At 43.2% G+C, this 144,179-nt stretch overlaps 2 protein-coding genes across 4 annotated transcripts; one reads left to right on the top strand and one right to left on the bottom strand.

The window, feature by feature from the left end:
* Window positions 1-63,729: 63,729 nt before the first annotated feature.
* PDGFRA (platelet derived growth factor receptor alpha) lies at window positions 63,730-110,423 on the top strand. Of its 3 annotated transcripts, XM_059922984.1 has the most exons (24): window positions 66,719-66,798; window positions 67,363-67,671; window positions 73,506-73,566; window positions 75,018-75,335; window positions 79,027-79,287; window positions 80,297-80,427; window positions 82,724-82,895; window positions 82,989-83,178; window positions 86,655-86,770; window positions 87,704-87,830; window positions 88,904-89,097; window positions 89,880-89,974; window positions 90,194-90,326; window positions 92,025-92,129; window positions 92,515-92,625; window positions 92,870-93,023; window positions 93,892-94,058; window positions 96,291-96,406; window positions 96,768-96,890; window positions 97,817-97,928; window positions 99,186-99,285; window positions 99,401-99,506; window positions 100,751-100,992; window positions 107,345-110,423. In XM_059922984.1, the coding sequence occupies exons 3-24, from the start codon at window positions 73,518-73,520 to the stop codon at window positions 107,490-107,492; spliced, it is 3,270 nt and encodes a 1,089-aa protein (XP_059778967.1). In that variant the 5' UTR covers window positions 66,719-66,798; window positions 67,363-67,671; window positions 73,506-73,517; the 3' UTR covers window positions 107,493-110,423. The 3 variants fall into 3 exon arrangements, with proteins under 3 accessions (XP_059778965.1, XP_059778968.1, XP_059778967.1); XM_059922982.1 differs by lacking the exons at window positions 66,719-66,798; window positions 67,363-67,671 and adding an exon at window positions 63,730-63,887; XM_059922985.1 differs by lacking the exons at window positions 66,719-66,798; window positions 67,363-67,671 and adding an exon at window positions 64,824-65,129.
* A 19,692-nt stretch (window positions 110,424-130,115) lies between these two features.
* Window positions 130,116-130,541, bottom strand: LOC132366505 (cytochrome b-c1 complex subunit 7-like). Its single transcript, XM_059924100.1, has one exon. The coding sequence runs from the start codon at window positions 130,531-130,533 to the stop codon at window positions 130,198-130,200; it is 336 nt and encodes a 111-aa protein (XP_059780083.1). The 5' UTR covers window positions 130,534-130,541; the 3' UTR covers window positions 130,116-130,197.
* Window positions 130,542-144,179: the final 13,638 nt, after the last annotated feature.

Below are 144,179 nucleotides of genomic sequence, written 5' to 3'. Positions count from 1 at the left end.
TTGACAGTATACGATGGGAAAAAAGACCTTGGGTTAATACTGTGTGGAGGTACCTTTGAACAAGATCTGAAAGATGCGAGGAGTTAAATAGTGTGAATGGGGACAGGAGAGCAGGTTTTGCAGATAGAACAGTATATACAAAGGCTCTAGAAAGGGAGAAGCAAGGTGTATTCCATTAAATGAAGGAAGGTCAGTGTGGGGAGCACCAGGGTGGGGAGAGTGACAGGAGCTGAGTATGAAGAAGTACACCATGTAAGCAATTTTGGTTTCAAGATTTGGACTTAACTCTTTGAACACTATCTTAGTCTATTCAGGCTGCTATAACAAAAATACCACAGATGGGCTTATAAACAACCAAAATTTATTTCTCACAGTTCTGGAGGCTGGAAATCTGAGATCAGGGTGTTGGCATGCTCATGTGACGGTCCTTTTCGGGGTTGCAGACTTCTTGTATCCTCACAGGGCGGAAGGGGCCAGGGACTCTCTGGGGCCTCTTTCATAAGAATATTAATTCCATTTATGAGAGTTTTGCTCTCATGACCTAACCACTTCCCAAAGATCCTACCTCCTAATTATCATCACCTTGGGAGTTAAGATTTCAACATATGAATTTTGGGGTTGGGGGGCACAAACATTCAGACAATAACAGTCACTAAATCTGTGAGCATGTTTCCTGATCAACTGACATAAACAAAGAGATTATCGATCAAACCATATTAGGGGGTATCTCATGGTTGGCTTATCAGCCAATAGATTTTGGGTTTTTTCTTATCCTGGCGGTACCTAGACTTTCCTTTGGGGAACTCACTCTTCCTCATTGGAGTAGTCAGTGCTTTGGGTAGTATGGACCCTACTTCTAGTTCTAAGGGTAGGCTTCGCTTGTCGTAAATCAATCAATGTTTTTTTGGAAACTTCAAGGAGGTCCCTGGTAACTGTCATCTCTTCTCTGCCTTGGTTTTGAACAACTTGAAAAACAAAGCAAAGAGTAAATATGAAGGTCCCAAATAGCACTTTTATTGTCATAGAGGCATATGTTTCATGTCTGCTAACCAAGTGGACTTACTAATACTCAATCCCAAATGATGCAGCTCAGGCCATGATGGACTTTGACAGGTCCAGCAACATAGAATAACAAAAGAGAACTTCTGATTTTTGAGGGGAAGTCTACTCCCAAAAGGAAGGCAGAGCTGAGTAGAGTGTTCTCAGTCTTTATAAAATTACCATATCAGATGAGTGGATCCGTCTTCCCAGGAGCAGAGAGAGGCTGGAGTAACATTACTTGAAGCAACATCAGGAGTGGAAAAGAAGCATTCTCCATAACAAGCACCATTTCACCCCTCTTGCAACAGTGATTGTTTAGGGAAGGACAGTAACCCAGGCTTAAGCCAATCAACCCATAGAAGTTCCATAGCTTCCAATGGCAGTTTTTACAGAAATAGGACAAATAGGACAAACAATATTAAAATTTGTATGGAACTACAGAAGACCCTGAATAGCCAAAGCAATATTGAGAAAGAACAAAGCTGGAGGCATCACTGATTTTAAGCTATATTACAAAGCTATAGTAATCAAAATGATATGGTATTGGCATAAAAACAGACACACAGATCAATGGAGCAGAACAGAGTGTCTAGGAATAAGCCATGCATATATGGTTAATTACTTTACGAAAAAGGAACCAAGAATATACACTGGGGAAAGGACAGTCTCTTCAACAAACGGTGTTGGGAAAACTGGACAGCCACATGCAAAAGAATGAAACTGGACCACTATCTTAAACTATACACAAAAGTTAACTCAAAATGGGTTAAAGGCTTGCATGTCAGACCTGAAACTATAAAACTCTTAGAAAAAACACAGTGGATAAGCTCCTTGACATTAGTCTTTGCACTGATTTTTTGGATTTGATACCAAAGCAAAAGCAACAAAAGCAAAAATAAACAAGTAGTACCACATCAAGCTAAAAAGCTCTGTACAGCAAAGGAAACAATCAACAAAATGCAAAGATAACCTACCAAATGTGAGAAAATATTTGCAAATCATATAACTGATAAGGGGTTAATATCCAAAATATATAAAGAACTCATACAACACAATAGCATAAAACTAAACAATCCACTTTAAAAATGGGCAGAGGATCTGAATAGATGTTTTTTCCAAAGAAGACAAACAGATGACCAACAGGTACATTGTAAAAGGTACACTGAAATTATACCTTTTAATTGGACCAACAGGTACATTAAAAAGGTGCTCAAATCACCAGTCATCAGGGAAATGCAAATCAAAATCACAATAAGATATCACCTCACACCTTTAGAATGGCTATTATCAAAAAGAGAAGAAATAACAAGCATTGGACAGGATGTGGAGAAAAGGAGAACTTCGTGTACTGTTGGTGGGAATGGAAATTGGTGCAGCTACTATGGAAAATAATATGGCGATTCCTCAAAAAATTAAAAATGGAACTACCATATGATCTAGCAATTCCCCTCCTGGGTATTTCTCTGAAAAAAAACTGAGAACACTAACTTGAAAAGATATTTGCACTCCCATGTACATTGCTGCATTATTTACAAGAGCCAAGGTATGGAAACAAGCTAACTGTCCATGGATGGATGTGTGGATACAAGTTGATACACATACACACACACACACACACACATGCACACACACACACACAGGAATATTCTTCAGCCATGAAGAAGAAGGAAATCCAACCAGTTGGGACCACATGGATGGACCTTGAGGGCATTATGCTAACTGAAATAAGTCAGACAGAGAAAGAAAAATATCTATGATCTCACTTACAAGTAGAATCTAAAATAAACAAACAACCAAAACACAACAATAACAATTGAGCTCCAAGATAAAAGAACACATTGGTGGTTGCTAGAGGTGAGGAATGGGGTGGTGAGCAAAATGGGTAAAGGGGGTCAAAATGTATAAACTTCCAGTTATAAAATAAATATAAACTTGGGAATGTAATGTACAGCATGGTGACTATAGTTAATAATATTGTATTGCATATTTGAAAGTTGCTAAGACAGTAAATCTTTAAAAAGTTCTCATCACAACAAATTTTGTAACTATATATGGTGACAGGTGTTGACTTATGGTTACAATTTTGCAATATATACAAATATCAAATCATTCTGCTGTACACCTGTAACTAATATAAAGTTAAATGTCAAATATACCTCTATTTTTTAAAAAAAGAAGAAAGAAATTATTTAGCCTCATAGATTGGTCAGGATTGCACCAATCAGAGGAAGGTGCAAGGGTTTGCTACTGAAGAGGGGCCTTTAGAGAGAAGACCTCTGTAATCACTTTGCTTCCATGAGGGATGTAAGCCTGAGAATGAACGTGGAAGAGACCAGACCTGTGAAAATCAGAGAAATACAAAGTTGGAACCCTGATCAAAATTAGTCTGAAATGTTCCCTGGGCTTTTTCAGTTACATAAGTCAATAAATTATCTTTATCATTTAAGTCAGTTTGAATTAGATTTTCTGTTACTACAATACAACCCAAATTATCCTAATCAATACACATATATCTCTTTTTTCAAAGACTCAAATCTCATCACCTCTAAGAAGTTTTCTATAATTGACCCTCTTGTTGACACTTGTTTTCTGACAGTTCAGCATTACCTAGTGTATACTATAATTTTTGCACTTACTTATAACATTAGTGTTTTCATCATATATTCTTTTATTCTTTTTTTCTTTCAATCTATTTGCATCCTTATATTTAAAGTGTGTTTCTTATAAACAGCATATAGTTGGGTCTTTGTTAAAATCTAGTCTGACAATTTCTACTGCAGTGTTAGGCCATTTATATTGAATTAGCAACTGGTATGATTGGTTCAATCGTTGCTATTTTTTAAAAAAAATCTCATCTGTGGAGTTCCCTGGTGGCCTAGTGCAGGGGTCCCCAACCCCCGGGCTGAGGACCAGTACTCGTCCACGGCCTGTTAAGAACTGGGCCACACAGCAGGAGGTGAGCGGCAGGTGAGTGAGCGAAGCTTCATCTGCTGCTCCCCATTGCTCACATTACCGCCTGAACCACCCCCACCATCCCCCCAGTCCGTGGAAAAATTGTCTTCCACGAAACCGGTCCCTCGTGCCAAAAATGTTGGGGACTATCAGCCTAGTGGTTAGGATTTGGCACTTTCACTGCCATGGCCTGGGTTCAGACCCTGGTCAAGGAACCGAGATCCATGCAGCATGGCCAAAAAACCCAAAAACCAAAAACCAACCCCTCCCCCAAATAAACCCCAAAAAAACAACCCTCCTTGTTCTTTGTTCTTCTTTTCCTACCTTTTAAAAAATAATTATTTCATTTTATTTCCCCTATTGGTTTTCTAGTAATACCTCTTGGCATTTTTTTTTTAGTGGTTCCAAAATTTGCAATACTCATCCTTAACTTATCCTTATTACATTATTTCATAAGCAATGTAAGAAAGTTACTATAGTATAGTTCCACGTCTTACCCTTTTGCCATTGTGCTATTGTTTTTATGTATTTTTCTCATCTATTATAACATGTTTCATTATATTTGCTTTTAACAGTCAATAGTCTTCTAAAGAAAAAAATTAAAAATATATTTTATATTTGGTCACATCTGTGCCCTTTCTGATGGCCTTCATTGTTTCCTACAGATCCAGGCTTCTATCTGGAGTCATTTCCCTTCAGCATGAAAAACTTTCTTTAGTGTTTCTCCATAATGCAGGTTTTCAAGGGACAAATTCTGTTTCTGTTTTTATTTTGCTCTCATTTTAAAAGGATTTTTCACAGAGTACAGAATTCTAGCTTGACAGGTTTTTGGGTTTGTTGTTGTTGTTGTTTTCCAGATGTCATTCTATTGTTTTCTGGCTTCCATTTTTTTTCTGATGAGAAGTCAACCAACATTCATAGTTTTGTCTTCATAAACATCGTTGTTCCTTTTGCCCAATCTGGCTGCTTTTAATATGTATCTAGGTATAATTTTCTTTTTATTTATCTAGCTTAGTGTTTACTAAGATTCTTGGATATACGGGTTGATTTATTTCACCAATTTTGGAAAATTCTTGGCCATTATCTCTTCAAATATTTCTTTTGTCCCAGTCTCTCCTCTATTCTTAGATTCCAGCTACATATATGCTGGATTACTAAATATTGTCCCATAGGTTTCTGACTCTTTGTTCTGTTTTTCTTTTTCCCCTCAATATTTTATTCTTTATTCAGTTTGTATAATTTCTAATGACCTATCTTGGGGTTCACTAATTCCTTTCTCCTGTGATATATGTCTGTCATTAAGCTCATCCAATGAATTCTGCATTTTAGATACTGTATTTTTTCTTTTTAGAGTTTTCATTTTTCTGCTGAAATTCTCCATCTATTTGCTCATTTTGTCTATCTTTTATCTAAACACTCTAACATATTTGTAATAGTTATTTTAAAATTCTTGTCTGCTAATTCTAACACCTGGGTTATCTGTGGGTCTGCTTTTAATATTTTTCTCTTGATTATGAGTCATATTTTCTTACTTTGTCACATACCTTGTCACTTTTTAGACACTTTGTGTGTATTTGTTTACAACTAATATTTGCCCCCAGAAAAGGCAATCCCCTTTCCTCTATCAGGAAACTAGGTTAAGAGGCTGATTTCTTCAGTCTAATCAAAGTTTGGGGTTGCCTCTTTAGTTAGTTTCAGTTCAATTCACCTCTGATATTAAATACCTTTTTTAAAATTGAGGTATATTGACATACAACATTATATTAGCTTCAGGCGTACAACATAATGATTTGATATTTGCATATACTGCAAAATGATCACTACAATAAGTCTAGTTAACATCTGTCACTATACATAGTTACAGGGTTTTTTTCTCTTGTGGTATTAAATATCTTGAGCATGATCAGTCCTTCCCAGCAGCAGGGCTTTGAAATCTAAGCACCATGAAACTATGAGATCTCTATGCTTTCCAGTCCAGTCATCAGTTTCTTGTGCCACAGGAGTCAAGCCGGTAATTTAAACATATGAAGTTATCCAGATGGGGACTACTGTGGTCTGGAGGGCAGGGTGAGCCATAAATCAAGTCTATCCTGTTGACACCATGCAAAAATTTGAGTCTAAGTTGTCAGATCCTCTCCTTGTTCTCCTTCTTCTTCCTCCTCCCCTTCTTCTTCTTCTTCTTTTCTTCTTCTTTTCTCCTTCTCCTTCTCCTCTTTTCCTAAAAGAATCCTGAAATTCAGATCCTTCTGTAAAATTTCCCAATATTTCATTTTAGCAAATAATTTGAAATTCTTTTAAAGTGTAGTACAGCCCTAACAAGATATCTGTTAGGTTAATTCAGCCCATGGGCCACCAGTTCTCAGTCTCCAATGTGGTCCAACTTCCCCATATTAGATAAAAAAGCTAAGGTCCAAAGCACTTAACCTTAGATCAGCAAAGACGACTTTCCGAAGTAAAAATTAAAAAAATTTTTTTCATTCTTAGAAGTTAAAATTTTAAAAATTTGGTTGCCGGTTTATTATGAGGTCTTTTCATCAGAGATTTTGCAGATATAAAATATAAAAACTATTCATCCAATCACATGTGGCACAGTGGATTAGCTTTGCAGGGGAGTTATTTTAAGTGTAGATTTTCCACTGTGAAGACAATATTTTAATAGTAGTTCCAGATAGTTAAGGAGAGACAAATAAAAAAAACTCTCAAATATACCGGTTTTTATCCCACAGCCATATATCCATTTTGTCTTGTATTCCCTGAGAAACGTAACTATTTTGCCCCTACAACTGACATCTGTGGGCATGGGATCTGCCAGAGAATAAGATTATTAGTATATATCCCTAGAAAAAATTTGTTGTATTTCAAATGGACTTAAAAAAAATCTCTTCAGGACTTCCCCTGGTGGTGCAGTGGTTAAGAATCCGCCTGCCAATGCAGGGGGCATGGGTTCGGTCCCTGGTCCAGGAAGATCCCACATGTTTCGACGAAGAGTGGCCCCCGCTCGCCACAACTAGAGAGAGCCCGCACTCAGCAAGGAAGACCCGATGCAGCCAAAAATAAATAAATTAAATTTAAAATAGACTTTGATATGAAAAGATTTTTTTTTAATTTAATTTATTTATTTTTGGCTGCATCGGGTCTTCCTTGCTGAGCAACGGGTTGCGGCGAGCGGGGGCCACTCTTCGTTGCGGTGCGCAGGCTTCTCATTGTGGTGGCTTCTCTTGTTGCAGAGCACAGGCTCTAGGCACGCAGGCTTCAGTAGTTGTGGAGCGTGGGCTGAGCTGCTCCGCGGCATGTGGGATCTTCCCGGACCAGGGCTTGAGCCTGTGTCCCCTGCATTGGCAGGCGGATTCACAAAGGAAGTCCTCAAAGTCTTATTTGCTATTTAGAGACGTATTTGTTCAGCTGCCTACCTGGATGGGATGGCAAAGAAAGGACAATCAGTATCTCTCCCTGCAAACCGTTTTAAAATTCCTGTTTCTCTAGACAAAGTTTCTCTAAGTGAACATGATTATGCATGCTGGGGGGCTGTAATGTGTAAGTCTAATATTCCCTACATACCTTCCTTATACTTCTCTACACACACGTATGTACACTCATCCCTTCCTTACATCCCACATGCACAGAACCACAATTATGTTACTGACCGAAATGAATGTATTTTATGATGTATTTATTTCTCTCTCCAAGCTCTGAGAGAAAAACTAGAAGCCAGTGGCCACTAAGAACTCATTTCTTGCCAAGCAGCTACTGGCATTTGTTCAAAACATATTCATAGAATTGCCACAATATCAACTTGGAAAGTAGATTAAAATCAGTACCATCTTTTTCATACCCCAGCAATTTTACATTTCAATGCCTCCACTGAACTCTTCAGGAATAATCCACAGGACTCAGATTTTTCAAATTTAACTTGCAGTCTAGAAGTTTGAATGTTAGGGGTGTCAAACTATTGGAAGGTTTGACTAAACCCCTTTTCCTTCAGGCATTCCCTAAGATTCTGTCCTTTTCTTGTTCTTCACTCTTCCTCAGAGCTCTCACTTCTCCCATGGGATCAGTCATCCCTTTTATAAGGACAATTTGCAGATCTAACGTCTCTTTTTGTGTGCGGTAAAATATACACAACATAAATTTACCATGTTAACCATTTTTTCAGTATTTCATTCAGTGGTATTACACACATCCAAATTGTTGTGCAACCATCACCGCCATTCATCTCCAGAACTTTTTTGTCTTCCCAAATTAAAACTCTTTACCCATTAAATAATCATTCTTTATTCTCCCCTCCCCCCAGCCCCTGGCAACCACCATTCTACTTTCCACCTCTATGACTTTGATTGCTCTAGGAACCTCATGTATGTGGAATCATACGGTATTTGTCCTTTTGTGACTAGCTTATTTCACTTAGCATAATGTCTCCAAGGTTCATTCATGTTGTAATATGTATCAGAATTTTATTCCTTTTTAAGGCTGAATAATATACACATACATATATGTTTGGCTGCTCCACGCGGCATACAAGATCTTAGTTCCCTGACCAGAGATCGAACCCGTGTCCCCCTGCAGTAGTCCTAACTCCCCTGCACGGAGTCCTAACCACTGGACCAGGGAATTCCCAACTTTGCATCCATTTTTAGCATTACTACCTAAACTTAGGCCCTTAATATTTCTAATTATATAGTAATATCTTTAATTAAATAATCAATTAGCAAACTCCATTAAATATGCTATAGTGTTTTCCTGCCCTAATGTCTTAACTCTGCCATTGTCTATGCTTGGGGAACCCTTCTTTCCTTTGCATCTCTCACCATCTGCTCTAGACACCTTCTGTGCAACTCCAGCACACACTAACTTCTCCCTTTCCTGGATCCTTTTAGCAATTATTAGAAAGCTCTCTTTTAGTCCTTAGCAAGTAACTGTTTTGGAATTATTTGTCCATCTTGGAGATTGTACATCTTGGAGGGCAAGGACTACACTGTTACTTATCCATTCTATAGTGACCCAGTATCTATTATATTTTTGGCTCTGGGCAAGGGTTACAAACTAGCATGCGGCATGTTCCCTGCTTTTAAGATGCTCACATTTTAGTGGAGATGTAACACAAAAGCAAATCATTATAATTCAACATGAAAAAGGCTTTAGAAAAACCATGGGCAGGAAAGGAATGGCTAACTTTACCTAGAGGAACTAAAGAAGGCTTATATTTCTTGACATTTCCACAATGACAAATGACCCGCTAAAAATCACAGAAGTTCCTCATAGGTGATAGATAATTCATGATTTTCACAACTGATTTTTCTGTCTCTCTAGAATCCATTAGCCTTTTCATACATTTGCCTACAGGGTCTAGATGTGTATGTTTTAAACTACTAACTGTTAGGGAAAATAGTCTGGGCCTAAGGAATTGGAATGGTAACTCTTACTCACAATTCCACTTTATGATGGATACAAATAACTGCCCCTCCACTAAAGACACTGCTCCAGGGGGCAGGGAAGTATCAGAATACAGGGTCTTCTTCTCAGAAGCCTGGATGGTTGACGGGAGAGGGGTGATTTGGAGAGTAATACAGGTGGCGGCACTCAGTTCTCAAGAGAAGGCAGGGTAAAAATTTGAAAGACTGTCTTTTTTTTTTTTTTTTTTTTTTTCCTTCAGGAATTCCAAGAATATTTTCTGGAGACAAAGATGTAATAATAGCAGATAACCTTATCCACTTGCTGACTGTTTTTTTGTTTGTTTGTTTTTTCCTTAGCATCTATCAGGCATCTGGCACATAATAGACCCTCAAATGCTGCTGTAGAAATTCCAAAAATCATACTGCTTGAGTTCACTACAAATTCAGAGAATCTAACCCAATCTTTTAGATCTACTGTTTATTATCTTTTTCCATCTTCCTAAGTTACCTAATTAAGTGCTGTTGAGTTCAAATTCTCAACTATAATATATTCCATATAAAATTATAAAGTACTGATCTAACTTTGCCCTGATTCCAGGGCATTCTTTAGCTGTGATGGATTATGTCATTTCTGATGGGGGTAGGAAACTGATAAAGAGCTATCGTCACCTCACTTCTCATGAGGCTCATACCCCAAAGCCTACTCAATACAGCTGGTTTCATGGGTTAAAGAAAGAAAAACCCTTTCCTGCCTCTGAGGGGAAAATGTAGGCTTGAAAATCTGCCCCTATTGGGATGCCATCCCAGCTCATTAATGCTGTGCCTCCTGATGGTCCTCACCTATAAGTTTTATTAAATGTGAGGTTGTTCATGTCTTCATCCATCCATCCATCCAACAATCACTTGTTGAAAGTCTACATGAGGGGCTCTGGATAAATCACACAAATGGTGTTTACCTGTATGGAGCTGATAATCCAGTGGAGGACACAGACAAAATGAAGTCACAAACAAAAATAAATTAGAAACTGTGATAACTTCTATGAAGAAAGCACAGATGTCAGTGACAGAGAAAATTTTTAAAAAAGGATCCTCTGAGTTTGCTCAGAGAAGGGCTTTCCAAGGAGGTGACTTTTCAGTTGATAGAAAAATGAGACATTTAAGTTGATGGAAAGATTTAAGTTGATAGAAGATGGAAATCTTCCTTCGAGTAGAGGGAAGATTGTCCCAGGGCAGAGCACTGTGTGTGAGGGTCCTGGGGTGGAGAGGCTGATAGAGAGGGGAGCTACAGAGCACAAACCCCATCTAAGGGGCAGTATGCCATGGTAGTTAAAGAGTACAGACTCTAGTACCAGACGGCCTGGGTTCAAGTTCCAATTTGGCCTCTGACTAATGTTGTGACCTCATGTAAGTTGCAAGTTCCATGCCTCAGTTTCCTTATCTCTAAGATAGAGATTTAAAATAATATCTATCTTGCAGGATTTCAAGAGAAGTCATACATGCAGATTTTTATATAAAACTTACCAATTTTTAAATTTTGTCCATCATTTCAGGCAGCTTTGTCATCCCAGCTTCCCTTCAACCTGGAACTCAGGGTTTGTGATGGGCCCACTTTGTTGCCTTCTCTTCCTTTTCCCCACTGTCTCTCCAATAGACAATCTGGGTACTGAGTTTCTTTACATTTACTTATGGGATTATTCAGATTGAAGTCTGTCTTCTTTGCTTACCATAAACTGTGCAAAGTCAGGGTCCAAAACTGGTTTGCATAGCATTATATCCCAGAGTCTAACACAATGCCAGGCACTCAGCAGGTTCTCAACATATATTTATTGGATAAATGGATGATACTGAGATGCTTTTTCTATTCTGCCTTGTCCTATCTTGTCTCTTCTCCTTTCCATTTTTCTCCCAGTTCCTCTTCTTTCTTGTCTTCCTCAAATTCTTAATCTAATCTCTTTACCTGGCAAGAGATATTTTCCCTTTCCTTGTTAATGTATTTTGAAGCAAAGGACTACTATTTTTCCCCTCTAAATTTTTGTTCTCATTTTCAAATGTGTGGTCATATAATGCTGTTCCCCCCCCCAAAAAAAAACAGCTTCAGCAAATGGAATCATGAGGTAGATGTATAATACTTTGAAACACAGTAATATTGAAAAAAATTATCAGAGGAGAAAGAGAAGAACTCTACTTTCATCTGGAAAAAAGATAGTGGGAAATATTTTTCAAATGTCTTGATATTCTGTCTCTCAATAGTTGATAAATATATTTTCCTTTGGAGACTGTTTGCCTGTGAAATATTTTCATGTTTCAGATTTGTTTTGGTTGTTCAGCTTATGTAACCTACTGAAGCAGAAATTAAGTTAGAAAATTCTTGTCAGGGTTAGATATGGCAATAAGAACACCAAGAAGTAAAGTGACCTGACAACATTCGTTAGAGGAACAAAAAACAAATGAAACTATGGAGAACTCTAGAAAAGCCCAGATTTCCCTTCTGGGGATCATTAACCCTGAGGAATTAACGAAAGTGAACGCTTGCTTTGTCCCACATTGCCAAGTTTTTTAACCTTTTACCCTACTTATAATACTGGACTACTCCCCACTCTTTTATACTACTACGGCATACATTTAAAGCAGTTTCCTGGCATTTTCTGTCTGTCAAAATATGGAGAAAGCAGAGTGTAGCAGAAGCAGTAGTCATCTGAGTTCCCTTGAGCTCTGGCCCTGCCAACAACTAGTGTGTGCCCTTGGGCATGTCATTCACTGCTCCAGCCTCAGCTCCTCAACCAGCAAGAAGAGGTAGAACAAATGATCATGAAGCCATTGTTCAGTTGTAATAGTCAACACCATGATTCTTTTCCTTTATTTCCTTTTCAGTTTTGTTCTTTATGATGGGCTTACAAAAGACACCACAAAAGAGAAGATGTGAAGTCACAGCTGATAAACACGACTTTCTCCTTTCTGGTTTTGTTGGGCATCTAATGATTCCTTGGTTCTAAAAAAATTCTCTGCTTTTTGTGTTTCCTCACAACAAAAGAGCAGTTAACAACCAGGCTGGGTCATAAAAGTGCCCATCCTGCTCAGCGGAGGGAAATCCTTTTGTGCAGCAGGGACAGAATTGCTGGCTGACAGGTAAAGGCACGGCAGGGGATGCCTGGACATTGCTGCCCATCTTAACCACCTGCCTAGACCTTTACTGCATACTACGTGGGCAGCAAGCGGCTGCCTTTCACTCTGCTTTGCTGTTAAATCATATCAATGTATGTATACCAAACTTCTAGAAAATAGCTTGTACAGTATGGGGAATATAGTGACGTCAAAGGCACTGTCCCTACCCTAGTGAGATTTGGATGGGCATAGAGAAACGTGCTCTTTCTCTTTGGGGTGTGCAGCTTGTCCTCCTTTTATTTTCTCTTCTTTGTTTCTTTTTTGGTTGGATCCCCAGAAAACTCTAACTAAAATTGCCCTTAGCAAAATGGGGAACTCCATTGGTTTTTAACACTGAAGAGTACAGGCATAGCTGGATTTCAGGTCCCAAATGATATCATCAGAGTCTAGTCCTTCTCTTGGCTAGACTTTTCCCTATGTTGACCTTGCTATCAAACAGGCCCTTATTGGAAAGGTGGAGGCCAGCAGAGCAGCCAGCCTAATCTTCACAGCTTGCATTTAGCAGCACAGAGAGAGAGTACCCATTGGCTGGTCCCTTCAACAAAAGTTGTGGGATTGGCTCAGAGTCAAGCTGATGGGTGGAGGGCCAACCCTGAACCAGTCACTGTGGCTGGGGAGCGAGGCGGAGGGCAGGGTTGCTTTGGTTGGCCGGGTCTTTCTTAAAGGTCAACCCCATCCATCTCAGCTGCAGGGACTGAGAGTAGTGGGGGAAAGATAGTATGTCCAGAGAGAAAGAAGGGACACTGTCACTCCAAGAAGAGTGAAATAATGCTGGACAGGCTAAGAGAACCAATATTCACATTATCCCACAATATGAACCTCTTCATTGAGAATAATAAATGAGGAAATTCCCTGGCCGTTCAGTGGTTAGGACTCTATGCTCTCACTGCCTAGAGCCCAGGTTCACTCCCTGGTGGGTGAACTAAGATCCCACAAGCTATGTAGCACGGCCAATAAAAAATAAAAAATCTTAAAAAAAAAAGAATAATAAGTGAAGGAGGACTAGGCAAGCAGAGGGGACTAGGAGGTCAACCAGGTATAGGTTGAATACTCAACTAACCCAGGATTGTCTTGTTCTAAGTATTGATTGGACCAAGTACTACATCTACTGTCCACTTCTCTCGTTATTGTCGCCATATCACAAGTTAGAATTCTTACAAATCCTTAGGAAAGCTGCTCCTTACATGAGTATACAGAGTTTTAGTACACTATTGTTTAAATGTTGAAAAGGGTTTCTGTTTTTCTTCTTTCATTGCATTTTGGCTTTTCATAGTGTGCAATTTTGCTGCATTTATAACCATTATGTGCTTTGTTTTGGGAGAATGCATTTTGTCATAAAAGCTTTTCATACAACTAGAGGAATGATCAGCTTCACTATCAATATTCCAGCACAACCTGTTTTTTCCCCCCCCAGGAATATTTAAAATAAGTTGCAAAACTCAGATGTATAGCAATTGAAAAAGAAAACTGAAACCAATTTGATTCTCTTAATTGAGAAATAATTAATTTCTGCATGACAATATTAGATTCTATAAAACAGACTCCATGTATTCCTCTCCCTTTTCCTTTCACAAAGTTATCATTTAACTCTAACTTTGTTTGTGATATAATAATGTAGAGCTTGTGTACAAAGTGAGACTAAACTAACACAGAGGCTTCTCTTATAAATAGAAAAAAATGAATTTTTTTTTAATTTAAAGGAAACTGTATTTAAAATGCAATTTTTGGAAAATATAATAAAGTCAAATATAAATATTGTGAACAGATGTTTCTTAAGAAAATTCTGAAATGAATAGTCACCACCTGAACCATTTACAATGAGAAGAAGGTAAGCATGCACCTGTTCCTTCTTTAAAAAGATGTAATCTGTGTACCAAATTATAAACAAGTATGGCAGTCTCTGTAAAAAGGCAATATTCAATTTGCCAAACTGTTTAGAAAAATATTGATAAGAATGTAGATGGTTTAGAAAACTGTGCTTCTAAAACGCTTAGTCTGTTTTCAGATTTCTTTGCTTACTTGTAATTTTTAAAAGATAAAACTCTTCAAAAGTGGGTGCATGTTCTACATTTTTAAAGACATGCACAAAACCTGAATGGACACTGCTACTGTCGCTACCACCACCATCACTCAAGATGTCTATTTGCCCCAGACCACAATTTAGATACTCCACAACATGAATTCAACCTATAATCCTTGCAGCCTTGATAGATTGATTGGATTAGTGGCTCCCTTAATGGTTTTCTATATCCACATCCTTCACAATGTGCTATTGCAGCAACTTGCACCAAGAGGTGCAGTCTTTTTCCCCATCCTTTGAAGCAGGGCTGAACTTGTGACTTGCTTTGGCCAACAGAACACAGGAGAAGGGACAGCATACTAGTTCCAAGCCTAGACCTCCAGAGCCTTTGTATAATTTGATCTTCTCTCCCAGAGCCCTGCCACAGCCTTGTGAATAAGCCTGAGTTAGCCTGTTGGAGGACGAGAGACCACATGGAGGAGAGTCCAGTTACCCCTGTGAAGGCCATTCTAGAACAGCTTTCAGCCAACCAACTCCCCAACATGTGAGAAAGCCAGCCAAGATCAGCAGAGTTGCCTATGTCACATGTCCTTCGCCTCTTGCCTATGTGAGAGTTTTGATTTCTCCATGACTAATGAATGACAGGGGGTGATGCGAGTTGCTAAAGGATTTTAAGAGCTTCTGGCTGCTGTCCTTTTATCTCCTTGAACTACAGGGAGGTAGGTACAAGTTGCAGGGATATAGTTCAAAAAAGAAGATGCTGGAATTTATAGGTAGATTTTGATATGCAGATTGGAGGCTCCAAATAAATGAAATAGGAAAAACACACTGAGTGAATGTAAGAATATGGTTAACTTACCGAAGAGAATAATCTACTTTTAAAAATTTCAGCATATTTTTGAATATAATTATAAATGAAGCTAATCTCTGTTGAAATCCATTCTTCCTACAAGTGAATTCTTCTTATTTCAGCAGTTGCTTCCACATGCTATATGTTCTTTTAAAATATTTAACTCATGGGAATTCCCTGGCAGGCCTGTGGTTGGGACTCGGCACTTTCACTGCTGTGGGCCTGGGTGTGATCCCTGGTCGGGGAACTAAGAGCCCACAGCCAAAAAACCTCCCCTCAAAAATTCAATTAATTCATTTATAAATTAATTCTACTTGTTTCCTAGCTAATTAATCTTAATTACAGTTTTACTGTAATTAATTGGGTTGTATTAACTCTATTATCAGACTGACCTGATAGCTATTGAAGCTGAATTTCAAAGAATAAAGCAATCAAAGGTTATTTTTTGTATTTGTGAGGATTCTTTATTGGTTACTTCCCTGGCATTCATCTTCCACTTTTCCTCTAACCTTACTCCAAAATTTCATTCTCCCAGTCATGTGATTTAGGTGGGAATAAACTTACTACAAATTCCAGAGAGCGGCTGATTGTCTTATGTCCCATGGCCACTTGTGTTGGTTTTGGGGTGAAGAACACAGTCAAAGCCAATAAAATGCAAGGACTTCTGATGCGGAGAAGCTTCCCTATTTCCCTGCTTGGTGTGAGATCTGGAATTACGGAAATTATTTTTCTATAAGGAGAGGAATTCTAGAGTTGCGGGCCACAAAATGGAGCCTAAGGATGAAGCTACACCATAGAAAGCAGATAAGAGAGATAGAGAGGAAAAAATGGGTCCTTGGAAACATTGTTTGAGGGGCTCGATACAGCTTTGCCTGAAGTTAACATTGCCTCTGGAGTTTTGTCCCTGACAAAGCCCATTAACAATTCCCAGGGAATAAAAATAGAATCTGAGTAAAAAAGTCGAAACTTCTTTCTCTTTGCACCTTGTCTAGTTTCACTTACTCATAGGGGGCCACACGCAGAGGCTTCACACATGGCACTTTAGACCAGAGTTCTTAGTGTGAAACAGCTGCACCAGACACCTCAGCTTGGAGACTGTGTACAGAAGCACCACAGGAAACCCTGATTAAAGATGGCAGCGGCCGGCCATGTGCAGAGACACTGCGCCCAATCTGGAGCCTGAGCTGCACAGCTGCACCTGCCCTACAAGAACTCTGCCCCCTCCGCTCCCCACTAATGAGATCCCCATAAAGCAGCCCTGCCGGCAGCCTGTTGGGGAGCATGGACTCTAGAGTTCAAGCTCGCACCTCTTCATCCTCTAATCAAAGAATAAAGCTTTCCTCTGCTTCTGAACCACAACTGCCACCACCGCACCAGGGCTTTTGCCCTCCTCACAACCTCCAGGGGTCAACAGTAGCCTTCTCCAGAGTCACTTCTGGTTTGGTAAAGGAGAGTGGGCAGCCCCGTAAGCCTATAGGCGAGATTGGGAAAAGGTCCAGGTAATGAGGCCGCCTGACAAAGGGAATGAGGACACTCATTCAGCAAGTTCAGGAAAGGACACCGGGGACGCCTGAGTGCAGAACTGTCCTAAGGCAGGTAAGTGACCAGTGACTGAATTTCTCTTCCAGTTAGCACTTATTCTATCTGAAGTGAGTTACGGAGCCCTGTGAGCCACTTGTGAGACCAGGAATCCCTGCTGTCAGGAAGCCCCCTGAGCTGCTGGCAAGAAGAGGAAACACCATACTGCCCGACTCCTATTCTTAATCCTCCAAGCTCCTTCCCCCTCTGCTTGTGAGGTGAACCTTGGGCAATTCTTCATCCACCTAAGTCCCCCAGGCTCTCCTCCCAGTGTCGGCACAAAACATCAACTGCTCCAGCAATCTGGTGACTACCCCGTGGGAATCCCTCATATTCTTGCCTTCACTCTGTGGGAGATCTGAAAATTCCCCCTTTTGGTCAAAAGGAGGAGAGAGAGGCCCCTGCCTTAAATAGCTGTGCCACTCCATAACAGACCAAATGGGCAAGGAACCACAGTGGCTCAGCTGCTCTGGCCCTAAGGCATCCATCTAACCTCCTGTGGGACATTCTGACTGAGGAAGGACTAACTATCTCAAGCACGGGCCATAGAAATTCAAAGGGGGACCCCAGTTATATCAGAGTCCACACCACTTGGACACCTCTGATTTGGATCTTTTGAGGAATCCATGAACAGTTTGGTGCTGGTTCCAAATTTCCCGAACTGGAAATCTTATTTGGGTCAAGTCTTGTGGCAAGTCTTTGCATGCCAACAAATCACTACAACTGCTCCCCTTGGTAGTGGAAAACAAATCCAAAACAGAACATCTAAGGTATGGGGCACCCATTAGGGTGTGTCCTGTAGAATTGGAAGTTTTTCAGGTATCATTCCCTGACCCCAAAACATTTAATCTTCCTATGTAATGCAGCCTGGCCCCAATACCAGCTGGGAGATGCGGGAAGTTGGCCCATCAGTTGGTCTCTAAATTGCACCATTTTACAATCGGACCTGCTATGCCAGAGACAAAAGAAATGGGATGAAATTCCCTATGCCCAGCTTTTTATGGCCTTATATCCAAACAAAGGCCTTCATAAGTGATGTGGGCTCTCTTCCACTGAGGTGATACTAGTCCCTGACCCTCCCCCTGAGGACATTGATCTCTTCCCTAACCTTCCTCCTACTGCTCCCTCCTTACCCTTTTCCTTCATTTGTCCTGATTTGGGCCACAGGCCAGAGGGACCCCCTCCATACCAGGCCCCTCCCCCAGAACCCAGTCCAGCATGTACAGGAAGCAGGACTAATAACCAGCCAAGGTCCAACACCTGCTCTAAAAAGTACTCCCTTTGAGTCAGGTTCCCAATGGAGGAGAGCTCATCCAAGTATATGTCCCATTTACCACTTTTGATCTGTATAACTGGAAAAATCATAGTAAGGGGCTGAGGGAAGATCCAGAAGTGTTCCTGAATCTGATTAGGGGAATCTTTCAGACCCATGATCCCACCTGGAATGACATCCAGAGTCTCCTCAATGTACTCCTAACAGGGGAAGAAAAGGCAAAAGAGAACAGAACAATGCAGGTCATGCTATTTTCAAACCAGGGAATCAAGCAGTCTCAGATAATGAACCCAACTGAGACCACTGAGACAATGGAGAATGGGGTGGAAGACAAAGGCTGACCCATTATAAAAATATGATCCTAAACGGAATCCAGGTAGAAGGAAAGAAACCTGTCAATTAGGATAAGAGAAAGGAAGTCAATCAGATGCCAACGGAAAACCCTTCAGCATTCCAAGAGCACTTCAGGGACTGCCCCAGAATCTATATAACCACAGACCCTGAGTCATTGGAAGGGAATGCAATCCTGAGGTCATAGTTCATTTCCCAAAGTGCCCCTGACATTAGGTATAAACTTCAGAAACTGGAAATAGAACTGTTGTTGAACCCAAGTTTGTGTGCCCCATGCACAGTGAGACCAAACTATCTGAAACATCAGAGTTTGGAGCAGAGAGAGGTTTATTACAAGGCGCAAGCAAGGAGAACGGGTGACTCATGCTCAAAAAGCCTGAACTCCCTGATGGTTTTGGAGGAGGAGTTTTTATAGGCAAATTGGGGGTAAGGGGGGAGGCTACAGGGGGTGTGACCTTCCTCTGACTTGTTGGTGGTGAGATAATAGGGTGGTGCTCCAGGAATCTCAATCATCAGGCTTCTAGTTCCGACCACTCTGGGGTCCATGTGCTTATGCTTAGCCTGAAGTTACCTTCCTCCACCTGGGTGGGGGGGGAGTCTTAGTTCCTGAAGAACATATCCCTTGAGGAGGAACCAGGACCCTGCCCCATCACTGCACTATCGTTTCTTGACTGCCTTTCCTTTGTTTCTGTATTCTTTCACTCCTCTAATTAGTACACTGCTTGAATCTGCCCTTTGGAACTCAGGGAAGGAAGCCTTTTTCCACCATAAGGAATGGGGGACACAGAAAGGCTTTTGTACCTGGGAGGCCCCCACAGGGTCCTGCTTGGTTTCAGAACCAGATACCCCTAACTCTCACCTGCCTACTAGGTGTTTAAAAACTGAGATATAAAGGAGGAAATGTCAGAGGATAAAAAGGTCTGAAGGCAAGCCCTCCTACTGGCTGTTGCCCTCCAATGTCAACTGGTTGTTATGGGAATCTGGACTAACTGTCTGCCCACAGAGCCTCAACTCTGGTGAGTGATCCCCAGCACCCACCAAGGGATAACAAGCCAAGGAAACTAGGACTCAATCAGTGCACCATATGTATATGAGAGGGACACTAGAAGAGAGAATGCCCTCGTACAGAGCACCTGTCATGAGAATGGGAATGGCAGATCTTGGCCATTACCCTTGAAGGAAGATGGTTCAAATAGATGAAGAATGACAGGGCCAGAGGGCTCCTAAGCTGGCACTCCAGTTGACCCCTGAGGAGCCCTGGCTGACACTGGATATAAGGGAAAAGCCTGTCAAATTCTTAGTTGACACCCCTGCCACCTACTGGGTTCTGAACACCAGATCAGACAAACTTGGTCACAAGAGTTGTAAAATTATGAGGGTATCAGCAAAGGCCCAAGAACAGGCATTCACAGAGCCATTAGAATGCAAACTGGATGAACACACTCTCACCCATTCCTTCCTATACAGTCCTGAATGCACTATGCCCCTGCCAAGAAGGGATATCTTACATAAATTGAGATCTACTATCCACCTAATGGGAGACAAACTGGAGATTGGTGCCCCCCTAGACAAAGGGCACGAGAAGATGATGCTAACCTCCCCAGACAGAGCAAATCAACCTCTCTGGAGTAAATTCCAAGGTTTGGGCCCGGAGACAGGTGGGATGAGCAATAGGAGCCAGTTCTGTGATAGTCCCTCTAAAACCCTGATATACATGGCCCAATAGAAAATAGTACCCTCGGGGACTTCCCTGGTGGTGCAGTGGTTAAGAATCCACCTGCCAATGCAGGGAACACGGGTTCGAGCCCTGGTCCGGGAAGATCTCACATGCTGCGGAGCAACTAAGCCCATGTGCCACAACTACTGAGCCTGCACTCTAGAGCCCATGAGCCACAACTACTGAGCCCATGTGCCACAACTACTGAAGTCCCTGCGCCTAGAGCCTGTGCTTCGCAACAAGAGAAGGCACCGCAACGAGAAGCCTGTGCACCGCAATGAAGAGTAGCCCCCGCTGGCCGCAACTAGAGAAAGCCGCGTGCAGCAACAAAGACCCAACACAGCCAATAAATAAATAAATAAATTTAAAATAAATTTATTTATTTAAAAAGAAAATAGTACCCTCTCCACTGGGAGACCTTATTGGGCATTGCCCCTGTTATACAGGGCCTAATTGACCAGGGTCCTATTAGACCATGCCAATCAGCCTGTAATACCCCATTCTCCTCATAAACCCAATGGAGAATATCAGATAGTACAGGACCTTAGGGCAGTCAATGAAGCTGTTAGGGAACTGTTGACCGAAACCGCCCTCCTTGGCCAGGCACATGATAACCACTTGCATGAGTTGTCTCACAACAGGAGGTCCTGTTAAGGAACATGGTGCTGCCGCTGAAAACTAACCAGGAGAATTCGGGAGGGGCCAGAAAGAGGGAGGAGACGCCAGACCATAATATGTCCTACCAACCTCCCAGAATCATTTGCGCTGGAATCCATCTTGGATGAGAGATGCACGCGCCACCAGGGAGGACACTGAGTCAGACCAAATACGGGCCAAGCAAGATGACTGCCAGAGACAACCCGGAAACTAGCCCCATTACCATAAAACCTGAGACTGCCAGCCATGTGGCAGAGCAGTTCTCCTGGGTTCCCTTACCCTACTACTCTCTGCCCGGGCACCCCTTCCCAATAAAGTCTTTTGCTTTGTCAGTATGTGTGTCTCCCTGGACAATTCATTTCCAATTGTTAGACAAGCGCCTGCTCTAGGGTCCTGGAAGGGGCCCCTTCCCTGCAAAATAGCCACCAAGGATATACATTCAGTGGTTTCTAATCCCTACACCCTGCTGGCCACTCTACTGTCTACCAGGACCTGGTATTCTGTATTAAATTTAAAAGATGCCTTCTTCTGTATTCCATTAGCCCCAGAGTCACAGGAAATTTTTGCTTTTGAGTGGCAGGATCCAAACACGCAATAAAAACAACAAAAATTCCTGCCCCAAGTGTTCAAAAATTCCTTCACCATCTTTGGGGAAACTTTAGCTAAAGACCTGAAAGATCTGTATCTGAGGGAGAGAACCTTCCTCCATTATGTAGACAACATTCTGATTGCCAGCCCTACTAAGGTGGCCTCTGACAAAAATACTGTAGCCACCCTGAACCTCTTAGCTGATAAAGGATATAAGGTGTCCAAGAAAAAAAGGCTCGAATATCACAAACTAGGGTGATCTACCTAGGCTTCATTCTCACAGAAGGTCGGAGAAGCCTACCTCAGGAAAGGAAAGAAGGGAGGCTGGCTCATCAAGGAACTCACTATGGGAAGGAAGCCCTATATAACTGGTTAGTTGAGGTTATGGTAACTCCTAGCATGAAAAGTATAATCAGCTGGATAGTTGAGACCTGCCCCATCTGCAGTGAATGACCCCAAGACCAAACCCCCCAGAGGTCCCCAAATAAGGCCCATTCAGACCAGAGGGACATACCCTGGGGAAGATTAAATAATTGATTTCACTGTCACACTGAGAGTACCAGGCAATTTCAGATACCTCTTGGTGCTAGTGGACACATTTTCAGGGTAGGTAGACGCGTTCCCTGCTAGAACTGAAACGGCAGCTGAAATGGCTGAAGTACTACTAAAAGAGATAATCCCCAGGTTTAGGCTTTCAGGATTCTACAAAGTGATCATGCATTCATGTCTCAAGTGAATAAAAGGGATAACAAGTGCACTGGGCATAAAATGGACCTTGCACTCAGCCTGTAGATTCCTATCATTGGGGGAAAGTAGAGAGATTCAATAAGAACTTAGCCAAGCTACGCCTGGAGACTCAAGAAAATTGGATAAGGTTACTCCTTGCTCAGCAGTTAGCCCCAAGGGATAAGTCAAAGTTAAGTGCGTTTGAACTTCTGTATGGTAGACCCATCCCCCAAGCCTGAGAAAAGGAACACCTCTGCCCCCTTGAAATGGAACAACTCAAGCATCCCCTCCAGGTAGGAGAAACCGTGAAGGCTCTTATGGAGTATGGTGACCAGGTGCTGCCACCCCTTCCAGCCAGGAGATTGGGTGAACCCACAACCTGGAAAACCAGCAGCTGACAAGATAGGCTCACTCCTAAGTGGAACGGAGCTCACTTGCTGACCCTAACCACACACTCTGCCCTGAAGTTGCAGGGGATCACTCCGTGGGTAGATCACATTCGAGTGAGGAGGGCCCTCGAGCCCCAAACTCTGGAAAGACAACCTGGGGCAACAGACCCCCTTGACTACTTGTGTGAACCTCTCTCTGACCTAAAGCTTCTCTTCTGAAAAGCAAGAAAAGTTGGTCCCAGAAGACCAATTGCAGGAATCATTGCACTCAAAGGGGTGCTAGTAACCTTGGCTGGGGGAGCAGTGTCACCATAAAAAAAGGTAACAGCCACCATGATGACGGCGGCCAATGTGACCAGTCTCAACTTGAAGCTATGACAAAAGTCCATTGACTCACTGACCAGTAAGGTCCTGGATAACCGAATTGCCCTAGATTATCCATTAGCTCAGGGGTCCCCAACCCCCGGGGCCTCAGACCAGCACCACTCTGCGGCACAGCAGGAGGTGAGCGGCGGAAGAGCAAGCTTCATCTGCTCCCCGTCGCTTGCATTACCGCCTGAACCATCCCTCCCACCCCACCCCCGACCCTCCCACCCCCATCAGTGGAAAAACTGTCTTCCATGAAACCGGTCCCTGGTGCCAGAAAGGTTGGGGACCGCTGCGTTAGCTGACAGGGAGGGGCCTGTGCACTGGCCAAAACTTCGGGCTGTTTTAAAGTTGGTGCACGTGGCCTGCTTGGCGAAAGCGCAGACAGACTACCGGGAAAAGCAACTCGGCTGCAGAAACTAGACAGCCCAATCTGGCCGAACAAATGTGGAGCGAGATAAAACAGGCCCTCCCCAGCGTCACTCGGTTTCTCCCTTTCCTGGACCCCTTAACGACCATTATTCTCTTGCTAGTATGTGGGTCATGCAGCCTAAATTGTCTGGTGTCCTTTGTCTCCAAAGGTTAGGCAAATGGTGGCTCAGGGATACAGAACGGTCAGGGCTGAGACCTGGCGACAACCAAACATATCAAAGGCAACGGGGGAGAAGTTCTGCTCCTCCATCCAGGTTATGACGGCGCCCCAAATCAGCAGGAAGCAATTACAGAAGACAGACCTGCGCCCCTCAGCGCCCCTCCGGAATGAGGAGCAGGACAAAAGACAGAGGAGGGATTTGTCACCGGCAAAACCCACTAACAATTCCCGGAAGTACAAATAGAACGCGGATCATAAAATAAAGTCTAACCTTTTTATCCTTCCCTTTGTGCTTAGCCTAGTTTCACTTGCCCACAGGGTGCCGTGTATAGAAGCCTCGTACCTGGCACTTCGGACCAGAGTTCCTAGTGCGAAACGCTACACCCACACCTCAGCTCCACGGGTCTTGCGCAGCTGCACTCGACACCTTGATTCAAGATGGCGGCGGGGGGGGGGGGAAACCGTGCGCAGAGGCGCTGCGCCTGCGCAGAGATGCTGGTCGCGAGAACCCGGACCCCTCCTCCTCCCCGCCGACAAGATCCCTATAAAGCAGCCCCACCGCTGCCTGTTGGGGGAGAGTGTGGACTCCAGAGCGGGAGCTCGCACTTCTCCATTCTTTGATCCAAGAATTAAACTTTTCTTTGCTTCTGAAGCAAACTTGGTCTCATTCTATTGGTGCCAGCAACACGGGGCAGGAGGATCCTTGTTGGGGTCCAATTCGGGAGGCCCAATAACGTTTTCACTTATGTGATGAATAAATCCCTGTTCTTATTGAAGCCAAAATGAGTGTTCTCTTCACTTGCAGCTGAAAGATCATTGACTGATACAACCTTTATCTCTTATTTTCTAGCTTTGCTTCAAGCTCCCTAATTCAGAATCTTTCTTCATTCTTAGACTATTACAGTAGCCTCTTAACTACCCTCCCTACTTCCAGTCTGTGTCCCTGTGATCTATATATTTTGTTACCGGGTTAATTAATATCTTTTAGGCATAGCTATAATTATATCCTCTTGGCCCCAAATTGCAATGATTCCCCAGTGTCTACTGCATTAAAAACAAACATCTTTTAACATTCTAGGCCTAGTTAGTGTGTGCCAGCTGTACTCCTTAAGGCTTCCTGTGACCTCCCCTCCATGTTGGTAAGTACAGATGACATTTGTTATTCTTTTTCTTATTTGACAGCTCAGTAGTGTTTAGCATTGTTTACTGCTCTCTCCTAACACATTTCTTTTTCCCTGTTTCTGTGTTACAGCACTGTCCTCTTTTGGTCTTCTCCAACTACTCGATCTTTAACTGTTGGAGTTTTTCCAGGTTGTATTGTAGGATTATTGCTCTTCTCAGTACATACACATTTGCTAGTCATCTCATCAACTTCCATGACTTAAAATTCCTTTTAAATCCAATGACTCCTAAATCTAAGCCTTCAGCCAGACTTCACAGTTTCAGACCCCAGCATCCACTTGCCCCTTGGAATCTTCATCTCAGACCTGCCACTTTCTCCTCAAACCTGCACCTCCTGCAGGGCTCCTACCCCCATGAATAGTCATCACCTTTGATCTAGGGGCTCAAGCCAGAAATTTGGCAGTTATGCTTGGCTCTTCCATCTCCTTAATCCTTCAAATGTAATCAAACACCAGATCCTGCCAATTCTAACTGCTAAACATCTCTCTCTGTTCCCTACTCTCATCCTCTAGTACAAGCCAAAATTACCAGTCCCCTGGACTGCTAAACTTGTCTCCTAACTGGTTTCCCTTCTTTTACTCTGGGTGCTTTCTTCTCTCTCTCCACTTGAGTTGTCTTTTAAAAATACAAAACATGATCATGCCACTTCCATGCATATAACCTCTCACTGACTTCCCAATGTCCTGAGACTCAAGTCCAAATTCATACCATGGCCCGCAAGGCTCTGATGAGCCAGCCCCTGCCTACCTCTCCAACCTCATCTTGGGGCCATTCTCCTTTTCTTTCCCTCTGCTCACCCCACTTTTCTTTGTCCTTAGGCTCCACTGAGGCTGTTTTCTGTACCAGCGATATCCTCATCCTTCTTTCTGCTGCCTCAACACAAGGGCCCCAGCACACGCATCCTTCTCTAATGACCCCAAATTGTCGGCAAACCTCTTCCTATCCCAAATTGCACTGCACCTCCCTTTTTCTAAGGATCATCACAGTTGTAAAGACCTGTTCAATGTCTGTCTACTGTCCTGGGCCTTAAGCTCCATTAGAGGGGTGACTGTGTCTGTTTTGTAACCTTTGCCTCTAAAACTTTATTTTCCATTGAAAAGAAAATGAAATAAAAAAATAAACATGAATAATTTCTTTTTACAATTTTCATGTTTACATAAACATAAAGAATTAGAAATAAGCTTAAAAGGAAGGTAAATGTTTTGCATAAAATAAATTTCTTAAAATATATACCTACCTTGTAAAATAAAGAAGTGTATACAGATGCCCTTTTTAAAAGAATATTTAAAACCCATTATTTAAATAAGTCTCTTACAAGGCAGTAAATTTGGGAAAGCAAAGAAGTAAAAACTCTCAAACCTCTCAAACATATTTCTATTTTTGTGCCTATTTGTTACAGTGGAGGGAATTGCAGACAAAAAAAGTTAGATAGGTGATGTAAATAGAGAGGCAATTGCTAACTACAGTGAGACAAGTTAAAAATTTGAATTATAAACGTTGACTAATTGTCATTACCTGTGGTTTCTTTTGATAAGACCTTTTTAAATGTAGTCTAAATTTTAGTTTAATGCACTTAAAAATAAAATTTATGCCACTTAGCAAAAGAAAATGTAGGCTGATTGTTAGTGCAGCCTTTGTATTTGGGGTAAATGAATTAGAATCTTTCAGCACCTAAGCTTTTCTTAGGTGGTAAACTAAGATTCTTGGAAATCTTTATTAACTCTTTTTAGCCACATGAGCATTGTTCAAAAAGCTATGGTTTGAAAGCTGTGCTGTAGAGAGAATGGGAGAGATCAGAACACAAGCTGATTTTCATTCTCCTGATTGACTTGGTAAACAGTTATTCACCACGTCAGTCGGTTATCAGAGCTTTGGAATCTGTGTCAAATACAGATGATCATTTTTTAAATTAGTATATTATAACTGCATTTAAAGCCAAAAATATGCTAAACATAATTTTAGGTATTTTGTCAACTTAATGATAATAATTGAGACTATTCATAACACTATGTTAAGTGCCCTGCATACATTACATGGTTTAAGCCTCACAACAATCCTAGGTGATAGGTATTATTATTCACCATTCCCTTTTTACAGTGGAGGCATTTGAGTTTCAGAGAGGTTAAGTAACTTGCCCACAGTCACACAGCTAGGGGGAGCTAGAATCACAAGCCATGTTTTCTGACTTTAAAGACAGTAGATTTAGCCACAGTGGTGTATTGACACTCGTCAGATTATGACATTGAATGTTACTATTGTGGTAGGCATGGCAATGATGATACCAATTTCTGATTATGCAATAATGAAAAGTTTAATTAGATACCATATTTAATTTTTTAAATTTCCCACAGCATATTTTTTTTTCTCATAAAGAAAAAGTTTCTGCAATCAAAAAAACATTTCTTTCTTCCAGGAAAGGAGAGGACTTATCTCAGGATAATTGATGGCTATCAGTTTGATTTCCAAGCACTTCTGTTCTAAAATAATTTGAATTCTATTTATGTAGATAAGCCCTACCCATCTATCTCCCTATCAGTTATCTTCCTATCAGATATTCTGTCCAGATATCCTGGAAGTCAGGGTGTCAGTCTGATGGGAAGAGCTCCACAGAGCACAGTGGAGATCTGCCCTGGGGAAGATAAACTAGACAATTTAAGCATAGAATTGAGAAGCCAAGAGTCCAACTGACTGCAACAGTTGTTGAGTACCTATCATGTGCCAGCCACTGTGCTCCCTACTTTTATCCAGTTTTCCATCTTCTTGCTGCCCTTTCCCGCAACCCCTAGCCTCTTGTGCTAGAGTCTAGGGTTCTGCTGAAACACATGTGAATGTCACTTTTTCCCTACCTATACCCAAAGACACATCATTAGGCTCCTACTGGCAGTGGAAAGGGAGGCAGACAGGCCAGTTTCTAGGCCCAGCTCTCAGTAGAAGGGGCATTAAATGGGTTTCCATTACCCTACTCCACCTCTACACCTTGCCCCAGGCCTGTGATCACCCTGGATTACACCTCAGGACAGAAGTAGATAGTGTGAGCCAGGGAAGAGGTATTCACAGGTTACAGAGATCCAGAGAGAAAATTCCTAAGCAGCAGCTAGGAGAAATACTAAAAGTAGTGAGTGCTTGGAAATTTGTGACCTGCCATACTCTACCTTTGTAACCACCAGCCCAAGCAAGGTAGTATTACTGCATTTAACAGAGAAGGAAACTGAGACTCAGACAGGTTGTCACATCCACGGTCTCGCAAGTACCGCAGAACTGGGGTTTAGGACCTAAAGTCTGTCTGACTTGGATCCCACACTCGACTGCAGATCTGTGAAGGTGCATGAAGGCTGTCATCCAGGAACTCCTTGCTTGTTAGAGACCCAGGATTAAGCAGCTGCAAGCCCAACCCTGAGTGCTGAGACAAACATGGCACCTGACCCTCTGCCTTTCAGGAAAATATAGTCTCAATTCCTCTGTGATTCAGTCCAACAATTTTTCCTTCTCTTGGTTGAATTTCTAAATCTCTTCTTTCCACTTATTCACAGATTTGTTTTCTTTTTTTTTTAATTAATTTATTTTATTTTTGGCTGTGTTGGGTCTTTGTTGCTGCATGCAGGCTTTCTCTAGTTGTGGCGAGCAGGGGCTACTCTTCATTGCGGCGCATGGTCTTCTCATTGTGGTAGCTTCTCTTGTTGTGGAGCACGGGCTCTAGGCACATGGGCTTCAGTAGTTGTGGCACGTGGGCTTCAGTAGTTGTGGCTCATGGGCTCTAGAGCTTAGGCTCAGTAGTTGTGGCGCGCAGGCTTAGTTGCTCCGCGGCATGTGGGATCTTCCTGCACCAGGGATCGAACCCGTGTCCCCTGCATTGGCAAGCGGATTCTTAACCACTGCGCCGCCAGGGAAGCCCAGATTTGTTTTCTTCATCTTGAAATAAAAAACAAAAATCTTTCCTTGACCTTGCTCCTCCTTGAAGCATACACCTTATCTTTCTGTTCTTTATTGCCCAACCTCTTAAAAGTGATCTACACCAGGGAAGGGGGAGTAAGAAGTTATTGTTTAATGGGTATAGAGTTTCAGTTTTACAAGATGAAAAGAGTTATGAAGGGCTTCCCTGGTGGTGCAGTGGTTGAGAATCTGCCTGCCAATGCAGGGGACACGGGTTCGAGCCCTGGTCTGGGAGGATCCCACATGCCGTGGAGCGACTAGGCCCGTGAGCCGCAATTGCTGAGCCTGCGCGTCTGGAGCCTGTGCTCCGCAACAAGAGAGGCCGCGATAGTGAGAGGCCCGCGCACCGCGATGAAGAGTGGCCCCCACTTGCCGCAACTGGAGAAAGCCCTCGCACAGAAACGAAGACCCGACACAGCCATAAATAAATAAATAAATAAAATTTAAAAAAAAAAAGTCATGAAGATGAGTGGTGGTGATGGCTGACAGTGTGAATATATTTAATATCACTGGACTGTGCACTTTACAATGGTTAAGATGATAAATTTTATGTGTGTTTTCCCACAAAAAGAAAAAAGTGGAAAAAGTGGTCTGCACCACCTGCTACTGCCAAGATGAACAGCTGAGGTTTCCTGGGAGATAGGACTTTCAGTGCTAAAACTGGGAGAGTCCTATAGGCAACCAGGACAGTTAGTGACCCTGTGCTGGCACCACCCTCATTCATTCCTCACTCTGGGCTTTGTTCACAATTAACCTTGGGAATCTGCTTTTCTCCTTCTCCATCCACTGAAATGGACACTAACAGCTTAACCCAATAGTCTTTTTTTTTTTTTTTAATTCTGCAGCTTTTGACTGGTTAATTTCTCCTTGAAATTCCTTCTCTTTTCTTTCTTTAATCTCAGTAGCCCACTGCTTATGATTTTCTTTCTCCTAATAGCTCCTCTCCGTCTCTTTCATTGACTCTTTCTTCTACTATCAAATTCAGGTCTCAGACCACGTGAGGTCAGGCAGGTCTGGGTTCAAGTTCTAGTCTTTATCTGGGAGCTCCATGAGCACAAGTTGCTTAATCCTCCTGAATCTCAGCTTTCTGTTCTGTAACATAGACCAGACCTGCCTACTAATTCTTACAATGTAGGGGAAGGATTGGGAAAGGAATATTCAGAACGTTTAAGGAAGTTCTTGGCAGAAAGTAAGCTCTCAATAAAAGGAAGTATTGTTATTACTTCATTGTCTTTTGGAGCTTTGACTTTCATTTCTACGCAGCTCACTAAACTGCAGCTTCAGTTACTCTTTCTAGTTCTATGACCATATTGCAGCCTTTACCAGGCTGTCTTCCAGGTCTATCAATTCAAAATATTTAAGACCAAAGCCAACATTTTCCCCTCAAACCAACTGTGAGATACAGTGTCTCTTCCTGCTTCCAGGATTCCCAGGGATCCAGGTTCAAACACCCCTGGCTGTTTTTGACTCATTCTTCTCCCTCCTCACCCACATCTGTCAGTTCCAAAGCTGATTAATTCTATCTGAGACACATTTCACAAGTGTTTCTCCTTTTGATTCCCAGTGTCATCGTTGGGCCCCTACCTCCCATCTTAGTACTGCATTAGCTTTTAGCTGGACTGTTTCGGCAACCTTTTAACTGACTCCTCAACCTACCAAGATACTTTGTGCCAGTTTCTGCCTGAATAATTTTCCTAATGCAAAACTCTAAAAGACCTTCAGACTCAAAGAAAGTATAACCCAAGACTAAAGTTTCAGGCCTTTCCAAATTGGCAGAAGAAAAAGAGTATGAAATGACCAAAATCTACAGATGGCCATGGGAGTGAGTGACTGAAGTAGGAGAGAGACAAAATTATTACAGATGAAGAGATTAAGAAAATGAGAGGCCAGGATATTGGCAGGAATATTGTAGATATTGAAACCAGAAAGTATCAGTATTATGACAGTACTACATGAAACCCTCAATATGTGTATAGTCAATTAAATTGGGGAGGAAGCACTTTGCAGAGACACCCTGAGAGGAATGTTTAGACTAGAGCATTACTCTTAGAATATATTTCCCTGTTGTATAGTCTAGATCAGAGCTCAGCAAAGTTTTGCTGTAAAGGACTGAGTAGTAAATACCTTAGCTTTTTGGTTCACACAGTCTCTGTTGCGACTGCTCAACTCTGCCATTGCAGCCATAGACAATACAGATATGACTGAGCATGGCTGTGTTCCAATAAAACATTGTTTATAAAAACAGGCTGAGGGACTTCCCTGGTGGCACAGTGGTTAAGAATCCGCCTTCCAATGCAGGGGACACGGGTTCGAGCCCTGGTCCGTGAAGATCCCACATGCCGTGGAGCACCTAAGCCTGTGCACCACAATTACCGAGCCTGCACTGTAGAGCCCGCGAGCCACAACTACTGAGCCCGCGAGCCACAACTACTGAAGCCCGCACGCCTGGAGCCCGTGCTCTGCAACAAGACAAGCCGCCGCTATGAAAAGCCTGCGCACCTCAACAAAGAGTAGCCCCCGCTCGCCGCAACTAGAGAAAGCCCGCTCGCAGCAACAAAGACCCAATGCAGCCAAAAATAAATAAATAAAATAAATAAATGTATTAAAAAAAAAAGTTATGTTAAGTCAAAGAAAATGTAAGAATCATGCAAGGTTAATTTTAATAATATATTTTATTTAACCCAATATATCCAAAGTATCATTATTTGCATAATGAACACTAAAAAGTCTTGAGTAATTTTACATTCTTGTTTTCAGACTGACTCTTCTAAATCTCATGTATTTGTAGCACATCTCAATTCCCCTAAGCCATGTTCCAAGAGCTCAATTGTTACATGTGGCTAGTGGCTACTGTACTGGACAACACAGATCTGGATTTTTTCTAGCTTACTTAAGATCTCAAACTAAATGAGAACTGGGGAGATGGCATGCAGGATCTTAGTTCCCTGACGGGGTACCAAACTCATGCCCCCTGCATTGGGAGCTCGGAGGCTTAACCATTGGACGGCCAGGAAAGTCCCAAGACTTTACTAAATTGGTATTGAACAGTTTGCTTTCAGTCTCTAAAGCCTGTTCTTTTTTGGTAGTAAGATATTATTTGTTTTTAGCAAAGTTGAGTTGGCTTTAGTGGAGTATCAGTTAAGATAGGCTATGTCATGCTATGGTAACAAGCAGTCCCAGTGGCTTAAAATAAGCGAGCAAGGTGGATTATAACACAACTTAACCAAGCATTTAAGTAAAGTGTCCAATGTGGGTCAGTCATACTACGAGTCAGCCTCATGGAGCCTCCACCTTGACACTTGATTCAAGGTCTCAGGGGCAGGAAAGGAGCTTGACTTTTAAATTTATCTGTTTGGAAGTGTAACGTATTACTCTTGCTCACATTTCATTCACCCAAGCAAGTCACATGGCCACTTCTAACTTCAAGGATGGTAGGAAAGTGAAATCTTACCTTGTGCTTAAAGACTGGGAACTTGTGTGATTAGCTCTAATGTCTATCACAAGCTGGCAATCTGCAGACTTCCTCAAGTGTGAAGAATTGAGAAATAATCAACATGCAATAGGTGACAACTCTGTGCCAGGCACAGATGCTTCAGCATTTATGACTTTGGAAGCGGAGCGGGAGGTCATTTGACTAAACAACTCATAATCAGTTTGAAGGAAATGTGGGAAGTTTGTGCCGTATTGCCGGAGTATTCATCATGTTCCACTAGGATGGAACATTCTGGAAAGATTTCCTTTAAAGTTGCAGTGCTGGGAGCCAGTAAGATGGCAAGGGAATCCAAAACAGAAGGCAATTTAACTCTCGTTCCCACACCTGATATGTGAAACTCACACATTGGAAAACTAGGGTCAGGAACTTTTCAATAAATAATGCTGGGATAATTGGTTATTCAAATGTGGGGGGGAGGGGAAGTAGATTCCTATATCACCCCATATTCAAATGTCAGTTCTGGCTAGATTAAAGACCAAAGCAAAACGCTAAAACTTTTATAAGAAAATATTTTAAAAAATCTTTATGAGTCCAGGGTTGGGAAGGATGTATTAAGATACAAAATGCACACACCATTTATCCATTAATTTATTTATTCATTCATTTAACAAATATTTACTGAGACTCTATCAGATGCCAGGCGCTGATCTAGGCACTGAGAACAAGAAGAGGATAAGACAGACAATTCTTCATCCCAGAGAACTTAGATTCTAGTGGGACCATAGAGGCAGAGAATAATACATTAAATCACATGAAAATGGAAATGCTTCTAAAGGACAAAAGATGTCACCAACAAAATGACAATGCTAGGAGAAGATACTTGCAATGCACATAACCAAAAAGGATTAGTATCTGGAATATATAGAAACCCTTCCTCATCAAAAAGAAAAAGACAGACAACCCAAAGGAAGAATGAGCAAATGATATAGAAAAAGAAAGCTGAATAGTAAATAAACATGAAGAGATTTTCAGCATAATTTATAACAACAGAAATGCAAATTACCCAATCACAAGATACCATTTAATGCATAGAAGATTAGCAAAAATCACGTCTGACAATACTTATGTGTTAGCCAGGTTTGGACCAGTAGGACTGCTTATGAGAGGCTGGACAGAGTGCAAATAAATATGACTGTTTTGGAGAGCAATTTGGCAATTTATATGAAGGCTAAAAATATTCCTACCCTCCCACCCAGTAATTCTACTTCTTGGTACATACCCCAGTGAAGTTTTGCACATGGGCTCAAGGGAACAAGCAATGTTTATTGCAGTACAGTTTATGATTGCAAAGAAACAAAGACAGATGAAATATCCACCAATAGGAAATTAAATAAAGAAATCCACTGTGAGATGTTCACGCTGTGGAATAGCATTCAGCAGTGAAAATGAATGACCTTGGGCTGCCATCAAAATGGATAAATTTCAAAAACACCATTTTGAGTAAAAAAAACCCAAACTGAAAATGAAACCAAACACCATGATACTGTGATTTAAGATAAGACTATGTTATAAAGTTCTAAAGTTGCCAGAACAGTACTAAATCTTGTTTATGAATATAAATTCAGATTAGAAAAGGATGAAAACATACACATGCATGAAAATATTAAATCTCAGTGTAGGGAAGGGGAGACAAAGGAAATGGGAGAGAAGAGGGATCTGCAGTTAATTACAGCTGTTTCAAAACAATCAGAATGTTATGGAAAAATACTGAAATCATAATACAAACATTTTAAAATGTGAATCATTTAAGAATAAGTGGTTGATCTTGAATCTACTATCCATGAGCCCAAGTGAGGGAGCAGGCACAGGGGAATATTTGGGGGTGATGTAAAAGTTCCACAGCTCAGTTGCGGTGGCGGCATAACTGTATAACTTTACTAAAAATCTTTGGACTGTTCACTTACAATGGACGACTTTTGTGGGATGCATATTATATACCTCAAGAAAACTGTTAGTATCTACATATCTGAAAGGACTCTTTCCAGCGTGGTTCTAAGGCTGATTCTTGTTGGAATGACTTTCAATAGCTTGTTTTTCTGGCTGTGTTTCATGTAGGCTTATGCCCAAGAACGCCTTTGGAAATTCAGCTTACACTAGTTAATCATATGTATATGTGCATGCTATTAGCATTTAACAGTAACTGACATGTTTGGATTTCCATGGATATTTTGTAATAATTTCATAAAGTGAGAATTTATGGGATAGTGAGTTTCAGATCACACTTTTATCACAGTTAGTGTAAAACTTAAGAAGAGGGATGATTAAGCTTCATTGAAACTAGGACTGTTAGATTATTAGCCTTTCAACCAGTAAAATCTCCATATTAATGAAAAAAATTTTACCCCTGATTGAAACTTACTAAAATCTTTGAGATTTGGGAAGCCAATAAAAATCCATTTGAAAGTTTCTTTAAAAGAAAAAAAAAAGTGGCTGATGACTTCTAACCCATCAGACGCATATACTTCAGAGTGTACTTTCTATAAACAAGAACATTTTCTCAATAACCACAATACAATCATCAAAATGAGGAAATTAATATTAACATTGCTACTATCTCATTCATCTTCAGACCCCATTCAGGTTTTGCAACTTATATCAAAAGGATTTGATTCAGAATCTAGCATTGCATTTAGTTGTTGTGTCTCTTTACTCAAATTCCTCAGTCTTTTGTTGACTTTTTTTTTTTTTTTTTTTTTTAATTTATGGCTGTGTTGGATCTTCGTTTCTGTGCGAGGGCTTTCTCTAGTTGCGGCAAGTGGGGGCCACTCTTCATCGCGGTGCGCGGGCCTCTTATTATCGCAGCCTCTCTTGTTGCGGAGCACAGGCTCCAGACGCGCAGGCTCAGTAATTGTGGCTCAAGGGCCTAGTCGCTCCGTGGCATGTGGGATCTTCCCAGACCAGGGCTCGAACCCGTGTCCCCTGCATTGGCAGGCAGATTCTCAACCACTGCGCCACCAGGGAAGCCCCTCTTTTGTTGACTTTTATGACTCTTTTGCTTTTGAAGATTTCAGGTCAGTTATATTGTAAAATGTCCTTTACTTTAAATTTTTCTTATATTTCCTGTGATTAGATTGTACATCTTTGGCAGGAATATCACAAAAGTGATGCTGTGTTCTTCTCATTGTATATCAGATAGTGACAATTTCAATTGGTCCCATTACTAATGATGTTCATTTTTTTTTTTTTTTTTTTTTTTTTTTATGTCTGAAACATTTATATTAACATATTTCCATACATATTTCCATACAAATACAAATATGATTTTTACAAATTTCATGTAATGTCTGAAACATTTATATTAACATATTTCCATACATATTTCCATACAAATACAAATATAAGATTTTTAGAAATTTCATGTAATGTCTGAAACATTTATATTAACATATTTCCATACAAATAACCCAATGAAAGTTTAGTATTAGTTGTTTTGTTTGTTTTTTTATACTGCAGGTTCTTATTAGGCATCAGTTTTATACACATCAGTGTATACATGTCAATCCCAATCGCCCAATTCACCACACCACCATCCCCACCCCACCGCAGTTTTCCCCCCTTGGTGTCCATATGTCCATTCTCTACATCTGTGTCTCAACTTCTGCCCTGCAAACTGGCTCATCTGTACCATTTTTCTAGGTTCCGCATACATGCATTAATATACGATATTTGTTTTTCTCTTTCTGACTTACTTCACTCTGTATGACAGTCTCTAGATCCATCCACGTCTCAACAAATGACTCAATTAATGATGTTCATTTTGATCACATGATTACAGTGGTGTCTGCCAGGCTTCTCCACTGTAAAGGTACTCTCTTCTTTATAATTAATAGCTATGTAAATATCCCATTTCTCTTCAAACTCTTTTTTTTTTTTTTTTCTTTTATAAATTTATTTATTTATTTTTACTTTTGGCTGTTTGGGTCTTCGTTGCTGCTCGCGCGCTTTTCTCTGGTTGCGGCGAGCGGGGGCTACTTTTCATTGCGGTGCGCGGGCTTCTCATTGAAGTGGGTTCTCTTGTTGCGGAGCACAGGCTCTAGGTGCGTAGGCTTCAGTAGTTGTGGCACGTGGGCTGAGTAGTTGTGGCTCGTGGGATGTAGAGCACAGGCTCAGTAGTTGTGGCACATGGGCTTAGTTGCTCCGCGGCATGTGGGATCTTCCCGGACCAGGGATTGAACCCGTGTCCCCTGCATTGGCAGGCGGATTCTTAACCGCTGCGCCACCAGGGAAGCCCTCTTCAAACTCTTGTTATTCATTTATTTATTTATATCTATATGGGCTCATGATTCCTGTTTCAGTAAATAGATTATAATTTATTACTGTTATTATTTAATTTTATATTCAAATCATGCTCGCACTGACCACTGGGAGCCCATTCAAGCTCACATCTGGTCTTTTAACAGGTTCGCATCACTGTTTATGCACTTTCTTAGTTTCTGGCCCAAGATATTCCAGGCTCATCTTGTGCTGTCTTCCTTAGTCCTAGCTCTGGAATCAGCCAGTTCTCCAGGGAGCCTCCATGCTTTTTAGTGGAGAGTAGTATTTAGAAGTCAAGATCTGAGCACTAGATGTACTCATCGTTATTGAAGTCGGACTGATCCCAGTGGACAGAGCTGGGGAATATACATATATACATGTATATACACACATTTATATCTGTATTTATTTTTTTTGTTGATCTATGCATATGGAAAAACATATGTTCTCACCAACACAACTAATTCCAGGCCAACACCACAGAATTTATTCTAGTTTTCTCCCTTTCCATAGAAACCTGGCTCCTATCATGCTTATTATATTTGTTCCTTTGATCATTTCCTTGGAATATAGCTCATCTCCCATTTCTTCCATTACCCTTTCCCCCTGTGCAGAAGCCTTCCTCTCCTGTTTGGGCTCTGACTTCCCATGCCGGAGGCTGCCCCTCTGCATGAATACCCTCCTCACCCCTCCTAGGTCCTGACATTCCATACCCGTCCCTTCCTGTGGGCATCCCGTGTATCTATTGTGCTCAGGCTTTGCTTCTCCGTGCTGGGTCACTGTGACTCCCTCTCTCCCAGTCGTGGTCTGTCAACTTAAAAGGAGAGAGAGGAGAGGAGAAGGGAGGGAGCGGGTAGCAAGGATGGTAAGAGGAAGGAAGAGGGAGAAAAAAAGAAGGAAAGGAAGATAGAGGGGAGGGGAGAAAAGAAAAGGAAAGGAAAAGAAAAAGGAAGAACGATGTGTAATGTTTTATCCCTTTAAAAAAGCAAAGGCAAATGTGGTGAAATATTCAAATTTGACAAACCCTGGTTAATTAATGTGTATATGAGTATTTTCTACAGTATCCTCTGTGGTTTGCTTTTCAAACAGTATGTGGTAAAGTTTTTTTCTTTTTAAATTTCCAGTCCCTTACAGGTGTCTTTGTAAATATAATAAAAATTAATATCTAGAAAAATGAAACAAAAAAACAAAGACATATAAAATACAGGCCCCCTAATCTTTATTATTAGATTCAACGGACATAAAGTGACTGTGAAATTGCTCCGAGAGTTTCTAAATGCATTCTCTCAATTTCTGCACGCTTCTCACTGTTGACCAGACAACAGTTGTGTGAACCAGCAGGCATTACTACCCAGGGTTTGAGTAGCACCGAAGACCAGACTTTTTTCATGCTTGACATGAAACATTTAAAAATAAGATTAAAAAAAAAAATAAAGCCGAGGGCCCGGCTTCTACGTTGAAAAGTCTCAGGTGTGCTCTTGAATTTGTGGGTGTCAAGGTGAGGGCTCCAGAATGCCTTTTGCAGGCATTTATTCCACGACCAAAACATCTTGCCAAAAAATAATGGTGTCTGGGGACTGGTACGGCTGCCCTGACCTTGACGTCCTGAAATCTCGAGAGGAAAGCAGAGAGAAGACCGGAATGAAATGGCAGAAGGGCGGCAGACAGAGCCACTAGAAAGCCTCCTACAAAACAGGAGAACTTCTGTGTGGGGAGGAAGAGTGCAAGTGCTTGGATTCCATTAGAAAAACTGCATGTGTGTTTCTGGAGCTTCCCCAAAGCAGGCCGGCTCCTTTCCAGTCCCAGTCGCAGTTCCTGAGCCTGAGCGGCTGCTCCAAATACCCCGCCTTTGGCCCCCTCAGGGTGCAGACCCCGCCAACTCCCTGGGAGTCCTGTCTTCTGTCATCCGTGTGGATATTCGACAGTCCCTGGGACCCTTGTAAACTAAATCACGGTGGAAGAGGAAAGATAAGGAACAGATGTGATCATCGCAATCTGAAAAACAAAACAAAGCAGAACAAACAGTTTTCTCCACTGGCCAATAAGAACAGGGCTGAAGCCAGCTTTCTCTATCGAGTCTGACTTCCCGGCACAAGCATTCGGAGTGCGCAGGGAGCGTCCTTAGCACAGAAAAGACCAGGCTCTCTTCCGTGTTTCCTTTGAAGGTATATGTTTTTAGAGCAGCCCTTTTGCTTTGAAAATGTGTCAGGTTGATGCCCTCTCCCCAGGAGCCTCAAAGACCGTTTCTTTAAAAATGTGAATTTCCCAGCAATATATTTACCAGTTTTTTTTAAAGTACATTTAACTTGGAATTTTCCATAATAGCTGCAAGTGTTTTGTTTTGTTTTTTTAACGAACTTTTTAGTACAGCCATGTGGAAAATATTATTCTTTACATTTCCTCTGCTAGAAGACTTCAGATTGCATTTTCCTTTAGGCTAATGGTGTTGCTTGCTATTGGTGGCTGGCAAGCCACCTTGCGTGGTGGCCTTGAGAATTTTCTAGAGGCCAGGGTGAGGCCTGGACACCACTCCCAGGTGGTCTGAGAACAGGGTGTTCAGAAGCCAACTCTCAGCATTCGGGTCTGGAATCATTTCTCAGCGCAGTGCAGCTTGTTACACGGGACTGTTTTCCTTCCAATGTATGAACTGGGATTTTTGGCTGCATGTGCTCATTAAGAAAACCCACGTCACTTGTCACAAGTGTAAAAATAATGTTTCAAATGTTCCTGGAAAACTTTCAGCTGGTTCATGTCCATTCCTAGGTCCTCCCTGCAATTTTCCCTATTCCTCCCCTCCCAAGATGTGGAGCAGTTAGATCTGATGCAGAATGATTGCAGTGTTTCAGCCAGGTGATGGATGAAGTCATTGATGTGATTGGCTAGCTGACTGTGTAAAGTTCTACAGGAATGCGTTGAGGGGGGTTCCTGGGCTGGGTTTCTGTTCGTGTGGCCAAGAAATAAGATTTATAACAACCCCTCAAGGACTTAATACCCTTTTGCAGACATGTTCCCAATGGAGTTTATTAAATATAGAGGCTTATTCTAAAGCAAAGAACTCGATGGGTATAAAAGTACCCATCGAACGTACGAGGTTTTTTGGGGGAAAAAAACCTAGTCTTTATTTCCAAACATTTATTCAGGGCAGGATTTTACCTAATAAAACTCCATTCAAATGTAATTTTTCTGATGCTGTTTGAGCCTATTCATTTTAATTTCCAATTACAACAGAAAATATCTAGTGAGATCCTTCTCCATATAGCCAACATTGCTTATGAACACCCCCAATTGAGGACTTTGAAACTGTTCCATGTTCCTTAAGATATTTTCATCTGTTTTTGTCTCTTCTATATTTATTTTGTGAAAGAATCTAACACTGGTATTAAAACAATGGCACAATGACATACTAACCCTTGGGGATCAAGGAGAGTATTAACTTGCATTCAAAATAATATGACTCCTAAGAGAGTAAAAAGACAAGCCACAGATTGGGAGAAATGCTTTGCAAAACACATATTTGGTAAAGGACTTGTATCCAAAATATACAGAGAAATTTTAAAACTCAGCAATAAAAAAAAACAAACAATCCAATTAAAAAATTGGCAAGATCTGGACAGCAACCAAAGAAGATAAGCAGATGGAATAAACATATGAAAAGGTGCTTAACATCTATGCCATTAGGGAATTAATAATGAGATATCACTATATAATTCTTAGAGTGGTGAAAATGCAAAATACTGAAAACACCAAATGCTAGCAAGGGTGTGGCACAACAGGAGCTCTCATTCATTGCTGGTGGGAATGCAAAATGGTACAGCCACTTGAAGACAGCTTGGCAGTCTCTTACGAAGCTGAACATAGTCTTACCATAAGATCCAGCAATCATGTTCCTAGGTATTTATCCAAATGAAAACTTATGTCCACACAAAACCTGAACATAAATGTTTATAGCAGCTTTATTCATAATTGTTTGGAAACAACCAAGGTATCTTTTGATAGGCAAATGAATAAACAAACTGTGGTATATCACACAATGGAATATTTTTCAGTGATAAAAATTAGCTATCAACTCATGAAAAGACATGGAAGAAACTCAAATGTGTATTTCTAAGTGAAAGTAGCCAGTCTGTAAAGGCTACTCTATCATTTCAACTATATGATATTCTGGAAGAGGCAAAACAATAAAAAGAACAATGGCTGCCATGGGTTGGGGTGCAGGGGTAGGGAGGAATGAATAGGTGAGGCAAAAAAAGAGGATTTTTATGCTGGTGAAACTATTCTGAATGATACTATAATGGATACTATAATGATACTAAATGCACACATGGCACTGTGCATTTGTCAAAACCCGTAGAATTGTATAACACAGAGAGTGAATAGTAATATAAACTTTGGCCTTTATTAATAATGATATATAAATATTGGTTCATCAATCGTAACAAATGTACCATGCTAATGCAAGATGTTAACAATAGGAGAAACTGTGTGTGTGTGAGAGGGGTATATGGGAACTCTGTATTATCTGCTCAATTTTTCTGTAAACCTAAAACTTCTAAAAAGTAGTCTGTTAATTAAAAACAAAAACAACAATAATATGACTAGAAATGATCAGTTTTCATCATAAAGGAAAACTTTGTCTTCTGCTATATCTTATTTCTGTGCTGGTTACTTGAGGGCCCTTGTCTATCTTGTTTACCACTGAATCCCCATGGCACATAGTAGGTGCTCAGTAAAGACTGTTGAATGAATATGCTCAGAGAGGTTTGGCTAATAAAACTCTACTCTCATGTCTTTATACTCTGTTTGAACAGATAAACCTTGACCAAATGTAAACCATTGTAATAATATGTATGGAACATCCAATGTGTGCTAACATTTTTCTAGACCCCTAACATGTAGTAATTAATTTATTCCTAATAACAACCTTATGAAATAGGTACTTGTTTTTACAGATGAGGAAACTGGAACACAGAGAGTTTAAGTAATTTGTCCAAAGTTATAGGAGCAGTAAGTGATAGAATCAGGATTTGAACTCTGAAAGTAGCTTTGGAGGCCACACTCTTTTGACAACTCTGCTAAAATAGGAGCTGTGGGAATAAGATGTAGCAGCAAATAATCTCCTCCCTTAAGGAGATTTCAATCCATTAGGACAGCCAGGCATGAAGATTACAAACAATAACAGAGGGCTGACCTCTTTCTTTCAGAATGCTCACTCAGGCCAAGCCCTACTGGCACATCAGGCTGATGGTTTCTTGATCTATGTCCTGGGCTCAGTTTTCTTATTACACTTCATCACAGTCAACATTGAAGAACTATCGACATTACTTACTAATTGTTTCCTCTGTGTTTGTCTCCCCACACTTAGACTCAAACTCCTTGAGGTCAGGAATAACTTCTTATACTTTGCTCTCTACCTGCACAGTAGGTGATTAATAAACACTTTCAGATGGATTAACTGTTGGGAGAATGCTCAGTGAGTGAGGGAAGAAATTTTAAGTCCAAGTTTCAGTAAAAATAGAGCTCAAAAGTTATTGTGTATATGCCGTGCGCCACAACTACTGAGCCTGTGCTCTAGAGCCCGCAAGCCACAGCTACTGTGCCCACGTGCCACAACTACTGAAGCCCGCGTGCCTACAGCCCGTGCTCTGCAACAAGAGAAGTCATCGCAATCAGAAGCCTGCGCACCGCAATGAAGAGTAGCCCCTGCTGGCCGCAACTAGAGAAAGCCCCGCACGCAGCAACGAAGACCAATGCAGCCATAAATAAATAAATAAATAAATTTATTTTTAAAAAAAGTTATTGTGTGTGTGTGTTTGCTTGTTTTCCAGGACTTCTGGTGGCAAATTTCTACTTCATTTACATTTGATTAAGTATGATGGTCGTAGTGTTTGATATTAGCCATATCTTTGATGGCCCATTAGAGGGCAAAGTGCTTCAGTAAACCATCAACATAGAGATAGAGAGGAACTCACCTTGGATCCCCAGAATTGGAGATTTTGCATTTTAGCCTGATACTGTCCCAGACTGTGTGACTGGGGCAGATCATTGAACATCTCTGAGCCTCAGTTTTCCATCCACTACATGAAGCTACTTCTACTTACCCTGCCTACTTCTCATGGTTTTTGTATCAGATGAGGCTTTGGTGAATGAAAGAGCAGGGTATTACATAACTTGAAAGAGAGAAGGTGGTGGGAAAGAATAGTGATGAAATATTTTTGTAATTCATTTTATTATAGTCTGCATCAGAGGCCTATTGTTTGAAATAGGGCAGCATAAAAACACTTCCACTTGCTGTTTTAGAATATATGAAAACTTCTAGAAGAGGGTTTTGATCATCTGGGTCAAGCTGAAAGACATCAAGTACATACCCTTTTTTTCTTTCTTAATAAATTACCCTCTAATGGGCTTGATGTATTCACCATCATTCCACTGTCGTGGGATTATACCATTGTAGTGAGAATTCAGTGTATGCTTGCCACTAATGGCTGTAATTTTAGTAGGATGTCTCCTACTAGGGGAAAATGTTTACACAAGGACTGAACCATCATTCCTACCAAACGTCCTACCAGTTGGTCAGTGGCCAGGTAAAGACCAACAGCAAACCAGTGTTGATTAGTCATCCGCATTCTATTTCATGTTTGTTGACAGCCATCAGAGCACCTTACAGTCATAGGTAGGTGACAGAAACAATTACCAGGTTACACAAAAAGTTTTTTCCAAGGAGGTTCAGAGCATCTCTTAAAGAACTTTAAAGATACACTATGATGGCATCCTGACTGCCCTTATCTTTGGAACCAGAAATCAGCATACAACAAAAGGCTCTGAGAGCTAGATGCAGGATTAATTAGAAGGTACGGGAATGGTTGAAACAAGGATAGAGCCCCCTGCCACCTTATGTTCTCCTCCTCCATCACCTTCCATGAATACTGCTACTGGACCCTATCTGAAGGTGTGAAGGCAGCCGGGCACAGGGCTCATCCACTGTCCAACCATCACCATTTCTTCTGTCCACGTCCAGGGAATAGGAAGCAGATCAGCCTTGGCAGACGCGCCATAGGCAAGATCCACCAGCACGTAGATTGTTGAGAATAGCCAGGTTCGAGGGACACTTGGCCAGTCCCTTCCCTCTGTCTCCTCAGCAAGGAGAAGGAAGCCTCATACTTAGGAACCATTCTGATGTTTAAATATGCTTACTATCATGAAATATTTTGGAGCAAAGCCCAGGTGGAGATTGAGCCTGTGTGTGTGTGTGTGTGTGTGTGTGTGTGTGTGTTCCCAGGCTAAGGAGAGAGGCTTCAGAAAACCCCTTTGCAGTTTGGGAGAGACACTTTGGTCCTTGGGAGACAGTTTGGCAGACAATTTAATTGTCTGAGGGTTTGGATTCAAAGCAAGCTATGGGAGCGGGGAGAGTAGGAGGGGAGAAGAAAATGTGTGCGGGGAAGGATGTGTTTCTGTGAGCTTGCAACTGCCAGAAGCACACTGACACTAAGCTCTGGGCTCATTATGCAGGTGGGACTATAGAGAGAAAGAACTGCAGTGGGGACAGTGCCCAGGAGAGAAGCTGGAATAGCAGACTCGTCTGGGACCAAGTTCTAGGCCCCTCACCCAGGCAAGGTGCCATTTCAGATTGGGTCCCATCCATTTTTGAGCCTTTGGTTAGTTCCTTCAAGGCAGCCCAGATGTCCTCCTGGACATTTACAGCCTCAAGAGACATTTAAGGGGCAGGGGTTGGGGAGGGGGGCCGTTGGAGACTAGGTTACTTTATCTTTCCTGGTCTCATTTTCATTATTTGAAAAAAAATTTTTTCTACTTAATAATCTGTTGGGGGCTTCCCTGGTGGCGCAGTGGTTAAGAATCCGCTTGCCAATGCAGGCGGCATGGGTTCGAGCCCTGGTCCGGGAAGATCCCACATGCCGCGGAGCAACTAAGCCCGTGCACCACAGCTACTGAGCCTGCGCTCTAGAGCCCACGAGCCACAACTACTGAGCCCGTGTGCCACAACTACTGAAGCCCACACGCCTAGAGCCCGTGCTCCGCAACAAGAGAAGCCACCGCAATGAGAAGGCCACGCACCGCAACGAAGAGTAGCCCCCGCTCGCTGCAACTAGAGAAAGCTCGCATGCAGCAATGAAGACCCAACGTAGCCAAAAATAAATAAATAAATTAATTAATTAATTTTAAAAATTAAAAAAAAAAACTGTCGGGGGGGTTTAAATAAAATAACACGTGTAAAGCATCTAGCATAGTGACTAACATGTAGTAGGAGTTCAGTAATTGTCAGGTTTTTATTGTTTCACATGATACTTCTAGTAGAGTAGTTTGCATATAAGCAAGTCACTCCCATTTGATTATAAGTCCCTTGGGGGCAGACTCTGAGTGTATATATCTTTGTCTTTTTTTTAGGAACTAAGAGCTCCTTGAAAGCAGGGTCCTTTTCTTATTCTTGTAGATATCTGTTCCTTAGCAAAGGGCCTGGCACATGGTAAACAATGTAGAAACAATGTTTTTGAGTGAATGAGTGAATGAATGAATGCATGAGTGAGTGAATGAATGAATGAACAAAAAACACAGTAAAGTGAAGAGAATGGAAATCTGAGAGTGGGGTGTGATTCCGTGTGTGTTATTTCTGCTTGAAATTAATTCTCAGATCTTCTCTGCTGGGATCCCGGCTGACATACATTTGCTGGAGTTGACTGGATTATATAATTGCCATTTTCTGTCTCTAACTACTGTGATTATGACTCAAGTAGTGGATATGTTTATGGTGCTACGTAAATAATAATTATTTTAATTATGGTTTGACCTGTACAATATATTCTAACAACATAGCTGACTGTGCATTTGTGTATGTGCACTCTTGAGAGTGGTGGAAAAATCTCCTATTATGAAAGTACAAAGGAATCTCCCCTCTATGCGCATGGTAATTTTAGAATTATAACATGGAGATGTACAATACCACTGTAATTATAGCAAGTTTGCAGAAAGAAATGGCTTTGAAATAGTATATAATTTGTGTTGTATTTAGATAATATAAAATTTAATGTTATTGACAATATTTTATTTTTGATGCCAGGAAAAATTAGTAATGGTGATTTTTCAGCCTCCCTATAAGAGTAGGAAAGTGCCTTGTAGATTTAAGTGTGATTTAAGCAACATAATTTGTGTACAATGCTTAGCCAAGTGCCTGGCATGTAGTAAGTGCTCAGTATTAGGTATCCACTTGGCAAAAGCATACATCTAAGTAAGCATTCTATGTAAATGCTGAGCTGTATGCAGTTTTTTTTTTTTTGGCCATGCCACACAGCATGCAGGATCTTAGTTCCCTGACCAGGGGTCGAACCCATGCCCCCACTGCAGTCAAAGCACGGAGTCCTAACCACTAGACCACCAGGGAATTCCTGTATGCATTTTTAAAATGACCTACACAAAGAACTCAGGTTTTATCCACATGGCACCTGGGAGAACTTTATCAATTGCAGCAACATTATTTTTTGCATTTGAAATGCACAAAGGACCATCTTAGACACTGGAGGGGGTGGAGAATGGTTGGAACCCATGGGTAGGATACAAAGACGAACAGCAGAGTATTTGCTTCTGAGGAACATACAATGAAATGAAAGAGACAAGACACTCATGGAATAATAATAGAACTCTTACTGAGCCCTTACTACATGCCGGGCACTGTTCTAGATGCTCTGCTCATACTATTCCATTTAATCTTCACACAGAAGAGGAAACTGAGGCACAGGAAAATTAAGTAAGGTGTCACAGATAGCAAGCAGCAGCTGATTTCATTCTAAGCCGTCTGACCCCAGAGTCAGACCCTACACTAAATTGCCCCCTCTAAGGGCATGCAAATAGCAGTAATACAAGTATAACCTTTAGGGAGGGGTAAGAAAACCCACTGTGGGAAAATTCCAGCCAAGAGATTGGGAATGTTTCTCCAAGGACTGGCATTTGAGCTGAATTTTGGAAGACTGGGGGAAAGGAATGTCAAAAGAGAGAACAGCTTCCTAGAGACTTTGACAGCGACCCCCATTCTGGGGTAAACTGTTGTAACCCTTAGTATCTTTTATTGCAATAGCCTGTTTAGCTGTCTTCTCCCTTGTTAAATATAAGCTCTTTGAGGACAGAGACCTGTCTGGACATCTTTTTATCCTGAGCACCTTGGAGACCCTCAGGTTTTACTGATATGATCTCCCACCAAGTTTTTTTTCCCCCTGAAATTAGATATTTTACACAACAAAATGACTACATTTAATTTAAAATACCATATGCCCTACAGAAATGCCTGTTCACACAGTGCTAAGATATGTTGAACAGCAGCTCATTATTTGAAACATACTTTTGTGGGTAAATCAGTAGGATTACTGGAGCCAAAGTAAACCTTTTAAATGTACATGCCATGGAGGATGAATGCCTTCCAATTACCTGGCAAGTTAATTTTAAATGAAACTGACAATAAATCCTTCACTTGTTCTCATTTGAATACTCTGTACTTTCTATTCTACTCATATCCGGAGGGTGCTTAGCCTCTCCCGTCCAGTAGGAAATCTATAGTAGTGGTTGTCAGATGGGTGTTATTTGATGGAATAGACAATAGAGGGAAATCAGGTTAGCACAAGAGAGACCGAACATACTTAAGAAATGCACAAAATTACCAACTTATAGTAATTAACGTATTCTCAAAATTCTTGCCAGGAATACTATTTTTCACAATACCAAATTCTGTCCCCATCGTTATTGAAATGTTATTGAAATATTTGGAGGATATTCTTTCTTACACTAAAGTTACTGGCTTTAGGATCTGAGCCAGCTGATCCCTAATGCTTGCACCACTCGCTAGGAGTAACCGAAGCCCTTAAGAAAAGGGCATTCCCTCTTGGAAGACATTAAGATGCTTCCTGGGGATAGGGAGGACTATTTGATTCTTTTAAAAATTTCACTTACTGGGGGACTTCCCTGGTGGCGCAGTGGTTAAGAATCCGCCTGCCAATGCAGGGGACACGGGCTCGAGCCCTGGTCCGGGAGGATCCCACATGCCGCGGAGCAACTAAGCCCGTGCGCCACAACTACTGAGCCTGCGCTCTGGAGCCCGCGAGCCACAACTACTGAAGGCCACGCGCTTAGAGCCCGTGCTACACAACAAGAGAAGCCACTGCAATGAGAAGCCCGCGCACCACAACGAAGAGTAGCCCCCGCTCGCTGCAACTAGAGAAAGCCCGTGCGCAGCAACGAAGACCCAACGCAGCCAAAAATAAATAAATAAATTCATTACAAAAAAATTTCACTTACTGGAATACCCACACCTTCCCCCAAGGACTAAGTCTTTTACCCTCCTTTAGGTAAACTCTGTCTTTTTCTGTAGACTCCTCACTCGTGGACAAGCTCTGGGCTGCTTGTCTAAGTGTTGTTGGTTCATCCCTCAAACCCTCTCCCTATCCACATCTGGCCATGTTTTTGCCACGCACCCAGGAAAATATTCCTTCCTTTAGTGGATGTCAAAACTCCACACCCAAAGACGATATTAAACATTATTTTACTTATAGTCTAAAATAGACTGGAGTCATTCACTCGTTTTTTTCAGTTAACATTTGATGAGTGCCCAGTCTGCCAGGCATAGGGGCTAGAGTGGTTTATGAAGCAGACAGACTCACAGTCTTCATGGACTTTACAATCTAATGGGAGAGACAAGAAAAAGGGGGTGGGGGAGAGATAAATATGTAACTACAAACGGCTTTAAGCACTATGCGATTAGTTCTGTGAAGGGAAGAACAGGAGGGAGGGGTCGGGGACCTCCTAAGGACAGACTTTAAATCTGAGATATGAAGGGTTGGAAGGAAGGCTTGTGAAGAGGGCAGGATGGAGTGAAATTCTGAAGGCTGAGGGAGCTGTATGCAGGTCTAGAGTGGGAAGCAGCTTAATAGATTTTAAGAAGGAAAAGACTAGTGTAAAAAGAGAGAAAGAGAGCGACATGCAGTGACATTGGAGGGGTACACAGGGCCATATTTAGGAGTCTGGGTTTTGTTTTAAATTCAGTGAGAAGCCAGGGACTTCCCTGGTGGTCTAGTGGTTAGGACTCCACGTTTCCACTGCAGGGGGCACAGGTTCGATCCCTGGTTGGGGAACTAAGATCCCACATGCCGTGTGGCACAGCCAAAAAAAAAAAAGAAAAAGAAAATTCAATGAGAAGCCATGGAAGGCCATTAAGTAGGAAGTGACACTGGTCAGATTTATGAAAGGGCACACTGCCCATGGCTAAAATTAAAAAGACAGGTAAACATCAGGAGTTGGCAAGGATACAAGGCAAATGGAATGCTCACATCTTGCTAGTGAGAGCATAAACTGATACAACTACTTGGAAAATCGGCAGCATCTACTAAACGGCTCGAACCCCACCACCCAGGAATTCCACTTCTAGGTATATTCCTGACAGAAATGCATACATAGGCTCACCAAGAATCAGGCATGAGAATGTTTGTAGCAGTTTTATTCTTGATAGCTAAAAACTGGAAACTACTCAAGTATCCATCAACAGTAGAACGGGTAAATAAATCGTGGTGAATTCATAAAATGGAATACTTCCCAGAAATGAGAATAAACAAACTACGGCTGCAAGCAACAACATGGATGAATTTCATTAACAAAATGTTGAGTGAAAGAAGCCAGACACGGAAGAGAACACACTGTATGATTCTATTTATATAAAGTTTTAAAGCAGGCAGAACCAATCTATGATGTTGGCAGCTAGGACATGGGTACATTTGGAAGGCGGGTAGCATGGAAAGTGTGTGAAGGGATTTCTGAGATACTGATCATAAATGTGTTTGTTTTATGTAAAATCACTGTCACACATTTTATGTAGAATCACTGAGTTATACAGTATGGTTTGTGTTCTTTTTGCATGTATATTTCAACAATGTATTTTTCATTTGCATAAAAAAGAATTTACATTTCAAAAGGAACACCCTGACTGCTATGTGGGGAATGAATTGACAGTAGGCAAGAGTAAGTGTAGAGAAGCAATTGGAAGGTGATTACTGGTGGGAAGAATCTCATGGGACTAGATGGATACGGTGGAGATAGAGAGGAATGAACAGGTTTGAGACACTCCCGGAAGGAAAAATCAATAAAACCTGCTAATGGCCTGAATATGGGGGATAAGGGAGAAGAAAGAACAAAGTAAACGCCTAGATTTGGGACTTGGGCAACTGAATGGCTGGTGGTGTCATTACCTGAGATGGGAAAGACTAGGGGAGAATCAAGTTTGGGTGAAAATCTATAGTTTGTGAATCAGGACTTCCCACCACCTCTGTTGGTGCGAGGCTGATCCCCAGGGAAATGGAGAAGGTCAAAATGACTCAGAACACCTACACCCTTGCCAGTCCTGAACTCTCGGGAAAGAAAAAGGAGGAACATTCCCATTCGGAATGAGATACTCTCTTCCTAGGAGTCCATAGCCTCTCCAATTTCTTCCCACCCCCGTAGCTCTGGATCAACAAGCAAGCTCCTGCCACCAGGAAGGCCGCAAGGATATCCTTAACATTATTCTCTCTTGGCCGGAAAGTAGAAAATTTCCATCTCTTCCCCTTAGGTCATAGATAGTTGAAATCAAAGAAAAAACTTTTAGTTGGAAAAAAGGGAAAGGAACCCAAATACCAACCAGACAACACAAGAGGGAAGAAAAAGTAAAAGAGTGTTTTCTGAGTTGTCCAGGTTTGACCCAAACAACAGGATGTTGAAAGCAGCTGGGTGCAGGCAGGGGTGTCCAGGGCAGGGCTGGGAATGTGATCAGGGGCTCTATGGTGGGCTTCGTAGGCAGTGCCAAGGATTCTGGAACTGGATCTTATAGTATTGGAGGACTATTGAAAAGCCTTGCGGGGGGTACAGTCAGATTTGCATTGTAAGTGGTTGTGGAGGGCATCAAATAAGCTAGCATATTCAGAAACACTTTTGGAAGATGTAAAATGGCATTTAAAATGGAATAGAGAGAGTTCCCTGGCGGTCCAGTGGTTGAGACTTTGCTTTCCAATGCAGGGGGTGTGGGTTCAATCCCCGGTCAGGAAGCTAAGATCCCACATGCCTCGCGGCCAAAAGAACATAAAACAGAAGCAATATTGTAACAAATTCAATAAAGACTTTAAAAATGGTCCATATCAGGTTTCCCTGGTAGCGCAGTGGTTGAGAATCTGCCTGCCAATGCAGGGGACACGGGTTCGAGCCCTGGTCTGGGAGGATCCCACAGGCCGCAGAGCAACTGGGCCCGTGAGCTACAACTACTGAGCCTGCGCATCTGGAGCCTGTGCTCCGCAACAAGAGAGGCTGCGATAGTGAGAGGCCTGCGCACCGCGATGAAGAGTGGCCCCCGCTTGCTGCAACTAGAGAAAGCCCTCGCACAGAAACGAAGCCCCAACACAGCCAAAAATAAATATTAAAAAAAAAAAAAAGGTCCACATCAAAAAAAAAAAAAAAACTTAAAAAAAATGGAACCAAAAAACTGAAATTAAAGAAAAGTGACCCATATTTCCAGTGGTTTGTCAGGATTTTGAAAGTTTAGGATAACTGAAATATTTATTTTTCATCCAACCTTCAGATATTATGTAGACTTGGGGCATTTATCCTCTGAATGGTATGTATGATTGTAATAAGTTTGAGCTTTAGAATGAGACTTGTATGGTCACGGAGAAGGCTGTGCATTTTAACCAGTCATCTTGGCAGGTCACTGTGCTCAAAGACCAAGGATTATGCAGCACCCAATCAGACAAGCTCTTTCTCTGTCTTCCAGGTATGGTAGGGGCAGGGAATTCTTGAGTGGCCAATTCTACTTTCTCAAGTTTTATCGGTGGCTTAGGGGAAAGCAAACAGTACTCATGCAGATAAGATAACCACTATTTGAAGTGTAAGCCTGCAGTTTTAAATTGTCTTTTATTTGGAAATACATTCAATCTCATTTGAAGGCCAGGGTAAAACTTAAATACTCAAGCATCTAGCTATAGACAATTCCTTCATTAAGTGTGCAGAATAAATGTTTGATATACATTTCTACCTGCGATAATAGACTAGTTTAGTACGCTAGGTATTAGGTTAAACCATGTTAATTGCTGATGTCCAACCATTTTTAGACCTATAGAAACAGCAGCTACAAGTGCTAGAGTTGTCAGCCTAATCCAGATTCTGTCACTGGCAAATTTAGGTGACCCACAGGAAACTTCGATGAAATTTATATTAGCCATTCCTTTTTTGTGTGTGTATGTGATAGTCTTGTGTGTCTCTAATTATCTCAAGGAGTGTTGAAATACGTCTTAAAACAAACTTACTTTCATGTGTTTTTACAAATAAAATCATGTCATTGCACCCTTATTTAGTAGAAGATGGGTTAGTGGTAGAGAATTAAATTCAAAGATTGGAAGTCGGGTGTGGGGAGTGGTGGTGGTGGGGTGGGATGAATTGGGAGATTAGGATTGACATGTATACACTAGTATGTATAAAATAGGTAACTAATAAGAACCTGCTGTATAAAAAAATAAAATAAAATAAAATTCAAAAAAAAAGAAAGATTGGAAGTCATCACAACCATGCCTGAATTTGACTAGAATGGAAATAGGTATTGGATCTGAATTATCAAGATTCTTCTTAAAGATGTGTGCATGTGTCAGTCAAGTGTTATTTGTGTCTGTGGTAACATGACAACATAAAAACATGAGTCTCTTAGCTGGATATATCACTGTGGTTCAATTGACCTTAATGCTCCCAAGTTACATAATGGGGCTAAACTACAGTAATAACATCAGGTTTTTCACAGGGCTGCCATGAAAAATTATTTGATAAGAAATATTTCCCATGTTGCCTGCTGATTTTAGAGTACTATGTCCACGGGAGAGCCTCAGAAAGTTAAATCTTGTAGCTCCACGATGCAGGACGGTCTGTCAAAATACTGTACTGTTTTTGTGGTGATAAATGCAGAACTTACTATGACATTCCTTGCCAGCAGCTAAGGTTTTTGTTTCGGTGTTTGAGAATTCTAGCAATCGATGCAGACTCAACATTACGAGGCAGTGATATTTGTTACAGGAGCCCATTTGGGACATTTTAATTTGAGTTGAACTTAAGTTCAGGTCCTGAGTTGTCTCTTTGAAGTCCCTGGGGGCTGTCAGATTTCAAATCTGCTAGAGTTGCTCAAAAAGGCAAGGGGTGCCCGTCCCTGCCTCTGATGGGGTACATGGCCTCCCTTCTCCCCAGCCTCTATGCCTGTGCTTAAGCCATTCCCTCTGCAAAAAACACATCTCCCGCCTTTCTTCCCGGGTTATTTCTACTTACTCTTCAAGACTTAGCTCAGGAAAAAAAAAAAAAAAGACTTAGCTCAGACACAGCCAGGGGAAGTCTTCCCTATCCTCTGGTTTGGTAAAGCGCCCCGATTCTGTGCTTTCATGGCTTTATATTTGTACCTCTATGTTATCCCTGACCTTTTAATAGAAATTACCTGTCTACGTAGCACAGAGCCTCACACTTGGTTGGGGATGGAAACTGGCTGTAGTTTTAATTGCATCATCTTCCCCTCCCCCTTGTACTGACACACAAACCTTAGTGTTCTAGGGATGACTCCAGACAGGGTCAGTCCTTCCGGTGGAACCTTAGCTTGTTGAGGGCTGGACTGGAACTGAAGCGTTTTCTAGGGGTGACTGGGGAGTCTTGGGGAAGGGAGAGGCCCTGACCTGGTTTCTCTTCAGAACATTTGGGAACACTTGGCTTCGTTTCAGGCACTAATTATGAACTCACCCAGAGTGGACTGAGGTTCTGAGCTGGCCTCTTGCGCCCTCTGGTGGTATCAAATCACAGCTGAGCAGAGCTAGAACTCAACCAACTGGTTGGGTTTTCTCCAAGGAGGAATCATCATTAACCATTCAGACATCTACCACGCAGTGAAGTCATTTCATAAATACGCTTAGAGAGCAATAAAATAATTAACCAAATGCACACACGATCAGGAATTTGGAACCTCTTGTGGGATCCTTGAAGGGCCTTGGGTTTTTTATTTTGTAGCGCAAACTCTACCAGGCTGTACGCACCCAGGGGATAATCGAAAATGTGCCTTAATCAAAGGCAATCACTCTGTCATTGTCAGCCTGTGAAACATTAGCTAAGGGGGCTGGATGACAGTATATGTGTCTCATCTCCCTAAGACAACTCCACCCCCAGGATGACCGAAGAACCAGCTTTGGGGCTGTCATGAGATCACGAGAGTCTCGATTACATTCAAATATCATGATAACCAATCCCAGGGGAAACAAATTCTCTCTCTCTCTCTCTCTCTCTCTCTCTGGCTGCACGGTACGGCTTGTGGGATCTTAGTTCCCAGGCCAGGGATGGAACCCATGACCCCGCAGTGGAAGCTCGGAGCCCTAACCACCGAACCGCCAGGGAATTCTCCAAATTGTCTCTGTTGAACAAGGAGAGTTCCTCAGTTGCGTGTGTTCAATCATTTTGTGATTCAATCTCAGAATATTACAGTTCCTTTGGGGGCACTCAAAACTCATTTCTAGAAACAGGAGAGTGTGCTTTGCTGTCTTCGTAACTGCCCCAAACATACACTTCTTGTGGGACCTAACTTTCTGAATGACTTAAAAATAATAGCAGAATATAGCTATTTTCTTCAGAATTGCTCGCAGCTTTATTTATTTTATTTTAGGCTGCGTTGGGTCTTCGTTGCCGCATGCAGGCTTTCTCTAGTTGTGGCGAGCGGCGGCTACTGTTCCTTGCGGTGCGCGGGCTTCTCATTGCTGTGGCTTCTCTTGTTGCAGAGCATGGGCTCTAGGTCACGGGCTTCAGTAGTTGTGGCTCGCAGGCTCTAGAGCGCAGGCTCAGTAGTTGTGGCGCACGGGCTTAGTTGCTCCGAGGCATGTGGGATCTTCCCGGACCAGGGCTCGAACCCGTGTCCCCTGCATTGGCACGCGGATTCTTAACCACTGCGCCACCAGGGAAGCCCTTGCATGAAGTTTTTTGTTTTTGTTTTTGAATTTTTGAATTTTATTTTATTTATTTATACAGCAGGTTCTTATTAGTTATCTATTTTATACATATTAGTGTATATGTGTCAATCCCAATCTCCCAATTCATCCCACCACCACCACCCACCCCCACTTTCCCCCCTTGGTGTCCATACGTTTGTTCTCTACATCTGTGTCTCTATTTCTGCCCTGCAGACCGGTTCATCTGTACCATTTCTCTAAGTTCCACACATATGGCATGCAGCTTTAAATAGCACCTTCTCAGGGAAGATCCTTTGAGGCACTGGACCAGCTGAGGCTTCCTAGGATAGCCTCACGCAGCCCCAGATGACGGCAGAGCACTTTAATCAGGGCCTGGGTTGGTTTTGGTCTGTCTCCCCCCAACAAAAGCTAAGCCCCGCAGTGCAGAGGTCTTGTTTGTTTCTCCACCACGGTCCCCCAGAGTCTAGCACAGTGCCTGGCACAGGTGGTGCTGAATGAACATTTGTCAGCTGACTGATACAATCCAGTGAGGTAAATGCTGAGGAGACAGGCCACAGAGGAAAGCTGATTTTGATTCTTATTTTAAGGCTATGAGGGGCTCCCTTCCCTCAAATCTTGAGCAGAAAAAGTATATGATTCAAGACTCAGTGATAGTTGTATTGGAGGCTTGAGTTAGCACCCAGAGGTCGATGTACATCTGTAGCTGTGTTAGGGCAGGAAGAGGAGAAACTCAGGCTTCTCTCATTCAGTTCCTGAGTCAGTCAGGAATCGTCATCTCCTTGCCTCGTGGGGCTGCATTTCTCTGCCAAGAGCCTGGTGGAAGTTGGCCTAAACTCTGTGGATGGTTTACCTGCAGGATCGTTTTATGACCGCGAAATGTGGGCATGATGTTTACCCTGAAGGCATATTTTTAAAGCATGAAAAATCAAACGAGGATGTAAATATGCTGAGGATCTGAAAGTGGCAAAGAGAGGAGGCCAGAGATGTGCAGACTGTAAGAATATATGCAAGGTAAGAACAAGGATATCACGAAAAATGAAACTATGAGACCAGGAGAAAGAAGATGGAAAGAGAGCTAATGTGTCCTTCCTTTTGTCTTCTTTGCATTTCCTTTTGTGTCACTAACTATCCAAAGACAAATTAAGTTGAACAAGCAGCGCTTCTGAATGAGTGTTTTAAAACACACACACACACACACACACACACACACACACTTAGAATTCCACAGGAACATCGTAAATGTGAGCACGTCGCAGGGAGACATCCAGTCTTGGTAGGCTTAATGAGGATGTCATGCAGCTGTGTGTGTGTTTTCAGCCCTTCTCGCCCCAGACAGCTTTCATTTTTGAGTGAGCGTAGTTGTATTTGTAGTTAGAACGAGCAAACCCTTTCTGACTTCATTAGTTAGGATCAAGCTTGGCTGCAAGTCACAGAAAAATTCAAAATAAGAGACTTAACAAGATAGAATTGTATCTCTCCTACATATTCCAGAAGACAATAGGTAGTTTATAAGGGGTTGTTTGGAGCTTCTTGGGTCAGGGACCTTCCATTTTACTGCATTACAGGGTGTAGTTTCCATTTTCAAGGTTGCTTCATAGTCTAAAATGGCTGCTGAAGCTCCAGTCATCACCTGTTTTCCATCCAGCAAAAAGATCAGATTGAAAATGATATGCCCTTTATTATTAAGGACACTTCTTGACAGTTGCACCCGCAACTTCTGCTTACATCTTATTGGCCAGAACTTTTCTTCATGACAACATCTAGCTGCAAGAGAGACTGTGAAAGGAAGATTTTGTCCCAAGAAGCAAAACAAAACAAAAAACAAAAAAACCAAAATAACAACAACAGCGACCCAGAGACTCAATTACTGAGTAGGAGGGGAGAATGATTACTGGAGGAAAATATGCAATCTTGGTCACTGGAATCATACATATTTCTTTTGTCTCTGAAAGTGAGCTCTGCCTTAAGTTCCCCAGTGCCTGCCAAAGACTGCAAGTGGAGGGTACAAAGCTAGCACTGAGTATCCTTAGGAAAAGAATCTGGCTTCAACCTCACTCCGTGATCTGAAATCCAAATGTGGATACAAATATGGATACAAATATTTAAGAGTATGAAAAAAACAAAGGTTAGTTATTGCCTGAATGGAAAAGCATCTCTTCAGTTTGGGGGTAGTTTTTGCAGTTAATTTACATAATTCTGTTTATTACTATTAAAATGTTCTGCCTATTTATTCATGTTAGAAAACCTTGTAAAATAATGATTATTATTGATTTGTATTCCAAAAATTTCAATTGCAAATAAATTCTCATACCTGTCTAAAAAAAAAAAAGTATGAGTGAGGGAAAAAATAATCTAGTATTGCCACTCATATAACAATTAAAGCTCTCATGTTTTCATAGAATGTTTATAATCACTCACAAATATAAAATCACCTGATATGTCTGGCCACATTTTATAATGTTGAACTTAGATGCTAAGCATAGATAGCTCTTTAAATTCCACCGAAGCCCATCATATGGATTCAGGGACAAGAGCTGAATATTCAGGAGATAAAGTTTCCTAGCTGTTTCTCAGCATCTTCTTTGCACACTGGAAAATGCTAGAGTTACTCAAGATTCTGTTCTGGATTTTTTCCTCATTTTAATCCTTCCCTGCCTGAGTTTTTTCAAATGTATCAGGTTGAAGAGTGGACTCCATTTTCCTTCCCAAATTTGTGTTCCTTTTGTCCCCCAACTGTGTCAACAGCACCAGCTATGGCCTAAGGTAAGGACTCCACTCTCTCTCACAGCTCACATTCAACTTCCCTCTCTCCCATTCACTTTCTCCAAATTCCCTGCCCTCAGCCCCAGGCCAGGGAAGCACCCGCTCCTGCTAGATTACAGTGGTAGGCTCCCTGCCTCTTGGCATCTTCCAGGCTAATCTTGCCTAAAATTCAACTCTGTTCCCGTCCTGCCCCTCCTTAAATCAATTCTAGTATCTCCATAGAATTCAGTCCAGATTCTTAACATGGCCTGGAAGGCCTCCAGGATCTGACTTCTTTCTTGCTCCTCCCCATCTGAACCTTTACAAGTTCCAGTCATTCCAAACTTCTTTCACTGCTGATGGCCTCCTGCTGTCTCTCATCTCCAAGCCCATGCCTGGAGATTCACAAGAGTCTTCCTGAACTAGATTCTTATTCCTTTTAGGTTCACAGAGAAGATGTCCCTTCCCTCTAAGAAGTCTTCTCCAACCTCCAAATTGGGGTTAGGCTCCTCCTATGTGCTCTGACATCACTGTACACCCTAACATTCGCTTACAGCACTATATTCCAACTTTATGTTTTATCGATTGTTTGCTCAACTAACTCTATGCAGGCAGGGCTGTATCCTCAACACTTGACATGGAGTCTTGGGCATTTCTGGCTCTGTAAGTATTTATTATATTGAATTGGATAAAGATAAGCTCCTCTCCAGCCAGGCTGGAGATCCCAGTTGTACACATTCTGGAGAGTTCGGAGGAGGGGTGTGCGTGTGCGTTCTGTGGCCCATGATTCAAGAGGTCTGCCTTCTCTAGCCATCTTCTTCATTACAGTCTCATGAAAAAATGAGTGTTATTCTAATGGGGGCTCTCTCATTGCAGCAGTGAGTCTGCAATGGGGAGGGGCACTGGTGGCTAGACAAGAAAGTTGTAGCAAGTCCCTCAAGGCAAGGACCATATCCATTCTGTTTACTACTGTAACCCTAATGCCTAATATAGAGCCAGACACAAGGCATATGCTCAATAAATGTTTCTTGACTCAATCAACTCTCTCTCTCTCTCTCTTTTTTTTTTTTTTTTTGGCTGCACGGCTTGGATTTTAGTTCCCTGAGCAGGGATTGAACCTGGGCCCACGGCAGTGAAAGTGCTGAGTCCTAACCACTGGACCACCAAGGAATTCCCTGAATCAATTCTCTCTAGCTGAGAGGAAACTCTGATTGGCACATGCCATAAGTTTTTTTTTTAACTCACTTTTTAAAAAAATTTAATTTTTATTTTATATTATAGTTTATTTACAATGTTGTGTTAGTTTCAGGTGTGCCATAAGTTTTTGATGAATTGAAAAATGGGAAAAGAAACTCTTCCAAAACCAAGGTTGGGGGAAGTCTGGTGGGGGAGGGTGCTGTCTGGGAGATGCAGCATGGGACACCTTGCCCTACCAAGTGCATCCTCTCAAAGTCCGGGCATCTGGTGCACAAGACACCCCAGAGGCTCCCTCACAGGTCCTCACCCCGAGGCTAAGGCCTCAACTTCTCTTTTTCCTGACTTTCTTACAGACCCTCTTGTTGGTGATGCCAGGCCTGTCTTCTCATTTCAGTTGCTTTTTCTACTCCTTCCTGGCTTGCCCCTGCCTTCCTGCCTAGGCCCCATATTTTGAGAGGGCCTGAAACATTGGGGGTTAATAGTTGGGAACAAAGATGCCCCTGACCCACCCTTAATTGAGAATATGAACTAGAAAACTAGACTGGCCTTCACCCAGCTCTGGAGGCCAATCCAGGGGAAGCAGAGAACTGGAGATGACTGTGACAGTGACTGTGCCTGTGGAAAAGCCTGAAGAAAGACGAGAAAGAGAAAATTTATCTAGTGCCTTCCTGGGCTTCTTCTACCTCATTTCATTTAACCTTCACAACAATCTGGGGGTGTAATGCAGACATTATGTCCATTCATACAGATGAGGAGACTGAGGCTCAGAGACGTGACCTGTCTTCACCAGATCACATTGTAACTGGAATCAGTTAGACAGATCCTGGCACTGCTGTATACAGATTGCTTAACCCCTCTGACTTCGTTTGCTCCTCTGTTAAACGGGTGTAATCATGCACAACCCACGGGGTTGTCTCGGGGATTAAATAATAACCCTGATTAAATTAATGTGGCTCATATTCAAACTTATGTACTATAATTAATGTAGTTGTGGAACCCAGTTTCCACTGGCCTTCCCCTGAACAACGTTTCAGCTGGAAGCTTTTTGCTTTGCTTTTCTTTTTTTCTTAAATAACATCACTGGGCCTTGCTGTACTCCTGGGACTTCCAGAGGACAAGGCCCTTTCTTCAGTCAAGCTGACCTAAACAGAGCCAGCCCTCCTTCCCCTCCCAAGCCACAGCTGTGTGTCGGAAAGCTGGATTCGAGGCCCCTAATAAAGAGCAGACCTCCCAATCTCCTCGTTCCTTCCCTCTCCCCTCACACGGTTTTCAAATTAAAAGTAACTAAAAGCTAAGGCCTAAGAGAAGGAGAGGGGAGTAGGGGTACAGAAACATCCCTAGATTGAGGAAGTGGGGCTCTCTCCCTAGGAAAAGCGTATCCAAAAATCCAGATCCAGAGGGGTCTAGTCCTACCACATCTTTCCCAACTCCACAGTCTCTGGTCCTCAGGTCAGTAAGCAGGCTGAAGTGTTAGGGACCCTAGCAGAAGGTGCCTGTGGTCTCCAGCCACGGGGAACTGCTTTCTACGTCTCTCTGGAGACAAATCTCTGGAGAGAGAGCAACAAGGAACCCAGAAGAGACGCTGCGCCCTTAGCCAGCCACTGGGAGGAAGAGGAGGTGTGCCGGGGGCCCCAGAGAGAACTGTCACCCCAAGTTACACAGGCCAGTCTGGACCCTCTTTTCGCCTCCTTTTCTAAGACTTGGGCCTCTCTGTGTTCTGAGCGTGCAGAGGCTCACAGCAAGCTTCCAAGCCTCAGCCGGGGCAGACCCGAGGCAAGGGCGGGGTCCCCGGCGCTCTGCGGGGACTCCACACATCTGTGCACCACGTCCACAGGCCTCCTCCGAGCCTTCCCGACGAAGGTCCCTTCGGTGGGCCCACGGAGGCGTCTCTTCCAGGCCCAATCAAGAATTGAAGGGGGTGGGAAAAGGGACAGTTAGAGCCTTTTTTCCCTCCCAACCATCAAGCGGCCCTTCATTTTCAATTCAGAAAGCTAGAAATGTGCCCCCCTCCATCAATTTCATTTGAAAAACCAGTTGCAGGTTGGTGTAAATGTGATTTTCGTTAACTAACGGCTTTGATAACTGCTGCAACCAAAGGTCTCCTAAAGCCGAAGGACCTTCTAAATTCTCCGAGGAAAGTAGAATTGGGGGGTGGAGCTGGAGAGGAGGGGAGGAGTAAAGGAGAAACAAAAAGCCAACTCAGCGGGAAACGCCCACGAAAGCCGAAGGTGTGACGCCCTGAGCTGCGGCAGCGGTCTCCCAGGGGTGGGGTGGGGACGGAAAGCGCGAGCCCGGGAAGCAGGGCAGGGGGAGATTTTGTTTTTGTTCTCAGGAACCATTGCGATTTGGTTGTAAAAACTTTGTGGAGTCCTCTTTTTGATGGCTGGCTCTGCTACATCTTTTGCCTCCACTTTCCTAGTCGATTGAGCGCCTAGATGCGCAAGGTCACGCCAGAAACACCGCACTCCCCAAACTTCCCACGTGGCTCAACTCCCGAGTTGGGCCTCCTTCCCAGAGGGTCGCAGCTGCCCAGACTCCGGGTTTGGGGAGAAACCCTCATTCTTAACCCCATGATGATCCCTCAAGAGAAAAGCACAAGAGGTTGAAAATCAAAATCCGGGTGCAGGCTGAGACCTTCGCTCAGCTGCCCAAGCCGGCGAGGGTCACTCCTCGGGGCGCACAGGGTGGCCTGGTCACCCGCGATGCCCCAGGCAGAAGCCGACGAGAAGAGACCCCTCAGTCCGCCTCGGCCAGGAGGTGCTTCTTGCCCGCTGCAGCTCCAGGACCACCCAGGACACCGGGCATCGGGGGAGCAATCTGGAGGATCTTAGAACAACACGGGGAGAGCGAAACTCGGCTCGCCCCACCTCCCAGCGACGCCCAGGCTGACTGACGGGCGCAGCCCCGACCTCTCCAAGCCTCTGGCCAGCGGCGGGGGGCGGACAGCAAGATTCAAACCCGCCTATGAGCAGTGGGAGGGGCAGCTGGGCAGGACTCGTCTTAAGGAACGAACCGCCTCTTTCCGAGGACCTCCAGCCCCGAGGTTGCTCCTGACCACTGGGTTTATTTTGCTTTTGCTGGAGAGGCAGATGTTGCCCTCTCTCCATCTTTGCTCGGCCCAGACTCGGCGAAAACTTCTCCCAACCATTTGCTTCTCTGCGCCACCCCCCACCGGTGTTCTATGCCGGGAGTCTGCTCCCCAGGCCTTTAAACCGTCTGGAATGTCACACATGGAAACCTTTAGCAAATGTTTGTTAATGATCATAACAAAGGCATCATTCAAATTAGGCAGGTAATTACTACCAGAAGGACAACTGAGTGCTTACTTGCTCATCCATTCTCTCTGCTTTAAACTCGCGAGGAGTTATGGCCCGAAGACACCCTCCGCCCAGTCCGTTTTTTCGGGCCCCTTTAAGCTTCTCTGAAATGAACTGTGAAGTTACCATTTGTGGGCGGGGAGTGCTGGGGCCCTGCGTTCGGGAGATCCCGGCGTGACCGGTCTGGCAATTTCTTAGCAGCAAAGCAGGCCTTCCTGGGTAGGCCCCGCTCCCTGCCTCGCTTCCTACCCTCTTGGGTACCTGGTATTAAAACTTAGATCTCAGCTTGACTTTTTTAATTGCATGAAAGCCAGCACCCGCTTTCCCTCTAGTATTCCGCACTCCGATTTTTTTGGGGGGGTGCCTTTAGTCCCCGTTCATTATCTACAAACATTACGGTATCCTGTTAGCATTCCGAACAAGGGGCTGTTCATATATTCGCCTTCAATGATTTCCTGAAGGAACATGTGGAAGTAATAGTGAGCAGGGCAGTCACCCGAACTGAAGATGCACGAGAGGCGGTTGAGCAGAAGGGCTGGGGGTATAGGGCCCCTAGCCCAGCCTCAGGCGTCTTCCCCTGCCTGACATCCCAGGAACCGGTCCCAGTTCAATACAGCACCGCTTGGAGTACTTCTCTGTGACCATCCCCTGCAGGCTGTCCCGCGTCCATCCTCTGGATGAGGGGAAAGGTGATGCCTGTCCCACGTTCCGGCCTAAACCAGGCCGCGCTGGCGGTTCTCAGGAGTGTGTGTGTTGTGTGTGGGGAGTGAGGGTGGGGGAGGGATGAGCCCCTCCACCCAGCAAGAGAATTCAAAATTAGAGAAGGCGGGGAAGGTGAACGCGCTCCCCTCCCCCGCCCTCGCTCGGCAGCCCCACTCCGCCCAGGTCTGGTTCCTGGAGCGTCAGCGCCCCCTTTCCTTCGCGAGCAGGATCGCTTTCTCCCGGCGCTGTCTCTTGCCTCGCGCCCCCCGCAAAGGGTTTGGGGCTCCGTTCTCAACCCCCCGGGCACAGGTAGGGTCCGACCTAGGCGGCGGGAGGGAGCGCAGGGAGAGTCAGATTGCACACACACCCACACACCCACACACCTCCCCCCCGAGCGCGGAGGTGACAGGCTGGTTGTAGAGGATTCCCCAGACGCTCAAGCCTGAGCCTTTTTGTGTGCGTGATAGAAGCCAGGACAACCTCGCCCAGATAACCATGAAAACAAAGACATGACAAGATAAGTGCTCCAAGGGAGTAAAGGTCGTTCTGTCGATGAACGTTCCAAACCTATGCAGACCCTCGACTCTTTGTACCCTCCTTCAAACCCGTTTTCAAACAAAACCAAACAAAACCAAAGCAAACCAAAAAACACCCATCATCTTCTTATTAGACTCAACAGTTTGCCTAATCCCATTAAAGGATTAGCAACTGCACGGCACTTTCCCTAAAAGACCCCAGGTTCAAAACGACGCAACCGCTCGGAGACCTCTCCCGACGGCCCCAATTATAGTCGGGCTAGGAATTCCTACAGAAGGGACACTTCTCGATTCCAGATTTATATTCTCTCTGGGCATTAACTGCAATTTAACGTGTTCTTTTTCTTCCTTTCAAAGAAAATACAAAGCAACATAGCTGGCATAGGAAAATGTCCCCCAGATCAGGAGGCAAACTCATTCTGGAAATGATGGGCCGTTTGTATTTTCGCGAACCTCTTTCCCGGCAGAGCATCCACACCTCCCCCTTCCACCCCCCCCCCACCCCATCTGGTCTGCTTCTCCCCGCCCCCCAGTTGTTGTCGAAGTCTGGAGGTTGGGGCTGGACCCCCTGATTGCGTAAGAGCGAAAAGCGAAGGCGCAATCTGGAGGCTGGAAGATTCAGAGCGCACGGAGTTCGAGGGAAACTCTTATTTTGAAGAGGCCAAGGGGAGGGGGGGCCTTCATTTCCTGACAGCTATTTACTTAGAGCAAATGATTAGTTTTAGAAGGATGGACTATAACATTGAATCAATTACAAAACGCGGTTTTTGAGCCCATTACGGTTGGACCTAGAGTGAGAGAAACAGAGGAGGGGACTACAGGAGAGGACTGAAGGCCGTGGACACATTTTTTGCTCCATATGTAGGATTTTCATTGCGAATTGACATAGGAGGAGAAGGTAAGGGAGGAGAAAAAGGATTTTTGTTTCTAAGAGAAGTCCCTAAATCAGGCCCTTTGGGCTACAAGAAGTGAAGTAACTTCACTTAAAGTTTGGGCGATCAGAAAAAAAAAAAAATTGGAGTTGAGTTCTAGTTGTGTGTCCAGAGAGTAATTTATTTTGAATAAACTTCACTTGGAGGAAAGATAACTATAGAGTTCGAAAGTCTAGGCATTAAAAAAAAAAACACATTTTCCAGACCTATTTTTAAAAGCAGTGTTTTTCTAACAACTCTATGGCCTCCCAAAGAAATTGTTTAGGGTTACATTTTTGAGGTTTCTTTTGGGATTGGGGGTGGTATTCCTGTATACTGGGACTAGCACCTAGTAATGCTGGGAGTTGAGGCAGAGGTGTTTGCCCTCTTCCTGGCATTGGGTCCTGGAAGGCGACAGGTTTTTAACGAGTGTTTTCATTCCTCGCCCGCGGTTTGGCGCGACAGCGCTGTAGCGGGTGGTGTGGAGCGCGGCCGGTGGACCGAGGGAGGTGGGGAGAGAAGAGCGCGGAGTGGGGCGCGGAAGGGGTTGAGGGGAGGGGAGGCGTGAAAGGCTCGGCTGGAGAGGGCCGGACCTTGCGGAAGGGGTTGAGGGGAGGGGAGGCGTGAAAGGCTCGGCTGGAGAGGGCCGGACCTTGGGTGCCCGCCGGGTGCACATGGCGCTGACCCAGGGCGCGTAATTACTGGACGGCGCTGCGCCCGGTGCGAGCCGGGGCCAGTCTCTGCACAGCCTTGGCGGCTGCGAGACAAGCAGAGGAGGCGCGGATTTGGGCGAGGGTTTGGGGAGCTCCTAGGAGGTTTGTGGGATCAGTGAAGTGCGAGGGAGAGCGGGCGCCAGCCCCGCAGTGCGCTCTGGTTGCGCGCTCTAGCGCGGGGGCGACGGCGGCCAGGGCAGGCAGGCAGGCGGTCTGGAGTAATGACAAACACATTTGGCCCCGAGTGAAGAAGTCATCGTCGCCTCGCATTCCAGCAACTGGGATTTGAGGAATTTCGAACTGCGCTCCAAGGGGCCCTCATTGTGCGCGGTGGTCCCCACCCCCACCAATCTCTGCGCGCCCCCTTCCTCGGTCGAACCGTTTATGCAAAGCCCGGGGCTCTGCTCCTGCCCAGTCCCGGCCGCAGGAAGGAAAGAAGGAAGGTCGCCAAGAAAGTGGAGAACTTCTTGTGGGGGAAGTTAGGGACAACTCGTAACGGAGAGACTTGGTTCCCAGGTAAGACAGGAAGATGGGAGGCAAACTACCTCCCTCGGGGCACCCGGACCCTGCACCCCCCTCGCATGCCTCTTTCCGCGCGGGGATGCGTGGCACTCGCCGCCCGTGCTTCACCCTCTCCAGTGTCCCTGTTTCTATTCCACTCCCTGCGCCGGCCAGAGTCTCGGCCCGCCTCGGAGCTCTCTCCTCGCGCCCCTCCTTCTTCCACCGTCTATCCCCACGGAAATCGGCTTTTATACGTGAGATTAACTTCTCCAGGCAGCGCCAGGGGAGCGGGCGGCGTCCACTTGGCTCGGAAACAACTGGGATCAGCGGTTCAGGTCGGAAAGGGTCTCGGCCAGCTCAGAGTGAGAGGGAATGTGGCTTGACCGGAGTACCGCTGTCTGAGGGGGCCAGGAACCCCGGCCGCCTGGCCAGGTGTGAAGGAGCTGCCAGTAGCCTGGCCAAGCGTCTCAGCCGTGGAGGAAGCGAGGGGCTGTCGGTTCGCTGTCTCTCCCGCCGCCAGAGCGCCTCCCCCGCACTTTGCTCCCCCAGCCCTGCTAGGACCCCAGGATGTATAGAAAGAGTGCCTGGAAGAACTTGCCACTTAAATCCATCTCCAAGGGTGAGAGGCAAACTGGGGCTGGAGAGGGAGCGTGAATGACCCTTATCAGGTCCGGACTGCCCCGCGCCCGGCCCGGCCGCCTGGAAAAGCCCCTGGCTTCGCTGTGTGGGAAATGGCTTTTTGGCTCCGCAACCGAATTGCTCAACGTTTTGGACCGCCTCGCCTCGCCGCGGTCGCTCTCGAACAGAACTAGGCAGCTTTTTAGAGCAGGGAGAGACATCCGGGGCAAACGGGGCACGACAACCAGCCGCACAGCTCACCGGACTAACACCCCAGAGACCGGCGAGCCCCGGGGCCGCTGGGGGGGGAGGGCCCCCGGGACGTGAGCACCTCATTTGTTGCCGCTCTGGCTCTGGTTTTCACATTCCCTCCCATCCCCAATCTCCACCTCCATCTGACCGACCCAGGCCCTGGTGCTGCTGCTTTGCTCCCCTCTTTTCCTTCTCTCTTGCCTTTCTCCTCTCCACAGTCCTTACGGTAAAGGGGGCCCTTCCTCCACTCCCCGACAGGCGAGGGCCCGACCAGCCTCACTGACACCCTAGTGAGTCCCTGCTTCGGGCTCTTGGACAGTCTTGCTTTTGGTTTGACCCAAGTGTAGCTGGACTCCAGGATTGGAGTCCCAAGAGCGAGGGGTGGTGGCGAGTGGGAGATAGACGAGGTGGGAGAAGGCACCAGGAAGGAGCCCTCAGCTGCCCCTCGGCCCTTGCACCAGCCTTTAGACCGAGAGGGACTCGAAACGGAGCCTTGGCTCCCGGGCCCAGGTCCGCTTTCCTCTGGGGACACGGACTGGGGAGGGGTGTAGGGGGAGGGGCATCGGGCCGGGCTTTCCAGCTGCAAACGCGTCTGGCGCCGAGGCGGGCCCGTTTTGTGCCTCCTGGGGACCGGCCGTGGGCGGCGCGCAGTGCCGGGACACATCCTGGGGACGTGGTGACCGGCGCCTTCCTGCAGACCCCGGTGGGTGGGACTCCCTCTGGCCTCCGGGGAGCTGCGATAGGGTTACATGTTGTTGATGGAAAAGTGGCAATTCAGAGGGGGAAAGCTAAAAGCTTGCCCGGTCGCCGAAAGGTACGGCTCTCAGCCTCCCTTGCGTCTGGTCTTACGGGGTCCGCGCGCAGCATCAGCCAGCGGGGTACGGGAGGCGGGGGGTAAGGTTTGTGGTCTTGCCTCGAGCGCGGGAGGCAGAGTCGGGGCAAATTGCTTTTCCCCACAACACTCTAGTCCAGGCTCTGCCGGTGCTTGTCTTTTGCTGTAGTGGTTCGGTGGCATTTCTTTTTGTTTTAAACTGAACAGTGAGGCAGGGATCCGTTGGAAAAGTAGATGGTAGGGGATGGACGACCTCGGAATCAGGGTGCTTCCTTCCCCGCCTATTGCAGTCTTCCCCTTCCCCGCGAAAAGGGAGCGAGAGGCGCAGGCGGCGCTTGTGTGCTCAGGGAAGCCTCGGCTGAGCAAGCGTCGGGCAAGGGGGACACTGGGGAAAGGCTGGGTTCTTAAAAGCGCAGGAGGCGCAGCCACGGCGGCCTTCTCTGCGAGCAGCTGTCCGCGGCCGTGGCGCTTTCCGGCCCATAGGAGGCGCTAGCGCGCGACTGTAACCCTAAACCCACCCGGTCCTTCTCCCTCCACCCCGTCCAGCCCCCTCTCAGGTCTCAGCCGAAAACAATGCGAACGCCTAGCGTCGTGACTGGGGCGCAGCGGCGGACGCGGGCGCTAAACCTGGGAGCGAGCGGTCGTTGCCCCCAGCGCCGGGGTGACTGAGCTGCCGAGGACGTGGACCAGCGGGAGGGGGAGCGGCCCTCTCGGTGTTCGTGTGGGCGTGGCGGGGCCGGAGGCCGGACGGTGCCAGCGCGGAACCACCCCGGCGAAGGTGGGCGAGCAGCGGTCCCCGCTGCGCTGTCGGGGACCCGGAGCCAGAGCGGCCGGCGGGAGCGAGGAGCTAGCCGGGTAAGATTCTCGGGGCTACCGCGCCCTCTAGCGGGCGTCCGGCTCGCAGTCCGGCTCTCCGCCAGCCTCCGGCGGTCCGCGCAGCCGCCGGGTCGGAGCGCAGCGCTGAGACCCAGGGGAGACTAACCTCGGTCACCTTGCCCCCTCCTGGAGGCCTCAGATTGACGCCTCGCAGGCACTTTGTGTGTCCGAATGGCGCTGGGTGGGCGAGAGAGGCGGAGGTCTACGGGTTTGGGTATAAGGGTAGGGACGTCATAGTCATTAAATGTGGGAGAAGCGGAGGATGTAAAGTCCTGGGCGCTCTTGCGGGGGCGGTGTCAAGCCCCTCGAAAGTTCTCCTGCCGCGCAGGCGACCTCTTGCTGTTTGTTTTACGACCCTGCGTTATTGTGCAATGGGAACAGTCGTTTCCAATCAGCCCGCAGTTCCCGGGCTGCGCGGCCGTCGCGGCCCCCGCCGGGGGGTTTACGAGGGGTGACAGTGGCATGCGAACAGATTGGGCAGCGCGGGCCCGGCCACGGCGTCGGGACCCCCACCTAGCGCTGCCCAGGTGGTCTCCCTCCCCTGAGCGGGCGGAAACTGCAAGGTGGGGAGAGCGTTGGCGAAACAAAACCCTGAACCGCCCGACCTCCTCCCGAGTGGCTTTTCCTGCTGAACTTTCTAAACCTTTGCGACCTGGGATGGCAGCGCCATTTTCCTGGCTCCCGAAGCTCAGTCTCCTCGGCCGACCCTCTGGCAGGGGTGATGGTGATGGTGGTGGTGGTGATGTCTGGCCTTCAGCGAATTCTCCAGGGGCCCCGCGGAACTTTAAGCCATTTCGCAGACAGTTACCCTATTCCTGTTTCTGTTCTGCGGGCTTTGAGCTGAGGTCACCACGAAACCTAAATGTACAACCCAATAAAATAAGAGATTGGAAGTTAAGATTTGGGACATTTTGGCACAGAACTTGTAGCAGCATCTGAGTCCTGGCGAAAGCCGGACTGCCTGTCCGTTGGACCAATACTGCCACCTGCTGGTTTTACTTGAGAACTCCAACGACCCTTTGCGAGAATGGGCTTCGCGGATATTCTAAGCGAGTCGTGGCACCAGGAAGATGCATTTTCCACCCGGTAGGACCAAGTTTTCTTTTTCTGTGAAGTTGCAAGAATCATTGGGCTGACAACATTTATTTTATGGACTTCTGGGAAGTCTTTCGCCTTAGTTGTTAATCCTTTGTATTTACCTAATGAGCAAAGTCCTGACCTACCACATCTGATTATCAGAGCAGACCTGTGAAGAAGATAGGTGGGTTATTTGCATTTCCTTTTACAGTGAAGCCCTAGTGTTGGAGACTTGGTGAGATCAAGTATACTACAAGCTGCTACACCTAAGGTTGTCCCATTAGGTGTCACACCAGTTTGGTGACAATCAAAAGGAAGTGACATTGTAGTCTCCCGTGGTTAAATATCTGGTGCAGGAGAGCAGAAAAGTTTATGAGCTCAGATGGTCCCATAAAATGTTCCCATGTAAAAATACTGCAGCCCCCGCCCATCACTGGAATGTCTAATGGAACTCAAGGAGATAAAAACAGTAAAACAGGCTCTGGTGAGGTGCAGATCTCAGTAAACACACCCTCGCTGAAGTTGCCACCAGGGTAGACCAGCATTTGGATTGCCTGGGCTGAGGTTACAAGAACATTTGTCGCAGGGAAAAAGTAGCACATGTAATTTTCACAGTTAGAATTAACTGAAGAGAGCTGAAATTAACTGAACCTCGGAAATCTGAATCTTGAAGTCATCAGTGGCTTTTGGGACTGTGAGAAAGTCTTCTGTGGCCTCTAATCATGCCAGGGTGGGGTGAAATTCAGTATTCAGTGGCTCTGCAGCGGGATGCATTGAGCAGCTGGTGATCCGGAAGCCAGCTCTCTGGCTTTGTGAGAAGAATGCCATGCTCTCTCTTCTGGAAATAGTGCCCTTGCATTGCTTGCCCTCTGTTTACTCTCTAGCTTAGCATGTTGTTTTTGACTGTAGAGTCATAGTTAATGGCTCTTTGCTTCTGTTTGCAGGGACAGAGATGACAACCTGTTAAAGAGAAAGAATAGTGGCTGCAAACAGATTTGTTTCTCTGTTTACATGACTGTATTTGTTGGTTCAACTTGAAACAGTCTTGACAACTACACCAGGCTTCACCACATGCGAGTTCAGATCCGATTCTCCACTGCGCAGGTGGTACAGGGCCAGTCAAGTGGCCTCTGGGGCCTGACTGTCTCAGTGAGTAGAAGCTGCAGTAGCCCCTCTGATGTCCCTCTCATCTAAAACATTTTTGGAGCCTGCAGAAAAAGAGGCAGTATGAAAACTAACAGCTGCAGTTTCTGAAGCCCTTTCAATTAAACTATAGAATTTAGTCTTTATAATAATGCAGTAAGGCAAGCCAGCAAGTCAGGTGTTCTTAGTCCTGGTTTACAGAAGAGACTGAGATTCAGAGAGGTGGCCTAGGTGTCAGATGTGGGATCAGAGCCTGCTTTAATGCCATTTCTATCGTATCTTCTGAGAGAAGGAATGAAGGACCAGAGAATGGGGGGTGGGAGGAGAGACCACACTCATTTGTCTGAGAGTGAACACGGAAGAGATCTCTTTTCTCCAGTCGTTTCTCTAACCTGTGGCAACGAGTTGTGAGGATAGAGGACTGAGACTGAAGTCCAGCACACGGCTGGCATGAGAGAAATGATTATGATTAAAAAAAATGTTTTTTGGATGAAATCCATTCTTCCTCCTTGCAAAGTGATTTATTCTTGCTGACAAATAACATGCTGTGTCTCTCTGAATCTGTAACCTCAGTTACTTATATTTGCATGTCCGACTTTTGGATGAGCTCTAGGATAGGGGTTACCGATTAAGGATGAACATTTACTCCCAGGGTAGAAAAGCCCTGGAAATAGCAACATGACTCCTAGAGATTCTCACTCCAGGGCCAATAGGAAGGGAAGCCTCCGTTCTTTCCAGTTGTTTTCCATTACCTCCCTGTAGGGCTAACAGTCTGCAATTATTCACGAGTAAATTGTCTGAGTTACAGACGAGTAATGACACGAAACTTCACAAATATGCCTAGATTTCTAGCCAGGGGACCACTCTTATCAGAGAAGGGAGGTTGAAATCATAAGTAAAAACATGTTGATTTTCAGTATTTGTATCATTATCGCTTGCTCTGAGGCCCTGTTTTCATTGCCCACTTTGTATGTCAGTAAGTAATCCCCCCTGGCATCGGGTCCCCCATATCTGGATGCACAGAAGGAAGCGTGGTGGGGCCTGGCCAGGGCAAAACGCTCCTCAGAGCCTGCGCTGTAAAAGCAGTGAGCCCCTCTCTTAAGCTCGGGAATGCTTTAAAGATGCATCATTGGCAAGCCCAGCTAAAGGAATGCAGGATATAAATGTGATAAAACCCAAGACATCAAGCTGGCTCTGGAGGGCTCCTTTGAAGTTTGCTAAGTGGATTATCAGTGGGAGGCTGATATTTATATGTACAAACACACAGGCCGTTACTGCTAATTGTGGTAAATCAGTCTGGCCAGCCTGGCTCTGGGGCCCGCTGTGCCCGTCACCGCAGCAGTGAGGAGACCCTGCATCCCTGGGCACACGCCAGGATCCTTGGAAGCCATCAGCCAGCTAGCATTGTGCAAATTGCATTTGGGGTCACAGCACATTGTGCTGCTCTCACTGCGGCAGTGAGCAGAGGAGGAAAGCAGGGCCCCAGTTTGCATTAGGAAATAGTTGGGGGTGGAGGGAGCACAGAGGGTTGAAACACTGACCTTCCCTTGAGAGAGAACATATGGTGGATTGCAGAGAGCGTGTTTTTTGCATTACACAGACGTGGTGTTAGAATCCTGGCTTTACCACCAACAGTGTGATTTGGGGTCATTTGCTAAACCTCTCTGAGCCTCAAGCGGCACTTTTTAAAATCAGATATTTCACAGGGTTATTATTAACAAACATGGCATACACATGACAACTTTGGCTTAATAAATATTGGTTTCTCGTTCCTGCTTTGGAGAAAACAGAATTATCATTTTTTTCCTGTCCAGCCCACTCTCTGTTACCAGCATTCCATCTTTCACTCTGTCTTTCTTCCTCCTCCATTTAACTGGTAGAATTGAATAGGGCAGAAATCTGATGTCTGCAGGTAGGCCAGTTGCCACTTCCAAGCAAGAATACATGATGAAGCTCTCAGGCTCCACCAAAAACTACTAGGTTATTATCAACTGGATCCTCTGCAACCAAAAAAAAAAGAAGAAAACAAGGGCTAAACACGGGCATACATGAATTTCTTCTCTTGTTTTGTTTTTTAGACAGCTTACTCAGGAATCATGTACACACATCAAAGTCAGTGATGGAACAAATTAAGTCCCATGAACTCATTTCCATTGCATGAGTTGGGGTTTTGAGCAACTCAGAGACCCAGTACCTCCCAGGCCAAGGCTGAGGTGATTTTTATAGGTCATCTTAAAGCTTGCGCCCCTGCCCAGGCCCCTCAGTGGAGCCTCTTTAATTGAAACTTGGGTGCTCAGCAGCCCTAATACCTGCAAGCTCATCGTGGTTGACTTCAGGAAGATCACTTTCTCAGTGACTTCATGTGGGAAGTGAAGGGGGAGACAATAAAATTTGGGGGGTGTGCATGGAAAGAAAAGGATAAAGGAGAGGGGCCTTTTCAGAGGGTGGACCAAAATGGATTTTTCAGTGGTTTTACTGCAGGGCAATATGGGTCCTTCTTTTCATTTTTCCCTCCGTTAATTTTCCTTATCCCCCCTTTCTTGCCCACTGCTTTTCCCTGTTTTGTCTTAGGGACATTCAGTTGCAGTGTCTCTCTCTCTCTACTTCTCTTCCATTCCCTAGAATTTGTTGCAGGAAATCAGGGTGGAGAACTTTGCTTTTGCAGGTACAGGTACCTGTGTGAAAATGAATCATCCATTGAATTTTATCCTGTGGTTTACTGCATCCCTGAAACACAAGAATTTAGCCACACTTTTCTCTCACACTTCCTCTCCCTTTTTCACTTCCTTTACTGATCCTCCTTCCATGCCTGTGCCCTCGGCTTTTCTGTGCCTTGTTTAGCTTGACTGTGAATGTAACAGGTCCTGGGAGAACTTGGGCTGGGGGCCCAGGCCTGAGCCTAGTACAGGCCTGCCTATGACATCCTCTAAGTGACATTGGGTTAGTGCAACTTGTAAAACGTCTATACCAGAATGGCTCTTAAGTATTAAGGTATTTGTTGGCAGCCCAAGCATCTTTTACAAAAGTTACCGAGGATGTGACCAAGTATTTTCTGTTAGCGAAACACGAAGCAAATGACAACGCATTTTGAGTGAAAACAGCTCAAGTTTAGAAGTTGAGTAAATACATGTGTTTATTTGTTTTTCGCAATCTTTATTTAAATGGTTTAGGAGGAACCGTTCTTCTGTACGTTTGGACATATTCCAAGACAATAAAGTGAGACGTTTTGGAATTTGAAAGCTGCAGGCAATCAAAAAGGGTTTTGGCTTCAGATGGCTCCTGTCGTGATCTTGGGGCCGCACAAGGCCATCTGATTTCTGCTTCTTAGGCATCTTACTGTTTTAACTGTGAATCTTAAACCAGGATGTTGTTGACTAAAATGATGCTGTTAACATAAAATTGATGACTAATAAGAACCTGCTGTATAAAAAAATAAATAAAATAAAATTCAAAAAAAAAATAAACAAAAAGGCAATTTAATAACTAAAAAGAGAAAAAAAAACATTTTCCATAGTGCAAAGCGCAAAGAGAACTAGGCTCACGGATTGTTTTATTGACTAATATTGTTTCTGTTTGACTTTTGACTTTTTCAGTTTTCCAGAACTATGGGGACTTCCCATTGGGCACTCCTGGTCTTAGGCTGTCTCCTCACAGGTATGGATCCCAGGCCTATCTGAGCTCATTGTCCTAGCGGAAATCTTTTTTTTCCCTAAGTTCTGTGCTCTGTGGGTATATGACCTATACTGTGCATACTGCAAACAGTCCAAAAGAGTAAAGAGAAGTAGAAACCTATGGGACATTATCTAGAATGACCACAAACCTTCAGTTCCCTCTGCTGTATTGCACTAATTCCAATTCAAAAAGAATGTTCTTTATATGTGTAATCATGGCGTTGAAATATTGTTAGGAAGAATAGTCTAAATTTGCCCACCGCCCTCTTCCGTTTCCTGGGACATGGGTTTCCAGCAGAGGTGGATCAGGGAAATTCAAGAATGCTCAAAGGAAACAAATAATGGAAAATTCTCATCTAGAAAATCATACCTGTCTAAAGTTATACCTGTCTTAAGTGGAAGATGCTTTAATTGCTACAAAATCTTAGAATCACCTTTGGCCTTGAAATCGAATTAATAGACTATTTGACTCTTGGGGAAGCTTACTAACTCGTTTCCAACAGGAGGATGCCATTGGGGCCATTTGTTGAAATATTTATTGGACTTTCTTAGTTTTCATCCAGATATTTATAAATTGCAGATGTTCACCATGACGCCAGTGTTTTTCTAGTCTGAGGAGTTAACTTAAGCCTATTAGTCTCTTTAGGTCTTACCTAGATGGATATGGTAGAACTGAGCATTATCAGTGATTTAGGAGTTCTGAAGTCCACTCAGTATTCCCCATCTGCAGGATAGTGACCCAGGTGTACTTACCACTTCCCTGTTAACAAAGCTGATCAATCACAGTGGACACATACTGAAGTTGGGTGGGATTCCCACACCAGGCTCAGAGGGAGGTTAGAGAACATCAATGAATAATTAATTAAGTCATAATATCTCTTCTACCAGTTTTATAGACAGAGGAAGCTAAACTGACATTTTAGTTCTAAGATGAACTGAAGAGTTTTTGCTCTTGGGCTTGACTATTCTTTTTGAATTGAAATCCACATCCTCCTGCTTTGGTTTCTGGAAGTCATTAGAGAGGAGGCACGCCAGAGGTCTGAGAGGAACGGAAGATGCATACTTCTTGAGCACGAATCTGCCTTGTGTCTTTACTACTGTCTGCGTTCCCTGTCCACAGTGAAGAACACATGTGTGCTTGAGCTTATGCTATCTTGGGATATTTCATGGTCACACATAAGAGTCTAAAATATGGAGTTGGAGTCAGACGTCCTCTATCCATTGGAGTGTTTGGAGGGGTGAATCCAGGGGCTATTGAGGCCTTAGGAGCATTTGCTGCTCTCAGCAGATGCGGTGCTGTTATAATGGGGGGCCTTTCACGGGCATCCAGGCTAACGGATTTTTGCGTAGAAATGGTCATTGTTCATAGAAGCTGCTCTGGGTGAGACCGTCCTTTTGGACTGCATCCTATTCAGAGCATGTTTCCTTTTACAGGGCCGAGCCTCATCCTCTGCCAGCTTTCATTACCCTCCATCCTGCCCAATGAAAACGAGAGGGTTGTGCAGCTGAATTCATCCTTTTCTCTGAGATGCTTTGGGGAGAGTGAAGTGAGCTGGCAGTACCCCATGTCTGAAGAAGAGAACCCCAATGTGGAAATCAGAAACGAGGAGAACAACAGTGGCCTTTTTGTGACGGTGCTGGAAGTGGTCAGTGCCTCGGCGGCCCACACAGGGCTGTACACTTGCTATTACAACCACACGCAGTTGGAAGAAAGCGAGATCGAGGGCAGACGCATTTACATCTATGTGCCAGGTGAGTTGCCTGGGTCCCCTGGACCAAGCTTATCGTCGTCCCGTCTCTCCTGTTAATTGTGTGAGAGTTTTTAAAAGTATAAAAATAATAAATTTTCATCGGAGAAAATTTGAAAACTATAGGCAAACACACAAACTTAAATCAAGATCATTTGTCATGCTGTCATCTAGAAATACTCACTGTTAATATTTTGGAACTGTATTAAGTTTTGAAAATCATTGTCATTGTGGCATCTTTTATTGGCATTGTGCAGAATGTCTGAAATGTACTCATTTCTTTTTTTTTTTTTTCTTACCTGCCTGAATGAGATCAACTCATTAATAACTGACTACATATGTTTTGCTACGTTCAGTATTTTTTTTTTCCACACACACTGTATTTTATTTTTACAAGAGATAAATAAACTGGCGCCAAGCATTGTAAATGGACGACCACAACAAAAGCAACAATGATTGCAATTACCAAACACGAAACACACTCATACTATGTCATAATATTGACATTCAGTCCAGTAATCCTCCACTCTAACAGCTCCTTTACTTTGCAGTGATAATTGATTTGTATATTTTTTGCCTCTGAGTCCTTGTGGGATTTTTTTTTTTTATTCAAACAGAAAGTCACAAAAATTATAATCATCCTCATCAGTTCACTCAGTCCCATGTAATAAATTTTTTTTTTCATCTTGATCTTTTGTTAGCACTTTTATGAATTCATCAGTTTTCCATTAGAGTTCTGAAAATGCTTATTCATTCAGTTCAGCAGTATAGTCAGTTACCAGAAACCTGTACTTGTCAGAGTTTTTTCCATGAATTCCTTGAAGATGAAACCCTTTTATAGGAACATTTTTGCAAAAGCATCAGAGTATACCCAGAACTGTCTGTAAATGACAAAAGACTTAAAAATGACCACGGTTAAAGATTTGATGAAAATTCATAATAATGCAATTGACAAGGACATTTAGTTATTTTTGAGATATATGAAATGTACTCATTTCTATTCAGTTTGATCAAGTTCAACAAATATTTACTGTGTATGCTTTGTGTGACAGGCACTGCTAAGTGCTGGGGCCACAAAGTAATTAGGTAGGCCTTACGTTGGACTTGCTCATAGATCATTATAATAGTTTCCAAATAACCATGCTGTTTCTTAAATTCAATAAAACATATACAGGCATACCTTTGAGATGTTACAGGTTTGGTTCCTGACCCCCACATTAAAGCCAATATCACAATAAAGCGAGTCACACAAATCTTTTTTGGTTTTCCAGTGGATATAAAAGTTACGTTTGAATTATACTGTAGCCTATTAGGTGTGCAATAGCATTATGTCTTAAAAAAACAATGTACATACCGTAAGTTTAAAATATTTTATTGCTAGAAATACCATCATCTGAGCCTTCAGTGAGTTGTAATCTTTTTGCAATAGTAACGTCAAATATCGCTGATCACAGATCACTGTAACAAAGATAATAACAATGAAAAAGTTTGAAATACTGCAAGAATTACTAATATGTGACACAGAGACACAGACTGAGTGAATGCTGTTGGAAAAAATGGCACTGAGAGATTTTCTTGATGCAGTGTTGCCACAAACCTTCAATTTGTAAAAAAATTCAGTATCTGCGAAGCGCAATAAAGCAAAGTGCAATACACCGAGGTGTGCCTGTATTTACTCTTGATGAGTTGGAATAGATTTTTTTCTTTTTAATAAACATTCAGGTTGATGTTGTCTCTTGTCCTCCAAGAAGCACATGCCAGGATAGGAGTAAGGTGGGATTAAGTATGTAAGGGTTTTACTAGGAGAGAGGCTTATGAGAGAAAATGGGGAGGGATCCAGCAGAGGCTGGGAGAACTGTCTGCCTGCATTGTAAGTGTGACCCTGAATGAAGGAGAGTGGGAAGGAAGGTGGGGTAGATGAGTCCTAGACCTCCGGGCAAAGAAAGCTGGGGAGTCCTCCAGGCTAAGGAACCCCTGTTCCACACACTCATTGTCTGGAAGCATCTCTGGAGGGCATGGCCTAGGGTTGTGATGGATTTCAGAGCCAGGCCCCGTTGCTGGAGGAAGGTGTGGTGCTTTCCCGCAGCACCCTAATTAACTAGCCTTAGCCGTGAGCTTGAGATGCATTTGGTCTACCACCCTCCTTGCATTGCCTGGGTACTCCTTTGTAATGATCTATGTCTATATCTGTACCTGTATCTATATCTGTACCTGTATCTGTATATATTGGCTTCTTCCAAGGACAGTTGTTAAAAGAAGGACCACCATGTTATTTAAACATTGCATAGGTAACACATGATGGTAGCGGAGACTTGCATTTTAAAGGAAGCTCTGGCTGATGTGTAATGGATATCAAACTGTATATTTTAACCTGAAATTAACTTGCAGCTTTGTTTGCTGGAATCTTTGCTAACAAGAGTTCAAGAATTTGGAACTCTAAACACAAATTCAAGTCATGGCAATTTTAATATATGGATGGGTGAATTAAAGAGTACTTGGTTTCAAATAAACCAACATATAAACCATTTACAGCTCTTGCCATCCGTGTCATTTTAGCAGAGGTAGAGTAAGGGGCTTTCAGAAGTGTATCTTCATACCTTTCTGTCTTTTCAAGTTTTTAAAATTGGCTCCTCTTCCTGCCTTCTGTAACAGTGGGTGCTCCATGGATCTAGACCCTCTTCACTTCTGTTCTGACACTCTTATCTATATTAGCCTTCTCTCCTAGCAATCAAAAAAAAAAAAATGTTTCAAAAAGGGTAGGTATTTAGAATGTCACCTGTCATTCCCACCATAAATACCGCCCCCCTCTCCCGTTGTGAAGACAATGGTAGGAAGGCGGGTTTGTTAAAGGTCCCTGGGTCTTGGAGTTTTGATCTGCCTAAGATTGCCCAAAGATTCTTCTTTTTTTTTTTGGCTGTGCTGTGCAGCTTGCGGGATTTTAGTTCCCCGACCAGGGATTGAACCCTGGGCCCTTGGCAGTGAGAGTGAGGAGTTCTAACCACTGGACTGCTGGGGAATAACCAGTCCAAAGGTTCTTCTTGTTCCTCCCTTGCCCCAGCACAGACATCATCTGGCTAGGCCCTGCATTGTCAGAGATCTTGTTTGCAATTATGAAGAGTTGCACATCCTTTGCGAAACTGATGCTTGAGACTCTCAGTACTTCTTACCACATAGTAGCTTAAGTAGCTGGTTTTCTTTTGAAAAGGAAATTCTCAAGCTATGGGATTATACATTTTATTTATTATTTGAGAGTCATTTTTTTTAATAGGTAGGTTTCTGTACTCCTTTTCAGTAATACTGACTATAGGCCATAAGCATTGTCAAAAGCATTGCATAATTTAAAAATTATAAGTATTTTCTCATGTTTTGAACAGACCTGATTATTTTGTTGTCCATTTTTTGTTGTTTTTAGTAGTTGTTTAAATTTTTACCTCAATTCCTGACTAATATTTATATTTATCATCAGTATTTTTTATGAGGGTATAGGCAATTTGGTATTGTTCATACTTTAAAAAGTATGAACCTTCTAGCTTTTATGATGATTAATGTCAGTGGGGTGACACTTCTATATATATGTGTGAAGGTAAAATTCATACCTTTGAATTTGATTAATGGCAAAGGAATAATTTTTCTGCATGTATGTGTAAAGATGAAATTAATCCCTAACATGTTTTTCTTTCTTTTTCAAACCTCAGACCCAGATGTCGCCTTCGTACCTCTGGGAATGACAGATTACTTGGTCATCGTGGAGGACGATGATTCTGCCATCATTCCTTGTCGAACGACTGATCCTGAGACACCAGTGATCTTACTCAGCAGTGACGGGGTGGTGCACGCCTCCTATGACAGCAGACAAGGCTTTAATGGAACCTTCACTGTCGGACCCTATATCTGCGAGGCCACCGTCAGGGGGAAGAAGTTCCAGACCATCCCATTCAATGTTTATGCTTTAAAAGGTACTTGTGCCCTCTCCCTCCTTCTTAAAATAAGAGTTACAGGCAAAACAGTCAGATGCATGTAGGTTTTTTTTTTTTTTTTTAATCTTAGTCCCTGGTGATGGGAGACCCCAAATTCTGATATGGGAACTTAGGATCCCACCCTTACCGTACAATGTTAAGCTGACTTCTGTGGCTGTAACAGTACGAAGCTTAGCAATACCAAAGGCAAAAGCTTTCCTACCCCTGTAAGATTTTGTGTTTCATCAGTTGACTTTAAAATACTCTAAGGAATTCTTTTCTTGCATAAGCCTCTTACTGTTTAGTCACATTCCTGACTACAAAGGCCCTAACAACAAACACACACCTGTGGGGGTTGGACCCCTAGGTTAATTTTAGTAACTTAAGAAAAGTGATTTTGATTTTGAGAAAAGCTGGTGGTTGTCGACTTCATCCCTTTGATGCGAGTGGTTAATGCAAATGGGAAAGTATAAACCATGCTTGGGGCAACAGATTTATCGAACACTTACGTGTAGGTGTGGCGTTAGCGAGAACGTGCCATTTAACTTTTGTGAAGGGCTTATTTTATGCCTGGCTCTGTGCTAGGTTCTCGAAGTGCTGAGAATACCTGGGGAGCAGAGTGGGAGAGAAGAGGAGAATAAGCGATGGGGTGGGAACTAGTGCCTATAGGGGAGTGCAGGTCAGTAAAGGCTGAGTACATCCGTCAATAAAGGTGGCTGCAGTTGTAATTAACCCAAATGCTTGCCGGTTCAAATGTGGTCTTCTGTTTAATTGGAGTTTATTTTTACTATTGTTATTGTTCTGCGTGTGTATGTGTGTGTGTGTCTTATTTTGTGCCAAATTATGTGTGTCAACGCAAATCAAGGCTTCTGAGATTTTCAATATTTTGTCTTGATCAAGGTGGTTTGCAAATTATTTTTCAGGGTCATCTTAAAAAAGCCCAAACCTTATAAGATCCTAACTATACTGTGGATATTTAGGTCCTTGTGTTTGTTCTTTTTTGAAATAGCAACATCAGAACTTGATCTGGAAATGGAAGCTCTTAAAACTGTATATAAGGCAGGGGAATCGATTGTGGTCACCTGCGCCGTCTTTAACAATGAGGTTGTGGACCTTCAGTGGACTTACCCTGGACAAGTGGTAGGTACCCTCACGGCCCCTGGTGGCATGGAATGGAGTACAGGAGGGGTCCAAAGACCCATCGCTGATGGGGCATGGCACTGACCTCCTCTAGACCTCAGCTTCCCATCTCTAAGCTGCTCACTGACCAGATGACTTCATGGCTCTTGGAGCAATGGGAGAGTCTGAGATGATGACAGCTGGACAGAATGCATAGATATTTCACACTGAGCCCTTTTTCTCATAAGTATGAAAGAAACCGGAAGGTTCTATGGCTACAAGATAACAACCAAAAAAATTAAAAAATGAATGGATTTTAAAATTTGCTGATTGCTGAGAGAGTCATGAATTCTCCTTTTCTTGGCTCTCATGCCTTTGGGTTTTGAGGCATTTGATAATGTTGATTGCCTGCCCCCTTCTATTTCTGCTTTATGGACACCCATGATACTTCTGCCTCCTGCCTGCCTGGTCTTTCTTTGCATGGTTTTCTTCAGTGAACAGGCATAACTTGAGTCATTCAACAAAGATTTAATGATGTTTGCCAAATCCCAAGCACTCTGTTAAAAGCTGGCCCATGTACAGAAAGAGGGAGAAGGAGGGAGGAGTGGAGATGGAAGTGGGGAAGGGGAGCCACCGTGCCATCTCTGATCCCTGGGGATTTACACATAGGGTCTCATTCATTCTGTTTTTTTTTTTTTTAATTGAAGTATAGTTAATTTACAGTGTGGTGTTAGTCTCGTGTACAGTAAATGGATTCAGTTATACATACATATATTCTTTTTCAGATTCTTTTCCATTATAGGTTATTATAAGATTTTTGAGTATAGTTCCCTGTGCTATACAGTAGGTCCTTGTTGTTTTCCTGTTTTATATATAGCGGTGCGTATATGTTAATCCTGGGTCTCATTCATTCTAATGCATTGGGGTAAATGTATATGAACCATTGTGAAAGGCTGTGATGGTCCCACGCAGAAACAATTAACAGTGTTTAATGCAGGGGCCTCATGGAGAACAAAAAACATATATGTATATACATGCTTTTTTCCCCCTTCACTCCTAGTTTGCAAATTTCGGCTCCTTGCTCTTTTTTTGGCATTTTATAGTATCTCTTCTTTTTTTTAATAAATTTATTTATTTTTATTTTTGTCTACGTTGGGTCTTCGTTGCTGCGCACGGGCTTTCTCTGGTTGTGGCGAACGCAGTCTACTCTTTGTTGCGGTGTGCAGGTTTCTCCTTGTGACCTCCTCCGCTGAGGAGCACGGGCTCCAGGCGCACGGGCCTCAGCAGTTGTGGCTCACGGGCTCTAGAGCGCAGGCTCAGTAGTTGTGCTGCACGGGCCTAGTTGCTCCACGGCATGTGGGATCTTCCCAGACCAGGGCTCAAACCCGTGTCCCCTGCATTGACAGGCGGACTCTTAACCACTGCGCCACCAGGGAAGTCTCTAGTATCTCTTCTTTTATCCATTTCTCTCCCCCATGCTTTTGCTGCCCCTTTCCTTTCTCTCCAGGGCATCTGATTGGAAGTTGGGCATTTTTACATATTGCCTTATAAACCTCATGTATTGTAAGAGACATTCATAGACATATATATATATATATATATATATATATATATCTTCGCTGAAATGTAAAGCTATCTGATTTTTCTGTTCATACCTGATTGCCTTTAACCCTTAAAACAGAAACATTTCATTTATTGGAGATAAATTTTTTTTCCCCTTGAAACCAAACTATGTGCTGTTTGGCCCCAAAATATATAATCAAAGTATTGGTTTATAAATCATATTTTTGTTTGATATTAAAAGTAATGTAGGCTTATTGTTGTAACTTCATAAAATTTAGAGAAACAGGAAAAGTCACTTCCCAAAACACCCCCATTAAAATTTTAGGGAGATAAATCCTTTAAATACTTTATAAATGTAATAATTAATAGCTACTATACTTTAAATAGTACTTTGTTACGTATTTTTCCTGTGGCAGTATAGCACAAACACCTTTCTATATCATTAAATATCTTTTTAAAACAGGATTTTCAAAGGAGTGAGCTTAAAAAAAACCCTTTTTTTAATTAGACTTTATTTTTTAGGGCAGTTTTAAGTTCACAGCAAAATTGAGGCGAAAGTACTGAGATTTCTTGCATAGCTCCTGGGCTCACACGAGAGCAACCTCCCCCATCACATCCCCACAGGGCGGTACAGTTGTTACAATCCGTGAACCCATATCGGTGCATCATTATCACCCAGAGTCCGTAGCTTACGTGAGGGTTCACTCTTAGGAGCTAGCTTGTTAAAGTCGGTTTTCCTCCCCTTTTTCTGTAGAAAGGCAAAGGCATCACAATGCTGGAGGAAACCAAGGTCCCGTCCATCAAATTGGTGTACACTCTGATGGTCCCCGAGGCCACGGTGAAAGATAGCGGAGATTACGAATGTGCTGCCCGCCAGGCCACCAAGGAGGTCAAAGAAATGAAGAAAGTCACCATTTCTGTGCATGGTATGTTCTGCTTTCTAAAATGTCCATCGGCTGTGCTGCTCGGGGATCCACTATGCGGTAATCATTGTTTAATGGAAACTTTTCCCCGTACAGAGAAAGGGTTTATTGAAATCAAACCCAACTTCAGCCCGTTGGAAGCTGTCAACCTGCATGAAGTCAAACATTTTGTGGTGGACGTGCAGGCCTACCCCCCTCCCAGGATAGCCTGGCTGAAGGACAACCTGACTCTGATTGAGAATCTCACGGAGATCACCACTGACATAGAAAAGATTCAGGAAATAAGGTAAAGAAACACCCTTCCTGAGTATGCCTTTTCTTTTTATTGTGTATTCCTAGATAGACTGAGGTTTGTGCGTGTCTTACAACCCAAACCAAGAGTCCATATAGAAAATTTAGCAGTCAGAAATAGGAGATAGTGGAAATCAAGTACCTTTCCCGATAACATTGCAATGCAGTAATAGTATGTTGGTAAGTTTATGATCAAACGAGAAAAAGAAGAACTGAAAATCTCTGCTCCCAATGAAAGATACGTTCCTGGATTCAGCAAGGGATGGAGGAAAGAAAGTAAAATTGGACCCACTTGTATGGTGATTACAGTTCCAGGGCAATTAGCACATAAACCTACATGAAAGAAAACATTGCTGGCTTCATTTGAAACGCATTTGCCCCAGTGAGGCCTCCATGGGAAATAAGAGTAGTGTCTGGTTAAATGTGGTTAGGAGAAGACATACAGTGAATAGTTTGGATCCCTGCCCTCTGAGGAGTCGGGAGACTGCTGTCATCTCTTAACCAGTGGTGGAGTTTTGGGTAAGTCACCCTTCAGCCTCAGTTTTCCCATCTATAATGTAGGGTTAATAATACCTTGTGTCCTTCAAGGCGAGGAACTGGACCAGATGATATTTTGAGGTCTCTTGCAGTTTTAAGCTCTGATTAGAATTTAGGAGTAGAAGGTACCTCTTGAAGGGCTCAGCTAATCCAGCCCTGCACCTTTGTCAGAAACCATCCCAGGGAGACACAGTCCTCTATTTCAAGCCTTCAGGGAAGAAGAGAAGACAGAACCCCTCTCTCATCAGTTTGCTTAACCTCAGGATTCGCTTTCTTCTTTCTGAACTAAATTCCATGTGTAATTGAGAAGTGACATCTGGGAAAATGGTCGTGGAAACCTCTGTGGAACAGTGATGGAAAAAGAAGTGGGATACTGAATCTGGAAGGCTTTCTGATGACACGAAATGGAGGTGCACAAAGAGGTGGGCAGTGCCCAAGTTTCCACTAGGCTGTGAGGCCAGAGAGGAATAGGGTGATCCTGGCACAGCCAACACTTGAGACACCCGTCTGAGGGCTGTCTGCAAGCTACAGTAAATAGCGATGGCCAGACAGCGGTCGTCAGCTTAGTGGTCCAGGAGAGTGGCCTGTTCAGGTGCTTCGAGGGTTCCTGCAGCACATCTGGTCCCCATGATGGGCAAGGGAACATAGGATGCATATGATGGAGGGGTATCTGGCTTAACTTAAAACTAGTGAATCCGGGCTTCCCTGGTGGCACAGTGGTTAAGAATCCGCCTGCCAATGCAGGGATACGGGTTCAAGCCCTGGTCCGGGAAGATCCCACATGCTGCGGAGCAATTAAGCCCATGCGCCACAACTACTGAGCCTGCGCTCTAGAGCCCGCAAGCCACAACTACTGAACCCGTGTGCCTAGAGCCCGTGCTCTGCAACAAGAGAAGCCACCGCAATGAGAAGCCTGCGCACAGCAACGAAGAGTAGCCCCCGCTCACCGCAACTAGAGAAAGCCCACGCGTAGCAACGGAAACCCAACAGAGCCAAAAATAAATAAATAAAATAAATAAATTAAAAAAAAACCCCAAAACTAGTGGATCCACCAGCTTCCTTGGCTGAACAAGTGCAGGAAATGAACGACAAAAGACTGTCTGGTCATTGGCAGCCAGGGGTGCTAAGGGGACTCTAAAGAAGTCCATTCCAGAGTGTGTCCGGTGTGGTGTGGCAGAGGGAAAGCCAGCCCAGCATGCTCTTGTCACAGGTCCCAGCACCTGGCGTCTTGGGCTACAAGACTCTACATTAGCAGGGTATTTTGGAGCCTCTGAAATGCTTTCCTATAGATGATTTCATGTAATTAATTCTCAAAATGACACTTGCATACAGCTTTCCAATGCTACACATACGGAACCTGAGGCATGGAGAGGTTCAGTCATGCCCCAGGTCTCCTCCCTTCATGACCAGTGCTCTTCCTCTCACTCCACCTTCTTTTCACTCACAGTTCCACACTGTACTGTTTTTTTAAAATTTTTTTTAATTTTTAAATTTTTATTTATTTATTTATTTTTAATTAATTTATTTATTTATTTTTGGCTGTGTTGGGTCTTCGTTCCTGTGCGAGGGCTTTCTCTAGTTGTGGCAAGGGGGGCCACTCTTCATCGCGGTGCGCGGGCCTCTCACTATCGCGGCCTCTCTTGTTGCAGAGCACAGGCTCCAGACGCGCAGGCTCAGTAGTTGTGGCTCACGGGCCTAGTTGCTCCACGGCATGTGGGGTCCTCCCAGACCAGGGCTCGAACCCGTGTCACCTGCATTAGCAGGCGGATTCTCAACCACTGTGCCACCAGGGAAGCCCCTGTTTTTTTTTAAAATTATAAATTTGTTTATATATTTATTTTTATTTTTGGCTGTGTTGGGTCTTTGTTGCTGTGCATGGGCTTTCTCTAGTTGCGGTGAGCGGGGGCTACTCTTCGTTGCGGAGCACGGGCTCTAGGCGCGAGGGCTCAGTAGTTGTGGCTCGTGGGCTCTAGAGCGCAGACTTAGTAGTTGTGGCACACAGGCTTAGTTGCTCTGTGGCATGTGGGATCTTCCCGGACCAGGGCTCAAACCCATGTCCCCTGCCTTGGCAGGCAGATTCTTAACCATTGCGCCACCAGGGAAGCCTATCACACTGTACTGTTTTGTTAATGACAGTCAAATGGGCAATTACTTTATAGATGCACACACACACATACTCATGGCCAAATGTCATTTATTATATGTGTAAGAAACCTTTTGGAGAAGCTTCCCATTAATGAAGTATGAAGGACTATGTTTCTCTAATTTGTTTAGTTTTTAAGATGAATCCTGTGTTTTAAAATCATTCAAGCCTAAAGACAGTGCATTGTAAGAAACCTTATTCCACTCCTGTCCTCGTGTTCCTCAGTACCCCCTCCTCTCCACCCCCAGGGGAATACTTTTGTTAGTTATGTTAGGTTCTTATGAAACCTTCCAGAGTTTCTTAAAGCAAATACAAGCAAGCAGGAATTTTATACCCTAGTGACCTCTTCGGATCGATACAGAGACAGTGTCCTCCTTCTTTCTTCCAAGGATGTTCCATTGTTTGGCTAATCACTCAAATGGTGAATATTTAGGGGAAGCAAGTATTTTTTTAAAAGGTAAAAATCAAGGGTTAAAAAAAAAAAGGAAAGTTGGTGGGTTTATTCCCATTCAGAAGTCTGGCCTTAGCAGAGCTGACTGCTCTTGTAGCCACATAAGCCATTGCTCATCTCAGGTTTTCCCGTCTTATGTATAAGAATTAAGCGTCTATGACTCAGACCTTCAGTGCGTAGAAAGTGTATCAAAAATCCCAGAAGAGCGATGATATGGACAAGAAAACATGGTGTTTTTACTTTTTTACAAAAAACAAAATTCGAATTGAATATGGATATTACTTAACGATTGGAATTTATTTGGCTACAACTTGCTGAAACAAAGTCCTTTCCTTTTAAGGTATCGAAGCAAATTAAAACTGATCCGAGCTAAGGAAGAAGACAGCGGCCATTATACTATTGTAGTTCAAAATGAAGACGACGTGAAGAGCTATACTTTTGAACTCTTAACTCAAGGTATGTAAGGGCTGTATAAAGATAATGCCAGCTCAGTGGATGCGTGACTGAGAGTCTCCCGAGGAGAGCCTGGCGCTTCTCCCCCAGGTCGTGGAGGGAAAAGCAGCCCTTTTAGGGGAGAAGCAGGGACTGTAGATGTCATATGTCAGGGATAGCTTTGCTGGACTTATAAATCCACATAATTCTGGGAGGTTCCAGGCTAGTCTGGAATACTTTGGGAATTCCTAGGCTCCACTAGCTTCCTCACCATCTGCTTCTCAATGTGGTCTGGGAAGAGTGACATGATGCTTTTTGGTCTGGATGACCTTAGATTGTTCCAGAGTGTTTGGCCTTTTTGCTTTGCTTTACTTGTAGACCTTGTACAGTTGCCCTTCCCAGAAAGGAGTGCCCAAGTCTTTACATTCTGGTTCAGAACATACTCACCTACCTTGGGCCACATACTGTCTTAGGTGGGCTCATTTGATCCTCAAAGTCAATCTGTGATACAAGTATCAGCATATTTCTAAATTATTTGATCCCAGGTTAAAAACAAATCTTTAAAACCTAATAATATCCCATAGATGCACTTTGGTAAATGCTGCTTTAGATTATACCATTTAGATGAATCCATTAGATGATTCCCAAGCTATAATATAATTTTAAGAGCCTTCTTGCCTTTCAAGCCAAATAACCACAGGGGCTTTTTGCTTTCTTCACTGCAGATTTAAAACACCACAGGGCACAAATGCCAAATCACTGAAAATGTGACCATGCTCTTACCCAAGTGGGTCTGTCCAAACTGGAGTGTTACTGTGCACATGACTCAGTGGCTGCTTGATTTGTAGGTTTGAATGTCACGTGGACAAGTTCTGAACTCGTGGAATTCCACTTCATAATTCCCAGAATTTCTGGGACACGAACCATTCAATTCTGATTTCTTTTCACCTCTTGCAGTTCCGTCATCCATTCTGGACTTGGTCGACGACCACCATGGCTCTAATGGGGGCCAGACAGTGAGATGCACAGCTGAAGGAACCCCTCTTCCTGATATTGAGTGGATGATTTGCAAAGATATTAAGAAGTATGGAAATCACACATTCCTTTTCCATTTGTGGTCAAAATGTTTCTTCCTCGGGACAAAGGACCTCAAGTGCATTTTACTTCTTTCGCTGGCCCTTTTTTTTGTGTTTGTGATTCTTATTTGGCCTAAGTCTCATAAACTACAAGATAGGGTTCCGAACATGGACCTCGTGTGTGTGTGTGCATGCAGGCGTGCATGCACCCAGGTGCACTTCTGTGTTCCTGAGTAGCTATAAGAAGGTCGACAGCTTTCAGCAGATTCTCAAAGGGTCTCTAATCTGAAGAGAGCATGAATCTAAAGAACTGCTGTAAGAGGATTTTTACTACCCTGGCCCACAGTTTCACCTCACGTTTCATCTGTGGTGAATGTTATTTGGTGGCTAGACTGGCATGTGAAAATAAATGAAGGTACTGCCCAGGTGTCTTCTCACTCCCTGCTGTGTGGCGGGAGTTAAGGTACCCGTCCCTCCTTCAGCCCCCATCCCTCACCCTTCCCCGGCGGGCACGTGAGCAGCACATTTGCACTCCCACCTGTAGTGACTGCTGTGCTCAGAAGCCTCATTGCTTCTCCTGGAGACGGAGACTCCTAGACCCACGCCCCCCCCACCCCACCCCCAGGCCACAAGGCAGCAGAGTTGGATCCAGACTGGAGCTGGAATCGAGGTCTAACCCTAGTGACACCTGAGGGGGTCCTCACGGTGTGGGTGGAGAGAAGGGAGGGCAGCAGGCCTCTTCGGAGGGGTGGGACGTTGGGATAGTTAAACATTCTTGAAGTCCAGGTTGCTCATGGGTTCAAGGCTTGGGATGGGTAGTTCTATTGGATTGAACTTGTTTATCTCTGCCTTGTCTTCATAACCAGTTAACTTTTAAATACCCACATGTAGCTTATTCTCTCTTGGAGAGCAAGGTGTTGAATGTCAATCTGCACATAAAATAAGAAAATCGACCTGTAGCCGCCCCAAATGCAGACAAAGTCAGGGCTGCTTGCCGTCTTAGATGATTCTCACTGCTCCACCCACCCCCACGACTCCCCGTAATTGGCTCTATACCTATACCCTTTTTCTCCGTCTCCAGATGTAATAACGAAACTTCATGGACGATTTTGGCCAACAATGTCTCAAACATCATCACGGAGGTCCACCCCCGAGACAGGAGCATGGTGGAGGGCCAAGTGACATTCGCCAAAGTGGAGGAGACCATTGCAGTCCGATGCCTGGCTAAGAATCTCCTCGGGGTGGAGAGCCGAGAGCTGAAGTTGGTGGCTCCCAGTGAGTAGCTCGTGGCTCAGGACAACGCTGAGTCAGCAGCCGAGCCCTTCCTCTCTCAAGCAGAACTTTGAATCCCAGATGGGGTCCTGTAGGAATGCAGGTCCCTCGGTGGAAATGCAGCTCCGGATGCTGTTAACGGGCCTTCTCTGGGCATCTGTGTGGGAGCCCTTTCTTTCAGATTCAAATCCCAAACCGCATTGTGCAGAGGCCCCTCGGCATTTTGCTTGTCTAACCGTATCGCTACCCAGTCTCTTTGGTCTGAGCGTGTGGGGATGGAGGATGGGGAAGAAGGATCTTCCGCCTTGTTGCTCTTTATAACAGTTGAGACAGGTTGAATTCTTTAAAAAGAAAAATCAATGAAGCCAAAAGCAATATAAGTAAACTGCAACCTTTCAAAATAACTGAACTTAATTTTCTGAACTTATGTTCTAAACTTATGCTACTAATGGTAGCTCTCAATCTCACTTATTAATATTTATATGCCAATTCATATTTTGTCCAGAAGGTTAATGTTGGAGCACCTTTGGAGAAAGTATTTTGTTCCCAGCTGAATTTTGTCCCTTTCCCTTCTAACGGAAGAGCTGGAGTAGTTTCATGCATGTAGATAACTGAGAGATGGTCTTGCCCATCCCCCAGATAAGACTGGCAGCTCTCATGCTTCTCCACCAGTAGTGAAAGATTTCTGGCCCAGAAACAGCCACCCTGCCTTCCTGCCCTCCCGCGTGTTTGTGCAAATTCTCCACCGTGCCTCTCTCTCTCTGTCTCTCTCTCTCGTCCTCTAGCTCTGCGTTCTGAACTCACGGTGGCGGCCGCAGTCTTGGTGTTGCTGGTGATCGTGATCATCTCACTCATTGTCCTGGTTGTCATTTGGAAACAGGTAGATATTTCTTTTAAAGAACTAAAAATATTTGAAACCAATAAGAACAAGAAGAAGAGCAACCTAATTCAGGGCTTGGCACAAAGAAGGAGCCCAGTAACAACATGATGAGTGAACGTTGTTGAATCCTACTGTGTCCAGTCATTTTGCTGTTGCGGTTAAGCTTTGGTACATTCGGACGTTGGTAATTCACCAGTTACCTGTCCTGGTCATTTATAGAAACCAAGGTATGAAATTCGTTGGAGGGTCATTGAATCAATCAGCCCCGATGGACATGAATATATTTATGTGGACCCGATGCAACTGCCTTATGACTCGAGATGGGAGTTTCCAAGAGATGGACTAGTGCTTGGTAAGCTCCTACTGGGGTGATCTCCCAAGACTCCCTTTGATTTGTATGCAACTTTACTCTTTACAGGCCTGTGGAGGAATCAAGGATCTGAGCTTGTGCTTAGTAAAAGCTAAGCATTAGAAAATGGCTTTCAGAAATATTTTTCTCTCTTGAAAATGAGTTAATTGAATCACGGCAATGATTTGTTTTTACCTCCTTCCCTAGCAAATTACAGTTAAAGAAAATTTTACAAAGGGAGAAGAGAATATGAGGAGGCCTGCCAAAGATACCCATCAAAGTGGTTTTGCTTTGGAAATGACACCAATTGAAAATGAGACGAATTTCTACAACTAAAAAGGAACAGATGAGAAATGAATGAGGACAATCAGAAAATATATTTTGACTCAGTACACTCTGAGGATTATTAGATACTTCTTTAAAATATAGAATATAAAAATATAGGTTGCTTTTAAAACGAACATGAAAAAAATCATCAAGCCAGCTTCTCACAAACTTTTCAAATATTTCAATCTTGGGCTGAGACCAAGAACATGAAGCTTTAGTCCAAGGGATTTTTTTGTTTGTTTTTTTAAAATCACATTCTGAATGAACGAAAACAGGACAAAGACAAATGAAAGTTAGAGCTAGAGGTTGTGTCATCATGACTATTCTAACAGTATGTACTTCAGAGGATGCCAAAGGCATTTTAAAATTATCCACTTGTCTCATTCCAAAATACAGCCAAGTTAGGTCTTCTTAGAGAGTTACTTAAACTGAAATCAAACAAGACACCCTATTCACAGACCTATACCTGGGAACTAAGCTTTCTTTATTATATTTTCTCCCTTGTTTTACAAAAATGGATGAGGAGCTTAAGGAAGTTAAAAAGTAATAAAATATGGAGAAAAAGGGCAACATCCCTAACGTACCAAGAAGCATCCCTGTGTCTCTCTGCTTCTGTGTATTGTCAAGTTGCTAGGGAAGCAGTACCTTTCCAGGAACCGTTTCCAGCCATGCAAACACGCAGTCACAGGCAGTGCTGGCTGTTAGTGCTCTTTCATGAGCCGAGTCTTTCCCTGGCTTGGCAGAAACATCTGTTTTAGACTGAGCTCTTTAAGAGTGGGGACCAGAGCTTCCATTTCATTTTGTATCTCCCAGCGTGTGGCAAAGTGTTGTGCTCCTAGGGCACGTTTAGCCTTTGCTCTTCCTAGTCTTCCTAACAAACAGGCAGCAAGGGAGCCAGCCCGAAGTTGTCTTCATCACTGCTTAGACTCCGTGATGTCTTGAATACTGAAGTATTTCCAGTGGATAAAGGCTTATTGATGCAAAAGATGGCCCTGTTTGTGTGCGGAAAACAGAAGGGTAGAGAACCAGGAGGTTTGGGCCAGAGCCACAGAAAGCAAGTGCCGCAGAGCCCACGATTTGGCCCGGTTCTCCAGCTGGTAGACAAGAGTACTCACACCAGGGAGGGCTACACCCTCCTTCTTCCCGCCTGTGTTTTCCTTTCCTTTGCAAATGTTATTTGACAAAAGCAGTGATACTAATTTCCTGCCCTGTGGGCTCAATTCTGGTTTTGACATGATGACTTGGAGGAATCATTATGCTTCCTCCATATGGGAGAAACACCACCCAGCTGTGTACCCATGAGCGCTGGCCGTGGTAAATGAAGCTGATGAGATGCCTGATTCTGCATGTGTTGATGGTGCTGGTTGCCCACAGGTCGTATCCTGGGCTCTGGCGCATTTGGGAAAGTGGTTGAAGGAACTGCCTATGGATTAAGTCGGTCCCAACCTGTCATGAAAGTAGCAGTGAAGATGCTAAAACGTAAGTGCCCCTTTCTGAGGATTTTTTGAACATGGAGATATTAAGTAAATTGCTCAAAATCACACAGCCAGTAAATGCCAAATTTGGGACTAGATCTTGGTTCTTTTGACTCTAGGTTTTATTTGTATTTAGACTCTTCTGTCAGTTAGGTTTATTTAGATTGTTCTTGTTGCCTATATGTTGGAAAATCAAGAGTTATTTTTAGTGGCTTCTTTTTACCCTGAAGACTAGGGATTAGTTATTAGCATCTAGACTGAGTCACTGTTTCTCTTTTAGACTGTTGTTAAATAAAATGATGTCCAATCATAGGATTAGCCATGTTTTTGGCTTTTTCTGGGTAGTAAATAGTTTAGTTGAACCGATACGTGATTTATTTCTTCAATAGCCACAGCCAGATCCAGTGAAAAACAAGCTCTCATGTCTGAACTGAAGATAATGACCCACCTGGGGCCACATTTAAACATTGTGAACTTGCTGGGAGCCTGCACCAAGTCAGGTAGGCTTGCTCACCTGAGAGTGAGGATTTTCATAGAACACTATGGTTGTGAAGACTGTCTAGGCTTTTTAATTCCCAAACATGCCAGCAAATATAAGTCCCTTGAATGGAGTTGTTGACTGGATTCTATTGAGGGAAGCTCACTGTTCTTGAGCAGCATCTCTTACCAGTGTAGACACAGTAATTCATGGCTCTTCTGTTCTTCATTTTCATGCTCATCTCCAACTGGTTTTGGACCCCACAGGCCCCATTTACATCATCACTGAGTACTGCTTCTATGGGGATTTGGTCAACTATTTGCATAAGAATAGGGACAGCTTCTTGAGCCGTCACCCAGAGAAGCCAAAGAAAGAGCTGGACATTTTTGGATTGAACCCTGCTGACGAAAGCACACGAAGGTAGGTGCAAAGAGAGACGCTGTTGTGAATCGTTGTCTTATGAGCTTCACCAGTGGAGAGAACCCATGTCCTGATAGAGGCCATGTCTGCAGATTCAGTGCCAGGAGGTAGCAAGACTTAGAGTCAACTACCCTGCTCCATCATCCTGTAACATGGTGCTGAGAGATACCTGATGTCTGCAGGTGTTTTGAACCAAGATATCATGTTGGGGATAGGTTTGCTGATAGGTTTGAATGAGAGTGAGAGTTGGAATAGTTCTGGGAACCAGTTTGCTGTTTATGTATGTTCTACCTAAGACCTCTAAATGCATCTCTGGCCAGGGATGCCCCAGTGCTCATATCTTGTGAGAAACTATATGATTTCTAAGTTTGAGATACCGGTCCTTGCTGAACCTGTGCCTATTAGTCAAGCCAGTGAAGTGATGATCCCCACTGTAGAAGTCTAAAGTGGCTAAAAAGATCTCTGTAGATACGAAGTTCTGTAAGATCAGAAAGGACGTGAGTTCACTTCATATTAATTTACTCAATGGACACCAAATTGGTGCTAAAGTTATTGAGTAGCAGGATTTGTCTGCCCAAGCCACTTGGTCACGTGGTACAGGTTTGTGGCCTGTGAACTGGAAAACAGAATAAAGACGGACACAGCTGAGTTGAGATGGTCCATGTGTTTGTGTGATCATTGATTGATGCTCATCTCCCCGACTAGACCACCCTGGTGAAGGGTATGGGTGGTTACGCCTTTGTTCCCTGTGCCGCCCCCATGCCCACCACTGCCTCGCATGTGGTGGGTACCTAGTTGTCATCTACTGAATGTCGGACGATCACTCCAGAGGACACCCTGGTTAAGGTTTCTTTTTCTGTTTTTACAGTTACGTTATTTTATCTTTTGAAAATAACGGTGACTACATGGACATGAAGCAAGCTGACACTACACAGTATGTCCCCATGCTGGAAAGGAAAGAGGTTTCTAAGTACTCAGACATCCAGAGAGCGCTGTACGATCGCCCAGCCTCATATAAGAAGAAATCCATGTTAGGTAAAGGTGTCTTTGCTTATGCTTTGAGTGTTGTGATCTTCCAGTGGTTTAATATGATACCTAAAATACTCAGAAGATGGTGAGCAGGCCTGGTAAGTAGGACCGCCGGGCCACATGGTCCCTAACTGCAGATCTGCACAACTGAGTCTATGACGTGTTTTTGAAGGTCTGTGGTCTGTGAATTGAAAAAAGAAAAAGAATAAAGATAGACCTAATGTAATAAATTTTTCAGACTTTAAATGTAATTATTTTATTTTATTAATTTAGTTTAATTTTATTTTTTTGTCCAGTTTTATTGAGATATAATTGATATACAGGACTGTGTAAGTTTAAGTTGCACAGCGTAATGGTTTGACTTACAAACATCATGAAATGATCACCACAGTAAGTGTAGTGAACACCCATTATCTCACACAGATGCAAAATAAAAGAAAAAGAAAAAAATTGTTTTCCTTGTGATGAGAATTCTTAGTATTTACTTACTTAACTTTCATATATAATATATAGCAGTGTTAATTATATTGATCATGTTGTACATTATATCCCTGTAATGTACATTTTAAAATGTAGTCATTTTAAAGAATTGTTCATAATGGTATTCATTTTTTGGTGTTAACATGACTTTCTTTTTTTTTTCTTCTTTAAATGAAAGTATGGTGGCAGTTGATGTTTCTTCTCAGTACCCTTACTTGGAAAAATTACAAGCTGGCAATCTTATATTGGTTCCTAATATTATTTTTTTTAATTTAATTATATAAACCTCTGATATCTGTGAGTTCAATAGCCCTTGTTTTTAGCTTTGCTAATATCCAGTTTGTGATAGAAACTGGAAAGTGGACAATTTGAGGTTATATTTTCTGACAAGGGTGTTGGGTGCTTCTACTGAATGTTGTTTGAAGGAAGATCCGTTTGTTTTCAAAGCAGATGAGCATGTGGCAGGGTTGAATTGATTTGTAAACTCCAGGGAGCCTAGCTGATGTCCATAGCAGATGGACCACCCCACATCTGCTGGGGGGTGGTCCTTCCAGGCTTCTACTCTCATCACAGGCTTGGAGTGGGGAGGAGGCTGCTAGATAGATCTGACGATGCCTTGTTCCATAATCTTGTATTATTGGGTCTGAGACCTCCCGTTGGTCCCTGCAAAAAGGTGTTGAGCTGTCATGGAAATTGTTTTGAAAATCATTAATGTACTCTGGATGCTTTCAGGGTTCTTAAGTGAAAGGTACAGTCATTAAAAAAAAGAATGTGCTTGTTTTGCAAAGCGCAGTACAGAATAATATTTTCCACTCCTGCAGCTCCAAGGTCCATTCACATCTCATTGCCAACTGGGTAAACTTCCAAGACCTTTTAAAAGATTAGCCAATGAGACTTGTCGGAACCAGTCCTTCCTCTTCCCTCCTGTATTGTTAAAAATAGTTTACGTTGCTTCCCAGGCTGGACGTGGCTCTAGATGTCAGGGGAACCTGATTCATGCTCAACCCAGGCCCAGTTGGCAGGCAGACCATTGCTTTCTGGCTGGAAAAATGTGAAGGGCTGCAGCTACTCTTCACATGCCTGAACTTTTTCAAAAAGTGCTGAGAACTGCTGGCCTAGATTGCCTCCTTCCTCGAAAACCCTGGGACCCTTCCAGAGGGGACCAACTGGGGAAAGTGGACAAATTACAAAGAAAGGGAACTACGCGCAAAGTCTTTGGCACTGACCTTTGAGATCGCTACCTCTAGTTGGACTGGTGGCTAATTTTATTCACAAAGTAAGCCAAGTACTGTGAAGGTGGCTTTAAAAAGAAAAAAAAAGCAATTCCTAGAAGCTGCTTTTTCAAAGAGCCCTCATGTACATTCATCACGGAAGATTTGTGTGTGTGTGTGTGTGTGTGTGTGTGTTTAAAGTGGCTGAGGTGATTTGCTAACGAAGATTGAAAAAAGAAATTTGGGAGGCAAACAACAAAATATGTGTGAGAACGCATGATACTGGTCCTTATGGAATCATATATACTTATATATATATTTAAACCAGGTATATGTTTCTACAGATGTATTTCTTTTTAAAGAGAGCACGTTTGCATATTTTACACATTCACCTGTGAGGTTCAGAAACTATAACAAAATGATCTTAAGTATGTTCTTTGGACAAGCCTCCGCAGTCTGCCGAGTGGCCCAGCCCTTCGGGAGTGTCAAGGTGGGTAATGTTTCATGCTGTCCGCCAGCACCAACACACTTAATTCCTTTCCTGCAGACTCAGAAGTCAAAAACCTCCTTTCAGATGATAACTCAGAAGGCCTTACTTTGTTGGATTTGTTGAGCTTTACGTATCAAGTTGCCCGAGGAATGGAGTTTTTGGCTTCGAAAAATGTAAGTGTATTCAGGGGACAGAGACTTCTTTAGACCCAGGCCACAGATCTGAGCAAGGTGAGCGTGGAAGGGAGATCGTGGAGAAGCCTGTAGCAATGGCTGCTTCTCTCTTCCTCATCCCCAAAGCAGAGCGGGGCATCCAGCAGGATCAGGTGTCTACTTTTCTGCAGAGCTTTGTCCCTCTCGGGAGGGACTGGGATGAGAGCCTGCGAGAGGGGAGCTCTTTATGCCAGGACAGCCTCCCTGAGGCTGTGTGCCAGGCAGCTCCAAGCGCCCCCATGAAGTGGCCAGTCTTGCAGGGGTGATGCTGTCTAGCGCAGGTGGATTGACACCCTCCATCATTTCTTCCCTTTCTGCGCAGTGTGTCCACCGGGACCTGGCCGCTCGGAACGTCCTCCTGGCTCAAGGGAAAATCGTGAAGATCTGTGACTTTGGCCTGGCCAGAGACATCATGCATGATTCGAACTACGTGTCAAAAGGCAGCGTACGTGCTCTCACCTTGTTTGGCGTGCTCGCCCTCCCTCATTTGCATCTCTGAAAGCGGGTGTTGCTTCCAGCCATTCAGTGCCCAGATTTTTAACACAGAGTCCATGACATTCATCAATGGGCTCCAGGGGTCAGTATGAAAAGCACAGGCTCTACAGACAGACTGCCTGGGTGTGAGCACCATCTCCAGCACCTACTAGTGTGGGGCCTTGGCCATTCCGTACCTCGGTTTCCATATCTGTATCAGGGAAGTGACATTAGTACCTATCTCCTGAGTTGCCGCGGAGTATTAGATCACTGGATTCCTGTAAAATGCTTAGGACAGTGCCTGGCACATACAAAGCAGCCCGTAAGTGTTAGTTATTAATACGTAAGTTGTGCATTTATTTCCAAGGAGAGCACCTCTTTTATCAAATTTTCAAATGGTGTCTATGACCCCTAAAATGTTAAAACCATTTGAGTTAATACATCTTAGAGGCACAGTTTCCTTAAAGATAGTCATTCTGTCCTACACTTGAACCTTCTCCCCACTATTTCTTATAGTTCAAAAATGTAATTGGCTCTCAGGTCACCAGGTCTGTTCTTAATTTTGTTCCTAGGAAGACCTGAAAATAGGGGACAGGTCCATTCAGGGCTCACGCTTTTGGGGTAAAAATTCAGGATTAAATATCTTGGCATGTTCTTCCTTGGAAGGGTGTAAGAGGCAGCAGTGACCACCCGTCTTTCATTAAATACGTATTGAGCACCCACTAGGTGCCAGGCACTCTTCTGAGTGCCGAGAGTACAGAAGTGAACTAAAGAGACACTCCTGTGGGGCACGGTTGCCAGTGCAAGCTATTAGCCCAGAGAGAACCCCTTTCTATTCCTGCTGCTGTAGATCATAGCTGCATATGCTGGGTTTAACGTCTTCCCGCTTCCCTGCAGACCTTTCTCCCGGTGAAGTGGATGGCTCCTGAGAGCATCTTCGACAACCTCTACACCACACTGAGCGACGTCTGGTCTTACGGCATTCTGCTCTGGGAGATCTTTTCCCTCGGTATGGGCCTGACATCTCTGCTTGTTTGGGTTGTTCTGGAACAACACTGAAAGGGAGATGCTGTGTTTTCCAAGCTCCAGGATGTGAACAATGTTAAGATACCTAGTGTGGGTCAAGTGCACTGCAGCCGATTCACATGTTGTGCACTTACGATGGCTAGTGTGTGTCCGAGCAGACCAAGAAGGGGTCCTGGGGAACTGTGCCCTCACCCCTGGCCTTTGCCCCGCTTCTCCTCTGAGCTACATCAGAGGGACTGTCTCCTACTGGAAATGCTCCTGACGACATCCACTCACCCGCTGCTTCTTCACCTTGGACTTTGGGTTAAGTGGGTTCACCAGTGGGGATTTGCCCTCCCTCACCTCGTGGTGATGGACACTCAGTGAAAGTAGTGCAGTGAGGGAAGGGGAACGGTGACTCCCTTGCTGGTCATCATTCTGGAGGAGAGAAACCTTCTAGTCATTCAGTAAGTCAGGCACCGGTTACTGAAGAACACAGGTGCCCCGAGCTACCAGGTGAGGGCCCTGCGAGGGGGTGATTCACGACCCTGACTTCCAGACAGTTCACCTGGGGAGATAAAACTTACACATTTAATGATAAGCTGTGTGGTCCTGATTTAAAATTGTAATGGAAACCCAGAGAACAGAGGAGTCCTGGAGTAGTTTTGGAAGGAAACTAAACTTGACCTGGCCTTGGCCACAAAAATGTGAAATGTTTCATGAATCCACTATTGTCCTGATGTGACAGTAAAGGGCTTTCCCTGCCTGTTCTCCTTTTTCGATCCTAGTTCATCCCTCCATAGATGTCACTGTGGATCATCCAAGTGGGTGGCTTAACTGAGTCTCGTATTCTGTTACAAACAGAGAATTAGCTAGACATTTCAAGACTTCTGCCTTAATTATTTGAACATTTCTGATGAAAATGACTTTTTTGGCCTCAGTGATTCAGATTTTCTCTGGCTTTTCTATTTTGCTTTGTATTCATAGATCCAGTAGTCAGAAACATTGAAAAACACTTTTGCGCTTTTTCTAGACATGGAGAATTTTTGCCTAGGGTGTCTGGACTTGATCAACCTAGAAGTCCTGGTTAAATTTAAGATTTGGGCAAGGCTGTGAAATCAAGCAGATGATAACACTTAATTTCTTTGGAAGAACCGATACTTCAAGGCGGGGATCCCCAAACATTTTCTAAAGGTGCCAAGTGTTTCAACAGTGTACCACACACTCGTCAGTCCTGGTCATTTTCTTCTTGGGTCCTCAGGTGGCACACCCTACCCTGGCATGATGGTGGATTCTACTTTCTACAATAAGATCAAGAGTGGGTACCGGATGGCCAAGCCTGACCACGCCACCAGTGAAGTGTGAGCCCCCTCGCTATCCCGTGGGCCTATGTTCATGCCCAGTAGTGGGTCTGTGCGGGTAGGGGGTGCCCTGACGTTCCTCCCTGTGCCCACTGTGAGTCCTGTGCTTCTCCAGCTACGAGATCATGGTGAAATGCTGGAACAGTGAGCCAGAGAAGAGACCCTCCTTTTACCACCTGAGTGAGATTGTGGAGAATCTGCTACCTGGACAATATAAAAAGGTTTGTCTGAGCCTCTTAAGATGGGTGAGTGGAAAGGAATGGGCAAAGGGAGGAGACAACAGCTGGTCATTACACAGGAGAGCAGTACTGTTCAACACTGTTTTAAAGGAGCATTTTCAAAGGAGGAAAAAGATTGTGTGATCCAGTGGCCGGGGCTTCAGGGAGTGCTCCCCGGGCCCTTGGTAGCAATGATGAGTAGAAACCCTCCCCTTCCTGCACGGCTCCCTTTCATCCTAAGTGTGCAACACCTGTAAGCACTTCATTCTCCAGATGTTTGAGTATCTGAAGCTACTGTGCACTTAGAAGTCTCAGAGCATCCACAGCCATTAAATCGCTAATTTGAATGCACTTAAATCCGTGCGAAATTGGCTTTTACCAGCTGACTGGAAGGAACAACCTCAGCTGTTATCTGTGGCTCCAGCTGGTTTTTTGTGGAATAGGAAGCATTGTTCAGAGGAACAAATGTAATTTCATGGAACCAAGCAGGATACGGTAATGAATGAAACAAATTTTTGCTGAGATGCTGAGAAGGAAACCCAGACACACTGGTATAATAAACTCAGTTTCTTAGATTCAGTCACCATGTAGGTTTTCCATACTTACTGCTTCTCTTCCTTCTTCTCAAGGAAGAGCAGTTGTTAGCTGAACTGGAAGTTAAATACTTTTGTTTATCGATTATCTCACTGTCCATTACAACTGCCATAAGTGAGGCAGAAGGAAGGAAGGAAATTAACGGTAGGGCAGTCAGAGACACTCTGGTTGGTGAAATTGTGTTGATGGGAACAGACTGGAACTATTGTTGAAAATGGGGTCTTTTTTAGATCAATGGACCCTAAGTTTTGAATTAAATTTCTCCAGTGTTTGGGGATCAGGAAGACTTCTGGTATGGTGCTCCCAGTGGAAGCCCTATTCACCTCTTATTGGGACCCATCCAAGCCCTGAAGAGACTATGTGATGGGGACCAGAAGGGTCCATGCTAGTCCCAGAGAAGGGAGTGTGTGCGTATGGGGGCACAGTTGTAGCTACTGACTGAGAAGGGGTTCTTGGTATCTCAAGACCTACCAGCAGGAGATCTCTGCCACTGGTGGCCCTCTCTTCATGTTACACATCTCTGGGGAACAGTTAACACCTGACTCTCCTTCAGTTGTCAACAGTTAAAAAAATAGTAAGTTCTGAGCATCTGTGTCCTTTTTTGCAGTTCTATCAGTAACCCTTGAGTAACTATGTGAAATGAACATTTGCAGAGTTATGAAAAGATCCACCTGGACTTCCTGAAGAGTGACCATCCCGCCGTGGCACGTATGCGCGTCGACTCCGACAACGCCTACGTTGGCGTCACCTACAAGAACGAGGAGGACAAGCTGAAGGACTGGGAGGGTGGCCTTGATGAGCAGAGGCTGAGCGCGGACAGTGGCTACATCATCCCTCTGCCTGACATCGACCCTGTTCCTGAGGAGGAAGACCTGGGCAAAAGGAACAGACACAGGTAGACACGAGACCTCAGCTTCCCGCCGAGCTCTCTCCCCTCCCCTCCCCCAGCGCAGCTGAAGGGGAGGAGACATTGCCCCATTGTGAGGCCCGCCTGGTGCTGAATCTGTCCTGGGGGAGCCAGTGGCAGAACCCCCAGGGGTCTGTTTAGTTTTGAAAATGCTTCCCAGATGATTCTTTAAATTTTTTTTTTTTTTTTTTAGTTTACTCAAATATAGTTGGCTTACAATATTATATTAGTGTCAAGTGTACAACATAGTGATTTGATATTTTTATAGATTATACACCACATAAAGTTACGATAAATTATAGATTATTTCCCTATATGTGCTGTATATTACATCCCTGTGATTTATTTATTTTATAACTGGTAGTTTGTACCTTTTAATCCCATTCACCTACTTTGCCCCTCTCCCCTCTGGTAACCACTAGTTTGTTCTCTGTATCTTGTGAGTCTGTTTCTGTTTTGTTTGTTAATTTGTTTTGTTTTTTTAGGTTCCACATATACGTGAAAACATACAGTATTTGTCTCTGACTCATTTCACTAAGTATAACACCCTCCAGGTCCATTCACGTTGTCGCAAATGGCAAGATTTCGTTCTTTTTTATGGCTGAGTATTTCATTGTCCATTCGTCGGTTGATGGGCACTTAGGTTCCTTATCCATTCATCGGTTGATGGGCACTTAGGTTGCTTCCATATCATGGCTATTGTAAATAATGCTGTTAAGAACACTGGGGTGCATGTATCTTTCCGAATTAGTGTTTTCATCTTCTTTGGATAAATACCGAGAAGTGGAATTGCTGCATTGTATGGTAGTTCTATTATTAAGTTTTTGAGGAACCTCCATATTGTTTTCCATAGTGGTTGCACCAATTTACATTCCCACTAACAATGTACTAGGGTTTTCTTTTTTCCACATCCTCACCACCACTTGTTATTTCTTGTCTTTTTGATGATAGCCATTCTGACAGGCATGAGATGATATCTCATTGTGGTTTTGATTTGCATTTCCCTGATGATTAGTGATGTTGAGAGTCTTTTCATGTGCCTGTTGACCATCTGTATGCCTTCTTTGGAAAAATGCCTGTTCAGGTCCTCTGCCCAATTTTTAATTGGATTGTTTGGGGTTTTTTGATATTGAGTTGTATGAGTTCTTTATGTATTTTGGTTATTAATCCCTTATCAGACATATTGTTTGCAAATATCTTCTCTCATTCAGTAGGTTCCCTTTTCATTTTGTTATTGGTTTCCTTTGCTGTGCAAAAGGTTTGATCAGGTCCCATTTGTTTATTTTTGTTGTTGTTGCTCTTGGCTGAGGAGACAGATCCAAAAAAATATTGGTGAGACCAATGTCAAAGAGTGTACTGCCTATATTTGCTCCCTGGAGCTGGTGGAGGTCTAGGGCAGGAAGGGACATGTGTCCCTGATGGAGAACCTTTGACCTAAGTCCTCAAGTAATTTGATCAAACTGATACAGCAACTATGGTTACTGAAATAATATAAGCCTCTCTTGCTGGTTTTTTTCTGTTTTCTTTTCTTTTTTGGCCCCGCAGCATGTGGGTGGGATCTTGTGGGATCTTAGTTCCCCGACCAGGGATCTAACCCACATCCCCTGCAGTGGAAGCTTGGAGTCTTAACCACTGGACTACCAGAGAAATCCTTCTTGCTGTTTTCTTATTTAGTTTCTTAATTCAAACCGAGGAGAAAGTTGAGAGGCTGGCTGTACTGGGCTATTTGACTCTACATCAGCAGTTTCATTCATTCATTCATTCATTCATTCATGCTACATTGGGTCTTTGTTGCTGCGCCTGGGATTTCTCTAATCGTGGAGAGCAGGGGCTACTCTTCATTGTGGTGCATGGGCTTCTCATTGCGGTGGCTTCTCTTGTTGTGGAGCACGGGCTCTAGGCATGCGGGCTTCAGTAGTTGTGGCGCATGGGCTTAGTTGCTCCGCGGCATGTGGGATCTTCCCCGCCCAGGGCTCAAACCCATGTTCCCAGCATTGGCAGGTGGATTCTTAACCACTGCACCACCAGGGAAGTCCCCATCAGCGGTTCTTAACCCTAGCTGCAAGTTGGAACCACCTGGGGAGATTTGGTCACTACTGCTATACAAGCCTCACCCAGACCAACAAATGATAATCTCTGGGAGTGAGACTCAAGCACTCTCCAGCTGATTTGTTCTTTCTTTCTTTCTAACTTTGTATTATGGAAGGTTTCTAACATGCATAATTCAAACAGTATAGTGAACTGTCAGGTACCCACCACTCAACTTCAGTGTTGATGAACCCATGACCTGTCTGCTTGCATAGCCATATCTACTCCTCCTCTACCACTTCCCTCTGGATTATTTTGAAGCAGATCCTAGACATCATATCATTTCATCCATAATATTTCAGCATACATCTCAAAAAGATAAGGGCTCTATTTTAAAAAATAACTATAGTTATTAAAAATAACTATGGTACCATTATTTCACCCCCCAAATTGACAATAAATAGTTAAAAGCATCAGATATCCAGTCAGTGTTCAAATTTCCTTGATTCTCTCATAAATATTATTTTACATTTAGTTTGTTCTGTTCAAGATCCAAATAAGAGTCACACATTGACTTTGGTTGATAGAGGTCTATAAGTTCGTTCTGCCTCTTTTAGCCCCCTTGCATATTGTTTGTGTAAAAACCAGAGCATTTGCCTGTAGAGTTCCCACATTCGGAATTTTGCTGCTTGCATTACTGTTGTGAGTTTTATCATATGCTTCTGTCTCCTATATTTGTTGGAAATTGGTAGTTAGTCTAGAGGCTTGATCTGACTCAGTAGATTTTTGGTAAGTGTGCTTCAAAGATGATGCTGTGTACAGGAGGTACATGCTGTACCGTTGTCTCTTTTTGTGACAATAGCAGCCACTGGTGGTCATACCTAGACCCATTAATTTATTACCAACGTGATGCTAATGCACAGCCAGCACTAGAACCATTGGTTTGTATGGTCCAAGTGGAGGGGCCATGCCCCACTTCCTTGCTCTCTTTGCATAACCCTTGGACAGAGGCAGGAGAAGGTAGGTGGTGATAGTGGCCCCTGGTTCAAGGTCCAAGTTGCTTATGAGTTTCTCTCTCTTTCTCTTCATTCAGGATATTGCTGTCTCTTTCTCATTCAGTTGAATACATATAAATATTTAGGCAGAAGCACATGACATTATTATTTTGGAGGCTTATAACTGTGACCTCTCTCAGCCAATTTAGTTATAAGATATAGACAGCCCTTGTTTATGTGTATGCACCAGGTAATTTTAAAAGTATAGTTTTTGTTTGTTTGTTTTTGTGATGAGATTTGGAGATGGGGAAAAGTGGGCTGTCTGACTTACCTTTCTGTTTATCCTCTGCTCAGAACAATTTTTAAATGTGTTTATGTTCCTTTAGCAAACAGTGTTTCTCCAAGTTTTGGGTAGTTTTTGTAGAACTTCTTGGGGGTGCGAAAAAGGTTGAACAGTGGATCTTGGAGCGCTATACCCCAGATCTGTCATCCATTTGGTTACTTTGTGTTTGAGGGCCCTGAATATTTCAACTGTAAAAAAGGGTTCTGCTTCTAAATAAAGTTAGAAAATCACTTCAGATAAATAACATAAGAAAGGTGCCAAGAACTGTTCTAGGGGTACACAAGGCTGGACTTCAGAATTTGACACGTATTCCACAGAGAGAGCAATTCTAGTTGGTAGGTAGTTGTTGTATTAGAAAACTGGAACTTCTGTAAGGGTGATAACATTTGGTCTTCTCTGAATCACACAAAGTATGTCCCAAATGACTACACTAGGTCAGTGAGACTGTGGCCCTGACAGGTGGGCTGAGATGGTGAATGTCTTAGCTTGTGCTGCCATAACACAGTACCACAGACTAAGGGGCTTGAACAACAGGAATTTCTCACAGTTCTGGAAGCTGGAAGTTCAAGATCAAGGTGTTGGCAGGTTTGGTTTCTCCCGAGGCCTCTCTCCTTGGCTTGCACATGGCCACCTTCTTGCTGTGTCCTCACATGGGCTTTTTCTGTGTGTGCATCTCTGGTGTCTCTTCTTATAAGGACACCAATCCTACTGGGCTAGGGCCCCATCCTTATGACTTCATTTAACCTTAATTACCTCCTTAAAGGCCCTGTCTCCACATTTGTCACATTGGGGGTTGGGGCTTCAACATATGAATTTGGTGGGATACAATTCAGCCCATAAAAGATGGGGGATCCCAGATCTGGGATGCTCTGGGTGTAGGCAGGCAGGAGTGAGCATGGTGGTCTTGTGGAACACCCTCCTCAGGCTCAGGATGCTTGGCCTTGGGAGGCGAGTGGGCCTGAGGAAGAAAGGGCCTTGCTGTAGAGGACCTGGGGGTGCTAGGTCAGAGCCCATCAGGAGTCGGGTCCTGGGCTACAGGATGAGCACTGTGGCTTGGGAACCAGAAATAAGCCCAGTCATCAGCATTAGGAACCACCGTCCGTGAAGCCTGATGAGCAGCAAGGATGATGTGGTGCTGAGTCTTGGTGGAAGCTAGCTTCTTCTGTGCCCACAGTCCAGCCATTGGCCAAAGTCCCAGGAACTGGGTTTGGCCTCCTGGGGAGAGAGGCTGCCAGGACTACATGGTTATTAAGACCAGCCAAGTGGACTAGGGTTCACAGGGAGGCTGTAAGACCAGGGTATAAGTGGGGAGGGGAGGTGGGGTACAGACTAGGAACTGAGCAAAAGCTCAGTCTTAAGGAAGGGCCCAATCTGAAGGGTTATGAAGGGGAACTCAGTCCGGTAGCCCCATAGGTTCTAAGAGCTCTCTGGGCCACAGGGGCCCCACGGTGGAGGGTAGCAGACTGCTTCCCGTGGGCTTCTATTGGCCAGGCGTGGTTCTCTGCTTGGAAACTGATATGGAAAGGAGGGGAGAGAGGCAGGAAAGGGCTGAGAGCCTCTTTTTTGGTATGCATGTGTGAGACTCCGTCATGTGGCCGCCCAGCTGATGGTATACTTTCTATGCCGTGTGTGTAGCACGGTGCTGCAGCCTCGCCACGAGGAGGTGAAGCCATGGTCCTGCCTATCAGCAGGTGATAATCTGCTTGGAGCTAAAAGAGGTACATAAAAATTTAGCAACACAGGGCAGGATAACAGTAAGACAGTAAGAGTTCAGAGAAGGGAAGACAGGCAATAGTGACAGTCTGGAGACTCTAGAGAATATTTCCTAAAAATTTTTGTGAAAAATTTTAAGTGTCCAGAAAAATTGTAAGAATACATCTACCACTTAGATTTAGCTGTTGTTAACACTGTATCACATTTGCTTTACCTATATATTATATATATAAAATACATATATATGGTAGGTGTTGTGTGTATCACACAACATACTTTTTTTTCTTGCTAAAGTCACTTGAAACAAAATCATTTGAAATTCCAGCACACATCTCCTGAGAATAAGGAGACTCTCCTACATAACCATAATAGCATGACCACACATGAGAAAATTGACAACTCTTCCTTGATATCATCTAATATCCGGGCCCTATTCAAATTCAGAGCTTGGAGAACAGCAACAATAATCATAACATTTATCGAGCACTTATTATGTGCTAGGCACTCTGCTCGGTGCTGTATGGTTATTGCCTTGCTGCTGTATTTAATCTCCCTAACAAACAGGAATATTGTCAGGCACTGTTGTCATCTCATTTTATAGGCAAGGGAACAAGTTCAGGAGGTCAAGGGACTTGTGTGAAGTCCCACAGCTGGTAAGTGGTGGACCATTCCAGATCTAAGGCTTTCTGACTCTAGAACTCCCTTCTCAGACGCTACTCTAGTTAAGTAAAGAGCCTTCACCTGGGCCTTTAGGACTCAAGGGGGGATTGGATGTAAGAGGAGGGGAAGGAGGGCATTCCTGGGGCGTGGGGTGAAATCCTGAGATCACAGTTTGGACGTTCAGGAGCTTTCAGGGCTAGCAAGTGACTGACCCGGCTGCACTTTGCCCCAGTTTCATCCCTCTGCTTTTTCTTCCCCGGGCCTTTTGATCGGGCATTGCTTCTTTTCTCTTCCACTGGGGTTGAGTAGGGAAAATAGAAATTGTCACAGCTTGTTAGCAACTTTGGTGGAAGATCTGGCAGAAGAGAAGGGAAGCTGAAGTGTGGAGATGACCTGTGGATCTGGGTTTTCCATGTGGCCCACTGCAGTGTGATGGGGGCTGCGTCTGGCTTGGCAAAATTTTGCCCGGCTGGGTAGCCTGGGTTTGAATGCCAAAGGATGTTGCAGGAAGAGCTCCTTTGCCTTTGGGGGGCCACCTTGGAAATGCCCCCATGGTCTAGTTGGTCTGACTGTGATCTTTCCTCTTCTTTCCCTTCTGCAGCTCGCAGACCTCTGAAGAGAGTGCCATTGAGACGGGTTCCAGCAGTTCTACCTTCATCAAGAGAGAGGATGAGACCATCGAGGACATCGACATGATGGACGACATTGGCATAGACTCCTCGGACCTGGTGGAAGACAGCTTCCTGTAACTGGCAGATTCAGGGGGGACCTTCCACTCCTGGAACCAACTTGGATCCTTTTAAGAAAACCACTTTACTGCAATGCAAAGTTTGAGGGGAGAACTTGGATGATGCGTAGAGAGAAGTTCCCAGCCAAGGGCCTCAGGGAGCCTTCTAAATACGAATGAATGGGATATTCTGAAATGAACTTTTTTGTTGTGGCCTCTGGCAATGCTTCAGTAGCATCTCATTGGCATGTGAAGTTTGGAGGTAGATGGACAAGGAAATAACGGGCCACAGAAAACAAGCTTTGCGATTCAGGGGCATTGGTGAGATTCCAACGTACACAACTTTTACTGCAACGAAACTCCAGCATTGTAATTATGTAAATAACTCTAACCAAGGATGTGTTTTGATTTGTATTAACTATCTTCCCTGGACTTCTGGAGAGACCACTCAGTCCACCCATGTACTTCATGCTTGAAACCTGGTATCAGCTGCTGTTGAACTTTCTTATGAAGTACATGCAAAACCACTTTTGAACCTTAAAAGGTACTGGTACTATAGCATTTTACTTTTTTTTTTTTTTTTAGTGTTGAGGAGATAAAAGATAATAATTAACCAACTTTGTTTATTAGATTTGGGTCATTTATAAGCCCAACAACTCATTTTCATATTGTAATCTACGTTTATAATAATGCTACTGTTATCAGTAACGCTAAATGTGTAATATGTAACACGTTTTCCCTACAGAAAAAGCACAATTTAAAAAAAATCCTTACTAAGTAGGTGACAAGTTTGACAGTTTTGACATTTATATTAAATAACATGTTTCTGTATAAAATATGGTTATAGCTTTAGTGGATTAAATTTAGTTGGACATAGAGAACAAAGTAAGAGTAGTGTCTTCCAGCAAGTCAGAGTTTTTAACTATGTACTGAATAGTTCCCTAATCCATCGTACTAAAAGCAATTAACTGCCCTTTGAAGTAATGCGATTTGGAATAAATAAACAAAACCCCTAAATCCTAAATGTTCTCAATATTAAGGCATGAGTCTCTGCCTAACATGACTTCTCATATTATTACCCAGTGGAAAAAGTAATCGTCAGCAAAAAGACTGGATTTGCAGAGATTTTTTTCATGCCTGGTGATAATTCTGGTGGATCTCAACACATATATATTTTTAATTCTGCGAACCCTGAAAAAGTCAGAAGGATGCCCTGAACAGGAGCCCCATTCCTTCATTTCTTACCCCCAGGAGAAATAGTTTGGAACTCTGAGACAATAAAGGCATTGTTTAGTGAAGGCTGTGTGTGCCTTAGCCTGGATCCTTGGTCCCCATATGTAACTGGCAACCAGAATCATGAGATTCTATGTCCCCATCCGAGAGATTCTGAATTAATTAGGTCTGGGGGAGCAGAGACCTGTATTTTTATAAACATCCTGGCTGTTCTGATCAGCCAGATTTGGGGAACACCGGTGTAGATGGCAGGAAGTTGCCATGGGAAAAAAATAATTTGAAATAGAAATCAACCACGTAGGAAGCCTGCTATTTAAATCTTTGGCTTTGGGTCAGTGACATTTAATGCCTTATATCTGGCAATTGCTACCCTTAATTTAATTTTACAGTCTTAGCTGAGACTGAGCAAGCCAAATCTTGGTTTGGTAGATCTTCTCACTGCATGGGGAACTGAACTCCCTCCCCAACGGTTTCCCGCCAAAAGGCATGTACAAAAATGATGCAATTCAGTGTACCAAGTCTCTGTATGACCAGGTCACTATTTTGGTGAAAAAAATTTTTAAGTTTTACTGATATTTTGGGGTTAGATGGGAGGACAGATTGTCACATCCATCCAGATTGTGAAACCGGTTGCTGTGGGTTCATTGGCATTCTGTGCGATACCACTTAATTGCTGACACCATATGAATGAAACATGGGCTGTGATTACTGCAATCACTGTGCGTACTCGTGGCAGGTGATGCTTTGGAAGATGTAGAAGCAATAAGAAGGTACTTGACTACCTACTGGTGTAATCTCAATGCAAGCCCCACCTTTTTCATGGTAAGTGTGAAGACTGAGCCAGATTGGCCAATTAAAAAAGAAAACCTGACTAGGTTCTGTAGAGCCAATTAGACTTGAAATACATTTGTGTTTCTAGAATCACAGCTCAAGCACTCTGTTTATCGCTCCCTGTCCCTCGTACAGCCTCCTTTTGTTGGTGCTTTGCATTTTGATGTCCTTTGAGTCTTGCATGACATCATGAGGCTGGATGAAAATTCTCAGACCAGCAGGATCTAGTCCTGACGAATGCTGTCACCTGAGTTTGTATGTGGCTGCATTTTTTTTTTTTTTTTTTTTCTCTCTTAAATAGTGTTTTCAGTGTATGACAGATTTGTTTCCTTTCTGGCCTCCTGCAAAGACCCCAGATGAAAATTTGTCAATTCTTCCTGCTTTCTATTTTTATGAAGACAATCAAAGTTGGCCTGAGAAACACAATTTGTGACTTTTTAAATGATTGATGATGTCCTTAAAATGTGGTCTGCCAATCTGTACAAAATGGTCCTATTTTTGTGAAGAGGGACGTGAGATAAAATGATGTTATACATCAATATGTATATATGTATTTCTATATAGACTTGGAGAATACTGCCAAAACATTTATGACAAGCTGTATCACTGCCTTTGTTTATATTTTTTTAACTGTGATATTCCCCACAGGCACATTAACTGTTGCACTTTTGAATGTCCAAAATTTATATTTTAGAAATAATAAAGAGAAAAATACGTAAATGTTCCCAAAACAGTGGTGTGGTGAATGTTGGAGAACTAACTCGATAGGAAGAGTCTACCGATACAATTGTATTACAAATTGCCCCATTCATGTTTTTGTTTTAAAACGTGTAAATGAAGATCTTTATATTTCAATAAATGAGATATATATATATATAATTTTAAATTATGCTAAGGTTTTAGCGTTTTTGTCTTTAGTTTAACCATAAATTAAACCAATCCTGTTTAATTTACTTTAGTGACATTCTAGTAGGACTCTGTATTATGGTTTTAATGAAACCCATAGAAAATTCTAGTTTCAAACATTATTTGAGGTCGTTAGTTCTCAGAACCAGCATTTGACTTAAAGGTGACTGGCACCTAGCTCATCTTTAATCCTGTCTATTGTTTGTTATAGTAGCATTTTGTGCATTTTCCTCTGCACAAGGAATACAAGACTGCATTTCCTCTGGACCCGGTTCAAACATTGTTCAAGTGCGTAAAATAAAAGGTTAAAGTCTTTTTTCACCATATCTTCTTCCCTGTCCCTGTCCCATTTCCCAGAGGAAGAACTGCATCTTTTTTGTGTGTTCTTTTATCCTTTCAGCCCCCTTTTTGTTCATCTGCTTATATACATATATACACATCTCTACTTTGCTTTATATTTTACCTAAACGGGATTGTACTTTATGTAATGCTTTGTAATGTGCTTTGTTCTTTCTTTTTAATAGACTTAAATTTTTTTAGAGCAGTTTTAAGTTCATAGCAAAATCGAGCAAAGGTACAGAGATTTCCCTCATACGCCCCCGTACATGCACCACCTCTCCCATTATCACCATCCCCCACAGAGTGGTACCTTTGTTAAGACTGAGGAACCTACATTGACACATCATTATCACCAGAGTCCACAGTGTTTTTTCTCTTTAAGTGCTATATTTTAGAGATCTCTGTCACAAGTATATATAGGTAAACCTTCCTCATTTTTTATCAGCTGCATAGTATCCCATTGTGTAAATATACCATAATTTATGCAATCTCATTCCTATAGATAGATTTATAGTTTCCAATCCTTTGCTATTAAAATGACTTCATGGACTTCCCTGGTGGCGCAGTGGTTAAGAATCCGCCTGCCAACGCAGGGGACACGGATTCGAGCCCTGGTCCGGGAAGATCCCACATGCCGCAGAGCAACTAAGCCCATGCACCACAACTACTGAGCCTGCGCTCTAGAGCCCGTGAGCACAGCTACTGAGCCTGTATGCCACAACTCCTGAAGCCTGCGTGCCTAGAGCCTGTGCTCCACAACAAGAGAAGCCACCACAATGAGAGGCCCGTGCACCACAATGAAGAGTAGCCCCCGCTCACTGCAACTGGAGAAAGCCCGTGCACAGCAACAAAAGCCCAACGCAGCCAAAAATAAATAAAATAAAATAGAGGGAGGAGCTTCAAGATGGCAGAGGAGTAAGACATGGAGATCATCTTCCTCCCCACAAATACATCAGAAATCCATCTACATGTGGAACAACTCTTACAGAACACCTACTGAACGCTGGCAGAAGACCTCAGACTTCCCAAAAGGCAAGAAACTCCCCACGTACCTGGATAGGGCAAAAGGAAAAACAGAGACAAAAGAATAGGGACGGGACCTGCACCAGGGGGAGGGAGCGGTGAAGGAGGAAAGATTGCCACACACTAGGAAGCCCCTTCGCGGGCGGAGACTGCGGGTGGCGGAGGGGGGGAGCTTCGGAGCCACGGAGGAGAGCGCAGCCACAGGGGTGCGGAGGGCACAGCAGAGAGATTCCCGCACAGAGGCTCGGCGCCGAGCAGCGCTCACCAGCCCGAGAGGCTTGTCTGCTCCCCCGCCGGGGCGGGCGGGGGCGGGGAGCTGAGGCTCGGGCTTCGGTCGCATCGCAGGGAGAGGACTGGGGTTGGCGGCGTGAACACAGCCTGAAGGGGTTAGCGCACCACGGCTAGCCGGGAGGGAGTCTAGGAAAAGGTCTGGAGCTGCCAAACAGGCGAGAGACTTTTTCTTGCCTCTTTGTTTCGCGGTGCGCGAGGAGAGGGGATTCAGAGCGCCGCCTAAACGAGCTCCAGAGACGGGCGCGAGCCGCGGTTATCAGCGCGGACCCCAGAGACAGGCGTGAGATGCTGAGGCTGCTGCTGCCGCCACCAAGAAGCCTGTGTGCGAGCACAGGTCACTATCCACACCGCCCCTCCCGGGAGCCTGTGCAGCCCGCCACTGCCAGGGTCCCGGGATCCAGGGACAACTTCCCTGGGAGAACGCATGGCGCGCCTCGGGCTGGTGCAACGTCACGCCGGCCTCTGCCACCGCAGGTTCACCCCACATCCGTACCCCTCCCTCCCCCTGGCCTGAGTGAGCCAGAGCCCCCGAAGCAGCTGCTCCTTTAACCCCGTCCTGTGTGAGCGAAGAACAGACGCCCTCAGGCGACGTACACGCAGAGGCGGGTCCAAATCCAAAGCTGAAACCCGGGAACTGTGCGAACAAAGAAGAGAAGGGGAAATCTCTCCCAGCAGCCTCAGAAGCAGCGGATTAAAGCTCCACAAACAACTTGATGTGCCTGCATCTATTGAATACCTGAATAGACAACAAATCATCCCAAATTGAGGAGGTGGACTTTGGGAGCAACGATATATATATATTTTTCCCTTTTTCTCTTTTTGTGAGTGTATGTGTATGCTTCTGTGTGTGACTTTGTATAGCTTTGCTTTTACCATTTGTCCTAAGGTTCTGTCTGTCCGTTTTTTTTGTTTGTTTGTTTGTTTTAGTCTAGTTTTTAGCACTTGTTATCATGGGTGTATTTGTTTTTTGGTTTGGTTGCTCTCTTCTTTCTTTCTTTTTTATAATTACTTAAAAAATTTTTTTTAATAATTATTTTTTATTTTAATAACTTTATTTTATTTTATTTTATCTTCTTCTTCCTTTCCTTCTTTTTTTTCTCCCTTTTATTCTGAGCCGTGTGGATGACAGGCCCTTGGTGCTCCAGCCAGGCATCAGACCTGTGCCTCTGAGGTGGGAGAGCCAAGTTCAGGACATTGGTCCACAAGACACCTCCCAGCTCCACGAAAATATTACAAGCAACAAGGGAAAAACAGCAAATAACATACAAGGGAAAAACAACAAATAACACACAAGGGAATCCCCATAAGGTTAACAGCTGATCTTTCAGCAGAAACTCTGCAAGCCAGAAGGGAGTGGCAGGACATATATAAAGTGCTGATGGAGAAAAACCTACAACCAAGATTACTCTACCCAGCAAGGATCTCATTCAGATTTGACAGAGAAATTAAAACCTTTACAGACAAGCAAAAGCGAAGAGAATTCAGCACCACCAAACCAGCTTTACAACAAATGCTAAAGGAACTTCTCTAGGCAAGAAAGACAAGAGAAGGAAAAGACCTACAATAACAAACCCAAAACAATTAAGAAAATGGTAATAGGAACTTACATATCGATAATTACCTTAAATGTAAATGCATTAAATGCTCCAACCAAGAGACATAGACTGGCTGAATGGATACGAAAACAAAACCCATATATATGCTGTCCACAAGAGACCCACTTCAGACCTAGGGACACATACAAACTGAAAGTGAAGGGATGGAAAAAGATATTCCATGCAAATGGAAATCAAAAGAAAGCTGGAGTAGCAATTCTCATATCAGATAAAATAGACTTTAAAACAAAGACTATTACAAGAGACAAAGAAGGACACTACATAATGATCAAGGGATCAAGCCAAGAAGAAGATATAACAATTGTAAATATTTATGCACCCAACATAGGAGCACCTCAATACATAAGGCAAATACTAACAGCCATAAAAGGGGAAATCGACAGTAACACAATCATAGTAGGGGACTTTAACACCCCACTTTCACCAATGGACAGATCATCCAAAATGAAAATAAATAAGGAAACACAAGCTTTAAATGACACATTAAACAAGATGGACTTAATTGATATTTATAGGACATTCCATCCAAAAACAACAGGATACACATTCTTCTCAAGTGCTCATGGAACATTCTCCAGGATAGATCATATCTTGGGTCACAAATCAAGCCTTGGAAAATTTAAGAAAATTGAAATCATATCAAGTATCTTTTCTGACCATAACGCTATGAGACTAGATACCAATTACAGGAAAAAATCTGTAAAAAATACAAACACATGGAGGCTAAACAATACACTACTTAATAACCAAGAGATCACTGAAGAAATCAAAGAAGAAATCAAAAAATACCTAGAAACAAATGACAATGAAAACATGACGACCCCAAACCTATGGGATGCAGCAAAAGCAGTTCTAAGAGGGAAGTTTTTAGTAATACAATCCTACCTCAAGAAACAAGAAACACCTCAAATAAACAACCTAACCTTACACCTAAAGCAATTAGAGAAAGAAGAACAAAAAAACCCCAAAGTTAGCAGAAGGAAAGAAATCATAAAGATCAGATCAGAAATAAATGAAAAAGAAATGAAGGAAACGATAGCAAAGATCAATAAAACTAAAAGCTTGTTGTTTGAGAAGATAAAAAAAATTGATAAACCATTAGCCAGACTCATCAAGAGAAAAAGGGAGAAGACTCAAATCAATAGAATTAGAAATGAAAAAGAAGTAACAACTGACACTGCAGAAATACAAAGGATCATGAGAGATTACTACAAGCAACTCTATGCCAATAAAATGGACAACCTGGAAGAAATGGACGCATTCTTAGAAATGCACAACCTTCCGTGACTGAACCAGGAAGAAATAGAAAATATGAACAGACCAATCACAAGCACTGAAATTGAAACTGTGATGAAAAATCTTCCAACAAACAAAAGCCCAGGACCAGATGGCTTCACAGGTGAATTCTATCAAACATTTAGAGAAGAGCTAACACCTATCCTTCTCAAACTCTTCCAAAATATTGCAGAGGGAGGAACACTCCCAAACTCATTCTACGAGGCCACCATCACCCTGATACCAAAACCAGACAAAGATGTCACAAAGAAAGAAAACCACAGGCCAATATCACTGATGAACACAGATGCAAAAATCCTCAACAAAATACTAGCAAACAGAATCTAATAGCACATTAAAAGGATCATACACCATGAACAAGTGGGGTTTATCCCAGGAATGCAAGGATTCTTCAATATATGCAAGTCAATCAATTTGACACACCCTATCAACAAACTGAAGGAGAAAAACCATATGATCATCTCAATAGACGCAGAGAAAGCTTTTGACAAAATTCAACACCCATTTATGCTAAAAGCCCTGCAGAAAGTAGGCATAGAGGGAACTTTCCTCAACATAATAAAGGCCATCTATGACAAACCCACAGCCAACATTGTCCTCAATGGTGAAAAACTGAAACCATTTCCACTAAGATCAGGAACAAGACAAGGTTGCCCACTCTCACCACTATTATTCAACATAGTTTTGGAAGTGTTAGCCACAGCAATCAGAGAAGAAAAAGAAATAAAAGGAATCCAAATTGGAAAAGAAGAAGTAAAGCTGTCACTATTTGCAGATGACATGATACTATACATAGAGAATCCTAAAGATGCTACCAGAAAACTCCTAGAGCTAATCAATGAATTTGGTAAAGTAGCAGGATACAAAATTAATGCACAGAAATCTCTTGCATTCCTATACACTAACGATGAAAAATCTGAAGGAGAAATTAAGGAAACACTCCCATTTACCATTGCAACAAAAAGAATAAAATATCTAGGAATAAACCTACCTAAGGAGACAAAAGACCTGTATGCCGAAAACTACAAGACATTGATGAAAGAAATTAAAGATGATACAAAGAGATGGAGAGATATACCATGTTCTTGGATTGGAAGAATCAATATTGTGGAAATGACTCTACTACCCAAAGCAATCTACAGATCCAGTGCAATCCCTATCAAATTACCAATGGCACTTTTCACAGAACTAGAACAAAAAATTTCACAATTCGTATGGAAACATGAAAGACCCTGAATAGCCAAAGCAATCTTGAGAAACAAAAACAGAGCTGGAGGAATCAGGCTCCCTGACTTCAGACAAAGCTACAGTAATCAAGACAGTATGGTACTGGCACAAAAACAGAAATATAGATCAATGGAACAGGATAGAAAGCCCAGAGATTAACCCATGCACATATGGTCACTTATTTTTGATAAAGGAGGGAAGAATATACAATGGAGAAAAGACAGCCTCTTCAATAAGTGGTGCTGGGTGAATGAATAAGCATTTTCAGAACTCTAATGGAAAACTGATGAACTCATAAAAGTGCTAATAAAAGATCAAGATAAAAAGAAATTAATTACATGGGACTGAGTGAACTGATGAGGATGATTATAATTTTTGTGACTTTCTGTTTGAATTAAAAAAAATGTATTTGTAACATAAAAAAGTAAAGATATGATATTAAGTGAAGAAAAAAAAACCCAAAACGGCTTTGTTGAAAGCCTTCAGAGAGTTCAGGGTTTTACTGGGGCATGGCCACCCATCTCCTTGCATGGCCCTGCAATAAACCTTTCTCAGCTCCAAAAAAAAAAAAGTGGTGCTGGGAAAACTGGACTACATGTAAAAGAATGAAATTAGAACACTCCCTAACACCATACACAAAATAAACTCAAAATGGATTAAAGACCTAAATGTAAGGCCAGAGACCATAAAACTCTTTAGAGGAAAACATAGGCAGAACACTCTATGACATAAATCACAGCAAGATCCTTTTTGACCCACCTCCTAGAGAAATGGAAATAAAAACAAAAATAAACAAATGGGACCTAATGAAACTTAAAAGCTTTTGCACAGCAAAGGAAAACGTAAAGAAGACGAAAAGACAACCCTCAGAATGGGAGAAATTATTTACAAATGAAGCAACTGACAAAGGATTAACCTCCAAAATTTACAAGCAGCTCATGCAGCTCAATATCAAAAAAAGACAAATAACCCAATCCAAAAATAGGCAGAAGACCTAAATAGACATTTCTCCAAAGAAGATATACAGATTGCCAACAGACACATGAAAGGATGCTCAACATCACTAATCATTAGAGAAATGCAAATCAAAACTACAATGAGGTGTCACCTCACACTAGTCAGAATGGCCTTCATCAAAAAATCTACAAACAATACATGCTGGAGAGGGTGTGGAGAAAAGGGAACCCTCTTGCACTGTTGGTGGGAATGTAAATTGATACAGCCACTGTGGAGAACAGTATGGAGGTTCCTTAAAGAACTAAAAATAGAACTACCCTATGACCCAGCAATCCCACTACTAGGCATATACCCTGAGAAAACCATAATTCAAAAAGAGTCATGAACCAAAATGTTCATTGCAGCTCTATTTACAATAGCCAGGACATGGAAGCAACCTAAGTGTCCATCATTGGATGAATGGATAAAGAAGATGTGGCACATATATATACAATGGAATATTACTCAGCCATAAAAAGAAACGAAAGTGAGGTATTTGTAGTGAGGTGGATGGACCTAGAGTCTGTCATACAGAGTGAAGTAAGTCAGAAAGAGAAAAACAAATACAGTATGCTAACACATACATATGGAATCTAAAAAAAAAAAAAAGGTCATGAAAAACCTAGGGGCAAGACGTTAATAAAGACACAGACCTACTAGAGAATGGACTTGAGGATATGGGGAGGGGGAAGGGTAAGCTGGGACAAAGTGAGAGAGTGGCATGGACTTATATACACTACCAAATGTAAAATAGATAGCTAGTGGGAAGCAGCCGCATAGCACAGGGAGATCAGCTCTGTGCTTTGTGATCACCTAGAGGGGTGGGATAGGGAGGGTGGGAGGGAGGGAGACGCAAGAGGGAAGAGATATGGGGACATATGTATATGTATAACTGATTCACTTTGTGATAAAGCAGAAACTAACACACCATTGTAAAGCAATTATACTCCAAAAAAGATGTTAATAATGAATAAATAAATAAAATAAAATAAATTTTAAAAAAAGTAAAATGACTTCCTGAACGTCCTTGCACATACATCCTTGTGCACATACAGAAGTGTTTTGTTAGGACAGATTCCTAGAAATAAATTGCTAGGCCAAAAGGTGTGCAGAAGTAAACTGATATTGAGCCCATGTCTTCAGATATGATTGTCACGGTAAATTCTTGAACGTCTGCGTGTGAATCACCTGCTTTGCTAATTACCTGCAGTTTTACAGGGTTTCCTCTGCCTCACATTGCTCACTGATGGGAGGATGTGGGTTTTTGTGCTCTGAAGCATGCCAAATCAAAAGACTTCAGGAATTAAAAAAAAGATACAATTCATCTTATTTTCAATTCATGGATAATGCAGATTCATTATGTTGTTAATTGGAATATAGCCTCCTATTCCAACGTAACTCCTTATTGCCCATGTTCAGGTATGCTGCAGATTAAAGCACACCTCTTTGGAGTTGAAGCTGAAAGGAGTTTGGCTGCAGGTTGGGTATTGGCTCAGCCTCTGTTCCAGCCCCAGGAAGGAGGCAGATCATCAGGAACAATAATCCTACTGATTAAACAATAGCTGCTTAATCTAGCATCAAATCAGTGCTCCAAGCACTGCTGAGAGATCTGTTTTTTTTCCTTTTTTAATGTATAATTCTACCTCTTAATTTAATGCAGGCAATTTTCTTACTTTATACAGTCATGATAATAAAAATGACTTTTACTGTTGGAAGGTTTTAGATCTTTTTCAAAGATCCTTTTCATGTTTACTTATTTTGAATCTTACAGTAACACTGAGACAGGGAAGACTTTTTATAGCTGAGGAAACCACATGATTTCTAAAAATCATACAACAGTAATGAGAGCACTGGGATTAGAAATTCCAAATATACTAATTCCAGTGTTGTTTGCACTACAACAAACCATGGAAAAGCAAGAGTTACTGGGAAAAGTCAGTATTCAGAAATAGGTTGCTTTGCTTCTTGAAATATTTCAAAAGACAAGTGATGGACTAGCCAGCCTATAGAACTGTTTTACGCATTTGTATAAGAACAATCTCTTTTCAGGCTGTACTACAATTCTAATAATGGACATTATGATTTTAATAGCCATGTGCTTCATAAAATGCAGCTCAGGGAAATAGCTTAGAATATCTGAAACCATCATAAACTAGGCAATTTTCCCTGGGATAACAGGGCGATAGAAATGCTTTATTATCTCTGACTCCAAATACATATAAGGATTAAGTCCAACCACATTGTTACAGCAAAATTAATATACTGTGTTTATAACAGACACAATTTTTTCACCCTCATCATTAAAATATATGTGAAAATATATATGTGGCCTTAATTAGCAGATTCCAACATTCTGTTCCACCCAGTTACATAAATAGCACCCGTGTCCTAAAGAATAATGGATGTATCCTCCCAAATGTATTCATACATGGGTAATGTTTCCATCACCCACATTCTTGTCTACATTTAAAGCGATGGAGACGTCAAGGACACATGGTCTCACGTGGCCAGGGAGGCATATTTGCTCACTGTTTCTGGTTTATAGGCTAATTGGAATTTTAAAAAGATTTGCCACATTATCCTGGCAGATGGTATTTTGCTTTATCATTATTCATGGGTATTAATGACTTCCCTCTGGAGCATGTGTATCCTGTCTATTTTGAATTTCATTATGTTTCATGCTGACTTCTCCAAACAGAATCAGATCCAGTATTTTCTGTGTGGCGCATAAGCTGCCGATTGTTTGGCTGGTCAAAGTTTTAGGCTTGATTAGGTATTAAGTAACTCTTTGAAATGAAGAAAACCTTTTTCTTCTCTGTCCTGAGGATTACATTACATTTCTTATTTTGTTGAGCTCCTACAGGATAGCATGTGATATCTGGTATATATGAAGACAATTCCAGAATGGATGCGTCTTTCATTAGCCTGAGATAATTAGACATCCTTTCTTTGTAGAAAGGTTGGGGTTTCCTTCCTAAATGGAGAAAATGTGTGAAAACGTGATGGAATAATCCGGCCCCAGAAAGTCATTTTTTAATTAATTCCTTCAACAAATACATATTAGAGAACAGCCTTTTCTTTGTTTCCTTGATCTCTAGAATGCTTACGCCTAAATGAGGCAGCTGGCAGACCTGATTCCAACGAGCTAATTACCTGAGGGGAACGGTATGTGACAGTAGAGCAGCACAGAGCCGAGAACTGTAGTAGGTGGAGGCCACGGTCCTTACTTGGGGGTAACAAAAAGCCAGAGGAGTAGGATGTAGATGGAAACTTCTGATAAAAAAGAAAGCTTTTCTGCAACCAGAGGGCACAAGTGTTGTTGGAACGTTCGAGAATGGGAGCTGGGGCTAGGGTAGACAGACCTGGTGGCCTCGCTTCCTGCAAACCCCTTGCTGGATTCCAGACACCATGGCCACCTTCACACCCATCCTCCCAAACTTTCAAGAATGATTGTATTTTAACTAACCCAACATTGTAAATCAATTGCACTCCAATAAAAATTAAAACAAAACAAAACACAACGTAGGGGTTCAAGGTGGCAAAAAAAAAAAGAAAAAGAAAAAAAAAAAAAAGAGAATGACTGTATTTTGGTGCTGCCATTCAGCTGCTATCATAACTCCTTTTGCAACCAGAGTGAGACTATAGTGATGGTAGAGTCTAAAAGATGTGGATGGTGAGGTAATATCATCACCATATGGTAAGGTCGTGACTTTCTAGTTATGATTTTGGAAACAAGGATCCTTCCAAACTGAAATATAAAGTGATATTTTGGCCTACTTTTCTAAAAAGACACTTATTTAGTCATTGTTCAACAACCATTTTCCATGTATGTTAAGTCCTAGGGATACTAATAGCACTAAAGTTCAGTGAACATTGTGGTTAATCGAATTATACTTTGGAACTATATTCCTCCCCCTCCCCCTCATAGGAGCAGATATTCTCCTTTTAATGATGTTGGACTTGACTGTGTGACTGTCTTTGACTAACAGGATGTTATCAGACATGATACAGTAGATACTTGAAGGTTGCTTGTGTTGAAGGACATATGCTCTTGTCATCTTGACAATATTGAGTCTTCCAATCTGTAAACATGCTATATCTCTTCATTTACTTAGGTCTTCTGTTTTTTATCTCAGTAATATTTTGTAGTTTTTAGTGTACTTTCATATATTTTATTAATTTATTTTTAAATATTTCATTTTTTGATGAATGGCATTTTTCTGTTTCTATCTTTAGCTATTATATAGAAATGTAATTGACCTTATATTCTGCAACCTTGTAGATTCCAAAGGATTTTTTTTTAACATAGACAATGATGTTATCTGTAAGTAAAGACAATTTTATTTCTTCCTTTTCAATTTGGACATCTTTAGTTTACTTACCTTATTGCAGTAGCTAGGAATTCCAGTACAAAGTTGAATGGAAATGGTGAAAGCTGATCAGAAAAGTTTTTTCCTGCATCTATTGAGATGATCATATTTTTGTTGGATTATCATTCTTTTTTCATTTCTTAATATGGTGAATTATATTGATTGATTTCCAAAAGCTAAGCAATTTTGCCTTTCTGGGTTAAAATTCTCTTAGTTATGATTATTATCCTTTTTATATATTGCTGGATTCATTTGATAATGTTTTGTTAAAGATTCTAAAATCTATGTTTATGATGAATATTGACCTGTAGTTTTCTTTTCTTTTTCAAAATATTTATTTATTTGGCTACGCCGGGTCTTAGTTGCTGCACGCAGGATATTTTAGTTGCTGCATGCAGGATCTTTAGTTGTGGCCTGAAGGATCTTTTTAGTTGTGGCAAGTGGGCTCTTAGTTGCGGTATGTGGGATCTAGTTCCCTGACCACGGATCGAACTGGGCCCCCTGCATTGGGAGTGTGGAGTCTTAGCCACTGGATCACTAGGGATGTCCCTACCTGTGGTTTTCTATTCTTGTCATGTCTTTGCCTTGGTTTGGTATCAAGGCAATAATGGCCTCATAGAATGAGTTGGGACATATTTCTTCCTTCTCTAGTTTCTGGAAGAGCTTTGTGTAGAATTGGTATTATTTCTTTTTTAAATGTTTGATATAATTTACCATTAAAATCACCTCTGCCTGGAAGTTTCTTTGTTGGATGGTTATAAATTAGGAATTCAATTTCCTTGATCGATATAGGGCTAGTCAGGCTATCTATTTATTCTTGAGTAGTTGGGTAGTTTGTGTTTTTGGAGGAATTTGTCCATAGCAATTATGAATTTTTTAGCATAAAGTTATTGAATTTATTACCATAAAGTTGTTGATAACATCCCTTATTATTCTTTAGAATTGTAAGATCTGCACTGTTGTCTCCTCATTCATTCATGATATTGATAATTTGTGTGTTACCTTTTTTATTGATGATATTGACTAGAGGTCTATCAATTTTAGCGATAGTTTCAAAGAATTAGCTTTTGGTTTCATTGTTTGTCTATTCTCTATTGTTTGTCCCATTTCTACATTTCTATTTCATTGATTTTTTACTCTTATCTTTATTACTTCTTTCCTTCTGCATACTTTAATTTGTTCTTTCTCTTCCAGTTTCTTAAGGTAGAAGCTTAGATAATTTATTTGAGATCATAATACTTTCTAATGTAAGGATTTAATGCTATAGTTTTCCCTCTAAGCATTATTTTAGATGCATTCTACAAATTTTGATACAATGCAGTATGATATATAATTCAAAGTATTATCAGAATACAGAGAAAAGAGCCTTTAATCAAGCTAGCGAATGTTACACGGAAAGAAGCATTTGAGCTGGGCTTTGAAGGATTTTTTTTTTCCAGGCAGAGAAGAAGGTAGGAGCATTCTAAGCCAGAAGAACAATACACTAGGATTCATGAATTGACCTTTCCTTTATAAAGTGTGCTCATAAATATTTAATAACTATAGTCTATAGATAGAACATGTCTTTGAAAGGCAGGGACAGAGCCAGTCATTTCCATAAACTAAAAATGATCAAGGGGCTGAAAGTTTGTTTGGCTCTTGAAGTCATCTTAGTTGATACCATTTTAAATGAGAATGGTATTGGTCCAATACAAAGTCAAGAAAAGGACTGTAATGTGGAAATTCTTGAGTAGTGATCAGAATAAAGGTAAAATGAGATATAAATGAAGGCAATAGAGCAGTGATCTGGTTACTACTCTTAGTTATGGGTACAAAGTCATTAAGATGCATTTCATTTATCAGAGAGATATTACTTTGGAGGCTCCAACTTCTCATCTACTTCTACAGCCATGAGATCTTTATCTTTATATAATTTCTTACCCTCTGCAGCAGATATAGATTGGCTCACTCAACATCTTTTCTATATATTGTTTTTATTGCTTTTTTCTAATACAAAAGTTGGAAAGCAAAAATACTCAAATTCTTATGCAGCCAGGATTTGGCCATGTGACATGATCTGGTCCATAGGATATAGGTGTACTTTCTGAGGACTTCCATATTGCATTAAAAAGGGAGAGACTTCAGAAAAAAGTTTTTGTCTTTCTCACTTTGTCCTTCCCATATCTTCCTGCCTGGAGCTTGAAGACACTGACTGGCATTGAAGCAGCCATTTTTTTGACCATGAAATTAAGAACCACACATTAAAAATGGCAGTCCAGGAGACAAAGTCAGGCTCCTTGATGACAGTCTTGCACAGGTGCATTAGCTCTGACCTACCTCCTTCCAGATTCCTTTTTTTTGCATGAGAAAAACACACATTTAAGTGACTATTTTCATGTTTTCCGTCACTTGCAACAAATGCATTCTTAAGTGATGCAACACTTTTGAAACAAATGAAAAATTTCTGTGGGAATGCTTGTAATTTCCATCTTTAATGTACTTTCTTCACTGGGTTTCCAAGACATTAACCTCTCTTGGTTTTCCTCCTGCACTACTGGTGGCTTTTTTACCAGTTTCTTTGCTGATGCTTCTCTTCTCCTGGCCTCTATTTGTGTTGGAGTGCCCTAAGGCTAAGTCTTTGAATTTCATTTTTTTGGTCTCATCTATCCTCATGGCTTCAAATAGCATCTATATGCTGGCAGCTCCTAATTGTATGTTTCTAGCTGAGTCCTCTTTCCTGAACTACAGATTCATTTGTCCAACTACCAGCTGAACATCTTCCTTTGGATATCAGAGTTGACCTCTTAACTTCAAAACTAGACTCCTACTTCTTCCCTCAAGCTGATCTAACCTCAAGCTCCCTCATCTCTGTTGATGGCAACTCTATAATCTTCCAGTTGCTCATACCCCAAATCTCGGAGTCATCCTTGACAATTCTTTTTCTCTTTCTCACACTCTGCATCTAATCTGTTAAGACTTTGGTTCTACCTTAAGCATCTCTAAGATGTGTTTAGAATCTGACCACTTCTCACTACCTCTATTGCTACCACCCTGGGCCAAGCCACCATCACCCTTTGTCCGGACTACTGCAGTAGCTTCCTGAAACATCTACCTTGCTTTGCTCTTTCTACAACAGACTTTTCAAAACAGCAGCCAGAGTGATCCTTTTAAAATGAAGTAGGATCATGGTCACCCCTTTGCTCAAAATCCTGCAGTGACTCCCTATTTTACTCAAAGTAAAACATAAAGTGTTTCAAATAGCTGTCAAAGCCCTTCAGGATCCAGCCTTTGGCATCTCCCCAGCTTCTCCCATTCTCTCCTTTGCTTACTCCCTTCCAACCTCACTGGCCTCATTGCTGTTTGTAGAACACAAGAAGGATACACCCATGTTATGGCCTTTGGGCTGGTTGTTCCCTTTGCCTGGAATGCTCCTCCTCTAGCTATGTTTGGATAATTGTCTCACGTCATGTGTCTGCTCAACTTCACGTTTTCCATGGGGCTGACTCTGACTGCCCTATTTAATATTGACCTCAGCTCCATCCACGACCCCACCCATGCTGCCTCTGCCCCCAGCACTTACCCTGCTATACTCCCCCATCCCCCAATTTGTAACCTTCTAACTCACTGTATAGTTTATCCACGAGCTCATGGTTATTTTCTATCTCCGATGCTAGAAACTAAGCTACAAGATGGCAGGATTTGCATCTGTTTTCTTCACTGATGTATCCTTGGTGCCTAGAATAGTGCCTGGTCCAGAGTAAGTGTTTAGTAACTATGTTTAGTAAATATTTGGTGCAGGATTGAATGAATCCCCATCCACAGAGGGAGGAGTTGCAGGAAGCTTTAGGGCAGCAGACAAATTGAGAAAGCAACACTTAAGTTGGAAGTCAAATTCAACATTGACCTAAAGCTCCTGCCTATGTGTGTCGATCGAAAATGCCTATGACATAATGGCTGTGCTCTTCTCTAATGAAAAAGGACAACAAACATGATAGTGAATGTATGGGAAGTTTTTAGCAGGGACACATCTGAAAAGTGCTGAAAAAGTGTTTAAATAGAGTTTCTCTTGAATCCAGAAAACTCAGACCCTCCATTGAAGCCATTTGCCACCATAACATCATTTTTAGACTTATGGGAAGAATTACATTCTTATTTTTATTTTTTAATTTTTTTGGCTGCATTGGGTCATTGTTGCTGCGTGCGGGCTTTCTCCAGTTGCAGCGAGCGAGGGCTACTCTTCGTTGCGGCGCACGGGCTTCTCATTGCAGTGGCTTCTCTTGTTGCAGAGCATGGGCTCTAGAGCGCATGCTCAGTAGTTGTGGCGCACGGGCTTAGTTGCTCTGCGGCATGTGGGATCTTCCCAGACCAGGGCTTGAACCCATGTCCCCTGCATTGGCAGGTGAATTCTTAACCACTGTGCCACCAGGGAAGTCCTACATTCTTATTTTAAATAAAACCCAGAGTTTTGCTGGCAACCTGTCCAAGCCTGGAGTGAAGCAAAAGCAAGAACCAGAGGCAGAGGAATTTCTGATCCTGAATACTATTGGAATTAAGTATGTGGGTGGTCTTGGGTGGTGGCTATTTTCATAAGAAATACACTTGTGTATTTGTAGACCTTGAGGTGAATTTCTCAGAAACACTGACTTTTACCTCACTAAGATTGAGAATTTGTTCCACTTCTGGAATGAATAAGCAAGCATTGTTTAGTCTCAATTCCTCTTCAAATTCAGGACTCTGGTTAGGTTTCGATGGGGGCTACTTGGCAAAGAACCCAGTCCATCCATAGAGGCATGCTTCAGCATGGAGCACAGCACACAATAGTCTGCATTATGATTATGCTACAGCTGACGGCTAGCCACTTGATAGAGCTCCTCTATGTTCATGACACTACAATAGAAATTATTTATTCTTGTGGTTGTACTGAAGGGTAGGGACCAGGGGGCTCTCACAGAGCCCGGAATTCGAGTGCCTTCTTAAATTTTGCACTCTAGGCATCTCACTTGCCTTACCCTTGTCGTCGTGGTCCTCCTGTAATCTGTTCCCATTCTGAACCGATTGGAGTTGGCATTAGATGCTCCAGGAAATCTAGAATTTCTTCATGCTAAATTCCCTTAAATAGTGTCACCATTTTGATTCTGATAGTCTCTGGCCTTGGACAAACCTTTCCTTGTTAGCGTCTTGAAATTATGGAGAGCTCTCTGTGGAAACTGTTATTTTTTGGAATAAATAATACCATTTGCTGCTGTAAAAGAGCATTTTCCTCCTATTTCCCTCTTTCCTCCCAAAAGATTGTCTTTCCGTTTCTCCCAAACATCATTTATTCCATTTCTGTTGCCAAATCATTGTGTTTTTGATAACAATAATTAAGAATCTGGTGGAAATTTTTTATAAACTAGCAATTGGGTTTAAACAAAGGCTTAAGGGTCAAGTTCTGATTAGTTGGACTCCTGAAAAGTTCTAACTAGAATGATGATGAATCCAGTTTTTTTATACATTAGGGGAGTCTTTTACCCATTTTTCTCTTTAAATACAGGCTTTTGTATATGATATTGCATTAGGAAAGACTAACCAGGTCAGCTCCTTGTAGCTCTGTATCTGCTGCTTTGGTCAGATCACATGAATTTACTTGGGTTGTGATAAGAAACTCTGCACCTGCACAGGGATGACACTCCATGAGTATGATTCATCGACCAACTATATTGTCAGAAAAAACTCAGAAGTTGGTTTTTCTGGGGAAAGGCACTAACAGATCAGAGTCTTGAGAACTAATGATAATAATGAATATGCTTATAATGTGCAAAGACTGCTATCACATATCTTAAATAAGCTTCATGATAATCCCATGAGCTAACTCTTATTATTATTATTCTTATACGATTGATCCTTGAATAATGCAAGTGTTAGGGGGACAGACCCTCAGCCCAGCTGAAAATCTGCATGTAACTTATAACTGATCCTCTATATCCGAGGTTCCTCTATATCCACAGTTCCACATCCACAGATTCAACCAACCTTGGATCATGTAGGGCTGTAATATTTACTACTGGAAAAAATCTGCTTATAAGTGGACCCCTGAACTTCAAACCCACGTTATTCCAGGTTCAACATTATTTATTTTAGATGAGCAAAGGAATATTCAAAGAATGTAGTAATGTCTAGAATTACAAAGGAAGAGGTGTGATTTGTGACCAGGTCTATTTTATAAAGGGGACAGAGAGGTTAATGCCATTGAAAGGAGATTTTTATTACTTACATTTCCTGAGAGGAGAGAGCACACACCATGCCATGTAGGGGCATATGGGGAAGTACCAGAGTCGGTCAGGAGGCAGAAGGAAAAGGAAAAGTATAGGTACAACCTTACTGGGGTTTCTGCCAGAAAGGCAAGGCAAGGCAGATTAAACATTTTGGGATTGGCTAGTTTGAATAATTCCAACAAGTTTGGGGCTTAGGGGTTGTCCCGAGATGTCTGGCCCTGGGTTGTTATATGACAGGGGAAATACTGACTTGGTGTTAGTGAGATAAAGGAGGTGGTTGGAGGTATGGGTTTGAGATTGGTTGGAGAGTTTGTAATATGACTTTTGTGCACCTGAGAAAGCTGGATAGCAGGGGAGATGTAAACAAATTTGGTCATTAGTTTGGCCCTGTGATTAATGAATGCCAAATAGACAAATACAGTCCAAGAAAATACAGTTAGAACAAAATGGTATCAGGGCAGAAACTTGACTCCAGATGTAAAGCTCTTTCCATGAAACCATCCAAACTCATCAAATTCTCCCTCTTCTGGCCTCCACATCCCTTACCCCACTCCAAACCTCCTAGTTTGCAACATTAGTTCATCAACCACTCAGTTGCTTTAGTTGGAAACCTGACCCATCTGCTACATCCTTCAATTCTACTCCTGAATATCTCTTCAATTTGTCCTCTTCTTTCTCTCTGCCTACTGCCCTTGCTTTGGGTCAGCCTGTCTCGACTTCTCAGTCTCATAATCCTATACCCACACCCAACTAGCTTCATTTTGTTTCCAGAATGATCACTTGTAAATGACAGATTTGATTACATTACTTCCTTGCTTACATCCTACATGCCTCCCTATCTCCTTCATATTTCTCAGTAGAATACAAAGGGTCTTTCACGATGTGACCTTTGCTCTTCTAGCTGTCTATCCTACAAAACTATGATACTGTGTCCATCTACTGACCTGAGCCACAATCCTAGGGCTGGTGCATAATAGGATCTTATTAAATGTTTGGAGAATGAAGATATAGATAGATAGATAGATGATAGATAGATAGATAGATAGATAGAGAGAGAGAGAGACAAAGACAGAGACAGAGAGAGAAAGATTGAAATTCTTAACCAAATTGGTTCTCTTAAAGAATTGAGTTTTATTGGTGTGCAGGAATGGACTCATTGCTAGTTTTTGTTTTTGTTTTTTTTAAATACATTTATTTATTTATTTTTGGCTGAGTTGGGTCTTTGTTGCTGCACGCAGGCTTTCTCTAGTTGCAGCTCTTCATTGCTGTGCGTGGGCTTCTCATTGTGGTGGCTTCTCTTGCTGCGGAGCACAGGCTCTAGGCGCACAGGCTTCAGTAGTTGTGGCACGCAGGCTCAGTAGTTGTGGCTCATGGGGTCTAGAGCGCAGGCTCAGTAGTTGTGACACGTGGGCTTACTTGCGCTGAAGCATGTGGGATCTTCCCGGACCAGGGCTCGAACCCGTGTCCCCTGCATTGGCAGGCAGATTCTCAACCACTGCGCCACCAGGGAAGCCCCTCATTGCTAGTTTTATTTTGGTTACTGTTAATTTTTCTTAAAAGATCTATAAGATTCTTGTGCCTAGGATAGGGAGTATAATGCATCCAGGGTATCAGTGTCTTATAGTTCAAATCTCTTGCAGTTAAGAACCAGGCCTGGAATAGAGGTACTGTCCTGCAGATTGTTTTAAGTACCACAAGGGGATGCTAGAGAGCAACAGAAACTCTAAAGAAACTTCTTTAAAATGTCCCCTTTTGGCCACATCCTCATTTCCTTGGTCTTGGTAGTAAGTAAGATGTTTTCTTCCATTTGGGTTTACATTTACTTAGTGGATATGGCTCTGCTGTGGATTACCCATATTTGTCTGCTTCTAATAATTTTCTTCATACCAATCCCTCAAAGAGCTTTATCCATCTTCCCTGCTGTGTGGAGGGACTCCTAATATGCTTTCCTAGTCCTCAACTTTTTTTTTTTTAATATTTATTTATTTATTTAATTTTTGGCTGCATTGGGTCTTAGTTGTGGTTAGCAGGATCTTCGCTGCGGCATGTGGGATTCTCCACTGCGGTGTGCGGGCTCCTCGTTGTGTGGTGTGGGCTTCTCTCTAGTTGTGGTCCACGTGCTCAGTAGTTGCGGCATGCAGGCTTAGTTGCCCCGCGGCACGTGGGCATCTTAGTTCCCCAACCAGGGATTGAACCTGCGTCCCCTGAATTGGAAGGCGGATTCTTTTTTTTTTTTTTTAATTGTAATAGAGATTTATTTAAAGTAATACATTTACAGCCCAGATAGTTCTACATTGTACATTTCAGGCTTAACCAACTTCATAAAAATACTTTAGGATAGCTGCATCCAGATTTAGACTACATGATTATTTCTTTGCCCATTCTTCTCTCTCTTTTCTTTCCCGAATAACCTCTTTCAGATATGGTTCAAGGTAGAATTTATCCTCCTCATATTTTGTCCACTGCTCTTTAGGCAAGATCTGCTGCCTCATGGTCAGGTCCAGTGCTCTCTTAATGCGAAACACCCTGTCGTTATAAAGGTTCTCAGGAAGCCTTCTTACGGCTTCTTTTACATCTTCATTCTCATATATCGTATCATCTCGCATTAAGCCCAGTTTATTGAACCCGGCAGCATTGTAATACCATTTTCGAATACCCTCCAGCCACTTGCTTGATGCTGCAACGGCAGGCCTACTCGCCATTTTAACCCGAGACCTGGAAGGTGGATTCTTAACCACTGGACCACCAGGGAAGTTCCTGGCCTCAACTTCTTGAATGCAATCTAAATCAACGTGGTTTTCAGAGGAAAGGAATAATGTTGGCCCATGTATCCACCACGGAACCAGCTAGCAGAGCAAGCGTCTTTGTATCAATTGCTAAAAGATGCCTCTTCTGAATGAACAAATTATGAAAAGTGCCACTGCTTCCAGGGTGACCCGAACTGACCCCATGGTAGACTTTGGGAGCTAAGTTTAGGCTGGATTTCAATCCTCACTCCTTTGGCCAGGCAACCTGGAGACGGAATTCCAGAAGAATTAGAGGACCAAAGGGAACTGAGAATAACATGAGGTTTAGGTATATTTTTTTTTTTTTGCCACACCACATGGCATGTGGGATCTTAGTTCCCTGGCCAGGGATAGAACCCACACCCGCTGCAGTGGAAGCATGGAGTCTTAACCACTGGACTGACAGGGAAGTCCCCTATATACATATTTTTAAAAATTATTTTCTGGAAATTCTGCAAGGGAACTTTGTACAGAATGAGTGTGCATCCCGTGCATGGAGACACCTGCACTTTCCTAGTTGTCTGAAATGTTAGGTCTTAATCACAATGAGCACTATTTTTGTATTTCTTTTCTGTAAGTGGAATTAACATTCCTTTGTGCTTCAAAGACGCTCAGTTACTGAGTCCCAAGGGGAGGTGTTTAGGATGATCTGCTTTGGTTGTTGCACTGTCAGTTCAACACATTGTAGGAAACATGGAAATTTTCCCTGATGTTATATGAAAGAGCATTTTCATGCACCAGCCTAGCCTGATTTATTTTTTCCTGTGCATTCTTACAGTCTCCTTCTTCAATTCACTGTCTTGTCTGATTATCACAAGAACCATCTATCAGTTAGATTACATTTGACTGCATACATCACAAAATCTAAATATCAGTAGCTTATATAGTATAGAGGTTCATTTCTAATTTCACATCAAAGCAGCCTGGAAGTCACCTAGGCTGGTATAGTAGCTCCACAGGCATCAGAGACCCAGAAACTATCTTCCTGTCCATTCCTCCACCCTTTGTGTGTGGCTTTCATCTTTATAATTACCTCATGGTCTAAGATGGCCACTGGAGCCCCAGCCATCAGGCCCAAGTTCCAGGGAGAAAATAAAGGAAGGTAAAAGAGCAAAAGGTACTTGCCTCCTTGCTGAGTCAACCCCCTTAGGAGTCTTATTCCACAACTTCCATTTGTATCCCACTAGCCATTCCTATCTGCAAAGGAAGCTGGGAAATGTTTTCTAGCTGGGCACACTGAGACTCTTGACAATATAGGAGTTTGTTACATAGGGAGAATGGATATGGGGTAGGCAACTAGCAGCCTCTACCACATATGAGAATTCAATCTGTTGCCCAGGACAATACAGAGATTAGAAAACAAAATGCAAGAGGAGTTACACATGCAGAGTTGCTGCATTGTCTTCATACAGTCACCGAATGCCTGTCTATTCAGTGGCTGCTGGGTGGAGTCAATCCCTCCTCCTGTCTTATCTTGAACTCACCTAGCTTCACTTACCATCAGTATATTCTCTATTTCCAGTGCTGTCCTCTCTCCTGGGCTCCAGATTCACATAGGCGATTACCAACTTGATAGCTCCTTCTGGAAGACACACAGGACCCTCAAATTCAAGAGGTCCCCAAATGAGCCTGGACACTTGCTGTTCCTCCAGTGTCCACGTACCGGATGCTCGAGCCCCAGACCTGCATGTCACCTGGACTCCTTCTCCTGGCTCCCTACACTCTCCAAGTTCTGCTTCCTAAGTCACTCCTGAATCCTCCCTCCACTCCGTCTCCGCGACCATCTATAAGGTCATCCTCCATCACCTCTCACCTGGGCAGCGGCCACAGCCTCTTGACTGGTCTAGCCTTGTCCATTCTTCCCTCTCTCCAATGCATGCTCCACACAACAGCCAGATAAATTATTATTAAAAAACCCCACCCGCCCGATTATGTCACTCCATACCTTCCTGCCAATCGATGGCTTCTTATTGCCCTTAGGGAGAAGTCAATAACAAGGACTAAAAGGCCCTGAGTGATCTGGCCTCCACCCACGTCACTTTGCATCACTCTCCCCTTCACTCTGGCCCAGCCTCATCTGTCCCGCTGATGAACTAAGTTCTTTCCCATTTCAGACATCGGCACGGGCGGTTCTCACTGCCTGGAATGCTCTCTCCTTGGATCTCTACCTCTTCATTTAGTGAATTGCCACGATTTATTTGAGGTCTCAGACCCATGCACTCCCAAACCATGCCAGATGCTCACTGTACTTGTCCTTTGAAGCCTTCATCTGCTTTCTAATTACCTGCTCAATTGTAAGTTCCTTGGAGGTAGGCCCCCTCTGTCTTTTTTCTTCCTGTTTTCCCCGTGCCTGGCACAGCACTTAGCACATATTCATTCGATGACACAATCCTTCATTCATTTACTCATTAACTCAGAAGTATTTGTCGATCTTCCTGTCCTCATTTACAGGTCAATGGTGGGGAAAGACTTAGCAAAATAAGTACCCAAATAGTTACTTCATAAGAGTTCTGATCAGAGCTGCAAGTAGAAAGGGAGGGCATTATGAATATACGTAAAAGGGGGCTCCAACCTTGTCTTGGAGGGACAAGGAAAAGTGAGTTTTCTATCAAGGACATAAATGGGAATGTTTCTGCCATCTCAACTTCAACCCACCTCTGCATCCCCATCCCTAGCCTTACACTGGACCAACAAATACAAACCCAGTGCGAGACAAGTTCAGTTGAAACCTTTTTTAACCCATCAGTTTCCATAACGCTATCTTCTCAAAGCTTCTGATTTCAGAAAAATAATCCAGGAATTTGCCGCTAATTCCTCTGCCTCTCCCTCCACCATTTTCCTGCCCATTTTTCTACCGTCAGACACTCTCTGCCATCTTAGGCTGGTTCTGCTTTTATTGGAACCTGTGTAGAACAAGGTTCCATTATACCAGGCTAAACATGCCCCCCTATTCGTCATCCCCTAGGCTCCTGAAGTGGGTCACCTTGGGTAAGTGAGATTGTGGCGGCCCTTATGAGTTTGCAGTCTGTGATGGCCCCAGGATAATGAACAAGAGGGGCTTAGAGATGGCAAGGGAGCTGGCAAGGGGTCCTAGGGGACTGGACTTAAAGCCCTCTCTCTATGTAAGTAAAAATAGCAGTTTGTAAAAATGCTTTTATTCAAGTTTATATAAAATTGAAGAAATATATACCGAATGAAAGAATAAGAACATCAAGGAGGGTTTGATGGCAGGTCTGATGAAGGTTATAGGGTGGTTAACCGCCAACGAATTCTCCTCCACACCAGCCATCCTTTGACATCAGCTGTTGCTTACAACCTACTGTCATCCTCGAGATGTGATGAGCCTTGGTTGGCAGCCAAGCACTGCTGTGTCTTAGAAAGTCAGCCCACGAACAACGATGAAGTTCCTGGCTGGAATTTAGAGGTCAGAGACTTCATTTTGTGCCTTTTAATCTTTGGACACCCAGATTTCTCGTGGGCAAACCTCCACCTCCCTTATCCACAGGGTAAAAATTTCATGTGAAATCTTTGGGCAGGGGGCTGGGGGAGCCCACCCAGACCCAGACCCAGACCCATGCTCATAACCTGAGTGGGTAAGTAATCCCCAAGACCTTTGGAGAATTCTTTACTTCCTGTCCAAAGCGGCAAGTTGGCCACAAGGGGGAAGCATCACACAGAGATAGCGCTCTGGCTGGACCTGTTCTTTGTTCTGGCTTTCCTATTGTCATCCACAAAAGGAGGGCAGGTGAGCCCCACTGCAGGGGGCTACTGTTCAGCCGTGACCATGCCTTCCTGTGGTCTTATCATGGCCATACTGTGAATGGACCCTCAATGAAGAGTAATTTACATTCATGAATATGCAGGATTTAATTTATTAATGAAATTTAAGCAAATCACTGAAAAAGATAAGGAGCAAATTTGTAGATTCCGAAGAGTCATCATGTGCTGAAAACTGGGAATCAGAGGATCTGGTGCAATGCACTCACTGGTTGTATGCTTTCAGGCACGTCTCTTAACCTCACCTTTCATATGGTCTCCAAAGGCTCTTTCTGTCTGTATTGCAGGGCTGATGTGAGGATGAAGCAGGAGAGCATGGGCGCAAGCCCTTAGAAAAATGGTAAAGCAGGATTGGAAATCTACTAGCACTACACTTTAGGTGAGTAAAGAAAATGCAGCTGGTTAGATCTCTATACTGATGTGATTTTTCTGAGGTGGGCAGTGCGTGTGTGTGACTCAATTTGATGTACTTAGCTCGATTTCATCATTTAGACCATCTCTTCAGACTAGGGTGCCAACTGTCCTGGTTCACCAGGATTTTCCCAGTTTTAAAACTCAAAGTCCTGTGCCTGGGAATACCCCTCTGTCCCAGGACAATGAGAACTCAGTGTCTTTGGGACGCTTGCTCAGGCTTCCAATCCCCTTTCTTCTCCAGGAAGACACTGGTGTAATGGGGAAGACGGTTCACCTGATTCAGAGCAGCGAAGAGGAGCCCGGGTCTTTGGATCCCTGTGGAATTCTCTGGATCCTCTTTTGAGGGTAGCAGGACTGGGCAGCTTCAGAGACTGTTTGGGTTCCCGCTACGGCTCTCATCTGGGGCCTTTGATCCCCAAGTCTCCATCTACTCCACTCCTGAAGCTTTGCCCTCAGGCCAGGTCCCCAGCCCTTGATGCTCCTGCAGACAGGAACCAAATGGGCCAGGACTTTGATCGTGGACTCCCAGCCTCCAAAACCGTGCGAAGTAAATGTCTGTTGATTAACGCCCCTACCCTGGCCCCGGAGCTGAGACCCTGCCCCAAGCCTTTCAGTGCCGCCCTGCCATCCACCCCGAACTTCATGGCAGCTCATCTGTTTTGTGTGTGTCGGGGGGTGATGGCCCTGCTTCCTGGGTGCTGGGCCCAGCAGGTGGGCGTGATGCTCACAGGGCAGAGGCCTCCAGAGGCACTGGGGCAGGCAGCTTCACAGTCTTCAGCCACGGAGGCTTGGTCCAAGAGCTCAGGCCATGCCTGCCTGCAGCCTGGTGTGCAAAAGGGCCTGACTCCCGGAATGTGTTCCTTGTCTCCCCTCCACCATAGGCCTGGGCACTTCTGGTCACCTGCTTACCATGGGGAGGACTTGGGGAGTCAGAAGTGCTGCCTCAGGCTCACTCGATTATGCCCTCTACCGTAACGCCTGTCACTGCCCTTGTCATATTAGAAGTGGCAGCATCAGGTGTGGACTTTTCCCAGACGCTTGAAACTCTTCCCACGGGGGTGCCAGGGGAAGTGTGCGCTAGCCCAGATGTTTTCAGTGTTCCTCATTCATATTTGGGGTTCTGCTCCCGGGTGGGCGGAACTCTAAGATGACCCCAGGATTCCCAGCCTTTGGTGTACTCACCCCTGCTCCTAGTATTCAATAAAACACTAACCTAGGTGCTGCTGTGGAGGGATTTTGTAGATTCATTGACCTCAAGAGAGGGAGACTACCCAGGTGAGCCAGACCTACTCACATCTTCTCTACTGTTCTGAGGAAATCTATGATCCAAAACTCTAGATGTGAAATGACTCCTGCTCTGGATGTTCTAGAATGAGTTGGAACTGGAGACCCCCAAAGGTTAATATGGTGGCTTACCATCCCCCAAATATTGTCCCATTATATGCTACAAAGATGCAAGCATTATATGTGCCTGCAGTAAATGCTGAAAAGCTGGTGTTGATTCTGAACAACGAGCAAAACAGTTTTTACCCTTTACCATTTTCTGAAGAGGTCTTCAGCCCTGCTCAAAGTGGCTGCTTCTCTATTTTCTCTTCCACATTAATTTATTTTACAAATGTTGTCTCAACTCCCTGATATGCTCAGTGCTATTGTGGCTTGAAATACCCGGTGGCAGCACAGATTTAGTATTGGCAAACCATCTACCCATTTTCAAAAATTTGTGTCCATCACTGGGGGCACTCAGCAATGTGTCAAGGTCTATTAGAAGTCACAGGATCAAAGTAGTGCTTTATACTGGGGGGTCAATTTTATTCGGAGATTAAGAGAATAAGCTAAGTGTTTTCAATATGTCATTTAAAACGTATTTGTAACATTTAAAAGAAATAGTGGTCAGTTTTGGAGGAGAATGGAGCATATGTATGAATCTTGAAGACAAAAACAAGCAATTTCAAAGCATTTATAGACTCGTTTTAGGCTGTGACTCCGGACTCTGGGGCCATGTGACCATTCTATTCTACTATTGGCAACCCACTGGGAGATGGTTTTAGAAGACCATTGCCCATCCGTATGGAGAAAAGGAAAGGGGAGGGAGAAAGGAGGAGGAGGTGCCACCTAGGAGTTTATGGGAAGACTGAAGAATTGGTGGTGGTGAAGTTGGTCTATTGCCATCGAAGGAACACTGAAGACCAAGGGCTGGTTAAAGTCATAGACTCAAAAGTTTGAAGTGAAAACTTTAGTTATGGGTTATTTTGTTTGTTTGTTTTCTAAGTTTATTTTATTCAAGTAGAGTTGATTTACAATGTTGTGTTAATTTCTGCTGTACAGCAAAGTGATTCAGTTATACATATATACACATTCTATGGGCTGTTTTTAGCTGTATAAATGAAACTATGCTTTTTTTGGGATACATTTTTTGGGTACATTTGGTATATTTCCAAATATTCAACCAGAGGCACATTCCCTCAGAGAGGGTCAGGATTTTTTATTTGGAAAGCACAGAGAAATAAGGAGTCAAAGTTAAGGATTTTTAAAAAAATATATTTATTTATTATTTGGCTGTGCTGGGTCTTAGTAGCGGCACGTGGGATCTTTAGTTGAGGCATGTGGGCTCTTAGTTGCAGCAAGCAGGATCTAGTTCCCTGACCAGGGATCAAACCCGGTCCCCTGATTGGGAGCACGGAGTCTTAACCACTGGACCACCAGGGAAGCCCCAAAGTTGAGGATCTGATGGCCAAAATAGACTCTTCATGCCTCATTTGGGAAAGTCACACATCGAATTGCAAGAGCCAGGCCCTTGAGAGAAAAAATAACATATTTTCCCAAATTCCAAAAGTCTTTCTTTAAGTATTCAGTACTGGGGCTTGGAGGACTGAGCCTATATATATCTATTTTTTCCTATAACTACAGAGCTAGGAGAATGTAGGCTATGACAAATTCAATTTCCTGTCACATAGGAAGGCAATTTCAAACTTTCTGAACTAGGAGGAGGTGTTTGGGGGGAGTGGAGAGAAGAGAGTAAGACAAAGCAAAGGACGCTGGGAAGGTGGGCAATGGACTCTCTGTGGGCAGGTTTGGGGGTGAGAAGACAGAGGAAGTTTTACCCCATATCCTGTGGGGAGGGGAGCTTGTCAAATTGCCTATACAATAAAAGGGTTAAATTAAATATTTGAATTCTGTGAGCTCTTCCAGGTCTGCAATTCTATGATTCTAAATCTTCTTATGCAGATTGGGTGGATATTTCAAAAATCCAGATTATCAGCTTTGCTGGAATTTTCTGAGTTTCTTCTGATTGTGAAATATCTGTCATATTGGGGTTATGGGGATTACAGAGAGGTATGAGGTAGGGATCACAATTCCTCTGCTCCCAGCTCCCTTTTCTCTCATGAACTGAGGTGTAGGTTGTCAGTCCCACGGACCTTTATGGGGACTCTTAATCTCATGAGCCTTCAGATTTTCTTCTTTGCACTTAGAGAGTAATTCCAGGAAGCAAAACAGTGACCAGTGGGAAATAAAAATCCCAGTGAGGAGACCCATAGGAACTGTTGATCACCTCTTCATCTTATGCTTCATTTTTTTTTTAAAAAGAGCTGAGATACAGTTTATATACCATACACATTCATCCATTTAAAGTGTACAACTCAATGGTGTGTTAGTTTCTGCTTTATAACAAAGTGAAAGCAATTATACGCCAATAAAGATGTTAAAAAAAAAAAAGTGTACAACTCAGTGGTTGTTAGTATGTTTACAGATACGTGCAGCCATCACCACAGTTAATTTTAGAACATTTTCACCCACTGGGAGATGGTTTTAGAAGACCATTGCCCTTCCTCACCAGAATCTTCTTCTCTCAGCCGTGGCAACCACTGATGCGCTTTCTGACTCTACAGATTTCTGTTCTGGACATTTCATACTTATGAAATCATATAATATGTGGTCTTTTGTGACTAGCTTCTTTCACTTATGACATCTTCAAGATTCATCCATGTTGTAACATATGTCAGAACTTTATTCCTTTTGATGACCAAATAATACATTGTATTTTTTAATTGAAGTATAGTTGATTTACAATATTGTGTTAGTTGCAGGTGTACAACAAAGTGATTCAGTTATACATATATATATATTTTTTCCGATTCTTTTCCATTATAGGTTATTACAAGATATTGAATACCATTCCCTATGCTATACAGGAAATCCTTGTTGTTTATTTTATATATAGTGGTGCATAATCCCTTGTATTGATATGCCATATCTTATTTATCCATTTCTCAGATGATAGACATTTGGATTATTTCCACCTATACTTCATTTTGTGTGTCCTGCAGTGTCTGTGGTTCTACTACTAGGCACCTAACAATGAGACCTATTTTCCTTTCCTAAAAACGTAAGTGGACTAGGAAAACCTGATGTGTCTGGGATTCAGACAAATCAAGTTCCATACTTGTCAAGTGGTGCATCAAGATGGTGCTCAGGAAAGAACTTCAGAGATGTCAGGGTCTCATGTTCCCTCAGAGGTGATCAGCCTCAGGACACTTGACTTGCATCTACCCAACTTACTGAAAACCCCAGCCCAAACCAGCAAACCACCTGATAAGTCAGGAGCTATTTTATAAATTTACAATGCCTCCAAACAGACATGGAATCAGGTGTTGGCTGGTTGATACATGATCTCCCTGTAGGAAAGTCTACATGAGAAGTCAGATTACTACCAGAAGGTTGCCTTGTGAGTACCACTGCAGGTACAGGGGACTGGCTCTAAGGAATTGACATGTAAGCCATAATAGCTGGACAACTTTGATAAGTGTCTGATAGGCATTCTTCCGGTCAGGGCGTGGTTTCTCAACAGTGCTGGATAAATACTGACCAACTTTTGTTGTTTTCACCATCTTCTTCTCATTCCAAGCTGAACACTAGCTTTCTGTGTATATTGAGATTTTATAATGTAATTATTTAAAACAGTAATATCCAAACTTTTTTATTGTGCACCCCTATGATTAAAACTTTTTGAGTGCAAACTCTATATATGTTTATTTATTTATAAAGTATATACATGTACTACTACCAATTTGTATATTAAAATGGAGATTTATTTATTTCTCTAAATTAAATTGAATCTAAATTGAAATAGTAATTTTTTTTCTATACCCCAAATTGTCTTGTCTTCTCCACTTAAAGAATACTGTTTTAGAATTTTTTGTTTTTGCATTAAATCCATCCCAGACTTAAAGTTACACTTTAATCATCTGATTTTTTACTTGGGTTGACTCTCATTTGTACTGACCTTACAAATCTATCTTTTAAAGTAGGTTATTTAGATGAGATCAGAAAGGCTGCTTTATCTGTTTTATATTGATTCCATTACTTTCCATTTTAGGTAAGGTGACATTTTCTATTCATTTCCCAAAATTCCAGGGGGCAGCCTACTACAGCCTTCTAATCACAGACTAAAATCTTACAGAGGAGCTAATGTTCTGCACTCAGGCTTCTCTGAGAAGAGAAATGGTGGAGATGAGTGTCTGGGGGTGTCACTCCTAGCAGGAATGTGGGTTGATGGCACCAAGATGGTGAAACTGGGGTTCGTAATAGAACTTGGGAATCGGCAAGAATCACTGAGCGGCAAAGCTCTTGGAAGCAGGCACTGCGCTCTGCCTGCCTGACTATGCCCCCTAATGTAGTGACTGAACTGTAGAGATGTCAGAGGAACTAAAGTGAAGCTGGAGCCCCAGAGCAGAGAACATGATAGTTCCAGAAAATTCTTTGGTCATAATTGAGAGACACCAGTAAATTAGGATTTGGGTACCCTGGAGAGAACACTTGGGGTTCCAAATAAAGGTTTTGCTGAGTTCCAGATGAAAAGGAATCTGCTTCCTGAGAGACAGGGTTGCTAAAAGATAGAATTCTGTCCTTGGACTGTGTCAGTGGTTCTTTACATTGGTTGCAAATTGGAATCACCTGAGGAGCTGTTAAAATTACTGATGCCTGGGCTTCCCTGGTGGTGCAGTGGTTGGGAGTCCGCCTGCCAATGCAGGGAACACGGGTTCGAGCCCTGGTCTGGGAAGATCCCACATGCCGCGGAGCAGCTGGGCCCGTGAGCCACAATTACTGAGCCTGCGCGTCTGGAGCCTGTGCTCCGCAACAAGAGAGGCCGCGACAGTGAGAGGCCTGCGCACCGCGATGAAGAGTGGCCCCCGCTTGCCACAACTAGAGAAAGCCCTCGCTCAGAAACAAAGACCCAACACAGCCAAAAATAAATAATAAATAAATTTAAAAAAAAATTACTGATGCCTGAGTGTCTCCAGCCCCGCCGCCCCCCCCCACCCCCCCCACCCCTGACCCCGGCCCAGAGATTCTGACTTCATTTGTCTGGGCTGAGGCTTGGCCACTGGAATTTTTTAAAAAACTTCAGCTGATTCTAATGTGCAGCCAGGGTTGGGAACCATTGGACTAGAGGGAAGGAGAATGGAGTGACCTCAGGAGATACAGGAGGAAGCTTGGAGGGAAGAGAACAGCCTAAGTCATCCTAGAGGCGTGAACCACAGAGCCTCCTGTGACCTCATTCCCCAGGCCCCCATCGACACTGTGAAGAGGGTATTCGGAAAGAGAAGGCAATGGGGGAAAGGCTGGGATTTCTATGGCACCTCAGGAAGGTGGCCATGGAAGCTTCTGTTTGGGGGCTACCGTCAGTCTTGGTTATAACAGTAGCTGTGACCCAGTAACTCCTTTGTGACGACAGTGCAGGACACAGAGAAAGTGCTCCATAAGTGGCATCTGTTATTGGATCCTTCTCCTTCCCAGTCCTTTCTGGGCCTCTCTGCACGGGTGTTCTCTGGCCTAACATCTTATTTCCCTTCAATTCCACCATTTTCCAGGCATGGGAAGGAAGGCAAGAGAATGGCTTCCTCTGACCTAGAAATACCTGGGAGAATCTGGTACACGGTCTTCGGCAGGCATGAGAGTGAATATTCTGCAGCTGCAGTTCCCAAAATGAATTCCTTAGATGCTGCTTTCTGAAGATGTTCTCCTCTGTGTCCATGCAAGCTTGGGAAACGCAGCGAGCTTTAGTGCCCTCATTGAGATTCACGCTGCCCCTCAGGAGAGAAAATGCTCTGAGATCTTCCGCAGAAAGAGACCTGTTTGTTTTTCTTTAACTCTCGTGTCCCAACTCATCTGGCCGTGGAATTGTTTTTTTCTGCTCAGCACATTAACATCTTGCCTCTTTCTCATGACACACTTTTGGGAAACTGCCCCAGAAACTACAATCGGTGGCTTCATTCACAAAGGACAAAGAAGGCAGCTGCATCCTGTACACACGAAATGGGGCAAGAACCCCAGTTGGGCCCTGGCCTCTCACTGAAACTGTGCCCTTTTCCACCCCCTCTACCACCCCCTTCCTGTTGCCATGGCAATGCCCCTGGAGAGTTAGGACCAGGCTCTCTATTTCTTTCCTACACCCCTCCTCCCCACCCGCCTTTGTGTCTAGAAGAGCGCTGAACACGCAGTAGGTGATGTTTTGAAACATTGATTGATGGAGAGTTGGGGGGGTTCATTTGGACCATCTGCAGGTGGGCTGGGGAGGAGGAGACGGCATCCCATGGTTTGCATCTATATATCTGGTAGAAGAGCCAGCCAAGAGGGTGGGAGAGTGCAGGTCTGGGAACTCACATAGCCTTGGCATTGCCTGTTGTTTTGTTTTGTTTTGTTTTGTTTGTTTAGTGCTGGATCACAAATATTTCACAAATTAGGGATGGCGAAGGGCACATCCAAAAAAGAAAATATTTTGATTTCTTGGTATGTTTGGTTCAGGGGTGAATTTTTCTTTCAGTAAAATTTCTGGTCATGTTGCTTGCTAGGATGTTGTTTTTGTAATAAATAATTTTCTTTTAAGTCTGAGAAAAAAAGGATGTCCTACTTTCTCCTCTGTCTCTAACTGGTGACCGTATTTTCAAAGACCCAAACCAGGACGCAGCCTGATTAATACACAGCCTCACAGAATATTTGAAATAAGGGGTCTGACAGGACTGAGTATTTGTGTGTGTGTGTGTGTGTGTGTGTGTGTGTGTGTGTTTAGATTTATTTTTTATTGAGGTAACATTGGTTTATAACATTATATGAATTTCATGTGTACAGCATTATATTTCTACTTCTGTATGCCCTATGGCGTGCTCACCACCAAAAATTTAGTCTCCATCTGTCACCATATAGTGATTCCCTTTACCCAGTTGGCCCTCCACCCCATGCCCCACCAGAGGGTACTCTGGTAGCCCCTACTATGATCTGGGATAGATATTTGAAATGGAGGTGCCATTCACTCTGAGAAAATCGGGCGTCCTAGCTGCTGTGCTTGGATGCCTCATGAGTAGAATCATTTCTAAACTAAAGAGTCAGTGAGGCCAATTTTGGTATCCATTGATGAAACCTGGGTACTATCCACATATTTTCTAAATTGATGTCCACATTTAAAAATTTTATCTATTGCTGCAAAGAGAAGCCTTCCCAGAGAGGGGAAAAAACCCCCAGAAATTCTATTCAGCGTCTAAGTACATGAAAGACCCGGTTATCTCCAGTTTGCTCTGCTGCCGCAGCCTGACCTTGGGCACTCTATGAATGAAAGGTTTGTGGGCATCTGCCTGATGCAAACCAAGTGCCTGGGAAAGCCTCACACTACTGTTTCTGTCTCCCAGCCGGCTGAGAAGGCTTCCCAGGGTCTGCAAGTACCAGTTCTTCAGGCGTGAGCGCTGGCGGAGGATTATAATTTAAATCAGCTGGTTCTTACTTTCTTAAGTGTGAAAAAAGGCCAGTGGTTAGGAGTGCATGCATGTGTGCGTGTGATGGGCTAGCATTTGTGGAGAATCTGCTGTGGGCTGAGAACTGTACCTATGAGATATATAAACTGATGTCTGCTTATTGATATCTGTATCTAATAGATAGATATCAATTTATATATCTCTATCTATTGATATGTACATATTTATAGATAAATATAAATATATACCATTTTATATATGTCAGATATATAGCTATATATATTTATTTCAGATATGTATCTGAATATATAGCAATATATATTGAATATGTATCAATATATCTATATCTATCATTTAATTTTATTTTTATAACTGTTTTAGTACTAATAAGGAGAAAAGGAAATGGAAGCTGAAAGTGCGTAAATACATAATATGAACCACATAGGTCAGCCTGTAATTTTCAGCTTATTCGTATTCAGCTCTGATTCCTTTAAAGAGACACTTGGGGCTTCCCTGGTGGTGCAGTGGTTAAGACTCCTCCTGCCAATGAAGGGGACGCGGGTTCGAGCCCTGGTCCCGGAAGATCCCACATGCAGCAGAGCAACTAAACCCATGCTCCACAACTAC

This window comes from Balaenoptera ricei, chromosome 5 (genome assembly GCF_028023285.1).
Source record: "Balaenoptera ricei isolate mBalRic1 chromosome 5, mBalRic1.hap2, whole genome shotgun sequence".
Lineage (NCBI taxonomy): Eukaryota > Metazoa > Chordata > Mammalia > Artiodactyla > Balaenopteridae > Balaenoptera > Balaenoptera ricei.
This window is presented reverse-complemented; position numbering and strand designations above follow the sequence as displayed.

Excerpts from the sequence above, each read along its gene's own strand:
- PDGFRA (XM_059922982.1), top strand. The coding sequence starts at position 73,518 with ATGGGGACTTCCCATTGGGCACTCCTGGTCTTAGGCTGTCTCCTCACA. Across the intron at positions 83,179-86,654 it reads GAAAAGATTCAGGAAATAAG|GTATCGAAGCAAATTAAAAC; the intron begins GTAAAGAAACAC and ends TTTCCTTTTAAG. Across the intron at positions 99,507-100,750 it reads TACCTGGACAATATAAAAAG|AGTTATGAAAAGATCCACCT; the intron begins GTTTGTCTGAGC and ends GAACATTTGCAG.
- LOC132366505 (XM_059924100.1), bottom strand. The coding sequence starts at position 130,533 with ATGGCGAGTAGGCCTGCCGTTGCAGCATCAAGCAAGTGGCTGGAGGGT.